The 144179-nt window shown below is 32.9% G+C and overlaps 5 protein-coding genes across 9 annotated transcripts; 3 read left to right on the top strand and 2 right to left on the bottom strand.

Moving 5' to 3' along the window:
- Window positions 1-13198: 13198 nt before the first annotated feature.
- On the top strand, window positions 13199-36617 carry LOC124367831 (glutathione S-transferase 1-like). Of its 4 annotated transcripts, none has more exons than XM_046824971.1 (6): window positions 13199-13340; window positions 31686-31828; window positions 34123-34181; window positions 34330-34468; window positions 34684-34848; window positions 36337-36604. In XM_046824971.1, the coding sequence occupies exons 2-6, from the start codon at window positions 31688-31690 to the stop codon at window positions 36481-36483; spliced, it is 651 nt and encodes a 216-aa protein (XP_046680927.1). In that variant the 5' UTR covers window positions 13199-13340; window positions 31686-31687; the 3' UTR covers window positions 36484-36604. The 4 variants fall into 4 exon arrangements, with proteins under 4 accessions (XP_046680927.1, XP_046680926.1, XP_046680925.1 ...); XM_046824970.1 differs by lacking the exons at window positions 31686-31828; window positions 34123-34181; window positions 34330-34468; window positions 34684-34848 and adding exons at window positions 15384-15526; window positions 17184-17242; window positions 17392-17530; window positions 17731-17895 and having other exon boundaries at window positions 13237-13340; window positions 36337-36498; XM_046824969.1 differs by lacking the exons at window positions 31686-31828; window positions 34123-34181; window positions 34330-34468; window positions 34684-34848; window positions 36337-36604 and adding exons at window positions 15384-15526; window positions 17184-17242; window positions 17392-17530; window positions 17731-17895; window positions 19145-19372 and having other exon boundaries at window positions 13237-13340.
- Window positions 36618-37782: 1165 nt separating this feature from the next.
- LOC124368296 lies at window positions 37783-67255 on the top strand. Its single transcript, XM_046825569.1, has 12 exons — window positions 37783-37890; window positions 43546-43694; window positions 44097-44155; window positions 46086-46224; window positions 46595-46759; window positions 48047-48181; window positions 62179-62251; window positions 62729-62871; window positions 63713-63771; window positions 64803-64941; window positions 65655-65819; window positions 66803-67255. Exons 2-12 carry the CDS (start codon window positions 43554-43556, stop codon window positions 66944-66946), a joined length of 1362 nt encoding a protein of 453 aa, XP_046681525.1. The 5' UTR covers window positions 37783-37890; window positions 43546-43553; the 3' UTR covers window positions 66947-67255.
- Window positions 67256-76221: 8966 nt separating this feature from the next.
- On the top strand, window positions 76222-78993 carry LOC124367829. Its single transcript, XM_046824967.1, has one exon. It carries the CDS (start codon window positions 76345-76347, stop codon window positions 78991-78993), a length of 2649 nt encoding a protein of 882 aa, XP_046680923.1. The 5' UTR covers window positions 76222-76344.
- A 32093-nt stretch (window positions 78994-111086) lies between these two features.
- Window positions 111087-119435, bottom strand: LOC124367833 (glutathione S-transferase 1-like). 2 transcript variants are annotated; one of them, XM_046824976.1, is made up of 6 exons: window positions 119305-119435; window positions 115581-115727; window positions 115256-115314; window positions 114671-114809; window positions 113279-113443; window positions 111087-111431 (listed from the first exon to the last, which is right to left on the bottom strand). In XM_046824976.1, the coding sequence occupies exons 2-6, from the start codon at window positions 115719-115721 to the stop codon at window positions 111291-111293; spliced, it is 645 nt and encodes a 214-aa protein (XP_046680932.1). In that variant the 5' UTR covers window positions 115722-115727; window positions 119305-119435; the 3' UTR covers window positions 111087-111290. The 2 variants fall into 2 exon arrangements, with proteins under 2 accessions (XP_046680932.1, XP_046680933.1); XM_046824977.1 differs by having other exon boundaries at window positions 115581-115741; window positions 119305-119391.
- A 1275-nt stretch (window positions 119436-120710) lies between these two features.
- On the bottom strand, window positions 120711-141098 carry LOC124367830 (glutathione S-transferase 1-like). The gene is made up of 6 exons (XM_046824968.1): window positions 140941-141098; window positions 128788-128937; window positions 125947-126005; window positions 125312-125450; window positions 123312-123476; window positions 120711-121020 (listed from the first exon to the last, which is right to left on the bottom strand). The coding sequence occupies exons 2-6, from the start codon at window positions 128926-128928 to the stop codon at window positions 120874-120876; spliced, it is 651 nt and encodes a 216-aa protein (XP_046680924.1). The 5' UTR covers window positions 128929-128937; window positions 140941-141098; the 3' UTR covers window positions 120711-120873.
- Window positions 141099-144179: the final 3081 nt, after the last annotated feature.

A 144179-nucleotide genomic window follows, 5' to 3' on the forward strand; every position in this document is an offset into this window, starting at 1 on the left:
CAACATTAACCAAATTATATCCTGGAAAACCAATATTTGTGCTCCCCTTTTACATTGAACAATAAAACTAAGTTTTGAATCTTTTTTGAAGGTGCCAGTTCCAAGCAGCTGTACAGAGCAGGGTCCAGATGTAATCAAATCACCGAGTCCCCTGACTCACCGGCCGTTGCAGTGGCGCATCCACAATCCACCCAGCCACTTCACCATGAGCAGCTTTGCGCAGTCACAGTTGCGCCAACCCCCACCGCAACACATCTACCACAACAGTTGCCACAGTGAGCCAGGCTGCCACCACGCCCACCTCTAGTGATCGTAGACGTCCATTTGGGAAACATTTTAGGTTTAAACTGTCCTTAGATTCTAGTCAGTGGTGGTTGTTTATATTTCTCTTGCAATGGTCTTCTCAATATCATCTGGCGCTAATACGGTTTTAGAGTGTAATTTATGGGTTATTTCCAACTCCTAATGTGTTAAAGCGTGAAATATTTTATTTCGAAAATATATAAAAATGGAATTTTGGCTGTTACCTTAAAAAATAATCTGTATGAGTTCAACTAATCTTAAAAGTATAAAAAAATTATTGATGTAATGATTAGAATTATAATAACTTGTGTGAATTGTAAAATCTCAAGATTATTGTTTGTAATTCATGCCAAAACAGATAAATTATTTATAAGTTAGGCATAATGTCCTAATTCCTACACTGGATAAACATTTTAAAATTAAAACACTGATTATTTGTAGGAATTTCTGTAATTTACAAAGATACAATACACTTCAATTAAATATGGCTTGTTTACTGTGAAAAGAAATAAACACTAGAATATTATTCATTTTCCTGTATATTATTTTAGCAAAATTTCTTTTCAATTTTTTGGAAATAATTTTCAAAACATGAACTTATAGATATAATAGCAATCATTCGATCCCACTACATAAGTAATATATTATTAAATGTATGTGCATACATCGCGTAAAAGCTCATATCTGCATTATTGCTCCTGTGAATAAATAACATTTGAATGAACCTTTCATTTTTCCACTTTGCACAACATCAAAACATTGCAAAAAAAACATTACATCCCTAAAATATTTAGGCCTCACAGTGGAGAGCCATTTTTAAGTAACTGATGTAATACTGAATCTTTGAATTTGCAACTATAAAACAAAACAAAATAGAACATGAAGATATTATTTTAGCCAAGTAATTGGGTTTAAAAATATTTTACTCATCATCACTTAATCCCTTAATGGTGGGTGTAAGAGCAATATCCTTCAGAGGTCCTGAGTACAAGGAATCTTCCTTAATTGTCTCCAGCTGATTTTTTTCAGAGAAGTGCCTAGAAGAGTCCATCACAACAACTGTTATTAAAAGGTTTTTTCTTGCTTTTGTTGAATCAAAATCAATGATGACATGGTAGAAGTTGATTTTTTTAGACACTTATTTTCAATAGAAAGCAATGGGAAATTGCCGAGCCTTTCTTGTCCCGTCGAGTTTCAATGATAGTTATTAATAAGCTTCGATTTGGAAAATGAAAGCTCAACTTTTTTCGGTGACAGGGACAGTCAAATACATAATACAGCCTGTACATACGTCAGGGTAAGTGGACGACTATGTACTATGGTTAATTATCAGTATATCAGCCAATTCTCTTAACACTGGCAATATTTTTGATCTTTGTATTAAAAATAGTCATTACTAAGCATATTTTCAAAGGGAAGGACATAGAAACATCAGGAAATTTTGGCATAAATTCAAATGCTTCTTTTTGGATATCTTTCTCATCAACATAATTTTCTGGGATAAATTCAGGTTGAATTATTTTGTATGCTTCTAAGACAGATTGCATCCCTTCAAATTGATTATGCAATTAACTACAGAGTGTGTCAATCATTGGTTAAGAGATTGTTACTTTAAAATGATATTTAGGTTCACAAAACATATGCTTTGAAGCATTGACAGCATCAAATCTACGAGCCCTGCTTGTTGGATTCAGTGATTTCAATGTCTCTTTTGATGAATTGCTTTGAGCCTGATATGTTGACTTTAACACTTTAACAGTAAACCTGTTTTATGGTTTTGAAAAACTGAGAACCATCTTTGTTTTCTTCCACGGCATCTTTTAATACAAGGTTGAGATTGTGAGCTGCACAATGAACAAAATAAGCATTTGGAGCTTTAATTTTAATCAGATTTTGCACGCCATTGTAAACTTCACTCGTTACTGCGTGCATCTCCGTTGTATCCTCGCCCTCGACATTTGTTTAGCCTCCACCATCTTCAGTATATTATCAGCCACACATCTGTTGTTTGGTCTTTAACTTCTGTGAAAAAAAAAAAAAACACTTCATAAATGATCAACTACTTTAGTTTTCCAGAATCGTTGTCCTCAATACTTATATATATATATATATATATATCGATAAACCTCACTCAGCTGGTCTATTTTGAAATATCTTGGGTTGTGTCAAAAATTACAAGAAAAGGGCCACAGTGTACCTTACTCATAATTTCTGAACACGAGAAGGTAATACCTCTATGAGTTTATTTTGAACCTTGGGGCTCAAATACCTTGTCATGCCTTTAGGATGATTTAAAAACTTTTGAAAAATTGTGTCATATTTTGAAAGGAGCTCAATAAAGGAAAGAAAATTTCTCTTAGTACTGTTCATTGGATCCGTGGAAAGCTAAATTGCATGTTGCAAAGTGTGACATCCAAAATCCTTTCAATGACATTTCGCCAAATTCTTCTTTTCTGTTCACTTTGATTTGTCTTCAACTGTTAGGTCATTAGTCCATTCATCATAAATCTTGCAGACACGTGCGTGATCTCTTGAGTTTTCATTGTTTGTTATGCGTTCAGAAATATGATTCCAGTCCTTCACTCCGTTAGTTTAAACTTTTGGTACCCCCTCAGTATCTGTTCGTTGCTGGGAAAATAACCAACAAGGAAGACAATATATATAGTCATTTATTTTAGAGTAGCATAGTCAATTTCTTTTAATCCGTAGTCCGCTATCTGTGGCCAATGTATAAAAATGGATTCAAACATCTACATTTTTTATATGAATCTTTTGGGAAGAACCCATTAAGCTGATAAGGACCATCCCTAATAAATTTCCATTTAATGTCACTGTCTTTAATAGTTTTGAGGAAAATTTACTATGCTGATAGTGCCAGCCTATGTTTAAATGTTTGTTATTACAAAAATATGACTGCAAGCTGTGTCGTATATAGAAAATTATTTCGGGGGCTGACACATTGGATGGTTTAAAAAGTATAAAAATCTTCCAAATATAGGGGCTCGGGAATATTTGTGTGGAAAATTGTTGAGCTTTAAGACTGCATAAATGTGTTTTAGCTCAAAACAAACTATTGGGTGCAATTTTAATATTTGTCTTTCAAAACTTTTGGGGGACTTTAGCCCCCTGCCCCCCCCCCCACTTATATTCAGCCATGACTTCAAGTAGAGTACTTCAACCTCGCATTGGTTCCTTCCTTGTAAATTCACATTTTTGTCCATTTTGAATGCCTTGAATTTGGGAAACATTGTGAAAAATAGGGGAATTCATTATGCCTAATGGGTATTTCCACTGCCTAATCTGTAAAAAAGAAATTGCAACCAACAGATTTTAAGAAATAGCTTATTGTCACCTGTTAAGCATACAAGAATGCATACTAATTAAGGCAGGAAAGTTTTAAATATTGTAAATTGTTTCATATCGAACGAGCCTAATCAGAAAACAGCCAAGATAATAGTCTAATGATTCTCTGTTGTTTTCCGAAAGAATTGTTTGTAGGACATATTTCAAATAAATGTTCTTGCCCCCAGTTATTGGATGTAACCAGTTGTCACAGTTGTGTTCAGTGTAATATTTGTATTTATATACTTGGTTTGCAAATTATCCATGGTATCAAAGCAATAACTTTGTTGTAGATATTGTACAGTGAAAAGTGTAAAATAGCTGTTAATATAATTATTGAACTTCTCTTGGTTTATGTTGTTATCGTTTTATAAAACAATACATTTGTGTAATATGTGGTTGTAAAATCCGACCTGAACTGTATGTATGTGGTTAGCAATAAATTCATGGACACTTACTATGTTGGTTATGGTTTTAGATCTGGTGTCATAAACAATTATAAAAACTACTTAATACAGCAAAATGTGTTTTACATATTAAGTGCCAGCTGTAGTAAACAAACTTTTACTTCATGAAAATAATGTTTTACTTCAAACACTTTTTCCTATTTTTTATCATTGATGTGTTAAGTACGCATGCAATAACCTTTTAAGGTTTATACTTTATCAATATTAAATTAATGAAAGAAAAAGCTTTGAATTTTTTTGAACAAATATAAAAGGTTTTTTTACCTGAAAAGCATTTGGATGTGTATTAACAATATCTTTAAAATGCAATATTACCTATAATTGTACAAAACATAAGGGCATAGAAGTATTAGAAATGTACACTTAATTGTTCTTATGGGACTAAAATCAACATTAAAGCCAGTACAACCAGCTCATAAATCAACTAAATTAAATAAATAAATAAATATATGTTTATTGCCATCTTACAAAAATGCATCAGCAAAGTCAAATATACACCTAAGTGGTATAGTCTGGAGGCAATATTAATAATCTAACATATAAAAAATTTTTAGCAAAAGTTGCCAAGAATTTCTCTCTTCCACCTATCTTCATACATAATAAATAATACAATTTCATAAATGATACAACGGAATAAACTTAGGTACTAAACAACATCCTGATCAATCCCTATTACAAACTATTTAAAATGGACTGTAAAATTGTAAATAAAACTATAACCTATAATTTTAGCACCTATCTAGGAAGTTAAAAACATTAAAATATTATACAATTAAAACATTAAAATATTATACAATTAAAAACATTACAATGTTATAAAAAAAAAACTGTTTTTTTTACAAAACATGAAACAAAGTATAGTAGATAAGAAGAAAGAAATAAGAATAAACAGGAAGAAATGGAAAACTAGAAATTCACTTCATGAATACTAAAAAACTCAGTCAGATCATAAAAAGGATTCCTCAGTAACCAAGTATACAATTTAGCTTTGAAAATGTTTGTTGGATACTTATCAACTACATTTATTAATTTGTTATAAATCTTTTGAGAAGTTACAATGTGACTCTGCTGTGTTTTGCTTAACCTACAGTGTTCTATTGCAATGTTGTTTTTATTTCTGGTATTGTAGCTATGTATGTTGCTGCCAAAAGTGAGAGTTGGAATATTTTTCAGGATGTATGAAACCGAGTCATAATTGCAGCAGTGAGAAGGTAATCATAACAAACTTCTCAGTTGAATTTTGGGTCTGATTATGTTATGTTGTAATTTGTCAATCTTAACCTGTTTCTGTAGATTGTGTTCTATTTCATATGTCAAATTTCTTAATAGGTACTCAATAATGCTGGTGGTAAAGTTTTACATACAATTAATTAGTCAATATGCTGAACCTTGTATCTCATGTCACCATGAAAGGATCTATTTTTGAATACCGAAGATATTGTTGTATGGGTAAAAATGGGAAACCCCCCTGTACAGATCTCTTGAGCCATAAAAGGTGATTGACAAAAATGTCCATTTGTACATGTCTTTTCATGATTATAGGTGCTTCTGGAAAAATATAAATACCAGGAGGGCCGTACTCAGTTTTGGTGGGCACCGGAAAAGATATTTGGCCAGGCTCCATCATGTCCAGCCACCTCACTATCAAATAATCCCTTCAAATAAATGTGTGGTAGGGCCTGGCCCCGGGCCCCAGTAAAAATTGTCCGAAACAACCGATCTGAGTACAGACCTGAGTATATACTGGTATGGCTGGTTTTTTACCAGGCTTAGTTTATTAATGGATGTAGTCAGTGAATACACATACATCCTTATATATTTTTTAATTTTAACTTTTGGAAATTTTTCTATGCTTTTAGCAACAAATTAAAATATTTAAAAAGACTTTGCTATGATTTTATTTACATTTTAGTTTTTGTGTGCACAATAAAATACAACAAACTGTGGATCAGTCTTAAAATTCGTGTAAAAAATGTATGAAAGATTTAATTTTGGGTAAAATGTAATTGTAATGGTAATTAGGTGAAAGCTGAAGATACTATAAGGTTAATCTTCTTGTTTTTTTTATATAACTCTATCTATTTTTTATTTTGCAAATATTCATTGGTTAGCAAACTTAAGTTATGACAGTTAGAATTTATTAGACAATCCAGCACAATTAATTGGCTGTATAGTTTTTTCATCTTGCAATAGTTTTTAAATGTTATTTTTTATTATATATTTAGCTTCTGGTTTGTTTATTTAAATATAAATAAATTTTAATATAGTAAAATATAGTCGTTTTGATTCTTCAATTACGTTTTTGTTATTTTTATTTTATATTAAACAATGTTATTTTTCTAATGTAAGAGATATTTTGATACTGTTATTTTATAATATGTGTATGTATCTTTCAAAGTTCCTATACATTTTAAATTAACAACTGAAGTGTTCATTGTAGGTGAAAAATGTATGTATTTATTTCTAAAAATAATGCTGGTTTACATTTTTCATTCGTTTTTTTAGAAAAATGTGAACGATATGATGTTGAAAGCAAAGTCTGTGAAAATGTGATATTAAGGTTTTCAAAGATCAGATGTTTCCAATAGTAATAATAACTCATGGAAATACCAGAACAATCAGACACAAATCACTTTTGTGTGGATCACAGTAGTAAGGGACTTGTTATACTAGCTAAAGTTGGTAACTTTATCTTTTTGACAGATTGGTATATTTTACCCCATATGAAGATTGTTTCACAAACATTTTCACATTGATTTTTAATCATAAAATAATTGTAAATGTCTCATTAAAAAAAAATGGTATCTAAAAATGTTTGACTTTTGTGAAGGAAACAGGATTTTTCCGGACATTTGCCATCGTTCAGTGAAACAAGAAATCAGTAACACTACTTTTCGAGATCTGCAATCTGATCTCTTCTTCAGGTAAAGAACTAACCTAATACATAATTACAAACTAGTTTAAAATAAACAAATCTTACCAAAGCGTTTTGGCACGCCTAAGTCAGGAATCACAACCACCATGTTGTTTGTCAACTTCACTAACTCTATAAACATGCATGTAATAAAAAAATATACAAAACACTAATCATTAAAACTGAACTAAGGAATACAGGTCACAATACGTCTTCATTCGTCTACTAACCACCTACAGATGGTGCAGATCTCGAAACGTAGTGTTACTGATTTCTTGTTTCACTGAACGATGGCAAATGTCAGGAAAAATCCTGTTTCCTTCACAATCCTTCCATCGTTTGACTTTCGTTGATATTTTTATTGGTTATCCTAGTCTTTATGTTTATACTTTTTTATTCTGTAAAAAGTATAAACTTTACAAGAAAAACTAAAGTTTTTTCTATATGTATCTATGTCTTTAAAAGGAGACATCTCCTATACGCTAACTCTCATCTAGACCAAAAACTTATAGTTTAAAAGTGTTTATCTTTTAACATTGTTCTTATGGGCTAAAACTCAAAGTCATTTCAGTACAGATTAATTTATTAATTTATATCACTGTTTTAAACATGTAGTAAACAGAATATTGAATTTTTTGTAGTAGTCTGTAGTTTTTCTGCTTAAAAGGAGACTTCGGAACATTTTAAATAGTATTCAGATAAAAAAACGTTACAATAAATGTTATGGACTAATACTTTAGTGCAAATTACAACTGTTCAGAAAAACAGGTTTTTTTTCGTATCAAAGCAGAAAATACTAATCTGTTTTGTATATATAAAAGCATTGTCGGCTTGTTTATAAATGTACTGTATATACTGTCCAGTGTTTCCTAATTTTCATGAAATCTGTATTTTGTAAATATTTTACATTATTGTGATATAATAAAAGTAAAGTTAGAATTTGACTCACTTTTAATGTCCTAAAACCTTGAAAGCTCCTGACCACATTCTGCTGTAACTCAACAATGCCACTCTAACTCTATAGTGTTTGTCCAGTGGAAAGACTCACATTTTGTGATAATATCAATTTATTATAAAATTTTTTTACTACAAAACATGAGTAAGCAGTGGCAAATAGGAAAGTTTGAATTAACCCTTACCAGCTAATGAAGTGAGAGCCCCATACTAGGGAGTAAATACTATTCGTATTCTAATGGGTCCACATGGTACCACTAGGCTGTTACGTAATAAACAATTCAATTCAATTAAAAAAAAACTTTATCCATAAAATACGCATGTAGTAAATTGAATATTGTTATATGTTTAAGCAATACATATAAATAGATAAACAGGCAGAAAAGAGATTGGTTACATTCGAGAATAAAATTTTGAGGAACATTTTCGGACCTATTAGAGATGGAGATGGATGGAGAATCAGGCACAACCAAGAAATCAGAGAGATGTTTCAATCTCCAGACGTTGTAGGAGAAGCAAAGAGCAAGAGACTTCGGTGGGCAGGCCATGTGATGAGGAGGGAGGATGATAAATTGATTAAAGAGGTTTGGAAACACAATCCAGTTGGAAGAAGACCTCGAGGTAGACCCAAAAATCGCTGGAAGGACCAGGTGGAGAAGGACTTGCGGAAATTGAGAGCGGGTCAGGGGGATTGTGAAGACAGGGAGAGATGGAGGCAGCTGGTTGGCGAGGCCAAATACCACCTAGGGTAGCCATGGCCATGGGAGTAAGTAGAGTAAGAGTAAGAGTTTAAGCAATACATTAAAATTCTTATATTGATGTTATTAGTTAGTATTTAAATGGTATATACTAAATAACTGGCAAGATTTTATATTTTAGGTCATTAAGTCTAACTAAACTGCAAAGAAACCACTCAAAGAGTGAATCGCTTTTTCCAATTAAAAAGTTGTTTGAACTATCCTTTAAATTTATTAATATTCGGTTCATTTTCTATAGAATGAGGTAGGCCTACATATATAAGAGATTTTAATCCAATGTATGTTGGTTTTTGTATGGAAAATTAATTGATAATTAGTGAGTATGATTTCATTCTTTCCTCCATTATTGTTAGAATGAATTTGACGATTTAAATTGTAATTAAGTTAAGTTTTCTAATTAAGTTTCTATAGTATTTTAGTGTTTCAAAAAAATACTGTCCATAAACTGTAAAAAGTTTTTAAATTTATGAATTGCTACTTACCTGACTCTTGTGTACCTAATCTTCACATAACTCTAATTAATTTTTTTTAATAAGGCTCATTAAAATTCGATCAATCGTAAATTTTTTAGCTGATCCATAAATACATATGCCGTATTCTATATGAGAATGTACACATGCAAAATAAATTATTTTAAACGTTGAAATATCACAAATAGTTGAAATTTTTACAGGGAAATTATATTCTTGAGTTAATCTTCGATAATATTTTACTTACATGTTGATCCCAGCTTACATTTTCATCAATGACTATACCTAGAAAGTTGTTAATTATTATCCTTTCAATGAATTGCTTGTTATATGATAAAATTGGTTTAGCTTGGTATTGATTTTGATGTGTTTTGAAATACAGGATGTAAAAAAAAGGTTTGGGCTGGATATACATTTTCAGAGTATATGTGTGATTTGAAGCTAAAAATGAAGAATAATTATTTTCCAATTTCCACTTTTTTAGCAGAAAAATATTTTAAAATCAGTTTTAATATCAGAAGCTTCATTGCACTTAATTCAGCTGTCATCTTCACCTTCTGCCCCAGGGGAGTGTATCCCAAAACCGCTTCAAATGCCAAAGCTGGACAGGAGTTCATTGCCGTGGTGATGCTTACGCAAGCTAACCTTTGAAGACTCTGTAGCCTCTTGGCAGCTGTTTTTTGTTCTACTTTTGGCCACATACACTAGAGCGGCATATGTGACCATCATTAGTTTTATTACGCCTTCGTAAATCCAATATATAATTTTGGGTTTCAGTCTCCATTTAAATCCAAAGAGCCTTTAAAGGCCCAAGGGGCCTTTTTCGCTTTGGATAAAATGTTTTCAATATGTGGATTTCATGTTAACCTTTTGTCCAGAATTACTAGATATTTGACTTCATCAAAATGTTTTATTCTAGTACCTTTCAGAACAGGTTGTGCAAGCTGGAATTACCTTTTTCTGGTGAAGGCTATTATGCTTGTTTAGATGGGTTAATCTTAGACCTTCCCCTTGTGCACATTGCAGTCTTGCAGCTGAGGATAAGAGCCACACCTCTTTCTCTGCAGTACTACAGCAGCCTTTCTATTTCCACTGGTAGACTGTTTGTTGACGGATAAAGAAATTAGCTGAAGCAACAATTACCTCTTTTTTACCTTTTTGTGAGGCTGCCTTTACTACTACTGCCACCAGGTGTCTTATTATTAAATCTATAACAATAAAACCATTAATTTGTTTCGAGAGTTAAACACAGCTCTTCAGTTTTCAACTGTATATATAAGATGACCAACCTGAGTCGTTAGGCCCATGATGGGGGGGACACAGGAATTCCCTGAGCTGAAATGATATAAACTACGTTTCAGAGAGTATGGTTGAGAAATACTCCTTTGAATATCCATATCTAGTCTGTACTGAAGATATACATAAATGAAGTAATAAGGAAGCCTACCTTACTAAAGGTTTCAAGAAGTAATGTATAGATGAATCATGCCTAGACCCTAGGCCAGGGTTTGGTATATATGGACCAGGAGTAAATATAGCAGTTCCCCTGGGAAAACACACCAATGTCTTCAAAGCCAAAGTCATGGCAATAGAATCATGGGTTCTAGACCTCATAGACATACAAATGAGGTCAAAAGGCAAGGATTGCAAGGATTTATTGCTTAAAACAGTGGCCTTAGCAGAATAGTAATGTTTTGGATTTCTCAAAGCATTCAAGGTAGAAATGGTCTCTGATAATTGAAAAAAGAAAACAGGGTCAGTACCTGATGTCTTGTACCTTTAACTATAAGCTAAGCTCCTTCAACAGTATCAAAGGCAATAATAAAATTTTAAAACTGATAAAACAGAATAAATGGATGATTTCATTAATTAATTTCTTTTAAATTGTTCACTACACAAAACAGCATTCATTGCTGATTAATTTTTTACAAAACTGTTGATTTTTAGCAAAGATTGTTTAACTTTTTAAAAATGTACAAAATAATCCTGTCTAAGATCTTTGATGCAGTGAGTACAGATAATCACAAACATAATAATTTCAAAATATATAATTTAAATTTATTGTTTGTATTTGTCCTAATACTGGTTTTGGTTTGATTAAAAGATTCAGTATTCAGTAAACTTGGACCAGGTGTTTACCAGATGTGTTCAGTGTCTTTAAATATTCCTAAACTCCCTTTATTGTAGTTTTTATTCTTGTTTTTATTAAGTGTAATTGAGTACTGTTTAAGTTTTTTACTAGTGAAGACTGATCCACTGAATAAGTGGTTGATAATAAATAGAGTACCTGAATAGCCAGTCCTGAGTCCCCTTTTCTTTATTTAAATGACTGTGCTAGTGCTGTTAAAGCAAATCTTTATCCAAATAAACAGATAGCACTCCCTTCTTAAATATTCATACACACTTTGACATATCAGAGGATCTCTTAAATAATCGGTTGAAGAAACTTCATTGTGGTTCAGTTCAAATAGCATTTTATTAAATAATTCAAAAACCCAAAACAATTTGGTAGTTTAAGAAAACCACTGCATTCATCATTTAACATATACTTTGTTTGTACCATAGTTCTAGTAATATTTACTGAACAAATTTTCATATTTCTAAAATATTGCTTAGAATAATTTTTTTATTCAATGCATAATCAACTGTGTCCCTAAAAATTATGTGAAATCTGCATACTATTCCTTTTTTTAACTTTTTAGTCAAATATGATCTAGTAATATGTTGTCAGATGGGCAATTGTATTAAAATTAATGTCATCCTCAGTTTATAGGGCTCATTTCAAAACTGATTATTCTGATTCAGTTCTTTTCACACTATACAGGGTGAGTCAGAAATATGGTAAAATATTTTAAGACGTGATTGTAGAGCTAAAAATAAGAAAAAATGTTATATAAAGGTAGGTCCGGAAACGCTCAATTAGTGAGTAATGGCTAGCGAAAGATTTTGCTTTGTATTCAGTTCACCTGCTGAAATTAAGTGATTCTGAAATGTTTTGTTCTTACTTTATAGCTCAAATAAGGTGGATTTATAAGGAAAATCAAATAAAACCACTCTAGAGGTTGTAGTGTGACCAGTTTTTGAGAAAAAGTATGAAATTTGCCAAGAATCTAATAACAAAAATACCATCTTAAATGTTTGATGTCCAATAACATTGTTAAATGACCAATAAACAAATTGTTTTTGCTAATAACTACATAACTACAATACCAGGCATGCATCCTTCTTCGTGACACCTCAACATAGACTCACCTTGTATGAAAGACAACCACTCTACATTGGCTGCAAGCTTCATAATCACCTTCCCGACAACATTAGAGGACTTAAAGGGCAGGACTTGAGGAGGGAGCTGAGCAGATGGCTTACAGACCGACCCTTCTACAGTCTAGCAGAGTTTCTAAAACCCAATAACTGATACGGACACTTCACTGTACTGTTATCCATATGACTTTAAAATTTATGTTGACATATTGTTTACTGTTACTTTTAGTAATTTATAACATATTGACGCCTTTGTATTTCTCTACGAAATTCCAAATAAAGAAAATGATTGATTGATTGAATACAGATTGTAAAGAATTTAATTCTGAAAACAACCATAATAAGCAAAGTTAACTAAATGTCTGAAAAAGTTATGAAATTGACTACTCACGTATTACACTACACAGCAAACTTTTGCTGTTTTATAATAAGGAATGAGTATCTGATTGGTAACAGCTAGTAACAGAAAAGTAAGAACAAAATATTTCAGAATCACTTAATTTCAGCAGGTGAACTGAAAACAATCACGTCTTAAAATATTTTACCATATTTCTGACTCACCCTGTATAATGTTGATTTAACAAAGAGAAAAATGCACAGAATTAACTTTTATTGAATAATCAATCATGAGACATCTACAAGAGGTTCACCAGCAGAAGTTATTTGTTTTGTGTAAGATAAGTTAAAATGTTATCACATTTCCAGACAATGATGCAGGAAGAAATAATAAGTAGTGTATAATGGTGGCTGCTCATAGCTCTGTCCCACTCTTATGGTCAAGGTCGCAAATAATCACAGTAGCCTCTGTCCATTCCTAGTGTCATCACTCTTTTAGGCGGCATCAAGCATCACATCTCTCTTCTATACTCAGGCGAGTCTTGTAATTAGTTTCTCTCAATAATTCATTAATTGTAACTAACAATGGAATGTAACAACTTACTTATGGTATGAAATCAGTGTAACACTACAAAAACACATAACATCCAAATCTCTTTTTTCATTCAGTACCCAATACTAATTATAATTCTGTAATTCTATTTTATGTGCCATAAACCGATACAACGAAGAACCAAAGGATTCAACAAAACATAACAAAGAGTTAATGCACAGACAGACACAGAAAAGAACCAACAGCCGTTTGACCTTTAGACCAAAAATTAAATCCTTTACATTTCTTTCTTGGACCAAAAGAAACCAAATTCAACTAACATTTTTAATACTCTTAATATTTATTTTGTAATTTTTTAGTTTTTAGTAAAAAAACATACAAGGGGTCATCATAAAATGCTATTTATTTTGAGTAAGAGAAATAAAAATTTATCACAGTTCCAAATAATGATGTAGGAAGCAACAACAAGTAGTTGTGGCTTCCTCATATCTATGACCAAACTTTTAGGTCAAGAGGTCGTGAATAATCACAGTAGTCCTTGTGTACTCCGTAGTGTCATCACTTTTTAGGGCTGCACAGGCAATACAAATCATATTATTCATATAACCAGGCAAGTTTTGTAATTAGTTTCTCACGATAATTCATTAGTTGTAATTAGACCTATGATAAATTCACCAAACAATATTTTTTTGTTTTTGATTAGTTTAACGTACCAATATATGTTTAAAAATATAAATAATCACTAGAATTGAGAACATTAGGTTTTCTGTAAAAAACTAAGGAAAGAAAGAGTGTACATATACGAATTGTTGAAGATTTGATAAAAACTAGTCTTTAGCAAAAATGAATAAAGTCTCTGAGTTTTACTTATTCCGCTTCAAATGAAATGTGACATTGGTTTATCTGCTTTTCCAAGCATAAAAAACAGTTTGAGTAATTTTGTGAGAACATACATAGCTCGTTACAGTGGTGGATCCAGAGACAATAATTGGGGGTAGATGCCTATTTAATGAGAATGTTTTAAGGAGTTTAAATGAACTCCAAAAGGATTTTAATTCATTACATACAAACATTTGGGAAGTACATCTTACTAACCCCTCCCCCCTCTGAGTTCACCACTGAATATTAGTTGATTTCTTTGTCTATAAACAGAAGTATGTTGTTTTATTGGTTGAAGTCAGAGTTGTATGTGTGTATAGTGAGCAGTAAATAATAACACTTTGGGATAAAGCAAACCATCATAAATATCTGGCTATTGGAACACTTAATCAGGTACACATCGTTAGAATTTTCATTTGCAAGTTATTTACCTACAAAGACTCTAAGAGCCACCACTTAGAAAATAAAGCTTGTCAATGACTTAACTCTTGACATTAGGTAATTGGGTGATAAAGCTCTGTAAAAATTTCAGCAAATTGTTTTCAAATTAAATTTCTTAAAGTGTAAAAATGGGTAACTATAGAATTTTTATATATAATAAAGTATATGATTTTTGGTCTATCTTTAGTCTAAGAAGTGCATGAAAAGGCTTGTAGAGTGTTCAGGGACATCCAACATAATTAGCAAAAGAAAAAAAATACTTTGATGGGTTTGAACGAAATCTTCTCAAGCATAATGTAGTTTATATAGAGCTGTCATTAACATTATGACATTATGAGCTTCTCCGTAGCGAAGGAGTAAGATTGTGGTTTTCTAACAAAGAAGTCATGTGTTCGATTTCAGGTAAGTCAGTCATAGAAATTTGCAAATGGGTTTTGACCATTTTCCCTTAAAAGAATTTCAAGTATTATACATTTAAATGCCTTTGTCATAAACATAATTTTTTTTGGAAACAGCTCTTATTACATTTTTCATTGGAACAAAACTAATTATTTTAAGGCATTACAAATGACACACAATTTAAAGAATGTATATATTCTTTTTCTGTTGTAACTGTCAGAAAAAGTCTAGGATCTGATATTTTTCAAATAGGATCTAATTATGATATCTGGCAGTATATAAAATTAATTGTTTGCCTTTCTATAGCCATGCCTCTGTTTTTCTACTACATGGATATCAGTCCACCAGCTCGATCTGTAGACTTGGTCATACACGAACTCGGCTTGACTGTTCAATATAAGATTGTTAACCTGCTTAAGGATGAACACTTGGATCCTGATTTCTTGAAGGTAATACTAGTATACTAGTAGCACTTTATTACATGTTGTAAATTTCATACAAAAACTTTATGCTCTGTTTATAATTCAAAACATTTACTACATCTATAAAGACATTTGTTGCAACTTCATAAGGTGATATATCTTATATATATAAAAATCTTGAGTCACGATGTATGTTGCCAATAAACTCCAAAACGACTGAACCAATTTCAATCAAATTTCACATGTATCCGTAATTTAGTCTAACTTAGAAGATAGGATAGTTATTATCTGAATTATTCGCTTATGTCGTGAATATAAACGAATAAAATGAAGAAAAGTTTTCAAAGCGCCTGCACATTATAACCTGCAATTACGAGATAGATACGTATATTAAACAGTGAAACACTATTTGAAGGCGCTAAGTTATGATGTATAATTGTCTAAACTAAATTTTTGGTTGAACTTAAAGGTTGAGTGGTAGACCACTTTGTAATAAAATACATTATGCATGTACAATACATTTTTGACATATTTTCTTGATCGTGACATCAAGGTAAAATCTACATCGGGGTTGGAAATATAATTTACTTCAACCAGAAATGCTCATATGCGGGCAAAAACTTACGAAAAGCTTGCGAAGCCGCGGGAAACAGCTAGTATATATATATAAATTCACAAGTGTACTAATCTAAATCCTTTTTAATAACCAGTCAAGGTCAAAGAATACTATACACAGACATCCACTCTCATCTATCAATGTTTGTTATTGCAATACTAGATACAACAAACATAATGAACATTGCAGGTTGCTTGATAGCTTATCTATCAAGTTAGATAAGTATATAATTGGCACAAGTATAATAATTATTGATTTAGCTTTAACTAAGTCCAGCACCAATGAGCTGGCATAAGTTTCATTTCTGTCTGTCTGTCTCTCTTGTCAGCACGATATCTTGGGAACGAACTGAACTGATCTACTACAGACTTGATGTTTTGCATGAAGCTTTGTTTCCGTTAAGGCTACATCAAATTTAAAGATTTAAAATTTTGATTTTAAATCTGATCTGCTGACTTTAGATTTTGCATGTAACTTGATTTCTTTATAGACAAGAATGAGTTCTATAATGGTGCACGTAAATTTATTGGATTTAGACGTCATTTTACTCCTTAGATTGGCATCCTTTTTGTCTGTCGGGAATGACATCAACATTTCTTTTTTGTATGATTGTCTGTCTGTACATTCACAGCAGATCTCAAGAACAAAATGAGCTATAGACTTAAAATTTTGTATGCTAAGTCAGCGAAGTTGATTAAGCATCCAGTGGTATGGCGTATTCCTATCTTGTGTTAATTACGTAAATGCTTTTATATTAAAATTTGATGGGGGTTATACTGATTATGTCCAACGTTCTTTGCTAAATATACAGGCTTTGTTGCTATGGTCAAGAATGGAACGTGTGTGGAATTTGGGTTGTTTTAATTCAGGGTAATATTCAACCACCAGTCAGCCCTATCAGCACTTATTCTGTCATTCCTTAACTTGTTTATTTATATCATATTCCACTTTTGTTTCAGTGAATATTTGTGGCATAATGTAAATAGAAAATTCCTTAGAGAAGACATACAGCAAATACGAAAAAGGGTAACAAATATCCATTCATAACAAACCGTACTTATTTTGCAGGTAAATCCTCTCCATACAATCCCTGCCATTGATGACAACGGGTTTGTCCTCTGGGGAAGGTAAGTTCATAATGCATGTCAATATATCTAATAAGATATCACCAGTAGATTTTAACAAGGAGAAGTATATCAGTAAGCTAGTAATAAAAGCCATAATAAAAATAAATCAATCAAAATATAGTTTGTAATTCCAATGTGTACTCTTTCAGTCAACCAATAAATACTTACTTGGTATCCAAATATGGCAAGGAAGATTCTCTTTATCCAAAAAACCTCCAGAAGAGAGCAATTGTTGACCAGAGACTGCACTACAGCAATGACATATTCTACATGTTGAAAGATACTGCTGTGAGTATTTAACTAATTATTTTATTACCGTTACGAAATTCAAAAAGCAAATTTATATAAGTTCTTCTGCATGATATAATGGCTCTTAGTCAAGATAAATTTTCTTGACTATCTCAAAGTTAAAATAGTACTTTTGATAGGATGTATATTATTCTTATAAATCCTTAACTTGTGGTTTTGGTTTATGTCTTTTCCTCAAGAGACCACTGATACGGGCTGGTAAGATGCCATCACCAGAGCAGCTTGCAAAAATCAAAGATATTCAAGAGAATGTGGAGAAGTTGCTGACAGGACAGAGGTTCATAGCTGGAGACACTCTCACTGTGGCTGACCATAGCTATATTACTTATCTGGACATATTGGAGGTAACAGTTGTTGGTGTATTTTGTCATGTGATGGACAATATTTCATTATCAAATAATATGAGATATTGTATTTGTGATATTGTTATTTGAATTCAACGAGAATATAAAAGTTGCGATAAGGAAAGGTGTTGTTATGTCACTATGATATATATAAATAAAACATAAAAGAGAAATGAAATCAATACTTTTCTTAAATGAAAGGCGCTAATTGATACGGAAGGACTGAAGAAAATAGCTTTTAAGAACAAATATTTTCACAACTGTTTGATTGCATGAAAATCTAATAGAACAATCAGAAATATTGTTTAACTAATCTAATACATATATGGTAGTGTGTATCAGTGGTCTGTTAATAATTTAATGAACATTTTGTAGCTAAAACCCTTTCAGGTATATATTTTCCAAAAACAAGAAATAGAAGATATTTTTATAATTGTACTCAGTAAGTATTTAAAGTATTATTTCGGAGCATCTTGTATTTAGGTAAAGAGGAAAACAGACAAGAATATGAAATTGTTATGGTATGTTTATGAAGTTCGTTTGAAGTTTTTATATTTTTTTTATCACACAAATGTTATTTGCCTACATACAATTTTATTAAAAACAAGTTTTTTACTAATGTGATGTCTTTAAAATAGTGATTTCCTTAATGGCCATTGAAAACCTAACTCAATCTCTGAAAGCATAAGTCATATACATACTGTAAAATTTATATTCTTATATTGGGCTGTTTAGGGGGTTTGATTTCTAAATTACCCAACATTTCTGTTTTAATTGCCTATAATAATTTATTAAGTGATGACAAAATGATTAGATATTCCTGTTTTCAGGAAAGCTACCTTAAAGAGCTGTAAGAGTGGATCTAAAAAAAGGTGAACCCAACCAAGAACCAAATGGAACTCTTTCATAAATACTGCAATAAAGGTTGATAGATTTTTAAAATGTTTAAAAATAGTAATTTCTGGTTATTTCTCCAATAAGACTTAGAATTGGCTTTTTTATTTTTATTTTATTTTATTTTTTTATTGGCTAATTTATTCATTACTTTAGAGCTGAGAAAACACATAATAGAAAATTCTTCTTGGAGTACTGCTCACAGTGCCATCTTACAGCCAGACCTTGAATCTGTCATACTGGATATAGGGCAACACTAGTGAATGTGGTTGACTGGTTCTAGTACTATCCTCATTGGGATGTCTAGTTTTGTGTTGTCTTTGCTTAAGATATTAATGATTTGTAATACTTACAGGCGTTGTCCCCAACTGAAGACAAGTTTCCACTGACAAAACAATGGTTTGTCCGCTGTAAGGAAACAATGAAGGATTTCGAGAAAGTCAACAAGACTGGTGCTGATCTATTGATTTCCATGGTGAAGGAAAGCCTTTCTAAGGGTTGATCATTTTCATAACGTATATTAGAGCTTGTATACATTTACCCTTCTTAATTAATAATAAATTGGAATTTGCGTGGCTGAAAACTTACATATTTTTTATTACTCCTGATTACTAGCAATGGAATGTCTAGCAATTTTCCTCATTTAATAGTTCAATGATATGTAACACTTGCAAACTCAGGCATCTATGTTATTCTATAGTAATTGTAAATACCACTACTATGAATCTTCGCATGGGGCTGAGAGTATTATTACTGTTTATTTTAGCTGGTCCAGTATTGCTATATCATAATATTTTCAGCCCAAGCACATATGTAACTCTGCATTAAGTGGTTACTATGATATTCGCATTAATACCATTACTATGATTTTCGCATGGGGCTGAGAGTATTATTATTGTTTACTTTAGCTGGTCAAGTATTTGCTATATCATAATACTTTAAACCCAAGAATTTATGTTACACTACATTAAGTGTAAATACATCTCAATTTCAAGAATGGTGTAAAAATGTTCTCCTTTAAGCTCAGTTTTAATTTTTGGAGGAGCAGAAGTTGCAGTATGCCCTTATAAAAATCAAAGATCACTGTCTTTCCCTTTGGAATGAACTCTGAGCATGCTATGCCCTTATATTAGAAAAACCATGACCTTGATGTTTGATTTTGATGACGTGCCTTTTAAGGAGAGGAGGTGCACAGGTTTTCCATTTGGAACTCTGCATTTTCATCTCAGGGTCATATCCATAGACCTAACTTTCATTTCCAGTTACAATTTTGGCAATGAGTCCGGATCTGCTTGAAGTGCAGATTCCTTTAACTCTGTGCAGACTGATGCACGAGTTTCTTTCTCTTCATCACTCAAAAGTCTAGGGAAAAATTTTGCACTCACTCGTCTCATTTGCAAATTATCAGTTAAAATGCTTTGAACGGAACCATATGAAGTCTTAAGATCTGATAGCAAGCGAATAGTCATTTGCTTGTTTTAAAGAATAAGCGAGTTTCTACATGTTGCACATTGTCATCTGTTTTTGAGATCCTGAGCGCTGCTCATCTTCAACCGACTCATTTCCCTTTCAAATAGTTCATACTACTTGTATACAGTCTTCAGAGTTACCAAATTATCACCATATAAAGATTTAAACACTTCATGAGCTTCTTTGGTATTTCTTTGCAACTTAATACAAAACTTAATATTAATGCATTTTTCAAAATCCCTGATGTGCAACACGACCTCACCCTAGCAGCTTTGGCAGTCAACTGACAAGCTCAAGCATGTTGTAACTTGTCGCTGGTTGTCTCACCAGATCAAGCTACTAGGCAAGTTACATCATATAGATGTAGCACAGCAGTTGCTGCTATTTACGTTCATTCAACATAATTTTTATCACTCCTTGTATAGCCTAAAAGTAATTTGGGTTTTATTATCACCAGTGTTGTTTTCCATAATGGAGTAAGAGGAGACGATAATACATAAAAACAATAGATATCAAGTAAAACCTTGAAATCACGACTTTTATAGCCCACAACTGAAAATAAATAATTGGCTGAGCTTTAGCAAATTCTCATGTGAGGGACTGGAAAAATTTCATATATGTCTGTCTGTCTGTCTGTCCACATGATATCTCGAAAACGAATTGACCTACAGACTTGAAACTGTACATGAAGCTTCTTTTCTATATTAGGAACAGTGAGTTGATAATGATGTATGTCAAAAATGGCATTCGGCCAAGAGTTAGCGAATATTTAAACATTGGTCTTATGAGGAACCATTATGGTATCGAAAAAGTATAATAAATAAATTTAAAATTGTAAACAAATAATTGTGTACAATCGTATGATATTTAAATAAGTAACACTTTTATTCACAGAGAAAAAAAGAAAATATAATAAACTATAGTCAATGTTAAACATCCGTGACATTATTTGATTACACCTTAAATAATTATGAATAAAAGTTTAAAATAATTTGATTATCCGTACACTAATTTACTACATGCTCCAGTAACCAGTCTTTACCTTTTGGTTTCTTTCTAGCCTTCTTACCAGTCTACAAGTGGCTTATGTATAAATATAATACTTCCTTCAAGACATTGGGCAGCCTATGTTTTCTGATTCTCTTGATTTGGAGGAAGGGGTACATTGAGAGTCCATTATCTTTGGTTGACTACCTCTCACATCCAGTGGGGATTCCCAAAAGTCTTCAACAGTGCCAAAAGCCTTAATCAAATATAAAAAATAAGACCTTAAATTCTTTTAAATTGTTCATTAGAAGACAACTTTCATTGTTGATTCAATTGTTCAATGTTCAGTGTGGATTCTGTTGTTTTGTTTTAAGGCCTATGTAACAAAATAGTCCTTTGCAAAGATCATCAGTACAAAGGATACATCTAATCACAATAATTATACTGGTCTGTAAATATCTCATTCATATTTATTGTTTGTTTTGTTTTAATATTGGTTTTGGTTTGACTAAACTATCAGGGTATGTAGTAAACTAGGAACATTTGTTTACAAGATGTATTTATTATTACAGAAATTTGTTTTTATTAGTTTGACATTATCTCTTTCTACAAAATCAAGAGATTGATGATAGGCTGCCCAATGTCTAGAAGGAACTATTATTATATTTATACATGAGCCACCTGTAGACTGGAAAGAAGACTAGAAAGAAACCAAAAGGTAAAGACTGATTAGTGGAGAATGTGGTGAATTAGTTTATGGTTAATCTAAGTCTTAAAGTTTTATTCATAATTATGGTTTTATATTCTTTTGCATTGAAACTAAAGATAGGACCAGTCATAAAATCCTAAATTTTATAATATCAACCATTAAAGGAGCAAGAGAGAAACATTACAAAAATAAAATAAATAGGGAACCTCTCACTACTGGAAAAGTATGAAAATAACTAAATAGCAAAAAATAGTTAATTTTTAAAATTAAGGGCAATACTGACAAGTTATTTTAAGCATATGTAAATAAATAGTTCTTGGGATGATTCAAAATAATTAAGTTTTGTGAGAGCTAAAATATTAATAAGGGTTGTTTTAATAATCCAGAATTCCAACTAAATTTATAAAAAACTATTTTTCTCTATACTATACTTATAATTAATGAAGATGTGAAATAAAAAATAAACAGTTATTATACTGAAATAAAATGGCAACCATCTGGCTGAGAACTTAGCTGAGATATTTGTAAGATCAATTTTTTGACAAGTTTATTTTTGCTTCAATTGCAGGAAAACCATTGTGTAAATAACATTCTTTTTATTTGCACCAATCAAGTTATGTCACATAATTTTATATTTTTACTGATTATCTTATCTTAAAAATAAATATTTATACTTCAAAAAAATTTTAAAGCAAAGAACAAAATTCCTTTTGTTCAGCTCCACGTGGACTGATGATTTGAATAACAGTTTATTGTTCTCAGTCTGGAGTTATCTTACTTAATAACGAGGATCATAATATGCCCAAACATTAAAAAAAATATTCACCTTGGTTGTAATTAATATATTGGTATTTTTTCCATATTATAAGTAATATTCCACAGATGAGGAAATCAAGAGTCTAAAAATAACTACAAGGAAACTGGGCTAGAGAAAAAAGAAACTGTAGTTTTTGGACAAAATGGTGACTGGCTTCATAATAAATATGCTCCTGATCTTAAAAAACTTTATAAAAATATGTCAAAGAAGGCGAAATATGGCACACAATGCAGAAAAAAGTAGAGACTAGCAATAAGAAATGTGAGGCATCTTGAAATTCAATAAGAACGAATATCAAATCAAATCGTTTAATTGCAGTTGGACAATATACATTGCATAGCAAACGTCAATTTTCATGTCTAAATTTTTTCCATTCATCCCACATCAAGGCCACATTTAAACTTACAACATTCAAACATTCACTTCCCATTCATTCCATGCCAATTACGCCCACTTTCGGCGCTGGAGTCAGTTTCCTCATCGCGTGGTCTCCCAGTTGAATGCCAGAAACTCATCAACACTGTAGAAAGCGTTTGATGCCAGGCTGAGTTTGATACGAGTTTTTAACACCTTGGGCGTTGAGGCATTTTTAATTTTGTTTGGCAATCTGTTTATAAAATGAACACCTGCCTGCGAAGGCAAATGTTCATAAACCACCGTTCTGTGCATTCCCGAACGGTAGTTATCTCTGCCTCTTGTCTCATATTCATGTATGTCTCGTCCTCTGGTTAAGGCACATTTAGACAAATAATATAAGGTTGTTTCTAGGATGTAGAGACATGGCAAAGTTAACAGTTGCAAATTTTTAAACGCTGTCCTGCACGACTCTCTGAAGTTTAAATTAGCGATAATGCGAATTGCTTTTTTTTTGTAATTTGAAAACTCTCATAAAATGGTTGTTTGCACAGGCTCCCCACAAAACGATTCAATACGAAAGGTGGGGAAAAATTAGCCCGTAGTACGCCGTAATCAGTACCTGACTTGGGCAGTATTTTGCCAAAGATCTTAAGACATAAACTCCTGAGGATAATTTGGCACAAACATAATCAATGTGATTTTTCCATGTCAACCCTCGATCAAGGTGTATTCCAAGGAACTTTGAAGAATAGACTTCTTCCAATAATGTATCTGCAAACATAACAGCAGGACCTCTTTCAATATCTATAGAGAACCTTGAAAAGTTTAGGAAATTTGATTTTGATGAGTTTATTTGAAGATTGAGGCTATTGAAATGTTGGACACAATTGTTAAGGTCAACAAAGGTCTGTATTTCTAAATTTTGTTTTGTACCTCCTCTAAAACAGAGAGTCGTGTCATCTGCGTACTGCACAAGCTTTCCATGCAGTAGTGATGATTCAATGTCATTAACATATATCAGGAAAAGAATTGGACTGAGTATTGATCCCTGGGGAACTCCATATCTCAGTGCAGTAGGTTTTGAAATTTGATTCGAAATTTGGACGACCTGTGTTCTATGGTTTAGGAATGAACTAATCCATAAAAGTGGCACGCCTCGAATGCCGTGGGATTCTAATTTGTCAAGCAGTGTTTTGTGGTCAACACAGTCAAATGCTTTTGAAAGGTCAATAAATACACTTAATGTGTGATTATGACCTTCAATTCCCTCTACAACCATATCGACAAGATTCACTATAGCGTCAATTATCGACTTTCCCTTTCTGAAACCAAATTGGTCGTCTGAAAGTTGGTTGTGTTTGTTTAAAAAAATTTAGCATTCTTGACAAAAAAAAGGTTTTTTCGAATATTTTGCTCAATACAGGGAAAAACAGAGACAGGGCGATAGTTATTTACTGAATTGAGGTTATCTTTCTTATGAATTGGATGCACTTTTGCCAATTTTAGGAGAGAGGGAAAGACTCCTGTTAGAAATGATAGATTAACTAATTTGGTCAGTGGCTTCACTTTTGAGCATTTTTTTATGAGCCACATTGACATAAAATTAATGTCATTAGACTTTTTGTTTGGAAGTTGTTGAATTTTCGATCAGTTTGACATCTTCAATGGTTTTATCAATTTTGTTAAGCAAATAAAGGACAATATTAAGAAGCATAATCTTAATAGTATGTGCTTTAATATAAATCACCTCACTGAAGTCTCATTTGATGATACCACTAAAGCTGACAAAAATACTTAAACACTCGAAGCAAAAATATTTTAATTTATATAATATACATGTGTTTAAGAAGATCTATCACATAACTTTACATAATCATCTAACTATATGTATTAATGGAATGTAAGAGAGAATGTTTTTCCTCAAGTTGTCAAGATGTTACCCAATGTTTAAGAACGGATCTAGAAATCTTACTGAAAGCTATCACCCTATATCAATTGTAAAAGTACTATCTTAAATTACTAAAAATATACTAAATTAAAATCTTGTTGCTTATTTGAAAATAAAATCATCTGAATTCATCACAGACTTAGGGGATGTAAATGTATCATTGATTTAGTTGACAAACTAATCAGTAGATCATCGGTGGTGTAGCGTGGACCATTAATTTGTTTGGGGAGGGGGCATAGATACAAAGTCTATTAACTACTTGAACTTAATGCCCTTAAAGTTATGTACAACCATACGATTAAGTTTTTATTTTTAACATTTCAACAACTGGAAGGAAAAACCTATTATTATTTCTCTTCCTCAATATTTTTAGTGCCTAAACCTGGTGTTAGGATTTTTAAATTGCAGTTGCATGATAACATATCTACTGAGGTGTGCATTATTATTTTACTTTTATGAATATTGATTGGTTAAAAGAAAGTTATTCTTATTATACTATTCAAATACACTGAATGAGTTAATTTACTAAGAGTTTATTACTTAGTATTTAAAAACAATAATTATGCTGAAAAATCATTCCGTTTTCTTTCCAGTTAAAGTCAAGTTCACACTCTTAAGATATTGACGGGAATCAAAATAATAATCTTCTAAATAGCTGTAAATAAATCACACAAAACAACGTTTTAAAGTTTATTTTGTACATGATTGGTTATAACAATTTAAAAGGAAAAAGTTATGAACAATTATTGTAAGCTGAACAATTTTTGTAGGAAACATAAGGTTCAAGTTTTATTGAATGGAGCATGAGCCACCTTTCAGTTAGATTTGAAAATCTGTAAAATAACACTATTTTAGCTTTTCTATTCAGCCATAAGGACGAGTCCACTTAAGTGATCTTCCGTCATGGTACTTCGCAGTTATTTTTTCAATCTTCATAACGTAGAGAATTATCTTTCAGCACTTATTGTTGTGATGGGCCAAGAAAGTGATATTTTTTTTAAGTGAAAGTTTCCAAACATCCAGTGAATTTTCCTGAAAGTCATTCTGAATAAAAAAATTAGCTAACTCTTGGAAAGTTATTCTAAAATTTTTCTTGTTGGTTTTCATAAAATGATTCTTTGCATTACAGTAGAAGAACTTGAGTTGCATAGAGAAGCTTGCAGACAAATAATAAAATTTCTGGATGTTCAGAGCAACTCTATTGTTAATATTATTTTATTCTAGTATTAATTGGGAAATATTATTGATTTTGCCATAGTCGTTCTGAGAAAAGTTAGATTGCAAGCTTGCGATTACTGTGTCGAGATCAGGAAAGTAAATGTCGATCTTGAATATTTGTTCAGAAGATTGGATGCAATGAAGTCTCTGAGCAGCCATTAGTATCTAGTTTTTTTCGGAATTTTCCATTTGCGATTTGTGGGAGTGTTGGTCTTTCAACATACTAACCTTTCATGCCATATTTGTTGCTATGCTCTTCTGCTTCATTCCATTCCCGACTAAATCCATAGTCATTTCTATCTAGTTTTAAAAAGTTAATGACTGATTCAACTTTTGTAAAAGCCTTAGAAATATCCACTCTACTAGATTCACTCTACAGGTCTTTGGAGAGGACATTGGTCTGACTAAACATATTGTGCAATAGTTTTAGTCTGAAAACAAATTCAAAGGCACTAATTTGTTTGGCTAGACCATGCCCTTTTGCTGAAATTTTACTATTTGTTGTATAATTTGCATTAACTTCCAAAGTTTTGTACTCTTCCTTAAGTTGATTCAAAATAGCATTAGAGGCATTGTGCCGAACAGCCCACCTAGTTCGAGACAAGCTCACCATTCTTTTTATTTTTGTTTCTCCGCTTTGCTTAAATAGAAAATCTGCTGGCAGATGCATTAATTATTTTGTACAGATTATGTACAGTGGGTAGGCAATTCTGAAGCTGTCTCATTTCTTCACAAAATCTCTTAACAGCCAGATCATACAAATGGGCATGGTGAACTGTTGTAGATACGTTTTATAGCATGATGCACATTTTCACCAGTAGTATCTGCAACATCAAGAAAGCCCAAAATAATTTCTTTTATTTCACTTTTCTCGTCTAAATACAAAACTCGTCTTTTATGCACAGATGCGTAGTCGTTCACTGAATGAAATGTCTGTGAATGTGTGTTCATCTCAAATTATTGAGTGGACTAAAGCCTCACTCATTTCTTGCACAATTTCATAAAGCATGCATTCTATTATCTCGTTTTGTTAACTGAGCACTTTTGTATGAGTGAACTGCTGATTTTATTAAAGTTTGAATTTATTCATCCATGTGTTTTGATCTTAGTTCTAGCAGTTCTAAAAAGTTGCCCCTGTTGAATGAATTAAGACGTTCATCGTGTCCTCTGAAAACAAGATTCTGTTTTCCAATGAATAGTTTCATTTATAAATGTTAAATATTTCCTATTCGTTTAAACCTTTTTGTTAAAACTGAGGATAGCACATCTGCTACACTCATTCCTGGTTCTCGTATTCATTTAGAAACTGATTTGCCTTATGGTGCATTTCACGTGTTTCCTGTTTTCTGAATTTTTTAAGCGTTATCCTCAAAATTTTCATACTCAAGTTGATAAATGACTCCTCCCGCGCCCAGTAGTATGGTGGCAAACAATCTGCGTAGATAGCAAAATACAGCACGTGCAATAGGGCTATATTAAACCCAGGAAAATTCCTTGAACCACTTTTATTTGAATTATCTCGATTCAGATTGAGCTTTACCCCAACCCCTAAAACAAACCCTTAAACCAATCAGGGCTGAAATGGACCTTTCCATATATCTGCAGTGTACACCCAAAAAAGGATCTCTTCCCCTCGAACTAAATATCAGATTATTTGTGTGAACAAGATGCTGGCTGATTCATCGCCAACACTGTCACCAGGGATCATTAAACTCATTACTTCCTATTAAATGAGTATCTTCATTACACGTAACACTAATTACAAAAATGATAGTACAGAGGATTGTTTCGATATGGTAACACACAACAGCAGTAAAGTTAACAACTTCACCTTCATCAAATCAGACGAACTTTATCGCATTAGCACATACTAGACATTAATGGCATTGGCATGAGGATGACAGATAGCACCAAACTGAACTGTCTGTTGTGCTGGAGTCGAGCGGCTGGACAGTTAGGCATTGAAGGAGTAGTTTGCACTGCAACACGGCTCTGTTGTCAAGGTCACGTTCACATTGTCAGTGGACTGTACAGAATAACCGACCTTCGCCAATTAAAAAAATGAAAAATTACGCGTAATTTTATTCTTCTCCTTTAAATGACTTTACTATGTATAGACTAAGTTTATGTATTTAATTTATTTACACTAAAAATTTAGGCTTAGTAACAGAGGCTTATTTTATTTGAGTTTTTTTGGCCACAAAACTATTGATTTATTTACTTTTATTATATATAAATGACCATCCTAGTACTGTTAAGCTCCACGCATTATTATATTAAGCGTACGACAAAACTAAAGATCCACAAAAACTTTGACGCATTACGCTTTACAAATCCTCGTAAATAAAACAGTTAAAGTCGCCTCGATGTTCAGTTAAAATATGTTATTAAGCTAATCCATTACTCGAAACATTTTGTTTAGCTCAAGAAAGACCCCATTCGACACATCATAACGTTACTTTTTCAGAGTTACAGATTTATTTATTAATACAAGTGTAAAACTAACATATTGAATATATATCTAAAACTTTGTCTAGGAACTTTACATGTGACGTGTAAACGAACTGAGTGCTCAAAATTAATGTGCAGTCAGGTATGGTCTAGTAATATGTTGTCAGATGGGCCAGTGGAATTAAATTAGTTAGTGACTTGTCATTCTATAGGCCTCATTTAAACAGAGTTTATGGCACTTTAAATCCGGAGACCACTCTGTCCCTCCCTATCAAACTATTTCTTGTAGGCTATGTACGTAACTAAATACATACGTAAGTATTATAAATAGGAAAAGTTAAAGTTAACTAACTTTTACGAGTGCTCACGTAATGAAATGATCTAGAAATGAAGCTAGCATTTAGGTGCTATCTCGAAGGATGTTTTTCTTGCTTTGCCAGAAGTGCGGGGTGGCGCCTAAGGCGCCGCGTACCTACCTCACACTGATAGCTAGGGGATTTTTTAGATCAGTACCCTCCTGATCTCAATTTACGTCCCACCTCGTCAAACTATGTCGATATCAGATCGGACTAAAAATTATGTAAAATCTGGATATGCCCTTTTTAATCTGTTACCAAATACGCGGTCTAGTAATATGTTGCCAGATGGCTAGCTGGCATTAAAATGATGGCACCCTTACTCTATAGGCCTCATTGCAACGCTTGCTATTTCTGATTGAGGACCGGTTTGGTTCTTATCAGACCATATAATGCTGATTGAACAAAGAGTAAAATTCGCACAGTAAAATTTAATTGAAAAATGAACATGAAAACATACAAGGGGTTTATCATCAGAAGCTATTTATTTTGAGTTACATAACTAAATATTTATCACAGTTCCAAATAATGATGCAGGAAGAAACAACAAGTAGTGGTGGCTACCTCATATCTCTGTCCCAAATTTGAGGTCAAGAGGTCGTGAACAGTCACAGTAGTTCTGTGTACTTCGTAGTGTCATCACTCTTTAAGGGCTGCACAGGCATCACGAATCACAACTCTCCTCTATACCCAGGCAAGTTGTGTAATTAGTTTCTCTTGATAGTTCATTAGTTCTAATAAGACCTATGATAAATTTGCCAAAATTTTTTTGGGTTTTTAATTAGTTTAACGTACCAATATAGATATAAAAATAGAAATAACTGCTAGAATTAAGAAGATGGTATAACGTTAGTTTTTTTTCCGTAAAACATTAAGGATAAAACGAGTGTACACATAAGAATTGTAGAAGATTTGTTAAAACATAGTCTGTAACAATAAATGAATAAAGTCCGTGAGTTTTTCTTATTCCGCTTCGAATGAATTGTCACATTGGTTTATCTACTTTTCCAAACTTAAAAAGCCTACAACATTTATCTGCACCACTGAATCAACGTTTGAGTAATTTGGTGACTGGATACAGAACACGCGGTACAGTGGTGGATCCAGAGACAACAATTGGGGGTGGGTGCCTCTTGGCAGTTACAAATTTAACTAACAGTTTAAATATTATTTATATTTATTTTGTAATATGTTTAGATACCTGAATTTATTGATGCCTAGTGAGAATGTTTTACGGGGTTTAAATGAACTCAAAAAGTTTTAAATTAATTACATATAAAAAAATGGGAAGTGCATATTACCACCCCTCCCTCCCTGGATCCACCATTAATTAACAATATAAAATAACTAATAAAATAATAAATAACAACAAATAAATTATCTGAACAAAATATTATAATTGTAACTTTTTAATCACATGTCAATCTTAATATATTTACGTTTAAAGGTTTTGAGGAGCCGCCACTTGGCAAATAGAGCTTTACTAATACCTTCATGTTGCAATTTTCTTACAAAGTTCTTTGTCAAATTTTAACGTATTACAACAAGCCGTTCTCAGATTAAATTTTTTTAAACGAAAACTGGATAATTATCGAGTTATAAAAATTTGAATATGATATATCGGTCTGTCTTTAGTCTAAGTATAGTATCTGACAAGGTGGAGAGTTCTGGGACACATAATATAAATTAAGAAAAGAAAAAACATACTTTGATGGGATTTGAACGATATCTACTTAGGCATGACACAAAGTACATGGAGCGGTCATTAGGACTATCGCAGGCCCGTATACTCAAACTTTTGTTTTTCGGACAATTTTACTGGGGTTCGGGCTCGATTCGCCACACTTGTATGAAGGCGGGTAGCGGTTAATGACGGGGCCAGACAACAAATATTTTATTTTCCAGGGTCCGCTAAAGCTGAGCACGGCCCTGGGTTTGTCATTATGACCTTCACCTTAGCATATGGGCAAGGCTGCGGTTTTCTAAGAAAAAGGTCACGTGTTCGATTCCTGGATACATTAAACATTTGGAAATGGGTATTGACAGTTTTACTTTAAAATTATTTAATACCATTGATGTAAATGGCGCCGTCATAAAAATAAGGTTCCTAGAAAACAACACTTATTAAAAATTTTCTATCCGAACAAAACTAATTTTTTTTTTATTTAAAGGAGAAGCCGATCCCCTTTTAAGCCTTATTCTGCCCGTCCTCATGGACCACTGGCCTGTGCGAGGATCTTATCAAACAGAATAAGGGGGAGAGTCGATACAGTACAAGGTCGATGGTACTGATAAAAAGTGCAACGGTCACGGACAGGAGTCGAACCTGCGCTATCTCCAACACAGACTCAAATTCCAACGTCTTAGACCACTCAGCCATCGGCACTCCCTATTTTTAAGGCTCTAATTTTAAGGCATTATTAGTGACAAAAGGTACTGTTTATAGAATTTATATTTCGATTTTGGTTCTTCTCTGTTGTCACTGTTATATAGCACTTGTAGATACAGGATCTGATATTTTTCGACTAGGATCTAATTATGATATTTGGCAGTATATAAAATTAATTGTTTGCCTTTCTCTAGCCATGCCTCTGATTTTCTACTACATGGATGTCAGTCCACCAGCTCGATCTGTAGACTTGGTCATACACGAACTCGGCTTGACTGTTCAATATAAGATTGTTGACCTGTTTAAGGATGAACAATTGGATCCAGATTACTTGAAGGTAAATTATTGCATGTTGTAAATTCATATGATGCATAAATGCTAAAATTTATGTCATCTATAAAGACATGGATAAGTTTATATAAGTTACAAGTGTATAAACCTAAATCGTAGTTAATAACCAGCCAAAGTCAAAGAATACTATATACATACATAATCTATAAATGTTTGTTATACCAATACTAGATACAACAAACATTCCTTCTTTGTTTGATAGGTTATCTATCGAGTTAGATAAGGACATTATTGACACAAGATTTCTTTATTGACTGAGCTTTAACTAAGTCTATCGCCAAGGAGCTGGCATAAGATTCATTTCTGTCTTTCTGTCTCTCTCTGTCAGGACAATATCTTGGGAACGAACTGATCTATAGACTTGATATTTTGAATGAAGCTTCATTCCATTAAGGCAACATCAAATTCAAATATTTTGTCTGCTGACTTTAAATTTTGCATGTCAATTGATTTCTATACAGACAGCAAAGAGTTCTATAATGGTGCAAGCAAATTTATGGAATTTATATGTGAATTTAGTCGTTAGCATCCTGTTTTGTCTGCCGGGGATGTTTTTTCTATAATGTCAGTTATGTTGCGAGCTATGAGAAGTATTGTATCATCCGCATACAAGAGTGTAGAGCAATATTGATAGAAATATTTTTTTAGGTCATTCATAGCACAATAAAATGAATATAACTGGGCCCAAAACTGACTCCTGGAGTACTCCTCATGTGACAGGTAGAGATTTACATCTTATTACATGTACTGTTTCATTGGTTGTGTGTCTAATACCGACCAGCTGACTCCTTTTTCTGCTTTGTATGCTTGATATAAGTCACCAGTTTTTAATGTAAAATACATATTTATTTCTCCTACCCTCTGGATAGCTTTTAAACCATTTACAAATTGTTCCTTTTACGCCAAGATGTTGCAGTTTACTAGTGATCAAGTCGTGTCCTAGGCAATAAAAAGCTTTGGTTAAGTCAGAATTATGGTAGTAGTTAGTTCACCCTGCTCAATGTGATCAAATATAGATTATATCAATTCAGTTAAAGCTGTGGAGGTTGAAGTTTTTTTTAACAACACCGTGCTGTGACTCTGTGAACAAGTTATACTTATCCATAAGTCGTTTCAAAACAACCCTTTTCGATTACTTTAGAGAAAGTAGGAATTAGTGAGATAGTTCGGGAGTTACTTTCATCTATGTGGCATACGCTCTTGAATTTCGGGTATACTTTTGCGACTTTCAAACCTGTTGAAAAGCTGCTTTGTCAGTCGTTAGAGATTTTTTGAATACTAACAAGAGAGGTCGTTAGCTCGCCATGGCAATGTTTGATTTGTACAACAGAAATCTCATTCACTCTTGTAGACATTTTTGGTTTTATTTCTTTCTTATTTGTGCAAGACAACTTGGAGAATTGATAGTTGATTGTTTGCTGGACCATCGGCTGGTTAGCTCTTGAATGCTGGGTGTTTATGCCCAGTGTCTCTGATGCAATGGTATTATTTTTCACAGTTTATTGTAATTTTTAGCTATTTTATAATTTAACTTTTTCCTTTCTTTAATAATTACTTGCCAGATTACTTTCAATTTATTATCATATTTCTTAACGTAGTCTGCTGATGTTTGAAATCGAAAAGAAGGTCGGAATTCTTCTTGACCGTTGCCATTTCTGCCTTATCTTTGTCACTACCTGATGTCCGATACCTGACTAGACTTTTCAGATACTCCTCTTTCAGTCTTTGAGCTTATTTTGTCATGTGGTTTCCTGGCTATTTTATGCTTTTTTCATTGGGCAAGCAGCGTTTACTGCAGCAGTCATTGTATCAATAAACAGTTGTATGTTGCTCAGAATTTTTGACATTATGTACGTATAATTTTCAACTTTTAGCAAGTTCTTCAGTTTTTCTAGGGGTTTCATATTGAACTTCATATTCTGAAATGATCTAAAAGGTTTAGGTTTTTAGAGTTTATATTTACTATGCATAATTGAGTTGTGTGATAAGATATTCCTGTGTGAACTAAATATTGTTCTGCTAATAGACTTATTTGGTAAGTTTGGACATATCAAATCTGTTAATGATGTGGAATTTGGAGTAACTCTAGTGGGAGGTAGTAGCAAACGATTTATGTCCCATATCATCCCATACACGACAGTCATCCCTATCATCACCCTTTCTGTCATCCCTTAAGTTCTCATTTATATAATTTCCCACTTTTGTTTCGGCGAATATTTTTGGCAATGTAAAGAGAACATTCCAAATATTAATTCATAACAAACCGTACTTATTTTGCAGGTAAATCCTCTCCATACAATCCCTGCCATTGATGACAACGGGTTTGTTCTCTGGGGAAGGTAAGCTCATAATGCATGGATATATAGCTAATAAGATATCATCAGTAGATTTTACCGAGGATAAGTATATCAGAAAGCTTGTAAAACGGCTATGATAAAAATAAATAAATCAAAATATAGTTTGTAATTCCAATGTGTACTCTTTCAGTCAAGCAATAAATACTTACTTGGTATCCAAATATGGCAAGGAAGATTCTCTTTATCCCAAAAACCTCCAGAAGAGAGCAATTGTTGACCAAAGGCTGCACTACAGCAACGATATTTTCTACGTGTTGAAAGAGACTGCTGTGAGTATTTAAACAATTCTTTTAATACTGTTGCGAAATTCAAAGAGCAAATTGATGTAAGTTCTCCTGCATGACATAATGGCTCTTAGTCAATTAATAAATTTTCTGAAATACTTGAAAATGTCTCGTAAAGTTCAAATGAGTACCTTTTATAGGATACTTATTATTCTTAGAAAGCGTTAACTTGTGGCTTTTGTTTCTGTGTTCTTTTCAAGAGAACTTTGTTGCGGGCTGGTAAGATACCATTATTAGAGCTGTTTCCAAAAATCAAAGAGATCCAAGAGAACGTGGAGAAGTTGCTGACAGGACAAAGGTTCATAGCTGGAGACACTCTGACTGTTGCTGACCATAGCTATGTTACTTATATGGACGTATTTGAGGTAACTCTTTCAGATATATTTTCAAAAGACAAGAAAAATATAAAATATTTTCATGGTTTCACATAGCCATTGTAGTAACTTAATGTATGATTTAGGAATTTGTTGTAATTAGGAACAGAGAAAAACAGAGAAGAATATGAAATTTTTATTCTATGGTTATGAAGGATAATTGAAGATAATGTATTTTTCATTCATATGTTATTTATGTAGATATTCTTGAATTCAAAATAATAATTTTCTGAAATGTCTTTAAAAATGTTATTTCCAGAACGATGGTTAAAAAACCAACTCACGCTTTGATTTCTGATCATACTGTAAAAATTTATATACTTGTACAGGTTGGTTTCACAAAGATATGAATAAACTGTGGGAGCTCATTTTACATGTAAAAATAATTAAACCATTTTATATAAACATGGGTCCAGAAATGCTTCGTTAGCGAGTTACGGCTAGTGAAAGATTTCGTCCGGATTTCAGCTCACCATATAAAAAGAAATGTTCCTGAAATGTTGCTTAGGTAGAGTAAAGTGCGAATTCAGTAATTTACTAAAAATTACATCAAATTCTATTATATCTTCTAAAAATAAACTATAACTGTTACTGTAGCATCTACGAAACAGTTCGATTCGTTCATGGTTGGGTAGTCTCACACTTACAATTTCTCTGAAAACAGAAAATATAATAATTTGTTTCACTCCATAAACCATAAAAGCACTTAAAGCAGAAGTCTGGACAATTTAACCAGTCCCAAAACTGGTTCAATACGGGGTGATTCACGAAGATATGCAGACACTTTTGGGGCTCAATCTACATGTAAAAATAATGAAAAAAGGTTATATAGACATGGGTCTGGACATGCTCAGTTAGCGATTTTCGGCTAGCGAAAAATTTTGCCAGGACCTCACCATGTAAAACGAGGTCTTCCTGAAATTCTGGTAAGGTATATTAAGGGCGAATTCAATTGTTTCTTATCCTGTTTGACCTAATAAATTGAATAAAACAGGTCCCAGAACTGTAAGTTAAGTATTTTTTTAGAAAACCTTTTTTAGAAGATTGAGTGAAGAAACACGTTTATTCATCTTTTGGCAGCAATAAACATTGTATTTCACTAAGAAGTATATAAAAGTCTTGAATAAAACTTGTAAAAATTGTATTCTCAGCAAATTTGTGTAAATAAAGTATACAAACAGCGAATAGATGTTTATTTTCAGAAATTATAAATATTAATTTTAAGTTATTCTTCAAGTAAAACCGTAGAACTGGCTTTTATTAATTTATTAATAACATTACAGAACAGAAAACCAAAAAAGAGAAGTCTACGTGGAGTACGGTTCACAGAGCTATCTTACGGCCAGACCTTCAATTTACCATACTAGATATTGGGCAACACTAGTGAATTTGGATGACTGGTTCTAGTACTAATCTCAGTGGGGTTTCTAATTTTGTGTTGTCTTTTTTTTAGATACTAATGATTTGTAATACTTACAGGTGTTGTCCCCAACTGAAGACAAGTTCCCACTGACAAAACAATGGTTTGCCCGCTGTAAGGAAACAATGAAGGATTTCGAGAAAGTCAACAAGAACGGCGCTGATCTTTTGATTTCCAAGCTGATGGAAAGCCTTTCTCAGGGTTGATAATTTTAATAATGTGTATTAGAGCTTGTATACGTTTACCCTTCCTAATTAATAATGAAATAGAAATAGTGTAGCTAAAAATTTATATATTTTTTATTATTCCTGATAATTAGCAATGGAACATCTAATTTTCTTCATTCAATAGATCAATGATATTTAAATAAGACGATGAGAACCAAATCATCATCGTTATTTGCAATAAATATTTCACAGATATCAAGTTATACTTTAAAACCAAAGGTATTTCTCAGTGTTTGTGGTGTGGACATGTAATAATGCACGAACTATATATATATATATATATATATATATATATATATATATATATATATATATATATATATATATATATATATATATAGCACGACCTATATATGACATATGTATGGACATGTAATATGGCACGACCTAGATATATATGGACATGTAATAGGGCACGACCAAGATATATATGGACATGTAAAATGGCACGACCTAGAAATGTATGGACATGTAATATGGCGCAACCTAGATATATATGGACATGTAATAGGGCACGACCTAGATATATATGGACATGTAATAGGGCACAACCTAGATATGTATGGACATGTAATAGGGCACGACCTAGATATGTATGGACATGTAATATGGCACGACCTAGATATATAGAGACTATCGATCGATCGAGGCGTCGTGTTGTCATCTGTATATGGTTGTAGCTCAGTGAAAATGTCCATGTGCTTTCATTTGGAAGGATCATTTTTTTTCCAATCAGAAATGTATAATGAGGAGTTACATTCTAAATTTAGCATGGGTAAAGTTACATTCCAATTTCAAAATTATGTCTCCAAAGTATGAACTGTGGAGAGTTTCTGATCTAGTATCGCATCTTTCTTTTGTAGGTTTAATTTTATGTATTAATTCATTTTAAATAAAATTTTGTTAGAATTTTTAAATTCATTCCTTTCTTATAATTTAAAAATTTTCGAGTTTAATAACTCTAGCTCAGACTGTTTTTTTTTAAGTGTTTTTTCCCACAAACAGGGACTACTTAACAGATTTTAGATTTATTTTCGATACTTTGTGAGGAAATTGAAAAAAACTCAATAAGTTCATATTGTGATAACACGTTACAAGAGAACTCAAAGAAAATATAGTTTAGGATCTTACAAAGAAAGGACAACTTATTAACTTATTTTTCAACCACTCTAACTTAGTGGTTTTGATAACGCTCAGCCAACATTTATTTTTCTTTGGAGTCAGTTGTTGAAGATTATCTCATTATGGAAACTTGTTAATTAGTATTATCACAATCGGGTTTGTTTGAAGGTCAAGGGCAAGGCAACACAATAACGCTGTACTGAGCGGCTAGTGTTTCAAGCCGCACTGTTAACTCAACATACATTTCAGTGTTTTAAAGCCAAAGTAAGTACTTGTATATGTAACTTAATTTTGCTAATTTTGGTTTTCTTTTCAGTGTGTAAGAAGACTCCCAACGCAAACTTTAGGATATTGTTCTATGAGCTAAGAGGAGCCAAAAACTAAATACAACGTTTTATCTCTTTTCGTTTTCCGTCTATCTGTCTGTGTGTGCTGTTTGTTTTCGTTTTAATTTAAACAACCAGTAAAACTTAGAGTTAAAAATCTCAAATTTGCTACAATTATCGCTCTCAAATAAATAGAAAAATTAGTAGTACATTATCGAATCATGTTTCAATATGGCGGAAGTTTAAAGGTTTTAAAGATTAACACCGTAATATCTAATAAGATTATAAAAGATTAAAAGAATAATAATAGTTGTCAAATCTAATTAAAACAATTTAGATATCTAAATGATAAAAATCTGTCAGTAAATAATGTAGATATAACATTTTAACTTTTGTAATACAGAGTGATGCTTTAAACATGTAAACAATGAAAATTTTGCCGTGCATTATAAACCTTTAAAATCTGAAATCTACATTATGTACTGGTCGAGTGTCACGATATAGAGATTAAAATGTTTGTAATTGTAATGTTGTACCTTCCATGATTCTTTACAAAGTTTCATAATCTTATTAATGTTTACGGTATGAAGCGTTAGAAACAACCGGCCGCCATTTTGAAACGCTTTATCATAATATAATGTAAAATCTTCTCTTGGTTTGAGAAAATCAATAAAATCAATCTGGAATAAAAATATTCGTACCAAAATTGAGTTCCTTTTATCTTGACTGGTTTCTAAAATAAAAAATAAAAACCACATACAGATAGACATACGGTAAACTAAAAGAGAGAGACCGTTAATTGTGTTTAGTTTCTAGCACCTCTTCGTTCATGGAACAATATCCTAAAATTTGCGTAGAGAATTTTGTTACACCTTGTATAAGCAGGGTTTTGTAAGGTGTTTCTTATAATGTGGCTCAAAATCGATCGTGAGGGGACGGATTATCCTAGAATAGTGAACCCAACGGTTTCCCCATAAGTGTACCAGGGTCCATAGGTACGATTTATTCTGATTCCTTTCAAAGCAATACAGTTTATATAACAATAAAAATGTACATAACTTAATTATAGGTATACTTAGATCTTGTAAGCCAAGCATTTTGTTGAAAACCAAAATTAATTATCTGTTTTTTTTTTTAGTCTTAAAACGATATTTTTCATTCTAATTATTGAATTATATTTGATGTATAAAAACTTGAAATACAAAAGTTGTTTGGCTTATAAAGTCAAACAACAATATTTTGCATGGAGCATTACTTTACGTTGTGGTAGGGCTTGGTAACAATTTCAGCATACCTTTACGGAACATGACCCTCTGAGCCCAAAATCCCTCCCGTTCAAAAGGTTATATGAGCCCAGTCACTTTATATTCTTAATTCAAATAAGTTCTTAGTGCAAATTTCATGCTTCTTATTCTTTTTCGCTCCAACCATTAGTTGTACAATCTGAGGATGAAATACTTGTAACAAATTTATACACAAAGACAAATATAAAGCAGTTTAAATTTTGAAAACTGTGATTTTTTTTATTCCGTCTGTCATACAAGATAACATTATTGGCCCAAATAATTATTAATATACACGTCTAAACATTAGGCTATTACTACTGGTTCATCATCTCTTGGGTGGTACACCTACCTCCTTGTGTGCCTAGTGTATCATTTATTTTGTGGGAAACATGGTCAGCTTCTAAAGTTCATTCATTACTATTAGTGATGTCCCCTTTAGCAATAATTACATATACTGTATAAAAGCTGCTATGTGCATAGATAAAACACAATCATATGCACTGCAAGGGCGATGACTAATTAGGGAGCCAAAATACTAAAATTTTCAAGCACCAATGTACTGATCACATTAACGTGTCCTGTAGGCCCAAAGCCCTCAAACCAAGTGCACAGTGAGTTTCTATTGTAGCTTTGAATCTAAATGCTGCATAGTTCAAAGAAAAACTGATTTTTTTGAGGGGGGAGGGTCAGTTTGATGCACACGGGGCTGATCGCTTAAATTCTTTTGAGTAACATTGATACACATAAAAGCGTAGTAACTAAATTTTACTGTGCAGTTAAATTATACTGTTAATTAAATTTAACTGTTTAGGTCTGGGGACGAAAGTTTTAAACTTATTCTTATAAAAACTCCCTTCAGAAAAGAACGCTCTCTTACTTTAAAACTCATTAATACTCTCCCTGAGGTATGCTCAGCTAATTTCCTGGGTAAATTAAAACGCCTGATCTACTTATTCTGCTGATAAAGATCACTGTCTTTGGTCAAGTACTCTTAAGTTAATCAGAACACCTTGTTGTTCTAACCCCCTTTGGTAATGACTTACTCAGAGTACACATTTTTGATGACTTCTTTTTATGCTAGAACCTAAAACCTCATTCAAAAACTCTATTGTAGGCCGTGTAACCACCATAAATCGCGTGAAAGCACATAATTTATTACTTTCAACTACTTAAAAAATTTAGAATGGCTGACCAGTTCCCCTAAGCTCGATAACGGGGAGACCAATTTCATAGCCCAAATCCAAAGTACTTAACGTTTGAAGAGTATAAGCATTTATACAAAAACAGTACATTTTCGCCTTATCTAAAACGATTAAGCAAAAATGTCCTGGAAGTAAAAAAGTTTTTTAAATTCAGATAAGTCTGCCTTAATTCCTATAAAACTTAATTTCTATCATCAAACACCGGCTTCAGCTCATTTCAGAATTTTGCCAACATTAAGGTCAGCTTGCAGCAACGATAACTGTTCCAAAAAAGCCCACATAAGTTGAAACTTGGTACAAAATTTATCTTGTAAATATCTCGGCTGAGGCCCCTTGGCCAGCTTAGTCTTTTTTTCGCTTCACTATGGCGGACGTTGAAACTTTAAAAAATGACAATTCCGTTACTTATGAAGCTGAGAAAACACAAAAATGTATTCTGGAATCCTTGTAAAATTTCATACTGTAAATAACCAGTTTTTTGCACTCGAACGGTACTAGAGGCAAGACTATAAATCCCGTACAATTTTTCTATCACCAAAAATAGGCGGAAACCACGTCGTAGGTGGTTAGTAGACGAGTGAAGACGTATTGTGACCTGTATTCCGTAGTTAAGTTTTAATGATTAGTGTTTTGTATAGTTTTTTTTATTAAGTGCATGTTTATAGAGTTAGTGAAGTTGACAAACAACATGTAGGTTGTGATTCCTGACTTAGGCGTGCCACAACGCTTTGGTAAGATTTGTTTATTTTAACCTAGTTTGTAATGATGTATTAGGTTAGTTCTTTACCTGAAGAAGAGATCAGATTGCAGATCTCGAAACGTAGTGTTACTGATTTCTTGTTTCACTGAACGATGGCAAATGTCCGGAAAAATCCTGTTTCCTTCACAATCCTTCCATCGTCAAAAATAACCTTCAAACAAAGGAAAAATAGGCGATTGGAATGCTGAAACAAGGTCAAACTTGGTACAAAATTTATTTTATAAATATGTTAGCCAGCTTGGTACGCTATTTCGTTTCAATATGGCGGTCGTTCAAACGAAAACAATAACAATCACAACTCAGTTATTTATAAACCTAGAGAAAAAAAGAAAACATATTTTAGAATGCTTACAAGATTTCTTAAACCTTTTGTTATATACAATTTGTTTTTTATCAAATAGTTTTTGGGATATTGAATATAATGTTAATCCAATAAGAATAAATTAATAATACTACAGTGTTCACAAAATGTATTGTAGCGTTTTTAAAGCTACATTGATTTATTTTTTTTAAAATTAAAACTTAGATTAAATGAAAATTTTGGGATCGAAATATTGGGATTTAATTTTAGATTACATTGTGAAAAGTCATTGTAAAAACGAACATGTAATCCTTTGGCAAGTTAGTACTGGTAAGTTTTAAATTGTTAGGAAAGGCAGGTTGACTGCCTTGAATTGATTAGAACTTGTCTTGTTGCGAGTATTGTTCTCCTTGTTTGATACAGCTGGACCAATGAGAGAACACCGCGGATTTTTTGAAAAGTTGATTGGAAAGGGAAGTATTTAAGAGCCCGCTCATAATTTTCGCCCTTCTTTGGCTATTTTCGTGAGCAAGTTGAGTAAGTTTCGCGTTTTTAAAGCTACATGTATGTACTTCTTACGAATAAGCCGGAAGGAATATTTAATCTACCAAATAACTCTAGGGTTATAATGGAGACAGCCGACGATCCGGAAGTTCTATTGATTAGGAACAGTTTGTGTTCTCAACAGTCAGATATCTTTGATAGGTCACAAGAGCACTGACCGAATAGCTTTATATATAAACACACATATGTGTGTGTATGTGTATGTATGTGTCTTATACAAATTAAAACATATTTTTGAATGACATTTTGCAAACAGACAGTATGATTATCAATCTGTTTTATGTTTTATCAGCATAAAGAATGATTATAGCTGTTTAGCAGATCGAAAATTGTAGTAAATTGTATTAAATACTTATTATTTATTAGTTTAATATATTTAAATATTATATAAATCCATTAGTTTAAGTAACAATTCCCATGAGGGACTTATGGTTGGTTTATACCTTCCAATAGAACCCACAGTTGCTACAGTGATACCGATGTATGGAGATGTAGTTTCTCTAACACACTAACCACACTGGGTAAGATGGGTTAGAGACAGGGCAGACTAAGTCGTCCCAAGGTCCCAGGAAAAAAGTTTCTTGCTTCATGTTAGAAATGGCTGTTTTCATATTGATTTGTGTACACCCACGCCACAATCGTGTCTAATAGAGAAATTCGGAATAGATTAGCCCCTTGATATGTCGTTTATCAGAATCTCAAAAGAATATAATGACTTTTTGCTAAGTAGCGCAAACGTAAAACCAACTTGTAATTTTTAAACTAATCTCATCAATGTGTTCTTCCCAAGTTAATCCTCTGTCGATGTCTTGCGGACTTAAAGACAGACAATTATACAGAAAGAAATTAATTATGGACTACCATACAGCGTACTGAGTGATAAGCTTCTATTAAACCAAATCACTTGGACTTTTAAAATTGACTTTTTTTGTTCTTTGACTCTAAGAACAAAAATTTCACGTTTTAAAATCTCATTGGTTAGTTCTCACAATGATGACATATTTATTTTATTATCTTCCCGTTGCCATCATGGTTACCTGTAAGACTAATGTAAAAATATTAACACCTATCCAAATTCCATGAAGTGATATACATCATCTTTATACTCAGAGCAATTGTCTATAAACAAATGAAGCTTCATCAACATTTCAGGTCTATATAATTCAGTTCTTTTTCAAGATACCATACGGATAGACAGAACATACACAAATAGACAGACTAGCAGACATACAGAAATACAATTTGCCAGCTCCATGAGTTCCATTCGCTTGAGCTCCAATGAGCTCCATTCGCTAACGCTCAGCCAGTAAACAACCTAGACAAAATCCGCCCGCATGCATTCCTTTCTCATTATCAATATCTTCAGATTGTTTACAACATAGTTAAACTTTGAAACGTAATAGAATAAGTACTCGTAAATATTTTATAGCCTTATTGTGTAAAGTATTTTATGGTGTAATTAAACTGGTTCTCTCCCCAGGAGCAGTCATGCCTCTGGTTCTCTACTACACGGAAACCAGTCCTCCGACTCGTTCTGTAGATTTGGTCATTCATGCCCTTGGTTTAACCGCAGAGCACAAGGAAGTAGACTTGTTTAGCAATGAGCATTTATCTCCTGATTTTCTGAAGGTTAGTCACATTTCTTATATAGATAAACTTGTTTGAAAAAGCGTTATAATAATTAGTTAATCTACCTAATATTTAATCTTTACCTTTACCTTTTTAATATTTAATACCTAAACCAGAGTCGCTTCTAGGGTTGCTGGTACTCAGGCTAAACGTAACCATCATAAATTATACAAGTTAATATAATGAAAAAAATATTAGTAATATTGTAACAATACAATATTTATGTAGAAGCATATTTTATTACACGTGTGCATAGACTGAGGCTGTATTACTATCATGCTTTCTGCTTTAGTTTACAACCACGGAGCTCGAAGCAAGCTTGCCGGCCCCTCCCCTTCGATATGCTCTGACAAAAACCAAATATTTCAAAACATTTTCCTAAAATATGTTATTTTGTTATAGATAAATCCACTTCACACTATTCCAGCTGTTGACGATAATGGCTTCATTCTTTGGGGAAGGTGAGAGTTTTTGTTTAATTAATTCATATTTAAAATAAAATATTGAAAACAACACATTCAACAAGTGAAGTGGGAACAAAATTGGATAGAGTTACGTGAGAATAGTATCACTCTGTCCAGAAAAAATTGGATAAATTTACGTGAGAATAGTGTCACTCTGTCCAGAACAAATTGGATAAAGTTACGTGAGAATAGTGTCACTCTGTCCAGAACAAATTTGGATAAAGTTACGTGAGAATAGTGTCCCTCTGTCCAGAACAAATTGGATAGAGTTACGTGAGAATAGTGTCACTCTGTCCAGAACAAATTGGATAGAGTTACGTGAGAATAGTGTCACTCTGTCCAGAACAAATTGGATAGAGTTACGTGAGAATAGTGTCACTCTGTCCAGAACAAATTGGATAGAGTTACGTGAGAATAGTGTCACTCTGTCCAGAACAAATTGGATAAAGTTACGTGAGAATAGTGTCACTCTGTCCAGAACAAATTGGATAAAGTTTCAAAATAATGTAATATACGTGAAAAAAATAATTGACTACGGCCGACATACAGAATATACGTATTTATAAATATCTAGTCTAAATACTTTATTATCTCTCGAAAATGTTTCGTTATATTACACAATATATTAAGATCGTTATTATCAGATTTTAATATCTATACTATGTATGATTATATATATTATAGATAGTGTAGCTATGGTGGAAAGGGTTGATTCAACATGAATGTCGAGTTCAGCTTTATTTTACCTTCCACTTATTGCAGCGTTCTGAAATCTGACATTGTCACAGACTTGAATGCAGAAATCTGGAGCCAATGTTCGTCTGAAGAGGTCCAAACAAGTCGGCGAAGAAGAAATTCAAAACATATTCTTTGCACTGTTTCGACATCAGAGACACCTATTATGAAAAAAAGTATTTAGATGAAGTGTTCTCATTGTCTTACAAGGTGCAATTGATCCAGATTCTGATTTAGGGAGTCAAATCTGTGACAGCATCAAATTTAGATGCTGCAATAACCGGAAGGTACCATGGGGGAAAGGCTATATGCTGTTGACCAAGAAGCAAAGGGGAATGGGGATCAACATTACGGCCTTGCCATCTGGAAACGTAACGGCTATCATTGACGCTCTCTTTAGTACAATAAAATTGCTTGATGGCTCCCACAAGGCTATTTTTAAAGGTGCAAAAACATGCAAAAATTGTTGAAGATGGAGCTTGTATTGACTACTGTTAACTACATTAATTTAAACACATAAACCAATATTTAAAATTTTTATTTTTATGAGGCCTTTCGACAGCAAGGCTATTTTCGTCAGAGACATCACAAAAGTGTGACGAAGATAGCCTTGCTATCAAAAGGCCTCACAAAAATAAAAGTTTTAAATATTAGTTTATGTGTTTAAATGTAATTAAAAATTAACAAAATCGCTTAAAAGTCGAATTGTTAAATAAAATGCAGAGAGAAAACCTGTGTATGAATTTAAACTGTTCATATAGCAATACCCCATTAGATATATTTTAATAGTTTTACATTGATAGTTAGTTATATTTTGAACAACTTGTTGAAAAATTGGTAAATTAGAAAAAAACAGAAATTTTATACGGATAAAATTCTTTATAAGGGTTAAATTTATATGCTAAAAAAAAACAGAAGAATTATAATACATCCTTTATACTCGGAAAGATCACCAAGAATACCAAAAACTTACCGTAATTTTATCAATTAGTTTGCCAATGCTGAAACATAAGTATTTACTATTCAACATCAATAATTTACAATCCATATTGAATCATCCTACGTGCGTCAAAACTTTGTTTTGTTACTAAGTTTTGTACGTAGCAATTATATCAACTACTAAGACCACATTTCTTTTTATTGTTATCTTTAACCAATGTAATGTGATCGCTAAAATAGTCAAATTTCACAGCCAACCAATCAACACCTACCTGGTGTCCAAGTATGGCAAGGACGACTCTCTCTACCCGAAGGACCTCCAGAAGAGAGCCATCGTAGACCAGAGGCTTCACTACAGCAACGACGTCTTCTGCGCCTTGAAAATGGCTGCGGTGAGTACAGTGCACCATTGTGGAAAAATAAATAATATACATGTTCCGTAAAGTTTGTTTTTCATATTAAATTACTTGCATTAGAGCAATGTTGGATACAATAGGCGATGAAACAGTGACAGATCCTTCTTATAGCGGAAAAGTAAATGACCTTATACAGTAAAAGCAACTTGAAATGATCTTGGGGCGTCTTCATTACTAATAATAATTACTAAATTTTTCCGGAATAGCTACGTAAATTCCGAGACTAAATAAGATAAGATAACAATTTCTGATACTAAGTGCTTTTCGGTAGTTTGTCAAACTAACATACATGAGTAGGACGAAACCAATACGTACTTCAACTATGGCTGAAAATACTATTTTTCAGAGACCTGTGCTGTTCTCTACCGCAAAGCCAACTCAAGAGGCTCTGGAAAAAATGAAAGAGGTCCAGGAAAATGTGGAAAAGCTGCTAACAGGACATAAATTCATTGCTGGAGACCATTTGACCCTGGCCGACTACAGCTATGTAACTTTCATGGATGTGTATGAGGTAATGCAGGAAGTAACTGTATTTATTTATTTAGAAAACTCCTAAAGAGTAACAGTTTTTTTCGTTTATCGTTGTTTTTCGGGAATAATCGTTAATACACCCTTTAGGATTTTTTGTTTAAAGTTCGTTATTGACAATGGAAGGTTTGAAAGGATAACAGGACTTCGAACATTTGCCATTGCTATATGTTACAAAATGTAAAGCATAACTTTTCGAGGGTTGGAATCTATCCTCTTCGTCATGTAACGGGGTAGTGGTGCGGGAGGTAATACCCCTGACGAAGAGGATAGATACATCATAAATTTGAATAGACTTCACATTAAAGATGGCTGTCCTGAGAAAGTTACTGATAATTTCACATTACATTGCCAGACGTCAAAAATACATTTGACTTACTAAGATAAAGGTAATATTTTGGCAAGTTTTACAACCAACTGTTTTGTGAGAAGGTGTCAAATCTCTATAATCGGAATGTCTCATACGTAGGTTAAAAGCTTAGTAAATAGGGCTATACGACCGGTAATGGCCAACATGTAAGTTTTCAGATTCATATCTTGTTTAAACAGTTGGAACAAAATTAATAACTTCACAGCATCGTTATTGAGAATCGTGTGCTGTCTACAGATATTAAACCGAAACTGGCAGAGCCACCAATTCTATCTGCTTATAAAAATAAGTAGAGAGGGCCATCATGATTGGCTGAACCAATGAGCGATAAATGTAATCAATCACTGATAATATAGCCTTTTTATCTCGGGATGCCAATATTTTCATAATCTTATACTGTCGTGCTCCTTACTCTCTTTATTATTTTTAAGGATTTTGTAATATTATATTGCACATTTTGTGGTTATATTCTATAACTTTAAATTTAAAGTACTTAAACATACTTTAAAAAAGTTTAGTTCGTGGAAAGCTTAAGGGTCTAATATCCAAACATATTCTTTTACATGGGTTTGCGCATGTTGATGAGTGATACTTTTAAGTGGTTACAAATTTTGTCAGTTTAACTGTAATAAATTAAAAGCAATATCTTTACTTATAAAGTCAGAATTTTGTAGGCGTTTTAAAACTTTTTATTTTATTTTTTACTATAACGTATAGACTTATTAAAATTCAGTTCTACAACTGAAGTTTGCTCTTAAAAATGTTTCTAGAACACTCATGAGTGTTAAAAGTTAAACATGAAAAATATTCCTATTTAAATGTTTTAAACAAAATTTGTAATTTTTTTGTTATAATCTCCTTTTTTATAAATAGCTAATCTTTGTCATATTTTGCCCGCAGGTGTTTGTCCCGGCTGGCGACAAATTCCCGCTGACCAAACAATGGTTTGCTCGCTGCAAGTCAACCATGAAGGACTTCGATAAAGTCAACACAGTTGGCGCCAATAAGCTTATAGCCAACCTCAAGCAGAAGCTAGCTTCTTAGAATTTATCTGTGAAATATTTGTTTTTACATGTATATGTGATTTACTACAAGTAAAAAATATTCCTGGTTGCGCGGTTACTAGTCTAACGTTACTAATTAAAGAAGATATGAAAATAAAAATAAATAACCGCACTTAACTGTAGTATTTAAAGTATGTATTTTTATTACAAAAAATAAGCTAATCACTTGTATAATAACTGTAGTAAATTAATAATGAACGTTAATAATAATAAAAGCCCTAAACCGAAGCCTTCAGATACGCCTCAATTAGAAAGCCTCAGATACATTCAACCAAATCATATTATATAACACACATAAGTAACTTGATATTGATTATGTTATTGTTGTAAGAGTATTATTTTCAAACTTATTATATATATATATATATATATATATTTATATATAATATATGTATATATATATCTATATAATATATATATATATATACCAAGAATACCCATGATCCCTACTGATTTGCCTATACCCTTCAAAAGGCTCCAATTTCCAGTATAAATTTCTTTTGCACTAACAATAAACAAATCCCAGGGCCAAACATTCAAATTAGTTGAAATTGATATACGAAAAGAATGTTTTACGCATGGGCAACTATTTGTATGCCCTATCACGGGTCGGGGCTGGCCGGTACGGCACGGCGCGGCTCGTGTACAATGAAGTCAGCGGTGACATGCATCTATCTTTCTGATATAAGAAGTTGTAAATAAAATAAAATCATAAGAAATCATAAAAGACGCTAACGAAGTAGCGGGTGGGTTGCTAGTACATTTAAACGCATAAATAAATTTAAATTCCTTTTATTGCGAGCGTTTCTCAGAAATATTTCTGGTTTACAGAACACTACTCAATGTCATTCATCATACTTATGACTAATATTGTTACCAAATGAAATAAATAATCCTTATCAAATAGTCAGGTACAACGCCTTTAGATGTCTTTTAAATTTTAAACTGAAAAGATTCCTTCAACTTTTAGGATGCCATTATAATTGGTGGGATCGTAATATGAGAAGCTTCTCCTTCCCACCTTCAGCCTCACTTTTCGGTAGTTGAGCTGTTTATCATGGCGGGTGCTAAGCTGAGACACCTCATTGTGGCATCATAGTCTCTCGCATAGATACTGCGTCTCTCCATACTCTGGAATTTTACAGGATGCATCATGGAGTTGGTCAATGCCCGGCACAGAGTTTCCATTTGAAGCATATTATCATCAAGCCGATAGGAGGACATGTGCTCAAAACGTTTCAAATTTTAAACATAGCGTAATGCTGCGTTTTGTAGTTATGTCCTCCCTCGATATGCTGTTGAAAAAAGCTTGGAAGAATACTGAAAAAACAGAAACTGCATAAGCTGCAACTTGGAAGATTCTGGCAGCATATTTAAAAATCCATACAGACCTTTCAGCCTGTCATAGGTCACTAAATTGTGAGTGACGTGATCAGAAAATGTAAGGTCATTGCCAAGTATGAGACCTAAGGTCTCAAATTTGGTGGTAAGCAAAAAGCACCTACTACCAAGTTCAACTCTTACGCCACTCTATCTGAGATTCTGTACAACAATTTGAGACACTAGATGGAGCACATTAAATTTCTATATATTTAGCTTATGATCATTATTAATTGACACGTTGAAGATAAGCAATGATCTGTACAAGAGCCTCTTCAATGAGTTTAGAATAACACGATAAGTGAAGCTGATAGTCATCTGTAATAATAGCTATAATTAATTATAGGATAATAAATCGAGAGGGAGCCTAAAATTAATAAAACAATAAGAGACATGAAGCCTAGCAACATTGCTCTCCTAAATGCCTCTCTTTTTTAAAGAACAATGGTATTTTCTAAATTCATGCGAAACAGTAGAACAGCAGTTCCAGGCATTCAATAACTGCCTAAATTTTAATATAAATCTATGCTGCTCTCCAAAAACAATTAACATATGCCAAAAAAGACAAGAGATACATGGTTCACGAAAGGAATATTGGTTTCAAAAGATAAACTAAAATTCCTTTCCGAAATTTATAGATCAGATTCAAATGAAAATTTCAAACTTTATTTCCGAAACAGCAAAAGAATCTACCGAAAAGTGATCCAAGCGTTGAAATCATATAATGTCTGAAAAAACTTCTTTCTTCTAAAAATGTTTCCAAAACCGTTTTGGACATTATTAACAATAAAAATAAAGTTCACCAACATATCAAAATCAAAATTGGAGAAACCTTGGTGCAGGATGAAGCTGAAATCGCTCATAAGTTTAATAGATTTTTTGCGTCTGTTGCTTGTTGGCGAGGTCCTCGGCCATCAGAGCCCCAGGTTAATCACACGCGAAGACGTAGTCCAGTAGAATGAATGATACCTGGCACCTGTACTTGAGGAAGAGTTAGAAAAAATTATTCAGCAGCTCCCGGCCAAAAAATCAACCTATCTATAAATTTATTGTCTATGTGGAATTTGAAAACATGTGCAAAGCATATTGTGAGCCCTCTGACTCAAATAGTAAACCTGTCTTTTCAAACAGGAGTTTTCCCCATCCCTCCTGAAAAATGCTAAAGTATATCCCATTTTAAAAAAAGATGACCCATGCTCCCTTAACAATAATCGGTCAATTTGCCAACCGTGAGCAAGACTTTTGAAAAACTATTTTTGACAAGAATGCTTCGTTTTCTTAGCAAACACAACCAGCTCTCTGAAGACCAATTTGGATTCAGAACGGGAAAATGGACGGTAGACGCAGTGGTTAGTCTGGTCGAAATAGTTGTATAGGGTTTAGAGGGTCGGAATCTCACCATAAGTGTGTTTCTCGACTTATCCAAAGCATTCGACTGTGTTGACCTAAATACACTTCTTGAAAAACTGGAATCTCATGGCATTCGAGGAGTGCCCCTGTTGTGGATTAAATCATTTCCAAGTCATAGACACACACTGTCCAAATTACTCTCACCTATCAAGTCCAATGGATTTGAGAAATGGAGTTCCTCAAGGCTCCATCCTCAGTCCAATCCTTTTTCTGGTCTATGTCAATGACATCGAGTGATCACTTCTGTACGGGAATATCTTGCAGTATGCTGATGACTCGACTCTCTGTTTTAACGAAAAATCAAAAGAAGTTTCGGAACAAAAGAGCTTTTTGTGACCTTAACAACTGTATCCAACACTTTCATACACTCAACCTCAATAATCTAATTTTCTGAATTTTGCCCTGCGACCAATGGACTTTGGGTGTGGCCTTCCATCATGCTGGGAGACTCCACATTAGAAGAAGTGTACTCCTCCAAATTCCTTGGAATATACCTTGATCGAGGTTTGACATGGGATGTTCACATTGATTAAGTTGTTTAAATTTAACATCTGATGTTTATGTTTTAAGATCTTTAGCCAAATACTGCTCAAGTCAGGTGTTGATGGCGGCGTATTACTACCTGATTTACCCAAATATTTTACGGAGTGATTTTGTGGGGAGCCTGTTCAAACAATCAAATTTTAAGAGTTTTCAGGCTTCAAAAGAAAGCTATCAGAACAATCGCCAACATGAACTTAGAGAGTCGTGCCGACCAGCTTCAAACAATTGCAGCTTTTGATTCTACCATATCTCTATATTCTCTTGGAGGCAGTTTAATTCTGTTAGTCAAAATGTGCTCTGACTAGGGGCCGAGACGTACATGAATACGAAACGAGAAGCAGAGAAAACTACCGTACTGGGCGACACACAACGGTGGTTTATGAACACCTACCCTCGCAGGCAGGTGTCCGTTTCATCAAAAGATTGCCCGATTCCATGAAAAACGTACAAACGCCCAAGGCGTTAAAAACTCGTCTGAAGCGCTTTTTAGCATCTAAAGCATTCTACAGCGTCGACAAGTTTTTGAATTATAGTTGAGAGACCTCCAATCTAGAAGACTGACACTGGCGTTGGCGTTGAAGGGAATTGTCGAGTGAGTGGTATGGATGAATGTAAAGATTGTATGTCTGAATGTGGTATTGTGAACGAATGTAAAAATTGTAGATTTATTCGGTATGCATTTTCCCACATAACTGTTTTAATGTCAACGGCAAGAAAAGGTCAGACTTTGATCCACATATTGACGGGTAGTGCTGTTCCGCATACAACTAGGTAGGTCAGAGTTGTATAAATTGAACAACGTGGGACTCATGCAGCTTCCTTGAAAAACTCGTCAATGTTTTGCTAGTGCAGCTAAAGTTTCACTTCTCAACCGTGCTAACTGCTATCTGTCATCTAAATAGGTCGTGATCCATTCAATTGAATCTTTGCCAAAACCATGGGTATAGACATAAACAGTCACAAATTTATGACTAATAAAGTCAAAAGTCTACAAATAATATATTACCACCAAAGAGCTATATTTTCCCTCAATATTTGCATAAATTAATTCAATAAATAAATTCACCAGGATGTGCTGTGATTTTTTTAAACCCAGATTGCCCGTTGGTAATATTTTTAATGCTACATGTAAACTACTACTCGGCGCAAGGTGATCTTTTCTAAAACCTTTGATATGCCTGGCACTATTTATATGCCTTTTTAAGTGATAGAAACTTTTAGGGACAGCCCCCTTTGGTAGTGGACAATGTTAGCCTTACATTTTTTTGAAATTTCCGACTTAATAATGATTTATTCACTAGATGCTTGATGACTTCTCTAAAGCAAACGGACTCACAGCTTTCATCATATGAATAGACAGATTGTGACTGATAGCTGCTCTAATTTTCATTTCATTAAGTGCACAGTAGCAATTTTATCGTGCACAGATACTGGCGAAAAATTAAAGTAGCTATAGATTCATTTCCCACTTAATTTTTTAAATAATTTATCACAGTTTCGACAACTGTGCAATAATTTCCAATTTCTACAAAATACTCATTAATATCTTCTATATTTAAATTTTGTAGTATATTTTAATTTCATTTCTACTGTGAACATTAATTTGTTTTAAACAAGCCATAAGCCATTTGGATTTTATATTGAGCTCATTTTGATCCTTTAAGGACTTCTGCGCGGCTTTTGGAGTAACACTATACATAGGATGGGAACGGATGGAGGTATGGGTCCACCACTAGCTGGGATCCTATGGCACAGCCACTATAGGAAGGATGGAGGGCATGTCACGGTCATACCTTCTTGAAGAGGGGAGACAGTTTTTTTTCAATCTTTACCAGTGCAAGCGAGCATGGAATGACACTACCCCACGTTCAGTCTCACTAAATCTTTAAACACTAAGGAACCTTCAGTACATTCCAACGATCGTCCTTCTCAGTAAACAAGACCTATCCCTCGAAGATTGGAATGCATCCTCTTTTTCAGGTGGGGAAGGTATTAGTACATACAAAAATAAAGAATAAAAAGAAGAAAAGAAGGAAAATAAAAGGGTCAAACATGCCTAAAAGCTGCTTGGAGTCTAGACCTGGGGTTGTCACTGCAGAGAATGCAAGTTCCGAGCACAACTACTAGACACACAATCATACATCACAATGAAATGAATGAAAGTTTATTTACTTTACATTTACTATACTACTACATTTAGTATTAATATATGAATACAATACAATAGAGTGGTGGTATGGAAATGGCTGGGCGATTGTGACTTTAATAATTCGGTGCAAACAAAAATGAATTTTAGTATTCATAAAATGAAGACAGTTAAAACCTTCCTAAATGTTCCCAAAGCAATAAAATAAGGAGGAATAGTCACCGAAGAATTAAGTATTCTCTTATATTCCAAAGAAGATGGAAGAGGACGCGGAGGGGAGTGCCGATGGCCGAGTGGTCTAACGTTGGAGTTTGGGTCTGAGTTAGAGATAGTGCAGGTTCAAATCCTGTCTGTCACTGAAGCACTTTTTATCAGTACAATCGACCTTGTACTGTATCGACTCTCCCCCATATTCTGTTTGATAAGATCCTCGCACAGGCCAGTGACCCATGAGGACGGACAGAATAAGGCTTAAAAGGAGATCGGCCCCTCCTTTTTTTAAGTGAATATACAAACCTACTATTTTGGCTGAAAGTAATGGCTTTAGTACCTTTATCTAGTGAATATTATTTACATGACTGTTGGGTGGTATTAAGTGGCCGAAGCCAAACACACACACACACACACACACACACACACACACACACACACACACACACACACACACACACACACACACACACACACACACACATATATATATATATATATATATATATATATATATTCTGAGAAAATATAACATTTTGTATTTTTAACCCAGTCAATATCCTTTTATTTAAAAATTCACCAAAACTAGCGGCTAAAGATAAATTTTTCCATAATATAAATGTCTATTTTGATTTAAAGAAATGTAAATTGTGCTTGCCTGTATACGATTTATATCGCGTCTCGGTCACTAAACAATAGTAAGTAAACATTTTAAAAATCCAACAAATACTTCAACGCACCTAAGATATTTCGTGTGAAGTCTTTAAATTAAAAGTAGATTACGAAACCTTTCAAATTATACACAATATGGTACAATATATGTTATCGGTAAGAAAAGTAAACAATGGATTAAATCACTTTGAATTTATTTTGTTGCACAATATTATGTAAAAGTGTGGAACAATAGATAAATATACAATGGATGTTATCAGTTGGCAACACAGTTGGTGATCTCAATAGCAGGCGAAATACTTACTTTTCATGAATACTTACTCGTTTTGTTTCGACTTTGTGGAGAATGTAAAGAAGTCGCATGCAGTTGCTAAGAGAAAATTATGTAGTATATCTCTAAGATAAGCCTATAAGGTTTGCAATAATTTCGCAAAAGCACATATATTGGGAGTTCAAATAAAATTATTGGAACTCATTGAAAACATGCAGATAAACATGTTAAACATATCTGTTTGAATTCAAACTCTGTTTAATTAGAATACACTAAGAAAATAAATCGACTGACTCGAGAGCTGGTGGTAATCTACTTTAAAGCAATAAAACTGATTCAATATGAGACATTGGAAGAGGGAATTTTCCTTGCCATTTTGCCTTAGTCGTAGACTGCATTCCCTACTGATTTCGCTGAAGAAGTTGGAGATCGGAGCCTGATCCTCTGAATTTTATAACGAGTAATTCATGAAACGCAACCACACGAAATTAAACAAAAAAAAAAAAAAAAAAAAAAAACTACACCGTTAGCAGACAGTATCAAATTCCCTTTTTATACTTTTCCATTTTAAAAACGATGGATTAAGATACCGAGGTATTTTAAGATTGAATGTACGTTGAAATTGAAGCATACTGGGTTGCATATGTCTCCATTTATTGGGTTATTCATTTATCGAGTAGCAGATCAGACAAGGAATGTGCAGATTAGATCCCATTAATTTTATTGCTGGCTTGTTGTTGAGCAAGGGTCTATATGTCTCTTACACAACTTATCTTCACTTCCTAGTCGCATAAATTGTATCTTGACAGTGTCTGACAGCCAGATGTCACATAGCCGATTATCTAAGTACTCAGCGACAATATAAAGAGTTGAAGGTCGAACTCACTCAAACTTGTTCACTGTCAAATTATTATATCATATCAGTAGTATTTGGTGCTGCTTTTCTAATTAAGTTCGTGATTATTTAACAAAACTTACTTGATAAACTAAAAGCAAGAAAACGATTACAACAAAATACGGTAGTTTTCAATGCTAAGGAAGTAGCTCAATGCCGTACATGTTTTTCATATAAATATTCTGCACTGTTAATGCATGTTTTTGGATCTCAATTTACAATAGTATCGAATAGTGTTTTTCAATGTTATGCACAGCAAAGACATCATGGAAACTTATAAGAGATACACCAAAGATTAAATGGACAAAGCTGTGCGTAATAACATGGCCAACAAATTAATATGGTTAAGTTGATTATTGTGTGGTAAAGGGGCTTCAAAATTTCACTTGTGGGAATTCTGAATACTAGAGGGAATTCTCCCTCAGACGTAGAGCGGCAACAGGAAAAAGGTGACCACGACATCAAGGAAGCGGCGCGGCGGTGCACCCAGGACCCTGGATAGATCGGAGAGGATAGGTCAGAGATGCTGGCCAGCCTAAAGTAAATTATATTAGATAGGTCAAAAGTTGCAATATTGTATTGTTTGTAAGTTTATTATATACATGGGCCATGTAATAAACTGGTCAGTGACTAACACTTTTATATTCTTTTCTTTAACTTAACTGTCTACCCCCCTTGTGTCAGCCTTCTATTTTGTGGGTGCGGAGGGGGCGTAATAGGTTTTGGTGGAGGCGCCGCGCCGGGTAGTCCTGAGGCGTGGTTGCCTTTGACGGGCTATTATGTAATTTTAAAATTACTTTTTTTAGAAAAAAGAATAAGTATTTTTTTATTTGCTTAAGTTTCATAAAAGAATAAGTAGTTTTATAAGGTAAAGAGTAATGTGATTATTTGTTAAAAAAATGACAGTTAGAAATTTAGTATCAAAAGTCAAATCTAGGAAGAGTAAAACAATAGTCAGAATATAAAGAGTTGTATAACCCGGATATATTGCAGATATATGCAGTAATTACTTATAAAATTGGGGCCGATTTAATTTTCTGTCCTCCGTCTGCCTATAGCTGCAAATTAAGTAAGAATGTAGTAATTGCCCTGAAAGGTAATAAACACAGGATAGGCAGGGCAATGTTCAACATGATCACTTGTGTGTTGTACAGTTAGTCTGATATAAAACTACAGTTAAACTAACTGATGTTCTAAGTTGCTCATTAAGATTCACAGTTTTAGTATATTCTCACGAGTACGAGAAACACAATCATTCATCACACTGGCATTGTTACATTATTGTTTGACAATTGTGATGAGCTAATGTTATATGAGCGTACTGAATATTGCTCAGCAGATGCATCGTGACGGGGAATATTATGAACACACTACAGGAGGTATTGTTGTTTACTTACATGATTAGTTTAGTTATCTGTAATGGTTTTTCTCTGTTTAAAGTTTTTTTATTGACGTTGGAAAGTTTGACAGGGTAACAGAATATCAGACATTTACCATCGTTATGGTTACAAAAGGTATAACACAACGTTTCGAAGATTGGAATCTATCCTCTTCGTCAGGTGGGGGAGGTATTAGTGCATACAATAATAAAGAATGAAATGAAGAAAAGAAGGGAAAGGGTTCAAACATACCCAAAAGCTGCTTGGAGTCTAGTCCAGGCGTTTTCACTGGATAGAATGAAAGTTCCTAGCACGACTATGAGGAACACAATCACACATCACAATGAAATGAAAGAAAGTTTATTTACGTTACATTTGCTATACTTCTACAATTATTACTAATGTGTGAATACAATACACAATACAATAGCACGGATCCTCCATCACCTGACGAAGAGGATAGATTCCAATTATTGAAACTTTGTGTTATATATGTTGTAACCATAACGATGGTAAATGTCCGAAATCATGTTATCCTGTGACGGTTTATTTGGAAAAGTAAGCCAGGTGAACCTAACTCCAATAACAGTTGTTACAGATGTCTATTGGAAGAAGATGAACTCGGCAGAGATGTATGAAGCGTTCGTATGCAAGATAACGTAGCTAGGAATAGAAATAGCTTATTTAAGTGACGCCAAGAGAGAAGGCTTTTCTAACATTGTCATGATAGTTTCTAGAGTGCGTGTGTTTTCTTGGACTTCAGTGGTTAATAAACACAATTCAACAGTTAGTATGAATTCTTACAGTCTGGAAGCCAGTCCGCACATTTTCCAAGTAATAGATGTAGAATTTGACACAACGGAGATGTTTGAGCGATTTGGGGCCAAGGTGCACGTCGCTGATCAGTAAAACAATTACAAAACATAGATTCTTTCACAGTTCAAGTTCATCACAGATCAGTCTTTACGACAGCTGCAAGTGTTACAACTAGTTGCCAGATTGGAGATTCTAAGTCAATTCAGGGAATGAAAGAACACAAAATCGATGATTTCTTTGTCAGAACTCGAAGAAGATTGACACACCACAAAATATTGATTTCCTTCAGTAGGTAGATACATTTTTCATAAAACCACGAAGATCTGCACTGAATATTTCACCTGCTTTGGTAGTTTTCACGCTACAAGTGCGATAGGTATCCCTATGTTGTTGACCAGGACTCACCCTCGCAAAATTAATCTTCTATGTCAAAAATAATATTCCTATATGTCAAAAACTATGACAATATGTGTTTTGTTTCGATGGCCAAGGCATTCACGCAAGTCCTGAATGGTTTATATTCACATTGCTAAAACTCAAAGCTACGTCATGCCTTGATGACTTTGGTAAAAAAACTTCCATACCTTCACCAAGAACATTAACAGCCCTTGTCCACTGTAATAACCGTTTCAGCAAAGAGTCATATGTGTGAAAAAATCTTTCCGATATCACATGTGATGAGAAGCTCCATAGTCAGCGTCCATCCTCAACGTAACACACAATCGGGATTTGAAAACTTTTGCTTTCCCTTTAGTTAAGGTTTTACATATGTTTTGTTGACACTGTGCAGCAAAGTAAGGACCTCTACAAATGTAGCATTGCAACGGTTTATTTACCATAACACTCCTTTGTTTTACCATCACTTGTAGATTTTTCAGGTACACTCCTGTAAACAATTTGGTAAGGTGCTGAGGGTCCTTGACGTCAACACAAGTTTACATAAAAAAGTTGCTCCGTGCTTTGACAATTCCTCATTTACTTCACGAAATCTAAATTGAAGCCTTTAAAATATACTTAAAAATAACTTCACTGCATCCATGCTAAATGCTCCATCGTCCTATCAAGTCTCTAACTAGAATAAGGGTAATAGACACTTCTGCTACATATCCCTAGCATACACACTTTAGCAGTCAGCTTTATATGAGCATTTACAGTGTCAAGGAATCATTTTCATAAGAATTAACAGGTAATTAATGAATATTTTTAATTTCCACTGTAGCTTTCTTTAGTTCATCAAGGTAATCCCTTTCTTCCCAGAACAAAACCAAATACGACATTAGTTTCGCATCAGCTTTATTTGACGGTTCCATGTTTGCCATAACGAATTTTAGTAAGCTTTTCTATTTTCACTTTAAAATCCATATCTAAACAAAAATAATGCTGGTCCCATAACAAAAAAAATCAGTAAACAGATTAGATTTCAGTTGTCCTAAGTTGTTATAGCCTTCCTACATCAACGGAATTTTATTATTTAAATTTAAACATTGTTTTGAAACCTAACTCAATGAAAAAAATGTTTAACATGACAAGATAATTGAGAAATATCACCAATACACTTTAAATTTTGTATGGAACTTCATTTATAAATATACAAGAATGAATTATATGATGGTAAATCTCTAACATACTATGGAATTTGGAAGGGATTCATTAAAACATATCACTTAGTAGGTTGACACAGTATGGATGTCGGAGGGATATAAACACTGCTTTTATGAACGATGTCTGCCTGTTTGTATGTCCGCAGGACCATCCTAAAAGTGAAATGAGCTGTAGACTTTAAATTCGGCATCCAACCTCAGTGATGCCCATCAGGCGACATGTAATGTGGCTGTCCGCAGGACATCCTAAAAGTGAAATGAGCTGTAGACTTTAAATTCGGCATCCAACCTCAGTGATGCCCATCAGGCGACATGTAATGTGGCTGTCCGCAGGACATCCTAAAAGTGAAATGAGCTGTAGACTTTAAATTCGGCATCCAACCTCAGTGATGCCCATCAGGCGACATGTAATGTGGCTGTCCGCAGGACATCCTAAAAGTGAAATGAGCTGTAGGCTTTAAATTCGGCATTCCAACCTCAGTGATGCCCATCAGGCGACATGTAATGTGGCTGTCCGCAGGACATCCTAAAAGTGAAATGAGCTGTAGACTTTAAATTCGGCATCCAACCTCAGTGATGCCCATCAGGCGACATGTAATGTGGCTGTCCGCAGGACATCCTAAAAGTGAAATGAGCTGTAGACTTTAAATTCGGCATCCAACCTCAGTGATGCCCATCAGGCGACATGTAATGTGGCTGTCCGCAGGACATCCTAAAAGTGAAATGAGCTGTAGACTTTAAATTCTGCATTCCAACCTCAGTGATGCCCATCAGGCGACATGTAATGTGGTTGTCCGCAGGACATCCTAAAAGTGAAATGAGCTGTAGACTTTAAATTCGGCATCCAACCTTCAGTGATGCCTATCAGGCAACATGTAATGTGGCTGTCCGCAGGACATCCTAAAAGTGAAATGAGCTGTAGACTTTAAATTCTGCATTCAACCTCAGTGATGCCCATCAGGCGACATGTAATGTGGTTGTCCGCAGGACATCCTAAAAGTGAAATGAGCTGTAGACTTTAAATTCGGCATCCGACCTCAGTGATGCCTATCAGGCAACATGTAATGTGGCTGTCCGCAGGACATCCTAAAAGTGAAATGAGCTGTAGACTTTAAATTCGGCATCCAACCTCAGTGATGCCCATCAGGCGACATGTAATGTGGCTGTCCGCAGGACATCCTAAAAGTGAAATGAGCTGTAGACTTTAAATTCGGCATCCAACCTCAGTGATGCCCATCAGGCGACATGTAATGTGGCTGTCCGCAGGACATCCTAAAAGTGAAATGAGCTGTAGGCTTTAAATTCGGCATCCAACCTCAGTGATGCCCATCAGGCGACATGTAATGTGGCTGTCCGCAGGACATCCTAAAAGTGAAATGAGCTGTAGACTTTAAATTCTGCATTCAACCTCAGTGATGCCCATCAGCCGACATGTAATGTGGCTGTCCGCAGGACATCCTAAAAGTGAAATGAGCTGTAGACTTTAAATTCTGCATTCAACCTCAGTGATGCCCATCAGGCGACATGTAATGTGGATGTCCGCAGGACATCCTAAAAGTGAAATGAGCTGTAGACTTTAAATTCGGCATGCAACCTCAGTGATGCCCATCAGGCGACATGCAATGTGGCTGTCCGCAGGACATCCTAAAAGTGAAATGAGCTGTAGGCTTTAAATTCGGCATCCAACCTCAGTGATGCCCATCAGGCGACATGTAATGTGGCTGTCCGCAGGACATCCTAAAAGTGAAATGAGCTGTAGGCTTTAAATTCGGCATCCAACCTCAGTGATGCCCATCAGGCGACATGTAATGTGGCTGTCCGCAGGACATCCTAAAAGTGAAATGAGCTGTAGACTTTAAATTCGGCATTCAACCTCAGTGATGCCCATCAGGCGACATGTAATGTGGCTGTCCGCAGGACATCCTAAAAGTGAAATGAGCTGTAGACTTTAATTCGGCATCCACAACCTCAGTGATGCCCATCAGGCGACATGTAATGTGGCTGTCCGCAGGACATCCTAAAAGTTAAATGAGCTATAGACTTTAAATTCGGCATCCACAACCTCAGTGATGCCCATCAGGCGACATGTAATGTGGCGTATACATACAAACACATCACTACCTTGTAGCTTAAGGAAACAAAATGTCTCTGATGAAGAACTACTTAAGTCAAGTTTGTATATAAATTAAATAGGTTTTAAAAATTCTGTGTTATACTTGTTACACTGTAAAAATACACATCGTTGTTTTCCACAGTTTTCATCTGAATTTAATTTCGTGAGTGCCCAGAATATTGCTTTAAATGACTATAATTCTTGTAGAATACGATTATTCAGTTCTCTTTTCAATTTTTATGTCCTTAAGGATGGTGTTTTATAACGTTATGATCACAAAGTGTACCAAAAAAAATTGAGACGTAAACTGATTGCACCAACTTAATTCACATAAATTATATTTGTGTTTAAGTCAGACATTAACTCATTGATATATTTGTAGCAGAATAAAACAGGAAGTGTTGTTGCAATAGATTTCACCTTTGACGACCTGATTTGTTTGAGAGCACTCATGTACCAATCTCAGTGTCAAGTATATGAATTGTACTCGTATAAAAGGCTTACAGACACAGCACACATGTTGTGATTTCAGATCTATTGTAGTTCGTCGAGAGTTCGTGTGGGTAAAAAGTTCTGCTTTCTCAGCCACCTATTCAAATTTATAGGTAAGTTTGGGTATTTGGAATTGAGGAACATGTATAATTGACATTTTGATGTTTTCATAGATAAAATTTACAATACTGTTTTAGATTTTGAGATTTTAATACTTTAGTACTTCCTTTTTCTTTACGAATTTAGTAAAGACACTATTTCTGCATGGCTTTTCAGATATATTTTCTAGCTCAAAGTGTTGCCAACCTCTCCGTTATAGCCTACTGCCAATATATTGAGGATATGGATCCTGCACGTGATAAAACCTATACTCCTGCTATTGCTTTTAACTTTATATTGTTATTCTGGTTGGATATGCTCAAAAAAACGATGGAATCATCATTTATATTGTCAACGTGAGAGTTATATTCCCTCAAATATTACATTTTCAATAGTACATGCTCTTAAAAGAAACGGCATAATTCAATATCCTCCACATGATACGATAACTTTTTTTCAGGAATTCTTCTTTTGAAACCTACCCTTCTGAGCCATGTCTCTCATCCTGTACTACTTTGAGGCCAGCCCTCCAGTCCGCTCCGTTGACCTGGTCATCCATGCTCTTGGAATCAATGATGAGCACAAGTGCATGGATATTCCAAAGAAGGAGCAAATGACTCCTGAGTTTTTGAAGGTATGTAATTCAAATTTGAATGCGCTATTAAAAACACTGAGTGTTATGAGACATTCGTTGGTATCTACAGAGAGTGAACAAATAATAACATCGAACAAAATGTATTGTATCGTGAATATAATGTTTGAAAAAAAAAATTTAAACAGTATTGTAACAAGAATTTTTGTTCTGTCAGGACTATCAACTCAGAAAATTGTATCTAGCCCTACAAAGGTCTTTGTGCTGCATCCGGAGTGACACGATAGTTTGTATGGGTAAGGTTGGGAGTAGGGGCTTACTCCTGTCGATTCGCACGAGAAAAGGTTTAGGACACTAATCATAAGTCACGTCCCCTAGGAAGAAGGAGAAACCAGCTCTGAACCAGCCTCTCCAATCAATTCAGCAGGGGGTGGGACACCCCTGTGTCTAGGCTGGCAAGAATCTTTGACTCTTAGGGGAAAACCCTCACCAACTCCGATAGTCATCTCCCGCAGTAGACTAGACCTATAGAAATATACTTGCGCCCTAGAATCTCGATGTTTGTGATTAGTTATGTGCCGCACCATAAGGTTGTCTAGATTTAAACGACACAGTGGGTTTTTGCTGAACCCACATGGGGTTCAACTGGGAGGTATAAACCAGCCAGAAGGGGACATTCCTGGGAGATTGTAACGAGTTACACATACATCATTTTCAATACTAGGATAATTCATTTTGAATAAAAAAATAACATATAAAAACTTATGTGGTATCTTATAGCAATGGTATGTAATATTATGGACCAGCTCTTACACAAATGCTATTATTAACTTAATGTTTTTATTATTATAAGTTAATAATAATCATAACCTCTTAATTACAGATTAATCCGCTTCATACAGTTCCCGCGATTGATGACGACGGATATACTCTCGGGGGAAGGTAAGAATATACTTTTAATTATAATTAGTTATAGATACTTATGTGCTTATAATGTAAATAAGACACGAAATAAAATCCAAATTTGTTTATAAAAAGTTTCATACTGCCTTATAAAAAATACATTTCCTCATTCAAAAGCCTCTTATACATTATCGTTCCAAAGTGTATATATTTTATTTTTAAAATAAACCGGACTTGTTTTGAAAGGAGAAACTTATTAATATATAGGCTGTTACTCACGGCTTCACACATAATTTATTTCGAAAATCCAGGGACATCGTAAGCATATTCTTGTTAAATTATATTCTAAACATTCCTGAGTTGAAAGATAGTCACTGAAAGATATTATTTTAGTTTTAGAATTAAGTTTAAAAAGCAGTATTATAGGCTCTTCAATTTGAAAAGTTGCACCACTTTTTTAAAGCACTAGTGACATAACTTGAATTTATCTGCAATATTTCATGACATTTGATTGAATAGCTCCAACGATTTTAGTAGTAACCGAACTGTTTTAGTGTAATCCTGAAGTGAAGTCCTTCCCTGGCTTTTCAGTTAATGCACTTATAATGCAATAAGCTATGAGGCTCTACGTCATTTTGAAACGGAAGAAGTCATTTTTACAACATATTATTTTATGGTTGAGAAAAAAATTATGTTACGGGTATGTTACGTGCACATATTAACAACTTGGGTCATTAATTCAGAGTAACATAATATCAAGAATAGACGAAACTGGTTTGACTTTGTCACTGGTACGACGTTTATTAAAAGTTAGACAATACTATTCTCACTAATTTTTGTAGATACTAATACTCTGAAACGCTAGAAATATTGTCATTTCAGTGGGTACTGAATCTGAAATATTTGTTCTTTAATTATTGTTGGATAAAATATTAGATAACATGATGTCGATCGTCATCAGAAATTTTAAAATTGTTGATAATGTACTATACTAAGTAGTCTGTGTACCATGCTATACTTATGATAGACTTGACAACTTATCTAAGTGTTTTTTTTCATGTTGTTGACAGCCAAGCTATTGCCACTTACCTGGCGGATAAGTACGGGCAGGATGACTCTCTTTACCCGAAGGATCTTCAGAAAAGAGGAATCGTTGATCAAATGCTTTTCTACAGCGAAGATGTTTTCTGTTTGTCAAAAGATATCTTGGTAAGTTTATGACATTGTTAAATCAATGGAAATATTGGAATGATATAAAAGTGATTAATTCCAATCTTTCCATATTAAAATTATATTTAAAATATCATCATCATATTTTAAGTATCAAAAGTGTAGTTAAGCCCATCTTGTATCTATTACTGCTCAAATCGACAGATCTACAAAAAATGGATGTATTTAGTCCCCTGAACTGGTTTTAAGACAATAATTCGACATTTCAAAACCGATACTTTTGTTAGTATTATAATTATAAAGAAATATGTTCCAAAACATTTAGAAATTAACAATTTCCATGCATAATTATGTTGACACGTGTTGTGTACTAATCGTTAAAAATATTAAAATTAATAACCTTTATTACATGTATCACTTTAGTGTTTTGAGTGAAAACTAACTTGTTACACTACACCAATGAATTTATACAAAGACATGTAAATGAAAGTATTCGTAATTTATATTGCATAACTTTCAAGTATGAACCTATAGTTCAGTGAAACAAAAAATCAGTAACACTTCGTTTCGATATCTGCAATCTGATCTCTTCTTCAAGTTGCAGATCTTGAAACTTAGTGTTACTTGTGTTTTTGTATCACTGAACGATGGAAAATGTCTGGAAAAATTCTGTTTCCTTCACAATCCTTCCATCGTCAAAAATAAACATCAAACAAAGAAACTGACCTATACTAATTGATGTTGTTTGTAAGGCGCCCCTACTACACGACGGGATCCAGCCTACACCGGAAATGCTAGGAAAAGTTAAAGAAGTCCAAGGCAATGTGGAGAGACTGTTAACAGGCCGTGACTTCATCGCAGGAGACAATCTGACTTTAGCCGACTTCAGTTTTATTACTACAGTTGATGTATTCGAGGTAAATAGATAAAATTTTCTTTATCTGAATAAAACGTTAAGATTGGTCCAGCTTTTTAAATAGAACAAGATAGTTTAAAGTCTATAGTTTGTGTGTATGCATAAAGTTATTTTAAAAGTATTGTATGAATTTCAAACCTTACCTTCTTGTATTTTATAAAAATGACAGACTCAAACTTGAAATATTTAAGTTATAGACCTGGATTGTTGCCATATCATTTCTTAGAAATATTATTTTTTCTTTTCAGTGTAGATCTTAATTTTCTTATGAACTTTTAAGTATAAAAAGAGTAGGGTTACGCAGTTTTTATAGGTTGTACTTTACATTATACAGTGTATTTATTATAATATACATTAAATTGTTCGTTACCTAACTAACCATGCTAACAATGTCTAGATTTTTTAAAGTTGGTTTCTAGAATATCGCGCCCTTTGGTATGCGTTCAAATCATAGTTTATAATATTGATGATTAGAAACTTGAAATACAGTAATCCGCAATTTAAAAAAAATACACATTTCAGTATCTAATACAATAACTTTTTGAGTATTTCTCATTTGATTGTAAATACTATAAGAATTCTCATATTTAATATCAATTGCCACGTTGCCAAATATTATTGATTTGATTAAATAGGTTTCTACATAGTTATATCCCTTGGGTGTTAGATAGAAAAGAATGCAATCTCCATTTTCATCTTCAACTTATTTAACAGACCCCACCAACCAGATAATTCTAAAGGCCACAGCATTGAAACTCTACTTCGCTTATTTGCTCATTCTCACAGAAGCTTAAAAAATATAAGATTTCAGTAGCTCGATGGATGAAGTATAATTGTGTTTTTCACGATTGTCAAAGAAATGTATAGTATGACGTAAATGAAGTTGAAGGATAATTTTGGGGAAATGCTTTTAACACGTAGACTTGTGATCTAACTCTTGAATCTCTTTGATTATAACTTAAAGAATACCTCTTATTGTTCCAGTTGTTCTGTCCAACCGGAAACAAGTATCCCCTGACTAAAGAGTGGATAAGGCGCTGCAAGACTACCATGAAAGACTTTGACAAGACCAACAAGAAAGGAGCTGATTTGATACTCGGGCTTATTAAGAATGCTCTGACCAATTAAAAGAGTGGTATAGAAGAGGCAGGTGTATTATTACAAGTTCTAAAACTCAAGATTCTCTTTAACTGTTGTTTTACAAAAACTATTAAAAAATAGAACATGAAAAATTTGAGCAGTATAAAATTTATTTGTTATAAAAGTCGAATAATTATCATATTAAAAATGAGCTGTTTCTAAATTCACTTTAAGGCTCATGTATGCGCCTTAAAATAAATAATAATTTTATGGAAAAGTAAAATTAAATTTAATAAAATTGTACTATACTCTGTTGTAACGTAAGCACTCCTTAAAATAAAAAGTTTTGTGATTGAAGTATGCGTTGTTCATTAGTTTTCATGTTTGCCATTAATCTAAAGTCAAATTATGTAATAAAATATTTGTTATATTTTAAATAAGAAGTGTATTATGTATAAATTGAAAATAACAGATTCTTGTCCCCTTAGTTATGTTTAAAATTAATTAATAATGCAGTGAATAACAATGCTTGATATTAAATTTTATATTACATGTGTCTATGGCGATAATAAGGAAAAGGAGATTAAAAAAGAAATAAACGCCCAGATTATCTAAGATATGAAGAGCCAATAACTTTTGAATATAAACAGAATAAAGAATAAAGAAGAATACAGAATTTATTTCTCTTTTACATCACAATATATACAATATACATATAGTTTATAAACAATATTATAAATGTAGCCTACTTTGAGACCTAGACAGAAACAAGTTTTTAATTATTGTTTTCTCATAAATGTATTCTTTTATAATGTTATTCTGTTAGGTTTACTCTCCCCAAGGCATTTGACCCCAGATTTTATAAAGTCAACTTATTTATTTATCATTTTAAGGTGTATTGTGCTAAGAACTTCTTGAATTCAAGCTCTACCAGTATTCAATATGACTGAACTCCATAACATTTTTTTACCTAAGGAGCACCTCAAAAACAGATCTTCTTTATCCCAACAGATTTTTTGTGTAGGTTACCCACAAATTAAAAGTTGATCCTAAAATACAATATTAACGTAAAACGTTTTTAGATGAAGTGAAAGGCTGCCAGGAGAAGAAAGAGGGAGTGTAAGGAAGTGTTATGATACCAGCTGCAGTATTAATAAAAACAAAAACCAAAATAAAAAATTATCAGTAGGTGACAAAAGCTATAGTGTGCTGGTGGTGTACCGGTGTGCTATGGTGGAAGAGGTCGATTCAATGCTAATGTTTAGTTTAGCTCCATTTCATCTTCTTCTTAGTGCAGTGGCTGAAATCCGACGATGACACAGACTCGATTCCTGGAATATGGAGTAATGCTCGTCTGAGAATATCCAAAAAAGTTCGGTGACGGAAAAGCTCAAAATGAACCTACGGTTAACAGGTTTTCGGACAATTGCCATCGTTATGGTTATAAAAGGTTTATACCGAGCGCAAATCACGCGTTCGAGAAACACAATCAGTCACCACACCGGCACGGATGAAAGTGGGATATTTGGGATAATTGGACTAAACTTCAAGCAGCTTTTGGGTATGTTTGAACCCTTTATTCCCTTCTTTTCTTCTTTCTGTTCTTTATTTTTTGTATGTACTGATACCTCCCCATCTGACGAAGAAGATAATTCCAATTTTCGAAACGTTGGGTTGTACATTTCGGAACCATGGCGATGGAAAAATATCCGCAATCCTGTTATCCTGTCAAAACTTCCATGGCCAACAACAGCCTTTCAACATAGAAGCTATGGTGTATAGTTTCGACACCAGAGACACCTAGACTACAAAATACAATAATATAGTGTAATCTAGTTGAAGTGGCAGTCTGATTGTCTCATCAGGTGCACAGTTGAGTTTACGATATTTCTGACACAATATCTACACATTGCAGAGCAACCTAGTTTTCTACACTTAACGTAGTTATGGTAGGAAGTGGTTGATACTAATGATGGCATCTGACGGTGCCATATATTGTTTTGATGTTTTTGGTTTTTATTTTTCTTAGTACTGGAACTTGTATCATAACACTTCCGTAAAAGGTGTCTCCGAATCTGGAGTCATGGTCGTCTGAAAAGATCCATAAAAAATCAACCAAGAAAAAGCTCTAACTGAACTCTTTTTATTGTTTCGTCATCAGATACATCTAGACTGCAAAGAATGTGTAATATAAGTGAAGATGTATTCTCATTGTCTCATCAGGTGCACAACTGATGCGTTCCAAATTCCAGGAGTCAATTCTGTGAAAGCGTCAGGTTTTAGCCTCTGCTCTAAGAGGAAAGTGAAATGGAGAACTCTACATTTACATAAACCGTAGGACTCAAATTGGTAAACTCCATATACTAAACCATATACCAATGCATACTTAACGCATTAATATTCGCTCATGTATAGAGATAAATCTGATAATTACTTTAGCAACATTGTTACGAAATTTGTGTGATGTTGAGTATTCTAGGTCATAGTTGTGATTATTTCAGTGATTAAACAAATTGTAATTAAACTATACACCATAAGAGGAATCCTGAAAATACAGTGTTACGAGTTCGAAAATTTGGCTAACATGGTGACTGTTTGTTTTTCCATTTTGTTTAAGTTCTTCCATACTGAACTAACTGTGTTGAAATTTTGCGTAAAATTAGTCCAAATAGTCTGATAACGTAATATATATTTACTCATACATGTTTAATTATCGTAAAGGGTGCCATCCTTACGGTATGTAAATGTCCAAATGAAATGCACGAGAACGCTTAAAACTTGCCAGAAGGTGAAGGTAATGTTAAAATGTAAACCAAGTAAATTTTGTGTGGCCCAGTAGTGTTTAATCGGTTTTATGTCAGCCAATTCAATAATTATAATTTGTTCACTGAGTATAACGAGATAACGATTCGTTGTTTTTGTTGACATATTTTCTTTGATACAAATGTGGAGGTATATTCTGTGCAGAATATTTAATTAGTTATTTATTTACTGATATTTTCAATAATAAATATCTTTAAAAATTTATTATAGATGGGATGGGTGATAAACTTTAATAAACTTATGTCAAGGATATTATTTATTTTTATAAAGTTCAACTAAATAGAACGAGTGAGTGTGGGCATCCCCGTAGATATACACATTCACTTTGTGGGTGTCAGGGTACCATCAATCTAAATTGGCTGGTTAATAACACTACATCAAGTAAAGTTATAAATAAAAACAAAACAATGACAACTTACAAAACATCTAGAGGCCTTTTGTAGAAAATAACATCCGAGAAAATATATATATTGTACTACGCTACTGTATTTTCTATTATAACCACGTACCATAATATTTTTATTTTTCAGGGTAGAGAGTGTTTCTTCCCAAGAAAAATTTGCAAGAACAAAGCCTTCTTGCCGTCATATGAGTCCGAAGTAATACAAGGACCCACTCTGCTCTACCTTCTTAAAATGCCACTTAATTTATTCACATTTTAAGATACTTAATATTGTACGCATTAGTATTTAGATATGCTAAGTAAATCAGCATAAAGATTTAAACTACGCGCGCTTGATACTACTTTCGAAACAACAAGATCAACAGGATATATCTTAACATATAAACTGAGATGTGAGACCACAGAACAAAAACTAGGTTAACACCTTCAGTGAGGCTCAATCTTGAGTGGTGGATGATAAGTATTTTAATAACACAGCTAGACGCCCTAGTGTCTATCGCATTCAACTTGTTACAGAACTGTACAATAAAAGTTTAGTTATATTAAATGTAGTTGACTACTGTACAACAACTGCCTAGCTGTAATAAATGTAGTTAAACTACTCTACTATTACTGTACATATAATACATATAATAGTTAAACTACTGTAAAAAAACTGCCTAGCTGTATTACATGTAATTAAACTACTATACAATAACTTTCTAGCTATTACACATATAGTTAAACTACATACTGCACAATAATGGCCTAGCTATAATGGATTTAGTTGACTACTGTAATATAGTTGTGTAGCCATAATACATGTAGTTGACTACTGTGCAACAAATGCCTAGCTGTAATACATGTAGTTAAACTACTCTACTATTACTGACCATATAATACATGTAGTTAAATTACTATACAATAACTGCTTAGCTATAATACATATAGTTAAATTACTGCATAATAACGGCCTAGCTATAATGCATCTAGTTGACTACTGTGATATAGTTGTCTAGCCATAATACATGTAGTCGTATACTGTAATGAACTGCCTGTAATAAATGTAGTAACCCAACAATTACTCAGATGAGATATATAACTGTAGAAGTTGTTTACCTGTGTTGCAACGACTGCGTCAACAAGTCGTGATTACCTACTTGGCTCGTATTTTGAACGTTTACACTTCGGTATTCAGAAAAAAACCAGAAGTACTTAAGCCCTTACACAATGTACCGCACCAATTAAAGATACTTGATTAGTTTAAGCTGAAATGTAAGACTTAGAAACATATATTTTAGACAGACCTTAGGAGGTTTTAAAGGGAATGATCATAACGATAGCAAGTATATGAAATCTGATAAAGGCAAAAACAGTTAGAAAGTGCCATCATTACCGCAGAGTGGCTCCCTGTTACAATTCCATGCTTCTTATGACACAATTATATTATAATTTCATTCATATTTTACAAATAAAGCAGATGGAGTAATTAGTCGCTTATCTTGATTGATAACTTAAAAAACCTTACAAGGTATCTTTGGACAAACAAAGAAAGCTTCGCTGTAGAAAAGCATGAGGTTTAAGATTGCTTTTTTCTGAATATTATTTGGGTACAGAGAGCTATCCCCATACTTGGATACCAGGTAAATTGCAATAGCTTAGCTGTAAACGGTAGGATCAAAATCCTTCAGAGAACTTACCAAGTCAGCAATAATTAACCTATATATTTCTTATAAGACAATTTCCATTAGGGCTTGAATGCTAACTTAAACTTTTCATATGGCGCCTATTTTGTTAGCTATACAAATATCTAAAAGCCAGGTAAATTAAAACAATTGTTATTTTATCCCTATAATTTCGCAAGGAGAATAGAAATATAAAGTTTTTAAATAAAAAGTATACACATTCCTCTTATTTTAAAGGCTGATAATTTTTTATATATTATGTCCATCATGTTTTTTTTGTAAAAATATACATAGAATTCTTAATATAAATAGAAAACTTAAACGTTAATACCTTCTTGGAGGCCGGAAACTTTTTTAGGTGACGTAAAAGTTGGAGGTAAGAAACGTGGTGCTTCCTTAATGCAGTCTAATCGATATTAAAAAAAGCAAACGTGAACCAGATACTTTTCTGCAGTAAAAGAAGATTTTTTTCTGCTTGTTAAAAGACAGCTTGGTAAGATTATTGATTGTAAAATTAAAGAAAAATTGTGAAAACTTTAATAAATGTACCCTTCAAGTGGTTTTGAATATAGGATTGAAAAACACATAGGCCTATAAGATGGTAGTTATCTCCATATAACAAAAACAAGATTTCACGACGAAGTAAATTATTATGGAATATTGAGGACATTGTCTTTAAAATCTTTATGAATTTCCTGATTAATTGTACCACAGCCATACTATCCTTAGTGTAACAATACTCTACAAGTTTAAAAGGACATCTGACTCTATCTGTTTTCAGTATTTAAAGTGATGCTTTCAAAGTGTGGACGGATATAAAATGCACCCTATTTCGAAGAGATTTACAAGGTCAATTACTGCATGCCACCAAAAAACTTTTGTAAACGGTTATTTATTGTTACATAACTATTATATTCTATAATTATACTTGCCAGTATTTAAACGATACAGAACTTTATCAAGTAGACAGCCCTTTAAAATCACTAAACAAAACATTATTGCGAAATTAATTTTAAAGAATTGTGGTTTTGATAGGTAAATGGAGTCTAGATTTCACAGCAATTGCAAAACTACTTAACAAACCTGTATTATTATACTTATGTGGATTCTCCTGTTTGCCCATTATAAGCAAATTAGTATCCTATTACATATAAATTGTAAACTTTGTCCATGAGACTAAAGAGTAACATGTAAGTATTTGAGTGGCATTTCCAATTTGGCAGGCGTTTTATCCTAGTGATGTTTGCAACCAATGATACAATTGTTTAGTGCGTTAATTTTCAATATAATTATAAAGTATGGCTCTTATTTAATATTGTAAAAACAATCTTGATTTTTTACTGCAATGTCAATGAGTATTTTGTGTTATATTACGCTGTACGAATATGTCCCACTGGCCTCCAAATTTCCAACGAGTAATTTTGTTAATATTTATGAGTGATTTTGTTGTTAAACAGCTGATTACTTAAACAAACGTGCTTCTCAGGAGGTTTTTCTCAATCCAATATCACTTAATATTAGTTGATAACACGATATAAAATTCTATAAACATTGTGAACTTTTATATTAGCTCCAGTTCACCTTCCTCTTAGTGCAGTGCCTGGGATATAGAACTGTTACAGACTTGATACATGAATACGGAATCAACATGATCTAAACATCGAATATCGTCTGAAGAGATTGAAAAAAGTTGTTTGGATTGAAACAAACAGTGTTGGACAGAAAAGCTGAAAACGCCGATACTTAAAGTATAAAATCTAGTACAATCTAGATGAAGAGGTGCTCTTATTTCTTCGTCAGGCGCACAAGTAAGTCATGTGTAGTAAACTCGGTTACTCCTCCGTGCTTTGGAATCGTACCTAAAACGTAGTGCACTCAATTTTGAGCGCCTTCGTCTGACAAACTCTAAGATGAAGGTGAACTGGAGGTCAACTCAACGTTCATATGTTGAATCAACCCTTCCCAACTTAGCTACGTTATATGCATCCAATAACCAGTTTATAAATTTAATGGTTTAAAATGGTTAACTCTTTTCATCTTATAAATAAAAATGAATGTCGAAATGTGTTGGTAAGCGCTAAACTCGATAACGGGTGGACGGATTCGGTTAATTCTTTTTGTAAAATGTTCATTGAAATCCGAGGAAGGTTTTTATGAAGAAAAAGTTAAGAAAATATATCTGGAATATTTTGGAATTCAGGAAAAATTGTAGTTTGTACGTTTCATAATTAAAATTAAACTGGCACTAAACAGCTGTTGACAGCTATAGTTCGACAAACTTTCTGAAACATCTGCTTACATTTAAATGTTACCAATAATAAATAAACAGAGCGTGATCGTGTAATGCAGATAGTAAATAAAACATTAATATATCTGTGACCTAATCTATTGAGTTTGCTTTTGTCAACTGATACACGAAACAAATTCGTATATCGTGTTTTGTGCAGAGTGTTTACTTAGTTAGTGTTTGTTTAGTTCGTGATTAGTGAAAAAATAATTTATATTTGATATGCCTCCTATAAGACGAAGCAATTTAGGTAGAAGAACCAGAAATGCTACAAACCAAGCTAATTACCGATCTAATCGTACTGCACAAGAACGTGACGACGGAAATGAACGTGGAAGAATTCGGATATTACAAACGCGTGAATCGCGAGCGCGACATTCAACTAATAATCGCGCAAGTTTGAATCGAGCTGCTTTCAGTTACGATGTGTCAATTGACTACAGTAACTACCAATGTGTTGTTATTGGTTCTATGAACTCGGTTTGCTCACACTGTAAGGCATTAAAATACAAAAACGAAGCCAATGGATTGTGTTGCGCAAATGGTAAAGTAAAATTGATACCATTGGATCCACCACCAGAACCATTGTACTCATTGGTTTCAGGAATAAGAACAGATTCTATACACTTTTTGACACATATCCAACAATATAACAATTGCTTTCAAATGACTTCATTTGGGACAACAAATGTAGTTCGGGAAAATTTTATGCCAACTTTCAAGGTATGTATTATAGCAGTTACTCATAATTATTTTAGCGAACAAAATTTTCTGTCACCAAAGTTAAGATGTGTCACTAATCTTTAATTTCTTAATCACTTATATATCACTTAGTCATCATATTATATGGTGATTCAGTTTCAGTGACACTTTTATTATATTTTATATTTGATAGATATTAGTTAAAACTAAATATATACTTTTTAAGATAAAATATTATTTAAGTTTGATCACTGACAATCCATTAATTTATACCACACCATAATATATTTTTTTTATTTACAGATACAAGGGAAAATATATCACAGAGCAGGTTCACTGTTACCAGTGTCAGATAGCGACAACAAATTCCTGCAAATTTATTTTATGGGCAATTCACCACAAGAAATTGATCTGCGTTGTGCACATAACAATTTAGTAAAGAGGTCTATTGTAGAACAATTACAAACTTTATTTCATCAACACAATCAATTGATTATATTGTTTAAAACTGCCCTGGATCTGATGCCATCCGATAATCACAAAATTGTAATCAGAGCTGATAAAACACCTGCAGGTCAACATACAAGACGTTTTAATGCACCAACTATTGATGAAGTTGCTAACGTTGTAGTTGGAGAAAACTTGGAATCCCGTGATATTGTTTTACATCGTCGGAATGATCAATTACAACGTATAAAGGAAACACACCGCTCATATGATGCACTGCAATATCCCATTATATTTTGGCAAGGTGAAGATGGCTACGATTTCTCAATAAAAATGATAAATCCCATTACAGGTAACTAAAATATTAGTTTAGCTATGGCGATAATATCTCAGTCATTATATTATGTATATTTTAATTTTATATTTGAATGTTATTAAAACAAAATATATTTACAGGTTCTGAAACCAACAAAAAAGTCAGTTCAATGAACTATTATTCATACCGCCTAATGATTCGGGAAAATGAAGAAAATCACATATTGAAATGTCGGCGATTATATCACAAATATGTTGTTGACATGTATGTTAAAATTGAAACGGAGAGATTAACATTCATCAGGTTGAATCAAACCAAATTCCGATCTGAAGAGTATATTCACCTTCGAGATGCGATTAATACTGATGGAAATGCACAGAATGTCGGTCGGATGACTATTCTTCCAGCAACATACATCGGAAGCCCTCGGCATATGCACGAATATGCTCAAGATGCCATGTCGTATGTTCGTCATTATGGTACAGCAGATTTGTTCATCACATTTACATGCAATCCGCAATGGATAGAAATCAAGCAGGAGTCACCCATTGATCGTCATGATATTACAGCCAGAGTCTGTAAAAATTGAAATCTTCAATGGATTTCATCGTAAAACATAATGTGTTTGGTGAGACACGCTGCTGGATGTATTCTGTGGAGTGGCAGAAACGAGGGTTGCCACATGCACACATTTTGATTTGGTTGGTTGAAAAGATAAGGCCAAATGAAGTTGATGCAGTGATATCAGCTGAAATCCCTAATGTACAAGTAGATCCTGGATTGCATGAGGTAGTTATCAAAAACATGATACATGGTCCCTGTGGAACTCTTAATCAAAATTCACCTTGTATGATGGATGGTAAATGTTCAAAACGATATCCACGGACATTAATATCGGAAACAATTACTGGTAATGACGGTTATCCATTGTATCGTCGCAGATCGACAGCAGACAATGGAAAATCAACAATTGTCAAATTAAATCAACAAGATATTGAAATAGATAATCGTTGGATTGTTCCATATTCACCCATTTTATCAAAGACATTCAAAGCACACATCAACGTTGAATCTTGCCATTCAGTGAAATCTATTAAATACATTTGCAAATATGTAACCAAAGGGAGTGATATGGCTGTGATTGGAATTGGTGCAGAGAATTCCAATGATGAAGTTACCCAATACCAAATGGGCCGCTATGTCAGTAGTAATGAAGCAGTTTGGCGAATATTTTCTTTTCCTATTCATGAGAGACACCCTTCTGTTGTTCACTTAGCTGTGCATTTAGAAAATGGACAAAGAGTGTATTTTACAGCACAGAACGCAGTACAAAGAGCTGCTCAGCCACCATCTACTACATTAACCAGTTTTTTTGAGACATGCCAAAACGATGATTTCGCACAAACATTGCTATATTCTGAAATGCCAAAATATTATACCTGGAATCAATCCTCAAGGAGATTTATACGACGGAAACAAGGAAAACCAGTTCCAGGATATACAGATGTATATTCCACCGATGCGATTGGCCGGATTTATTCAGTACATCCAAGCAATGATGAATATTTTTATTTACGACTGCTATTAGTCAATGTACGTGGCCCAACATCATTCCAACAGTTACGAACTGTTGATGGTGAATTTTGTGGATCCTACAGAGAAGCCTGTCAACGTTTGCAATTGCTTGAAAATGACGCTCATTGGGATCAAACTCTCAATGATGCTGTAATATCATCACACGCTCATCAAATACGAACATTGTTTTCTATAATCATATCTACATGCTTCCCATCAAACCCAATTGATTTGTGGATCAAGTACAAAGATTATATGTGTGATGATATTTTGTATCAAATACGGAATAGAATGGGAAATCCAAATATACAAATCAGTGAAGAAATTTACAATGAAGCATTGATTTCAATTGAGGACATGTGCTTGATAATGTCAAACAAACTATTAATTCAATTAGGCCTGACCGCGCCCAATCGTCCAATGCATGACGCTTTTAACCAAGAGTTGCATCGAGAAAAACTGTATGATTTCAACGCTTTGAAAGAATTAATTCAAACAAATCTTCCACTGTTAAATGAACAACAGAAGTATGTATTTGAAACTCTTATGAAAGTAACAAATGATGAAACTGGAGGGATTTACTTCTTAGATGCACCTGGTGGTACAGGAAAAACTTTTTTGATTTCATTAATATTAGCAACAATTCGCTCACAAAATAAAATTGCACTTGCACTCGCTTCGTCGGGAATCGCAGCAACTTTGCTTGAAGGTGGTCGAACAGCCCATTCAGCACTAAAATTGCCATTAAATATGCAAAGCAATGAAACTCCAACCTGCAACGTTTCGAAGAACTCTGCAATGGCAAAGGTTTTGCAGCAATGTAAATTGATTGTTTGGGATGAATGCACGATGGCACATAAAAAATCTTTGGAGGCTTTAGACAGAACCTTAAAATATCTACGGAGCAATAATAACCGATTTGGTGGTGCAATGATTTTATTAGCAGGAGATTTTCGTCAAAAATTGCCAGTGATTCCACGATCAACGCCAGCTGATGAACTCAATGCATGTCTAAAGTCCTCCAATTTGTGGAAACATGTCAAAGTACTTCATTTAAGCAAGAATATGCGTGTCGAGTTGCAAAATGACCAATCTGGAAACATATTCTCTAAACAACTCATTGACATTGGTAATGGCAAATTTCCTATAGACTTGTTGACTGGCTGCATTAACTTTCCTCAAAGTTTTTGTCAGTTAACTCGATCAAAAGATGAACTTATTCAGAAGGTGTTTCCAGATGTTTCTCAAAATTACAGAAACCATGATTGGTTGAGCGAACGAGCTATACTGGCTGCAAAAATCATAGATGTAAATGAATTAAATTTCAAAATTCAAGAACAAATTACAGGCGAATTGAGGATATATAAATCAGTTGATTCGGCTACTAATCAAGATGATGTAGTCAACTATCCACCGGAATTTTTAAACTCGCTGGATTTGCCAGGATTGCCACCTCACAATCTTCAATTAAAGGTTGGATCGGTGGTTATAATGTTGCGAAATATCAACCAACCGCGTCTTTGCAACGGTACACGGTTAGCGATAAAAAATTTACTAAACAATGTGATAGAATCAACTATACTCAAAGGAAAGTATAAAGGAGAGGATGTTCTCATACCGCGCATCCCAATGATTCCGACTGATGTGCCATTTGAGTTTAAACGACTACAGTTTCCAGTGCGGCTTGCTTTTGCTATGACTATAAACAAGTCCCAGGGGCAATCATTAAGTGATTGTGGTATTAATCTAGAAAACCCATGTTTCTCACATGGTCAATTGTATGTTACCTGTTCCCGTGTTGGAAAACCATCAGATTTGTTTATCTATGCGCCAGGTAATCAAACAAAAAACATCGTATACCACAAAGCATTACAATGATAATAATAATAATTATGATTCACATGATTAACAATAAAGCGATTACTTACTTTTAAATCCTTATATATGTTTTATTTAATTATTTTTTATTCACAACGCCCTATCACCAGGGTGACGGTTCTGTTCAGGAGAATGTTTTTAAATACGTAGGCAAAAAAACTGCCACATTACAAATCTTTTTGACAGGACGAAGTCTGTTGGGTCAGCTAGTATTAACATAAATATTTCCAGTGTACAAATTTGCAAACCGCTGCTTTTTTACAGTTCTTTTTGTTCCAAAAAGTAACTTGAATTTGTAACAAACGTAGTGATCACTCGTAGTAGCCGAACAAATCGTTACAACAGTCTCGAAGCGCCAAGTTCTTCCAGTTATAGGCTAGGAGTATTCGCTAGTCGCGAATTACTGAAATACTAATGTATAACTTACCTCTATTACAAGATCACATAGATTTTAATCAGCCCCTTAATCACATAAGATTGAGGAGCTTGCAAATAATAAATATTATACTGTTTATTGTCTTTGTCATGGGCAATTGGGCATAGAGAAGGTTCCAAATTATTATATAACGCTTCCATATGTTTTACAAACGAGTTTAAGGTACATTAAAAATGCAATATTATTAGTATTGATTAAGTTTAAAACAAAACAGCATAAAAAACACAAGAAAAGTTTTATTTTAAACTATAAATTTAACAAATATTATAAAAATTTATGTATTGAAATATTTATTAGAGTTAAATTACAATAGTTTTGCAACAAGCAACACAATAGCAACGCTACCTGGCAGCGTTAGCTGCAACCACCTGGTCGCATGAGCTGCCATTACTACAACTACCGCTTCTGTTGGTAAAAGCCAGAAAGTTTCAAACAAGTGTCAAAGCGTATCGTTGGTAGCACTGCATTCGACACTGGAAGGTTTCATATACTCAACACTTGTCCAGCAATGCGTTACCAGTAGTGTTATCTTTGTTTCATATCTCAAGAACGGCTGGACTAATTCAACTTATTCTTTTCTTTTACCATTCGGGGAAGGTTTTTACGATGACCAATATTAGAAAAGTTACTGGAATATCTTAGAACTCGGATACAGTTTTAATAATTATGTTTCATAATCCAAATTTAACAGATATTCAACAGCTATTTACTAAATGTTCAACAAATTGGCTTAACAATCTGTTAACATTTAAATTTTCTAAAATATTAACAACACTGTAGTGTTATGAAGATAAAAAATTGTATCCCTCCAGTTATATTTGATATAACACCCCACTCGTTTTCCATGGTCCTAATTTAAAGACGCCCCAGTTTTTATTTAAAAAAATTCTACTGTTACTTGTGGAATGATTAACATTCTATAATATTTCCTAGCTTGAAGTAGAGAAAATAACTTTAATGAAAGATTTAGAAGAATAACTGAAAATTATTGTCACCTTAAACTCACTGACGAAGAGAATAGTTTACTCACTTGCAAGGATCGTATGAAATAGAGTCAGTCACAAATTATTTTAAAATTAATGAGACGATTTTAAAAGGAATACATTTTAACGAAATGACACATTTTTTATAGAACGTAATAAAGTACCTAACATTTTGGCACTCTTCAAAATTTTTAAGAACATTAGTTTAATATTTTTGATATAATTCCTTTACTGTTTTTCCATGGCCTGATTTAAAAAAGGCCAGTTTTATGTTAAATGTGAACTATTCCTTCTAATTAATATCAGTAAAAGTAGTACTTTTTAAACATTTCCGTCTTCAGGAAGTTATTAAAAAATAAGCAAAATAACAGAAACCAACAACTTATTAAATAACACTTTAAATTCACTTACTAAGAGAATAATTTGCTCACTTACATATATCGTAAAATATTTATTAGCTCTACTCAGAGATTGTAAGAAGTTTATAGGAGAGAAAAACGTCAATCTTTCCAATTTCAATATTAACCTGTTTGCATCTACCGTCACTATGAATAGTTTACTTACATTTAAACTTCAGAATTATCTTTAGGGCGGTCTTAGAAATAAGTTCTGCCGCGATTGCAGTGTAATCATACGGTTATCGACAAAAATAGCCCATCTGCAAATACATCAAACAATACATCTTTCAAGGCAAGTAAACTATTTTTGTAATGTTACAAATTTAAATGAGTATTTAGGAAGTTTTAAAATCGCTGCTTTAGTTACTTGGATATGTTTTAATATATTAAGTAATTGTTTGGAGTGTTATTTAGAAAATAGATAAGAATATAATATCAGACACGCATTTTGCCTTTCGTAAGAGTAAAGAATACAAATCGTAAAATATAAAAACTTGATATTTATCAAAGGCTAAGACTAAGATTCTTGTAGTTCACTTATTTTACTTAGTCCTAAAAGGAACTTTCATCTACTTCCGGAGTGCTGCATATATAGGATGGGTAAGTTTGAGGTAGGGTAAGGTCGTCGCATTGTGTCAAGATCTCATGTACGAGATACCATTATCTCGTACTTCAACTTTGGGGAGATAAAGAGCACAATCTCAGACATGTCTCATTGGAAGAAATAAAGGCCAGTTATGTTCTAGCTTATTCCAGTCAATACTCTCTAATGGCATTAAAAAAAGAATTATTTTATATAATTCACATTGTCGTACACTGTTTTGTGCCTCACGGCACTAAAGAGATTAAACTGAATTGAATGATTAGGTTTAGAAACGCTATGGGAGTCCTGCGTACTCCACAGAATAATAGAATTACCGACTAACCTTTTTTTTTACTTTAATATCTGGACATTTGCGGTTAGTGATGTGTTGCTCATGAATATCCATTGGGCTGCCCAGATGTGCCACAGAGGGTTTTCCTTACCCAGTGTGACACAGGGTAAAATCTTCACTGACAGGTAAAACCCAGTCATAGTTTAACTCTCCTGGGATTTACAGAGTACGAGGATGTTATTCTTATAGATTGAATTTTGACCTTAAAATTATTAGGCATATTTAATAAGGTAGTAGCATAAATTACATAACATGTTGGTGACTTTTAGTCCTTGAAACTCTATAAATTTGGATCATATTAATTAAATGATGGTGGGGAGGGGGTTGTCAAACATTTATAAGTATTGCATTATATATGGGTAAACTGTGAGAAAAACAGATAAAATTGTTGAAAAAAACAAAACTTTCATTACGCATGATGATTTAGGTAGTTAGTAAAAACTGCACATAAACTCCAATGAACAATTATGGGTATATTTTGGGAGCAAAGTTTTCAAACACTTCGTAGTTTGAACTCATATAAAAACGTAAATCAAGAAAAGTATATAAATAGATTTAAAAGGTTATATTATATTTTTAAGTATTCAGAAAAATTTACAAACATTGCTCGCGATCGCAAAGAAGAAGAGCTTGGGTTCGAGCAACTTTACACATAATCATTTATACTGGATTTCCAGTTTAGCGAGCGTTGTTTCATAGTGATTTGTGCATATCCTATTCTATTAGCCATTGATATAATTGTTGGTAATTTGCTTAGTTTGTTAATAAACATAATCATAAATAACAGCTGATGCTGTCACAATACGTTGGAAATGTGTTACTTAAAGAGACAGAGCATTTTAAAATGTTAGCAAAAGTAGTGGAAGTGTTTAGTTTAAAAAAGTGCATTGGAAGTGGAACTACAAAACAATCTTCCTACTTTAGATGGGTGGGTGTAAGAGAAGGGGTTTCCTTTTCGAAAGAGTAAACACGGGAAAGTATCTTAAGTATTTAAAGATGACTTATTATTATTAAGTATTTAAACCATCAATCAAACGGTAAAATAACTCTTTGAAGAGAAGTTGTCTATTAGTTATTTGATCTAGCAAACAGATTATGCTCAGATAAAGATGGATAAAATAAGACATTGAGAAAGTTTAAACTTTGACTTTAAACTCAACGGGTCAGTCATAATTTCGAAGTAATAACGAAGTGCAAACAAAGCAGAAGAATCGTAGCATTGTACATTGGCAAAATGTGAATGGTTGGTAATTCAGTGTAATCCTATTGCGGCATGTTCTTTAGCTAAGTGTTTTGTGTAAAGTACATGTTTCAGAGATAGTGCACATAAAGTTGATACAATATGTTTGCTTTGGTTCTTGACTGATACGTGTCACAACGTTCTGGTATGACTTGTTTATTTAGCATAGATTTTAGTTACGTGCTCGGTTAGTTATCCATTTGAAGGAGAAATCAGATTGCATAATATCTGGAAAAGTAGTGTCACTGATTTCTTTCATAAATAAACAGTGGAAATTCTCCAAAAATTCTGTAACCTTTAAAATCTTCTCAGTCTCAAACACGAACTTAACAAATAATTTAATATATAATTTGTTATTTTTGTTATAATAATAGTGATATGATGCTCAGCCAAATTCCAACGATAATCATGCACCATATCTATGAAATCACACTTGTATATGTAGAAATTAAATTTCATAGAAAATTAAGAATCCACACATGGTAACTTACGTTAGATATCTTGCGGATATTTTGACTACATGTGTTATACAATTTCAAGTTACATAATTATACTCGCTCCCATAATGGTTACCTATAAGACCATTATACAAAAGTTCGCTAAAGCTTAGTCACATCCCTGGGAAAAAATATACATAATTATTGAACTCGATATTAGTCATATATTAAACTTAATGCAACAACCTAATTAATGTCTAGAGATGTCGTGCGGACATGCAGACAGATGGAAATTAAATTTTCTTCTCTCTAGATAGAGACATAGGGATCGCTAATCCCACAGCCTAGCGCATTTCAAACGATAATGAAGTGAGTTGCGCAATATTCTATGTTTACGCGGTATAAGTAAGGTTTATATGTCAGGCGGTGTGGCGGCGTTTGTTAAGAAGCGCTATCAGTGAAGTGAAGTGAGAGTAGATAAAGTATCAGTTGACTATCTACCTATCGAATGACTACACTCAAATACTCAAACACAGTCTTTTGATGTGGTATTAATGAAGTTAGAAAGAGGGGGTTCATTTCGTTATGAGATCTATGCTCAAAATATTTTTAAAATCCATAGTTCTAAGGCCGGCGCAAAATGTGCCTTGACTAAAATCTAAGATATTAGGAGGATCCACACCACTTCAAAACATTGCTCACATTCTCGCTTTAAGAGAGCAATATTCGGTCAACAACAGTTGAACAAACATTTCTGTAGATAAAATGCGTTTTATTAACATCTGTGACTAGAAATAGATAACCACAGTGAGGCCGGAATGTTTTAAGAATTTAACTGTGTAAGCAATATTTCAATGCGTTGAGAACAAGAAAATTTTAGTGTGTTACTTTTAAAAATATGTTAATCACAAATATATATGATATTCATATGAACGATTCCGTTTCATGGTTGATGATCAGTTACATTGAATAGTATCAATTATAGAAGTTTATGTAAATATAATATATATATATATATATATATATATACACACACAAAATATATATAAGTAAAACGTATGTATAATATATATATATATATATATATATATATATATATATATATATATATATATATATATATATATAAGTATGTGAGCAATATCTTTATTGTAAATCTGAGCTTGTTTGCTTCTTCTAGATTCAAGATTTGTTCACTAACCCCACCCAAAGTAACAATTCTTGTTCAGTTTGTTGCAATAAAAATGATTAATTTCCTTATTTATGTAGACAAACACTCTTTAATAAGTAATAACATTTTTGAGGAACTACAGATATTTACAGGCGCTGTGATGCCTAAACCACTGAAAATTTTGGAACTTCAACTATTTCAGGTTATTTACCTAAAAATACAAAATAAAAATTAGTAAAGAAAGATATCATCGAAGTAGATTTCAAGTTCGTAGTGAAAACTAATAAAAGTTATAGACGTTTTACTACTAATTGTTTCATTCAAGCCATTTTGTGCCTTTTATTGCTAAAAGACTGCGTTTTAGTAGAGTATTATTAAAACCTTATTTTTACCTTTAAGTGAAAGATAAATTGGTGGTACGAAAAAAAAGATTGAAAACATTAGCATTAGCTGAATTACTTAGTAGCTATGAGTTGAGAGCAAGTGGATTTTTAAGACGCTGTTTGTTACTTTTTGTTTTGTTTTTTAGCCAGTGCTGTAAATGTGATACGACTTTTCGCAGGATTAAAAAGAAAAAAATTATGGTTGCCTGTAAAGTCGGTTTTACGGGCGAAGATTTTACGTGACAACGTCTTTTTCTCGGTAGAATATTTATTGATATGAATATTATTAAATTGCACAATAGGAACAAGGAATTGAATGAAAATAAGAATTGCACAAATTTTAACTATAGAAATATATTTTGTTTACTAAAACATTGTACATAATTTGAAATTAATTAAAATTTGTTATTGTAAATGGTAAAGTTGAATAAAACATTTACTAAAATTGGAATTTGAAATTCTTGCTAAACACAGTTAAATTCTAACTCCGCGCGTGGTGATTGGTCGGTTTAGTTCGTTTGTTTGGTCGCACTGTTATGACAGGTTAGAGGTTATAATTTGTTATTTTAAATGTTTGACTAGCAATACGCGCTGTTTCTTCTCAATCGACTGAATTACGATTGATTGCAGAGTGATTTAAACTAATAATTTACTTAACACTATCAACATTTGTCAATAGTATGACATAACCTATAAACTCAGTTTCTAAACTTTTGTGTCAATCTAACAATTAATCAATCAATCATAGTTTACGATAATGAAATATCAGTGTACAATTATTTACCTTTATTGTTGTAGTTGTTGTAAATGACGAATCTAAGCACTCCACATTTTCACGAATAAACATAGTTATCTGCTTTATCCCGTGCGGCGGACCCACAGTTATCTGCTTTATCCCGTGCGGATCCCGTGCGGCGGACCCACTGGACGGGCATCGTAACGTTACCGGGCGTTACACTTTTTCATGAGTGACTCCGAGCCGCAACCTAATTTAAGACGTTGTCACGTCAAAAACTAATCCAAGGACTAATCCATTAATTGTTATTAATGACTATCTATTAATCGATTAATCTTATTTGTGCATAAGGATTTTGGTGTCTTTTGCATTTATCGATAAAGTCCCGTGAAGAAAAATAAAATACAAACTGAGTCATAGTAAACCAATTTTTAATACAATGCTTACAATGAAATTACCAGACTTACTTTGATGAATATTTTCAATGAAGAGGGGCCCCGGTGTTACCATTTGAACTATGTAAGTGTAGGAGGACTACTGAAAATAATTTCGGAAGTCACACATACAAGACAAAATGGAAAATCGAGTAACAGCGTCTTGTACGAATCCTCTTTTCATAAGAAACGGGTTTACTTAAGATTTTCTTAACGTAGCTATATACAGTAGGAAAAAATTTCGTTTTTATTGATTGGCTTCGAAGTAACGTCCATTTTGGAGGCAATATGAAAAAATTCGTAGAGCAAAAAGATATAATAGAGGTTGAGATTGTAATTTTTAAATAATCTTAGGTTATTGTAGTATCACTAGTATAAAAGAATACATTTTCCAATATAATTTTTTATTTTGTGCAAGGTCTTTCTGAATCAAAGATTCCATCATCATTCGTGAAGTGCCTGATGATGGAATGTTTGATTCAGAAAGACCTTGCACAAAATAAAAAATTATATTGGAAAATGTTTTATTCGTTTATGCTAGTGATACTACAATAAAATTTTTTTCCAATGCTCCAAGATTCTACAATATTAGGTTAAATCAGACATGATTAAATCACACGTTTCAGGGGAATTCTACCTACTTATTTTTATCAGATAGAAAAAAGATGGCGTTCCTTAAAAAGGCCTTTGAGGTACGTAGCTTTGCAATGGGGCAAATAACGTTACCAAGATGTCTTTTTATGTCATTAATCACTATTTACCTCATGGGTCCTGAGGAATATTACGATGTTCACGTCAAGCTGTTCGCAATGGCGTCTACATTGAGGCAATCCAGTATCTATTCTAGAGCATCATAGTTTAACATTGTATAGAGATTGGGCCAAATATCTCAGTCATAGGAAAGGAAATTTACCACTCTGTGTTAGGGTTCTAGATTTTAATACTTTATGAGGTCTTTGAAAAATGTTAATTGATGAGACAGAATAACTTGCCGAGATTTAGGACTTTTACAATAACTGAATACTTACCCCACGCATACTAGCGAGCATATTGTTTAATAATATTATAAAACATAAAGTCATAAATGCGTAGTAATACTTTAAATAGATCAATTCGCTGTTAACAAATGGTTTTGTGCGCATTTCCACTTAAGGCTAACCAAATATTTTCACACGTGATTTGATTTATTAAATAAGAATCGTGACATTTATAATTGTTTTTTCAGTACCAACGTACTGTATGGTTTAATGAGGTTTCAAAAATTAGTTTTAAAGCTGAAATCATTTTTATACTGTCCTGTTTATGGATTGTTTTAACGGTATTCAAAATGACTATGTGTCAAAACATCAAAAAGCTATTAAAACGATTTTTATTATTACACTGCTAGTTTTACTCTAGGGTTTGTACAAAATAGATAGGCTGAAAACGAAATTCCAAGTATTTACTCCAAGAATGTCTACACACACATCTAAACATATTAAATAATGTAAATGATTGTTTATTGGGAAAGATTGTGCAATCGAATGATTTTTATTTCACAATACACTTATAATGGCTACTTTATGTCTCAAGTGGTGGATAAGAATAAGTATGTATGTATTAGATCAACTTATCGGTATATGTTGTAAAAAGATATTCATACTTGAGGAGTTGCTATTCTTTTATACTTTTAGTTTGTTTATGTAGTTCATATTTTCAACTTTAACGCCATAGTATTAACTTTGTAACTATTTTAACTCTAAAGTAAATAAAGTGATATACCTTTGAATTTAAATGACGCACAGTTTGTTCTTTTACAAATCTTTAATCAAACTTGCTGGATATATAAGGGTTAAAAATGACTAATGGAACTCTAATTACAATACATAATGCGTAGAAAAGAAAAATAGAAATATTGTTTCAACAAATTTAAAGTCACTTATTGCTTTTGACTTTAGTATTTTTGTACTAAACCTTTGAATAAATCATAATCATTCAATGTAAAGTTGATCTAAGTGCCTGATCGAATATATACAAGGAAGGAGTACGCCATATCGCGTGTCGTATTAGGCTGCAATGCAATATATCAAATCTTTAGTTCATTTCATTTTCGAGATTTCCAAGAGACAGTTAGAGAAAAAGTGTTCTGGGACCTCTGCTCTTCGTCTTGTATATCAATGACGTAATCCCTGTCAAAACCCCGGAATGTTTGCGGATGACACCACATTACTGTTTGATGGTCCGTAACATAAGTTGCAATCGAGTGTCTCAATCTATCTCAACATCTAAAACATGGTTGACGAACAATTTGTTGTTTAATACAAAGAAAACTTCATTCATTAAAGTTTTTACTAGGAACAAAGATATCTGTATACATCACTAAAGACTTTGATATCACAGAGAGCTCTTCAGTGAAATTTTTGGGATTGACAGTTGATGATAATTGAAAATGGTTGACTCAAATTTCCCAGCTTTGCAACAAATGAAGCTGAATCAGATTTGCACTCAGGCCATTATATACTCTTTTCCATTCGGATGCATTGCTAATGGTTTATTATGGTAACTTTTCCTCCGATATGTCTTACGGTATTGAAGTATGGGGAGGATCACTCTTTGCATCCAGAGTCTTACTTGAACAAAAAAAGCAAATTTAAAATGTTTTATTTGTCTTTAGTATACATATTTAATATTTTACATTTGACAGAATGTAATCGAAATCTTCAGTGATACTTCATACAGTATGAATTATTTCATTATTATTGTAAATAAATACCCACTTACAAACTTAGACAGATACATATTTTTTATATATACATAAAAAACAGGGACTTTCATCATGAACAATCACATTTAGTTCAACATTTTATACAGATATATAAATAAAACTAGATAAACAAGCAAATTTTACAGATAACAACAAGCGATATTTACATATTAATCCAATAACAATATTAAAACTATAAGTAACTAATGTTTTCATTATCAGGCCAAGTAATCATTAATGGAATAGAAAGCCTGTACTTTCAACCATTTCTCTAGTATAGTTTTAAATCTGAGAAGGAACAGTATATGCTTCTTGTGGCAGTTTAATAAAAAACTGCATTCTTAAATAAAGGAAACTCTTTTTGTATTCTCAAACTTCGGTTGGAGAATATTGGTTGCTATAAGTTTTTTTATAGAAGGGATGACAAGTAAATATTGTTGTCTAGTTCTATGAAAATGAATTTTTTGTATAACTGCAAAGCTGTCTAAGTTTTCTTTTACTTGAATAAGGCAAAAATATACAAATAAATAGGGAAGGGTCATAATATTTAAGTCTTTAGCATTTGTAAGAATGATTTACGATGTGGAGCACTTTTATAACTCGTAATGCCTTTTATTTTACCATGTAAAAACACTTTCTGAGCTCGTGTTATTACCCCAAAGAATTATTGGGTAACTCAAATGAGAAGGAAAAAATGCATAATTCGAACTAAGCAACATTTTCTTATAAATACAATCCCCTAATCTACGTAAAAACAACGAATTTTGTACACTAACACTTAAAATGATAATCTCAGCTTAGTATCTAAACCAATACCCAATAACTTAACAGACTTTACTTTACTGTGTTCCGTTTTTGTATGGTTCACTGTCTATTTGCTTGAAACCACTTCGTGGCCACTTTTCAGAATTGGCTTTCTCGTATAAGAAAGAATTTAAATCTATGTTGTGACTTAGTAGAGTGGTATCATCTGCATATACTACATAGAATGTTATGACAAAAACAATTTACAGCGGTAATGAACAAAAAAGGTCACAAAACACTTCCCTGTTGGACCCCAACAAAATTTGTGTTAAAAAGATACTTATATTTACCTTGAGCCACCATTTGTTCTCTACCAGCGAAATACTAATGTAATAACTTTAACTCGTAATAAGTAAAACAAGTAATTTATAGTATAACCTATAAGCTCTCTTAACAGTAGCTCACGATTAATGCAGTCGAAGACTTTACTCAAATCAATTAGAGTCCATGCATAAAGGGTGTAATTTGTTATCGAAATTATGTAAAATATTATTTACTATTGTTTCTACAGCTTGTATTGTATTATTTTTTAAGAGGAATCCAAACTGTTCATTACAGAAAATATTACTATTAAAGAAGAAACTATGCAGTTGTTCTTTTAAACAGCACTGACAAATTTTCCTAAATGTTGGAACTAGGGAAATTGGTCGATAACTAGAGGGATCCGATTTTAAACCTTTCTTATAGGCTGGTATAACTTTGGTAATTATTAATGCTTTAGGAAATGAGTCTTCTGTTGACATCCAAGCTAAACAAAAAAGTTATTGGTACGAAAATCAAATTTATTATTTCCTTAAAAATATTATTGGAAAACCCACAAAAGTCTTCACTATTAGAATTGAAATCCGGATAATTAATGAAGACCACCTTTAAATTCTTGCAAAGGAATCCTTCGTTCACGTGGAATTTAAACCTATACTTATCTTTACATATGTATAGAACTATTTTTGTTAGATTGATAAAAACTCAGGATCTTCATACAGAGATACTTCAGAAAAATCACAGATTCTCCACCAGATATGGTCGTTACCTCAGCAGTTCAGCACTCCGTCTTGCACTCTCATAAAGGAAAGTATCTCATGCTGACGCCCTTTACTTCAACAAAATTCCATCGGAATTGAAAGAAAGCAAAAAATCAAATTCTAAAGGTACTCTAAAAAATATTTATTGAAAAACGAATTTTACTGTGTTGGCGAATTCCGTTCTACTGGGGCTGTAGAATACCAACTACTGTTGCTGCAGCTTATTGTCTGTAAGCGAAATGTTTTTTTGTTAGTTCCTTAGTTATAAATTAAGATTCAAAATTTATGAAGTCTGACATGTATATATTGTATAAAATGTATAACTATCCAGAAAAATAAATGATTTTAATTTTAAAGACAATCATACAAAAAAATTATGGTTGCCAGTAAAGTCGGTTTTACGGGCGAACATTTTACGTGACAACGTCTTTTTTTTGGTAGAATATTTGTTGATATGAATATTATTAAATTGCACAATAGGAATAAAGGATTGAATGAAAATAAGAATTGCACAAATTTTAACTATAGACATATATTTTGTTTACTAAAACATTGTACATAATTTGAAATTAATTAAAATTTGTTATTGTAAATGGTAAAGTTGAATAAAACATTTACTAAAATTGGAATTTGAAATTCTTGCTAAACACAGTTAAATTCTAACTCCGCGCGTGGTGATTGGTCGGTTTAGTTCGTTTGTTTGGTCGCACTGTTATGACAGGTTAGAGGTTATAATTTGTTATTTTAAATGTTTGACTAGCAATACGCGCTGTTTCTTCTCAATCGACTGAATTACGATTGATTGCAGAGTGATTTAAACTAATAATTTACTTAACACTATCAACATTTGTCAATAGTATGACATAACCTATAAACTCAGTTTCTAAACTTTTGTGTCAATCTAACAATTAATCAATCAATCATAGTTTACGATAATGAAATATCAGTGTACAATTATTTACCTTTATTGTTGTAGTTGTTGTAAATGACGAATCTAAGCACTCCACATTTTCACGAATAAACATAGTTATCTGCTTTATCCCGTGCGGCGGACCCACAGTTATCTGCTTTATCCCGTGCGGATCCCGTACGGCGGACTCACTGGACGGGCATCGTAACGTTACCGGGCGTTACACTTTTTCATGAGTGACTCCGAGCCGCAAACCTAATTTAAGACGTTGTCACGTCAAAAAGTAGGTGATAAGAAAATGATTCAACCTACAACTCATTCTTCTACAAATAAAGTTTAATGAAAATTTTAAGGTATAAATATGAAATATATCACGACATATTTTTCCAAATGATACATTCAGACTATTTAATATTAAATTTTGGTTTATAACAGCTTTTAAATAATAAAAGTCTACACACTAAGTCAATATAAAATGACGTTGTATTCGATGGTATATTTATGACACGTGTGTGATGTATCACATGTTTTAATCTCTATTGGGTGTTTTGAGATTGTTATTTATTCTGGAATTTCCTCGTTGCAATTTAGGTTAGCTGTTAGACCAACGTAAAAATATTCGCTAACGCTCAGCCTAAACTCCATGGAGTGAGGTAAACCATCATTGAGCTGAGGTTCCTAGTTTAGAGATGAGGATTGATGCATAATTTCAAGCCTAAGATCAGTTCGTTTGCGAGATATCGTATGAACAGACAGGCTGAAAATAAATTTTTCCATTGAACGCTTCGCTAAAGCTCAGCTAATTAAACAATACGCTATTATAATATTGTCATAAGGTTTAATGATTTTTTTTAAATGATCTAATAATTATGATAATTTAAGTTCTTAAGGATGTCTTTAAAGAATTCGAAAGTAGGCATCTCTCTATATCAAGAAGTATTCAAGAAATTCATGGTGTTGGCCAACGCAAATGAAAATGATCGACATGCCGCCTGAAGGAAAGGTCACTCACCTGATTTTGCCTGTCAAGATAAGGCCAATCGATTCTTTCACTATGTGTTCATTCATTCTTCATCACTATATGTTTCTTTAGTTTGTCTTCCTAAATTGTATAAAAATTTAGGTATTACGCATGGAACACTATGTTACCACAGACTGTCTCTTTCCGTTAATCCATTACTTATTGTAGCCAACCGTAGCTAAGTGAGAGGGTATTATTGAATTAATCATTGCTATTTATGACGTACTGAAATGGGCTCTTAAATGAGGATCTTTGGCCTCGATTTGTCTGATCGAACATTTTCCTATCTAATTTCAATAAAAAAATTCTTAGAAAAATATACATTTTACTATCACGACTAAACTTGCATATTTAATTAAATTTTTAATTTGCTAAGATGAATCCATCTCTTGGTCCTTTGCGGCGAAGATGACAGTCGAGAATGGGCGGGAGCTGAAGAGTACAAGATCATTCTTGAAAAATCTCGAAACATATTTTTATTTGGAATTTAGTGCAGTAATATAAAGGCCTACACTACAGCCTATTTAAGATTAAAATTACCTTTCACAGTATATACTTATGTAAAAGCTTTGGAAAAAGAGAAAATGGCGAAGGAAGAAAGTGCTTAAAAGGAAAAATGGCTATAAAAGAATAAATTTGTTCGTCGATGTTTGATACCAGTTAAAAGTAATATTTTTTAATTTAATTTCGGTAGTATTATATTTCTGTAAAATTTCTACATATATTTCTAAAACTTAAAATTGATAAAAATTACCTAATTACGTACATGCATTATTGATTTTCGGGTCAAAAGGGCATCACAAATTGTGATGTTTTGTTAATTTCTCTCGAATTTGGTATATTGGTGCATTTTGGGTGTTGTTAAAAAGAACCTTGATTGTTCTTTACATTTTATTTATCTTGATATACATTTTATTATTGGAGACTATAATAGTTACGAATTCAATTACATTATTATAAATTTGTAATAAAAGAAACTATTGTTAGTCAATTATGTTACTTAGAATGAAACAGATCCTTTTTCTGAATAAATAAAAAATGTGATATTATTATTGTTTTATAGCAACTAAAATGAACTTAAAACAACTTAAAGTACATTTAAATTGACATATTTTATTTGAAAACTATTACATGCCACTTGATTTCCTTAGTGAACAAATAATATAACTAAATAATATAACTACTCGAGTAAACAAATTAACTTGATCAGTTTAAAATAACTGTTTCCGACTATGTTCATTTGTCACTTTACACGTGGAAGTAATAATTTCTCCAGACGGTTTTATATTGTTTTGGATTAATATATTTATACTATTTTTAATGTTACACAGAAACTTAAGGGGAAGTTACTGATCTCTTTTGTGATGGTAATAATCCTTTGAGAATGGATCAATCAAGTGATTATAAGTACTTCCGGTATTTAATGGCTTTAAATTATGCCACTGGACATTTTACAGCAGATCACGTTTTTTCTCCAAATCTTGAGGACATACGATTTAGGATTGTAAGAATACCAGTATTTATGTATATAATTCTCTCAATCAACTCTACGTGGATGGCGTTGAACTTTATACTTTATGATTTCAAAGGTCAGTTCCTAGGTACAGCTCACCATTCTCTCTTATTTTGGATGGACATAGCTTTCACGTCGTGGAATTTGTTCGTGGGATCCAAAAGCGTTATTGAGGTTTTCAAAATTCTTGACGCTTCTAGGAAAAGACAAGCTGTTATTCCGGATGTCCTGAGAGCTTCCCAGTCTAGTCCAGCAGTGTACGCTTATGCCATGACATTTTTGTTCCTAATCACTCACATCGTGTTTCCTATTGCATTTACCTACTACTCTGACCTCAATTTGACATGGAATTGTGTATTTTACTTTGCCCATTTCTCTTGTTTTCCTTATAGAATGTGCTTGGTTTTCTCTTCCCTTTTCTACCTGAGTAGTCTTATCGTTCAAGACACAGCCAGAGCTTGGAGCCGCTATTGCGAGCGGTACCACCAGTCTTTCTACCACATCGAAATCTTCTGTCAAATGCTCCAAGAGCAGAGAGACATGGTGGACAAGATAAATTTTCATTTAGGTACACCGATATTGATCCTACTTGTGTACCGCTGTACCACGGTAGCCTCTAATTTGCTGTATAATACCCATTCAAAGGACCCAGTGATTATGAATGTCAGTATTCTGGTCTTATGGACTTTCTTTTTGGGGCTCTTGATGCTCTCATTCGACACGATTTCTGTACAGGTAATTATGCTATACTGGGTAGTACTACTTTGAGGATATACTATCTATAATATATTATTTCACAACTACCTGCCTCCTGCCAATAGGAGGTGGGGGTTTGTTAGGTCTCACTGTGCTGATTCAAAAGCAGTGTTGCGTCAAAGATTATATACACTCGAGTGAAAAGCTAACCACAAACTAACAAGAAGTGCTACTACAACAACGGGAGTTAAATTGAGAGTTTGCTTGTTTATCTCTGTGTTTGGACATATAAAACAACTAATTTACAAAAAAATACTTACAGTTTATATTTTAATAACAACGAAAAAGCGAACCGGCTTACTGGTTTTTGGTGCTTATCAACCAAAGTGCAATTTTGAAAATGCACAATTTGGAAATCTGTGATCCCATTAAAACCACTGAACATTCTCACATCAATCGAAGATAGATATCTGTTATTGCTTATTTAGGACATAATATTTTAGTTTTTGATTTTAACGACTTCATACAAAAAATAGTTATCAAGTGGCAGTTTTTAAATAAACATCAAAAAGCTTAACACGAAATTGGCACTGAATTTATCCTTTCCATCATAGATGCGGTATGTGACCTAATGAAACGACTTATAGACTTCGAATGTTACATGCAACCTCAGCATGGATGCGCGTACTCCACTTTGTTGTAGTAATTTAACAAAATTACTTTTCTTTTAAACATTCCCCTTTAAAAGGAACGTATTACTTCCTACGTTCAGGTAACTAATAAAAAAAGTGAAAACCAAAATTGCTACAATCTAGCTCAAGTGCTCGAGTCCAGCAGATTTTGTCATTAGCCTAACCTCAAGCATCCAAAAATTATATTTAAAGGTACAATATTGCATATTGAGTGTTGGATCTAATCGCACTATAAGGGAATGGGAATACATTTTTATTCTGTTAAAGCTTTTGTCTAGTACAAACAAAAGTTTCAAATGAAGGTGATCCTGATAAGGGAAATCCCGCATGGAAGAGTTTATTAAACTTTGAGTATACTCCGAACAAATGCAGGAACTACACTAGACTTGAAGGAAATTCTACTTGATTAGTAATTGATTAATTGAGTAACTTAATGTAGCGATTGTATGATTTAAATATACCAGTATAAGTCCAACTTGACATTTATGTGTCACCATTATGACTTATAGAGTCTTTATATATGTGATCGAATTGATTGCTATTCGATAGTGTGTAAAAATAGCAGAGTCCTTGTCAAATTCCACAAGTAAATCAGAAAAAAAATTAAAATAGTTAGAACCTGTATAACGCGTGTTTATTCTTGTTTAGTACAAGAAACTTTCATACGAGACCTTCACCATGGTTGCAAGAGGAGTGTCACACAGAGATGCTTGGAAGGTAACCAACAAAACTATATAGACTATTTTCATAACACGAAATTGTAATACTTTGTCACTGACTATATATAGGTAATATATATGACTTTTGTCACAGGAATAAAGAGAGATCAGTACTCTTTATTCACAATCGTTTTAAATGTAGATAACCTTTAGCCATTTATTCGTATTGTAAAAGTGTTTTCGCTTGACAAACTCTGGTAAAATTGTTATAAATGGCTGCTCAAATGGCTTTAATGAAGACTTTACCGATTATTATCCTATTTATACATTAAATTGTAGGCCGGGATTCGAACCCGGATCTCTCGGGCACTTGCCGGGTGAACGTGCTACCATTACACCACAGAGTGCTTACTTTTTCCGATTGAATTATTTTGTATTTGGCCGTATCTGTCACATATGCGTTTAATATATATACATAGAGTTCCAAGAGTAAGTAACCAGTCAAACTTCTCGTTGGTTTCCTCTATTAAAAATAATGAAAAAAGTAACATAAACATATGTACGGTACGGTAACGCTTTGTTAGAGAACTACGTCTATCTAAAGATTTCACACGAACGAACTTTTCTGTAAACCGCCTGAGAAGTTTGTCAGATATATATATATATATATATATATATATATATATATATATATATATATATATATATATATATATATATATAAGTAGATATGGATATGGGGTTTCTAGCGCACTTTTGGGACAGACAGATATTCAATGTAAAATACTGTTCATTGAACCGAACACGAATTGAAATGCAAAATTACGTTAAGTAGAACATAAAACAAAAAACTCACGTTCATATTAGCGTTCGTGTTATTAAATTTTACGTTCAGAACGTAGACATAAAACGCAAAAATCACGTTAATGTTACGTTCGTATTGTCAAATTTTACGTTCAGACCGTAACATGAACGTGAGTTTTGTGTTTTATGTTCTACTTAACGTAATTTTGCATCTCAATTCGTGTTCGGTTCAATGAACAGTATTTTACATTGAATATCTGTCTGTCCCAAAAGTGCGCTAGAAACCCCATATTCATATCTACTTATATATATATATAACTTGCCGGGCGAATGTGGTACCATTACACCACAGAGCCCTCACTTTTTCCGGTTCAATTATTTTGTACTTGGCCGTATCTGTCACATATGTGTTTAAATAAGCAAACTAACATATAATATAGAAATATATAGAATATTTATAGATATTTAATTTATATATATTTAAGATAAATAAACTATATATATATATATATATATATTTATAGAAAGACCAATATATATAGAATAGCTGGAGTTAGATTACAGTGATGTCACTTCATGAAATTACGCTGAGCGTTAGCAAAGTCTAGAACTCTGGGTGATGAGTTAAATGTATTTTAAATGTATAAAACCTATCATGTTATATAATTTGCTTAGCTATCTCTAAAGGACCAATAAAAATTCCTTTCCTTTTTTTATCGGAAAAGGCTTACTCGTACCTTGTTTATATTGAAACGATATTTTCCAGGTGAGACTGCTGCTGGACCAAGTACACGAGAACCCTGGTGAGTTCAGCGCAGCTGGGTTTGTCAATCTCAATACTCAACTCTTCATCTATGTAGGTATACTAGTATCAGAACATATACCCTCACAATAGTAACTACATTTACCACTTATGCTACAAATATAGCATTAGAATATGAATGCTAATAGATATGTATTTGATGCACAGATAAGAGAATAAAGAAAATAAAATAGAAAATAAAATAATTGGCAAAAGATTTGGAATGTATTAATTCCACGGAATATAAATAATTCATATGATCATCGTGTGACCAGTCCAGAGGATTATGTGAGTTAGTTTTGACGTTCGACGGTAATATTGCGCCACGTAACTTTGATTATTGCGTTCAAATATTCACTATCAAACCTCTCACTCCATAAAGCGCTCACATTTGCTATACTTCAATTTATGGTATACCTAGTGCAATCAAAGCTATTAAGCTCACCCATTGTAGACTTAAATTTAGAGACAGAGATGTGACACTAGAGATACCACTAGGCTAGAGCAGAGATATGGCAATAACAAAAGATACAATACATGAACTGGAGAAAGAGCGTCCCGTGGGTTGGAGGAGTATCTGACCTGTACCGCCCCTCCTTACATGAATAGTGCGTGGCCACTGTGACCCTTCTCCACTCGTCTAGCAAGTTCTGCAACTTGAATATTGAAAGCACCAACAACCTTAGAAGGAGTTGTCGCGACGCAGGGAGTTGAGTTGAGCTGTAGAAGTGATCTTGTGAAGTGACAACTAGTGATAATACTCGTTATAGTGATAGATGGAATTATGTTAATAATTATTGACTCTGTCAGTATTGACTCGCATGTAACTAGACAAACAACATAGTTAATAGTAGTATTGTAACAGTATTGATTAGTGATTTGATAAACTATTAGTTTATTTAAGCCAGCCTAGTTTTAGGTTTGTAAATATTAAGATTAATAAATAATATGTGGATTCAATATTCGCCGAGTGTTTTATCTAAATAACCCTGTAACACTACTTTTATTTAAATATGGCGGCCAAAGAAATGAAACGTAAAATTTAGTTACTTTAAATGTTTCTTGAGTGCTTCATATTTATTTTAATAATATCTTGTTATGTAACACAATATTTTTTCAAAGCATTCTTCTTACAGCCCAAGTACAAATAAAAATAAAATAAAAATAGTTGTAAGTAAAAACTTTTAAATTTAAACATTAGGAACGTTATACATCCAGTTTTTCAACTTTATACAGCAGATAAACTTTGTAAATGAGGTTTTTAAAGCTCTAATAGTATTATAGCATAAAATTAGTAGATTAAAATACGTATTATAAATATAGATAGTTCAAAGCTTATGGATATCATTACTTTATGAAATATTAATCTCTGTTTCAGTTCATTACTTTAGGGGTCGACTTTGCGATAATGTTGTACCAGAACCTTGTTTGTTTGAAGAGGCTTGTGAGTCATCCAGGAACGCCTGTACTGTCACAAAATTCCACTTTGTTATAAATAGAACATTTTGGAGGTTCCTACTATATTCACTTCTGGAATCAGTAAAATTGCAGTTCTAAATATTATATTCTCAATAAATGTACTAATTCTGTTTTATGATAACTATTTTTATTTATGAACCAATTACCTGAACTATTGAATGATTTAAATGAAGTCCACCAAATCAAAGAACAGAACTCCTTGGATGGAACAATATTGTCATTCATCTTTAAAAATAACCCATCAATTTTTGTGACTTATTTTTACCTGTTAATCTTTCGCGTTTGCATAAATAAAAACGGTTACATCTCCCAGATGTAAGGATATATAACACTTATTTTAGGAACTATGCCAGTACAATATACAGTGTTTAATGTTTTATTACATTAAAAAAATATAACAGGGGTAACTTAATTTGTAATAAATCAAATACATATATTTCCTTTATGTTTAAAAACGTGTTTAAGTTGCATTTACTTTAATTTGTATAACAAATATTTCCTGCTGTATAAGGCGGCTTTCTTAAGAGAAGCAGTGCACTTATTTAACTTAAAAAAAATAAAAAAAAGAGAATTACTAGTAACGGAATCACTGAGATATATAACTTATCAAAAGATATCACAGTATGTCCTATGCGTGAAAAACGGACAAGCTTCCGGCTTGAAATGATTTTGTTAAGGACCCTAATAAGAAAATAAACAAACCTACCAGAAAATTAGGGTCTAAACTTGTTTCACCTAGGGACTCTAATCATTTCCACCTATAATGTTTGTTATCAATCCTGAACGCAATATTTATTAATTATTATATAATTAGTTATGATATAATTTATTAATAATCCTGAGAAAACTTCTAACCGTCTCGTTGAGTCTTATGGGGTTTAGATAGAGAGTTATAGGTCAGCCATACTTTGTGGGTATTTAAGAGATATAATTCGTGTTAAAAATCCCTCATAGGCTTTCAGAGAGGTAAATATAGACTGAACATACTTTGTGGGAATTTACAGGGAAATGCCTTATCGCGTCTTATTAGGATAGAAATGGCAACATCGCTTCAGCAGTCTTGCCATTTATACGACTCAGTGTTCCTGAAACGAACTGGAAGGAATATTCTGGTTATGCTTAAGAGCTTCTATGTGCTTCTAGAGTTGAGTTTACAAATGAACTCACTTAGGATCATAGATTTTTGTCGAATATCTTTGCTGATAACAACGCTTGGCTGCTTCGTTCCTACAGCAAGAAACCCGTGTTTTTTCCTGTAGAGGTTTATTAAAGATCAATTTATTTTATCACTAAGCCACTAACTTACAGAACCGATCTATAGAGTCAACGCCTCCGCAAAAGCGATGCCGAATTTGCTGAAACGGGTGTCAAGAATTTGATTTCCGCTGGGATATTTGTCACACCACCAATTGCAGTCACACAGAACCAAAGATGGTGTTAAATTAGAAGTTTGGTTTTACAGAACGAATCTGTATAGATCGTCTTATGTATTTTGAGCATTTTTGAGTTTTCAAGCAGTAAAGTCCTTTTTATTAAACATGTAATTTTTTGATTGAATCAGTATCTATGATGGTTTTTCACAGATTATAGAAAAAGGCTATGCCACATTAACTCGAAAGGAGTGTAGTGAAGTAATAATATAGGATTGAAGGCCTGGATGCATCCTATGCTGTGAAAGTGGGATCAATACATTTGATACTCAGTCTGCAGTCTGGTTACAACCGGTTTAGAACCGCCAATCAGATACTTCAGTCTGGTTTGTTGGCTTTTTTGTTCAAAGAAGTGTAAGCAAATTAGCTTGGCTTCAGTTTTTTACTCATATTTATATCTCAAACTCTTAATTGCCATTTTGTGGGAAAAACACAACTTGGAGTGTACAATAACAAAAAAAAAAAAAACGAGATCTATCATTTATATTTTAGAGTGAAGAAATGCAAGTAATGTTTAAATTTAATTAGAATACTTTAAAAAATAAGCAACACTATGCACACAGCTATACCTATAGTATATAATAAAATAATAATACTTACTGTGCCACAATTCGAACCCGGGTCACTCGCTTGCCGGGCGAGAATACTGAACATTACACCAAAAAGCTCTTATTACAGTATTTGTCTATATATTATTTCGTATTTGGCACTAATCTGTGATACAATGGAAAACTAGTATGTGATCGGAAACCAAAAACCTTTCAACCGACAATATTTATTTATTATATTTTTGTATGTGGCTAATGCCTTATTTGATTCCAATAATGGTTGATAAACAAACAGTATTTGCTTCTCCGAGATTGCTCAGTTTGCGCAGCAGATCTTTCTAAATTTTATTTGTTTTCCTGGAAAAAAAAAACATTAATGTAATGGAATTATCATGAAGACAAACCTCCGTGGAGTACTTACGAACCAGCTCTACTAATTACCATCTTGATTGTAGCAACTATTAACATTGCAAACCTCATTTACTAGTGGTGAAAAAATGGGATGTGCCAAACTTAAAAAATATAATAACAACGTATTCAAATAATTAATTTTGTAAGTTGGTTCAGAAGAAATTGGTGGGTTTTCTAGTTCAACGTTTTAACATTAAAAAATAGGCTATGCACTTTATAAAACAATCAAAAGCGTTTGGATGCGTAATAATTTAAAATGGGACATCTATCGGGCTCTGATAAATTACAAAGTTGTTAATGAGGTTTAACATTGATATTATGGGGAAAACTCAAGGTCGTTACATTATAGCTGACTTTTAAATACAAAATCACTCATTATTAACTGTTACTTAAAAAAATACAAATTAATTTAGAGGATAATTAATTTATTTAAAACTCACTCTGTCTTATCTTGATACTCAAACTACGAACATAGTTATAATTTTATGATTATAGATTGGCAGGCTGTTATGATTATATACGAAGAAATATCGACCGTGAATGATATATAACAACTATTAATGGAATGATTAAATTGTTTAAATAATTCAAATTAACTATAGAAATTAATTTTCTTAAATTAAAACCCTAAACTCGATTAAATAAACATTGGAAGTTAAAATTCACAAACCGCTTCTCCGATTTCCCAGCCCAACCAACCCTCTATTACGTCACTTTGTTTAATGACACATATAAGCAGATAAAGTTGACTGCAGTTTCAATTACTACTGCAAGGTAAGAGGACACCCAGACCATATGTCACTTAACAGGCGTCGCTCGTGTTTCATGTAAAAATTTCAAGTGTGTAGCTCGTTCGGTAGTCTAAATGTTTACCATTCTATTACAAACACTCCACATCATCCAATAGTTCGTCCCGGAAATTTTGACACCTACGCTGACGCCGTAGCAGGAACCTTCACTGAAAGGGAAAATGAAAATGGACGCTCTCCTAACCAAAAAAACTTAATTGTCGACACTTGTTTAAAAAAAGGTTAGGAGAAACTTTGGATCCAGTTAAAAATTTATAAAAATACCCAACTCAAAATTTGCCAAAATTTCAAAAGTTTTCTAATTCAAAACAAACTGAAAAGTTTATATTGGTACATCAAAACGCCCAATGTGCAACCAATAAAATAGATGAGCTAATGCTCATGTGTGACGAACTCAAACCTGATGTATTTGTTGTCTCGGAACACGGTTTCAGAACTGAAAAAATAAATTTTTTCAAAATTCAAAATTATGAATTGGCATCAAATTTTTATCGAACGCACTTTAAAGGGGGCGGTGTGGCAATTTTCGTGAAAGCACCATTGAAGTTTGGTGCCAGATCTAAACTTTGAGGCCAGTGGTGTTAAGATCATATCTAACACTCTTGGAAAAATATCAATCGCAGGGTTGTATAGATCACCCAATGGATGTGCCGAATCTTTTTTTACAAACCTAAAAAATCTTATAAATTGTCTTTTCTTAAACTCATCGAAATTTACTATAATTGGCGATCTAAATATCAACGTTTTGGATCCCACCAACCCCCTGACCCAGCGGCTGCGGGATGTTTTAAGCTCATTTAATCTAAATTGGTCCGTGAACTCCCCAACACGAGTGACTGCTATGACGAGTACTGCCATCGACAACGTCATTACAAACATTCCTAACGTCACGGTCTCTGTTTTGAATACGGCTGTCTCCGATCACTTCGCGCAGGAGGTTGTGATACATGGATGTAAAAAAGAAACTCAAAACTCATCTTTTAAAATTAAAAGAGTTTTCAATTTCCAAAACATTTCCAATTTGAACAATTTATTAAAAAACGAAACCTGGAGCTTTTTGAACAGCTTTGAGAATGTCAATGACATGTATCAAGCTTTCAATGACCGTTTCATTTATTATTTAGACGTTTCGTGTCCTTTAAAAAAAACCAAAAACAATTTCAAACCCAAAAATAATTCCTGGTTAACTAAAGGGATTCTCATATCCAGAGATAAACTCAAACTTTTTCACTCAATATTTGTCCAAACACAAAACGAAAATTTCTAAAAATTTTGCAGATCATATCGAAGGGTCTATAGAAAAGTCATTCAAGCTGCTAAAGCTCATGACGTCAATAGAGCCCTGAGAAATTGTGAAAACTTTTCTAAAACTGCATGGAAACTAATCAATGAATCGGCACAAAAATCAAACTTGGACCGAAACCTTGAGTCTATATCAATCAAAATTAATGAACGCGTAATTGATGATCAGTTGCAGGTTGCCAACGAGTTTTATAATTATTTTTCTTCTGTGGCCTCAACTGATTCGTCAATTTCAGAACCTCGATATCATGAAATTGGTGTTAGGGAACCGGTTGCATCCATGGCTCTGGCCCCTGTGTGTGTGGAGGAGTTAGCTCGTGTCGTACAGGGGTTAAATTCAAAGAAATCGTGTGACGCTAACGGGATGTCAGTTTGGTTACTCAAACGTTGCTTTAAAGGTACTCAAAAGGTTTTCTGTGAAAGACTTGAAAGCTTTCTAGAAAGAAATGAAATTCTAAATCCTGAACAATTTGGCTTCAGGAAAAAAAGATCAACAATTGACGCTGTAAACAGTCTTTTGAACAATGTTGTTGATGGCTTGGAAAGGCGAGAACAAGTGCTCAGCATATTTCTTGACCTATCCAAAGCATTTGACTGTGTGCATCATGAAACACTGTTGCACCAGTTACAAAAATGTGGCATTCGGGGTCTGCCAAACGCGTGGCTTGCTTCTTATCTTAATAATCGAGATCAATGCGTGCAGATTTCGAATGTCATCTCTAGTAAAATTAAAATAGCCCACGGTGTCCCTCAGGGTTCTATTCTTGGGCTTATTCTTTTTTTGGTTTACGTCTGTAGACTTAACTCAGTGATCCAGCATGGTGATCTGATTCAGTATGCCGACGACACGACTCTTTGCTTCACAGGAAAAACTACACAAGATTTGGAAATCACATCATTTGTGGAACTGACTTCAAGCATTCAGTATTTTACTGACAGGAATTTGAAAACGAACCAATCAAAATCAAATGTCATCAATTTCTGCCTAAGACCAAGGGAATTTGCAAGGCAACCTGCTGTATTTGTGGACGATGTCCTTTTAGAGGAAACTGGATCCACGAAATTCCTGGGGATGTACATTGATCAAGGTCTGACCTGGGACGACCACGTTAACAATATATGTGCTAGAATTACTTCTGGCATATTTGCCTTGCGAAGCCTAGCTAAATACTGTTCCTCTGAAGTCTTAATGACGGCATATTTCGGTCTCATATATCCGCACTTTGCGTATGGCTTGAGACTGTGGGGGGGCTGTGCCAAACACAAGATGGAACGCGTTTTCAGGCTTCAAAAAAAGGCAATTAGAATTATTGCAAAGTTGAACTACAGAGAGTCGTATAGGGACTCTTTTAGGGAACTAGGTTTGCTGACATTGCCCTGTCTCTACATGTTTCATGTGATCCTGTACTTTCAACCGAAGTGCACTTTAGTCCGGGGCAGGGACTTTCATCAGTATGAAACTAGAGCCAGGGACAACTTTAGAGTCCATAGTCATAGACTGGCGGTATCTCAGCATTTACCGCATCAGGTTGGCGTCGGCTTAATCAACAAGCTCCCTGAAAGTGTCAAAAATGCAACTAATCAAATCCAATTCAAAACTCGTCTCAAATGCCTGTTGGTGTCAAAAGCATTTTATTCGCTAGAGGAGTTTATGATGAGTCGCTGGGATATCTAAAAATATCTTAAATTACCAAAATTTAAAATCTGGATCCAAAGATAGTGTGAATTAGTGTGAATGAGTGAAATGTAAGTCTGACTGTGTGTGAGTGTGTAGAGTATTTGCTGTTTGAATATATGACGACTGCTATACAATGTTATATATTGTCTAAAAGCAATAAAGAAATGATTTGATTTGATTTGACAAACTGGTCACGTATTAAAACGTCGTATTTCTGTAATTAGTTCGTTTACACATTTAATTATTCTGCAATTTTCTTGTTGCCAAACTTACAAGCCAACGCTCACCCTTGTTAAGTTTGCCATTAGGTGGTGAGATGACCAGTAGAAGGGTGCTGTCTTCTTTAGGATGTCATACTCCGTAGAGGGGTTTGATGGAAGTATTAGGCGTAGACGTACAGTAGTTGGTTGCACACTACCGATATACTGAAATGTGATCTAAGGCTAGGTAGTCATGTCTTATGGTGGTTCTGAACACCGCAAAGCTAATGGCTCTCTCTGGGGACTGGTTTTTTTCTGCTGGTTAGGTTCAGTATTTTCCATTCTGTTTAGCGGATACGACTGATCAACAATCAGATGGCGGTGTGGATTGCACATTTAGTCGAAGTGTATGATTGTGGACACGTTGGCTCTTGAAGAGTTGTAGTATTCTTCGTGATCCCACCTACCCTTTCGACTCCAACGTGATTCGGAATCCACTGCAGGACGATGTACCATCCGACCTTTGCAGTGTCGACATCGTCATGCGGCAGAGTATGGCTCTAGTTTAGTCTGTTTTTTTGTTGTTTGAGAATAGGGCTAGTATTGCTGTCTGGCAATCCATTAGGAAGACTAAATTCTTAGTTAGGAGTAATCAATTGTTGTAACAATTTGGCTGCTTTCTTATACTGCCGTAATCTCTTCGTCATAAGTTGTCAGGAGTTAACAAGAAGACCGATATAAAAATGTTCGCTAAAGCTCAAACTAAGTCCCATTTAGTGATGTGCATTATCATCATTACGGAATTCGAGGTTTCTTATATAGCAATATAAAATTTATAATCCACAGATCAGTTTGCTCTCGATATATCCTGTGGGGAGACAGAAATGAAACCTCTCGATTGGCTTAGCCAATGATCCACAAATAATTTCACATTTTGTCAACGAATTAGTGAATCAATGAATGTAAAAAAGACTGAAATATTTTATTTATTAATAACAGACGTAAGAATTTGTTAAAAACTATTTTTCTTTTCGAATGCCTGGTTATTACAACTATAAGAAAAATAATTTAAAACATAACAAATATATAGTCGTCTAATTGTTAATTATTTGTATGTATTACATGAGCAAGTGGACAGTATGGTTATTTATAAATGTTTTCTAAAGAACGTTTATCAATTAGTTCTTTAGTTTAGAAATACTTTCGAACAGAGACGGACACACCAAGTTATAAATAAGTTGTATGCTAGGCTTAGTAGCTTTGCTGACCTTTCCGGAAAAGCTATAAGGATGAATAGTTTAACAATAATAAATGATTCACTTAGTGACTCATAGCTTAACTGCCAGTTGTCACGTAAATCCAAATGGCCCGTAGAATATCTACAAGCAAATTCTCTTTGTGAAGTTTGCTTGCTTGCATGCCTCTGTTTTACAATATAAATTTAATTTGACTTAATACGTGTTATGTTTTATTATACTTACTTATAAGTAAAAACAATGCATAAAAACTGTATAGAGTCAACGTAGTCTTATACCCAGCAGGGATCACTTCTGGCTGGTTTATACCTTCCAGTTGAACCCACCACTGGGCTCAGCAAAAACCGATGTGTCACTTCAATCTGGGCAACCTTATGGATGTCTAGGAGCGGCACATCACTAACCGCATATGTCGAGATTCTAGGGTTCATTGGCAATTCGATAGGTCTAGTCTACTGTGGGAGATGACTGTTGGAGTTGGTGGGGTTTGTTCCCTAACCTCAGAGGTTCTTGCTAACCTCACCAAGAGGATGCCACTCCCTGCCTATTTTGGCTGGAGAGGCTGGTTCAGAGCTGGCCTCCCCTTCTTCCAGGGGGACATGACTGAGATGTAGTGCCCTAATTCTTCCTCATGGATCTCGATAGGAGGCGGCCACTACTCCCAAACCTTACCCATCCTGAATATCCTGTCACTCCGGAAGCAGCGCAAAGGTTCTTACAGGACTAAGTGCAATTTATAAGCTTCTTGTCCTAAGAGAACAAAAAAAACCTAGTCTTATTGTTTAAATTATATTTCAATAAAATTAGTAAACTATACATAATTGTGTGTTTTTTAGTTAACTGATGAGAAAACCAACCGGAGATCATTGAATCCCGGAAAAAAGGTGTTAATTTTTTTTCAGAAAACCAAAATAACTTTCACCAAAGCTTTTTCTTTAGACGAAACGCTGAGAACCCTCTCATCACATTTAGCCCTAAACGGAACTTAGCGCATGCTTATGGATTGACAGGATTGTAGGGTAATCATTAAGTGGTTTCAATCATTAAGATTGATAATTCATTAAGAGGACCTGTCATCGCCTATCTCGCCAATGTTAAATTGTCAGTTTTTAGATAAACGTTTCTGAGAAACTAATGAATACAAAAAAAAAAAAAAAAAAAAAAAAAAACATTAAAAACCGGGGCTTCATTAAAATTAAACCGGGGCTGCTCTAGTGCTTGAAAAAGAAAGGTAACTTATATGAAAGGAGTTTGTATCAGTAATAGTTATTTATGTTTAATTTTATATACAACTTAAACAAGTATACAATCAAATATTTAATCTACAGAAACAACGTTTTATACTCACGTTGTCTAGCAACTGTTTAGTATTGTTATACATAATTGTATAAGTGACCCGTGAAAGCTTTGTGGAAAAAGTTTGAATAGGTTAGTAAATACTGGTACTTTGTAATAAAAAAAATATGGTTGATGGCGTGCGGCGGTTCTAAAAAAAAAAAAATAATTAATCAGTATCAATTGGTTATATCGATGGTTATGATTAAGTAATATCGTTTGCCAATTTCGATATAAAAACCGGGTCCGCATATCGCACCTTACCCCAGTTTGCACTTAATCTCTCACATACTTTTTACACCACTTTTGCCTTTCCTAAAACCACCTCTTTCTAACACATTCAACATCGTACACTCCATTGTTCAATGTGTCTAGCACAACAACATCGTCTATTAAAATTTGCGTCCATAGAAATATTTAAACAAACACCAATGTTTTAGAACAAAGTATTGTTTACTTGAGCAACTGGTTGTAGCATAATAAAACATATTGGTTGTCAATAACGAACTTATTTTTTTGTCCCATTTAAGCCTCAGCGTCAGCTATGTCGGCTTCGAAGTGCACTGGTTTTTTTTTTACACTATTATTACATTTTTGGACCTCCCCGGGATTTGAACCCGTGATCTCTCGGTTAGAGAGCCGAGACTATAACCATTAGTCTACGGAGGAGTACAACGAACTTATTTTGTTAGTGGAGTAAGAATTTGATATAGGCCTATTGTGCTGCGCACTACTATATAAAGTTGCCATGAACGGAAATATTCCACCTCGTGTATTCAAAGTTAATTAGGTTTTAATTAAGCAGAAAATTAATTTTTAACATGAATACGAGTTTTAAATATGTATTTGGTATCAATGCACTTAGAAATAATTAGAGAATAACAATAACCAATAAAAATATGAGAAATATTATTTACCATTTGCAGGTACCCTTTTAAGTACGTAATGTGTTGGCCTTGCTTTATCATCTAAGATCTCTTTCCCTTTCAATGTGCTAGGATTGTGTTACATGAGACTACGAAAACGGACCTAGTTTTATATGGGAATTATCAAACGATATTTAATTATTATACACATCGATATAATCAACCAATAGTAATTAATTTGAATAGTAACTAAATCATCTGTACCAACTGTATAGACATTTTCATATTCCAAACACAATTTGTTCTATAAGTAACTTCTTTTGAGTAAAAAGTGTAGTTAACTTTAAAAAATTAAACAAAATAACACTTACAGATGATTTACCAAGTATTTCTCGGTTTTAAGATGTTCGTTTTGCTGTTGCATTTTCTTTATTATTTAAATGATATTTTTCCTGTCACCCGCCTTACTTTTATCGTTTGACTAATGGTTATTGTTCCTTTATTATTTAAGCCGTTACGTAATTGTTTAAACTATATCTATTAATTTGGAACACGTGACTTTAATTTAATAATTTAGATACGTTGATATCGATTAATAGTTCTGTTATTCGATATGTAAAGTATCGATGATTATAATAACCGATATAAAAACCGGGTCCGCTTATTGTACTCTGCTCAATTGGGCTATTATTATTATTATTATTGTCTTTAAAACGGAATGGTAATGTCAAGACCCTTATATAACTTTAAACTTAAATCATAATTCCTATAGTGGAAATTTATTGGATTTGTTGATTTCGCATTATTTAATTAAGTGGTTAAAGACTCTAGTCCCTTAAAGGGTTAGCTAATTTGACTTTGCCCCGTACATTGAGTCAATTAAAACTTATAAAATTGTATTTATATTACACCAGTAAAGATGCATTTGTCTACTGCTACATTCATCTGATAAGCGTATCTAGTGGTCAATAAAACTTGATAAGTAGAACCGACATGGTAATAGAGAAAAGGAGATAACATTTGCTTAGTAGGCCAGGGTCAGACTTTGAACTTAGATCACGATAGATGAAATGTAATAAATAAATTTGCTTTAATTTATCCATCATGCCAAACCATTTTAATAAAAAAATAGTTCTATAATATAATTGTTTATCACAATTTAGAATAGAAACTAGTACCGTAGTAAGTATGATATGCTAACACCACAGTATGATTTATCTGAATTTTTAAAGAATCCGTTGCGTTAAGTAGACCTATATATATATATATATATATATATATAAGTTAATATGAAAAGAATATTTTGATTTCGGTATGCATTATGTTTTTAAATTAAATACAGTATATTACAAAATACCTCTCAGTCTGAGAAATTAAGGCGTTCCTCCTGATTTCGAGATATACTGAATCCAAATGATGACAATTTGAATGATATTTCTCTCATAAATTTAACTTTTTGTTTTTTTTATATTCGTACTTATTAAGTCGCAGCATTATATATAAATGTTTATTTCTCTATCCACTTTAGTTTTATAACTAACATTTACTTTTCTTTGAGAGTCCTTATTGTGAGTACATTTAGATTAGAGGAAGCAAGTGTGGAGAAATCCTTTGTCCTCCACACGTACCGTTAATAAGAAGTTGTAAACAAATCCCTTTAAGATGTGACGGTAATCTGCTCTTCTGACATGCCTTTTCACGCGTCTTTGTAATTTTGAATATTATAGGAACAATGATGACAGCACACATATTTGTCAGTCTGTGCTAAAAGTCTTATTGCTCGTTGATTGATTCAGCACTAATCTTCTGAACATAGCTGTAAAACAGTAAATCTTGTATTTTTACTTAAATTTCAGTTTAATTTAGTTTTAGAAGTAATTTTAAAGTTTAATAGTACAACTTATTTACAATGTGCTTTATTGTAAATATAGACTTAGGGAACAAACATAAGTAGCGCATGAAAGGAGACATAGTGCGTTTATTTTTTTTTTAATTACATATTTTTATAAAATTTACAGCTTTATAGTTTGAAGAACGGACATTATTGAAAATAAAAGGTTACTTCATTTTAACTAGAGCTCTTTTTATTCTTGGATTATTTAAAAACTCTTGGTAACAGAATGAGATGTCATCAAGTGGGCTTGACATCACATTTGGAGGATAATTAAGTTAGAACTTGCTTAATTGCGGTACAAAGTTGATTGGCGCCGTTTTTGTTGACCTTGTCAAAGTCTTTCATGGTTGACTTGCAGCGTTCTTGCCACTGCTTCGTCAACGGCAACCTGTTTCCTGCAGGACAGTAAACCTGAAACAGAGTAATACCTTCCAATAATCATACAAACTGTAAACGTTAGAAACCCCAGTACCCATGAATTTTAGATGAATATGATCAAAGGATAAGTATTTTCAGGAATTAACAGTACCCTTGTAACTAAGAACAATCGTCCTAGCAATTTCTTTTCTAAACGGAAAACAACAGAATATGACCAAGAAGTTTCTACAGACTTACATGGATTAGAAATTAAAATTTTTTTAGTACATTGTATAATCATTATTTTATACGAAATATCATATCTTCTCATATAGAAGCCACCCGTACAGGTAAATTGCCATTGAAGAGATCATGAGCTTCAGAGATGTTGAAATAGTGCAATGACTAATTAAATGAGTTTAAATTAGTAAAATAAATGTGTATCATAAATTAGTTGAGTATTTTCGGTTTAAATTAAACCTTTTCTCTCAAATCTGACCTATCAGTTATGTTCTCAGTTATATATTGTTCCATTTGAGATTTTCGTATTCATATACTGTGTTCTTATGAACTATTCTGTAAATAAGAGCTATCAAACATTATTCTGGATTATCCAAGTTTAACAGTGCACATTTGAGGGTCAGATCGAAACAATAATTCTAAAATTTAAGTCATTTTGAGTTTGAATTGAATAGCAGCTACCGTTACTGAGCTAAGTATTAATGTTCATATTAATTCGTTAATATTAATTAGCATTAATAGTTCATATTAATGTCCATATACTCGCTATAGATTTCTTTATTTAGAAATTTGTCATCAAGAACGAATGGATATGATACTACCCTATATGTAGAATCTATATTGTATAGTGTCTAAGTGTCCTCTCTCATTTGGTTCCTAATAATTATTTTATAAACTTTAATTGTTGTACTTTTCATTATCTGTGTTATCATTTGTTAATTGTTAGTTTTAATTTTCTGTAAAGAATGGATTTTATTACTTGAACTCTATTTTAAATTTAAGTTAAGATATACCAGTAAAGACTTAACTAGTATTTACTATTATTTGTTTTGTAATGCCTTGTGGTAATTGGACTTGAACTGTATAAGTTAACAGCTCGTTTTTGTTGCAATAAAGATTTTTCCTTTGGTAGAATTAAAAAAGCAGATACACTGGCCTTTTTTGGCATACACGACATGCGGAACATTTGTTCCAAAAAATCTTGTTTTATTTATTATGCATTTCGGTTTATCTATACGATCACATTTGATAACTATACAATACATTTGTTAGTGATAAACAAACATTTTTGCACTGTAAAATTACTTATCTTCTCGGTTGTTCGCGAAATATCTCTATTAAATGAATTGCCAAATTATATATCAAGTACTGCTCCTGATTGTTATTACTCATTATATTTATCCAAACATGTCCTTTTTTCTCACGTGGCTTTGAATATGGCTAAATTTCGTGAATTTTACCTGTATTAAAAAGTCATAACCTCAAAAGTTTTTAAATGTTTAGGCAAGAGTAATTGATCTATTTGTCCCCAAGACAACCTTACGATGATTGTAAACTGTACATTTTCTAAATCCTCCAAAAATATGTATATTTGATCTTTCCACAAGATTACGAACATGAAACTATGAATAGAACGAATATAATTTATACTGTTGACAAGAAATCAGGTTTATGTTTAAGGGAGAAAAGATAGAATAGCAAAATTAAAATATAGTTAAAAAAAACAAAATAGACAGGTTACGACAGCATAGTATTGATAACCTAATTTTGATAACCTAGAAATTAATTAAAAAAAACAGGCACATACAAGTGATAACAATAATACATAAGAACAAAAGAAATTAAGAGAAAGAAAGACAGATAAGACATTAAGAGATTACCTCTAAGATGTCCATGTAAGTAATGTAGCTGTAATCGGCCAGAGTGAGAGAATCGCCAGCCATGAATTTTTGCCCAGTCAGAAGCTTCTCCACGTTCTCTTGGGTCTCTCGAATCTTGCTCAGTAATTCTGAAGAGGGTTGTTGCTGAAAAAAGAGTAAGGCTACCTGCAAAAATAAGTAATACGATAATCTTAGTTCAGCTAAAAGCAGTTGGTTTCGAGACATATTCAATCAATTAATCAATCAATCTTTATTGCAAAGACATAATTTACACGTATAGCAAACGTCAGTATTAAAAGTTCAGAGCTAACATCTTGCGCATTCTCCCCATATCAGGATCACATTCAAACATACTATTCAACAATATTCATGTATCTAACATCCCTTGCCAATTGTCCACCTACAGCGCCGGCGTAAATCGTCCGATTGGGCGATCTCCCAGTCAAATGTCAAGAACTCGGTAACATCATATATATAAAATACTTGTGACGCTAAAATACGTTTCAAACGAGTTTTTTTAAACATTGGGTGTTACGGCATTATTTATCCAATTGGGCAGCTTGTTGGTGAAGTGAACAGCTGCCTGTGAGGGCATATTAATTAAGTACTCTAGCCAAATCTCACAGGGGTATTAAGAAGCCACAGAAGAAAACGTTTATGTTTTTAAAATGTATTACAGACATTTAAGTTTTAAGAAATGTTAAGAACATTTGAAACTCTTGTAATGTGCATATTTTGCTAGTTTCATTGCAAATCTTTGAAGCAATCACCAAAATATTAATAGCAGAAGACTCAAAATTGGAATAGAAAACAATAATCTCGTATACTACTAAAATATTACAAAACACAATAAAAGGTTTTCTTGATCATAAATTTGGTTTCTTGGTTTACATCTCGTGTAGAACTTGTTAACACAATTTCTTTTAAGTATTTCAGCATCGCTATGGGCGTCCATCTTCTGCCAAAAAAAGTTAAACCTGAACTAAAATGATGAGTTTTCATCTTCACAGGTAAGGGAAAAAGACAGAGCCGTATCATGGTCATCTTATCAAAAGCCTTAACCTATTCAACCATCAATCAAAATGGCTTCCTCATTTCATGCTGCCAGGTTTTCGATGATTTGTAAGCCAGTCTATCAATATACAGCTCCCACCATTTTCACTCACCTGTGGATGTATATAATTAAAATTTAGTAAAAAATGGTATGTGGAGGTAGCCTGAAAAGAAACAAAGACGCTGAAATATTCAAGAGTTAAATTGTGTTTGAAATTTTGCGATGTGGTGTGGATTTGAAATCCTTGGTTCTCCAATTAAATAAGAGTTGTAAGTATATGTTTTTAAGGCTACAATGCCTCAACGTTTGATGTACTTAATTAATCAGTATTTACTTACAGTTGATTGCTTCAAGACGTAAAAGACATCGTTGCTGTAGTGGAGCCTTTGATCCACGATGGCTCTCTTCTGGAGGTCCTTCGGGTAGAGAGAGTCGTCCTTGCCGTACTTGGACACCAGGTAGGTGTTGATTGCTTGGCTGTAAGACCAGCGTATTTAGACAAACTGGGTTTCATATTATTTACACTAAAATGATGGGTTGTAGTATAATAAACGTCCAACATTCGAGTGATCGATAATATCGAATCATAAATTAGAACCATTTAAATGCTGTCACACATAATTGTTTGCCCTGTTAACTAATTTTCACTGGCCAAACTTAGTAAAAAGAAAGTTTTATTGCTTTCTATAATCTAAAATTGATATATTTCTTTGACATATAAAATTTAGCTTTACTATAATACAATCTTGTGGTATACGAAGAGTTACGGGACACCCTGTCTATAATAGACTACACATGTAATGGTACATATATATATATATATATTTATATATATATACCATATATATATATATATATACCATATATATATATATATTATATATATATATATATATATATATACATATAATATTCCTACTCACCTTCCCCAGAGGATAAATCCATTATCATCAATGGCTGGAATCGTATGTAGAGGGTTCACCTGAAAAGTTCGTTTTTTGTATTAAATAGATGTATATTGAGAATAAATCCGAGTTTACTATTCTGCAGACTAATAACAAAAGCGATAAGCACGTATTTTATATGGGATATATTGTTTGCTACGATTAATATTCCGAATTATTCTGAAGCATTGTTTCCAGAGATTGCCATTCTGCAGCATATACCCTACAAGCTCAACTTGTTAGAACAGCTTATAACATTTATCTGGTAAGTCTAATTGTTAATCTAATATATTTTTTAATTTACCTTCAGATATTCTGGAGTCCTGGTTTCTTTTTCGAACAAGTTGATATCCTTGTGTTCAGCAGACAATCCTAGAGCGTGGATGACCAGGTCCACAGATCGTACTGGGGGGCTGACTTCTGCATAGTACAGGGTAAGAGGCATGGTGTCCTTCAAACACACAACTTTAACGTTTTAAAATTTACTACTAAACTGCACAATTAGATGTTGCAGGTTGAGTGCATTAATAACTATTCAAAAATTATTTATTTATTTTCCTTGTTCAACCAAGGAATGTAACTTTAATACAGGAATATATTTTAATGTTTTATTAGTCTAAAAAAGAAATTAGAAAAATCACAAAAGCCTCTAGTACTCAACGTAATTGAAGACTAGAGATTAATAATTCTAGCATATCATCAGTTTTTATGAATCCTACATCCGTAGTCTTATTAGTTTTATGAAACTAATTAAGACTTTAATCCAATATGCCATTGACTTCTTTTCATAGGCTTTGTAATAGTACTACGGACATAGCAAAAGGTGGATTTGGTTTCTCAAAAAGTAACAATGAAAGACAAGTTCAATCAAATACAAAGAGTTCCCTACCTAACACCAAACTGTCTTGATTATATATCCCATCTTATTCAAACTTTTGACATCACATAAAAAATTACTATTAGTTACACCTAAAAAATTTTATTTTCGTTTCTATTTACGTTTTACCACAAATTTTAAAGCCGGCTCAAAGTTACAATGTATAAATAACGAAATGAAACATAGTTTATGAGATCTGTACAATTTATGTAATTGATAGATTTATAGTAGAACACTAATAGAGTACAGATTAATTTGAAGTTGGTTCCCCATATGATAGATTACGGAAGCTACAGCTGCACGTTCCCTGTGAGGCAGAGATGGGCTAAATCAGTGCGAACGTGTAACCGTTACTTCTGATCTCATTAGTCGACGATACTGAGTGCAAACATTGGATAATTGAAATCAGTATTTCCGTACTGGTAAAGATTTAAATACCGGATAGTCGAAATCAGTACTCCCGTACTTATAACGCTTTAAATACTGGATACTTGAAATCTGTATTTCCGCACTGGTAACGTTTTTAAATACTGGATACTCGAATTCTGTATTTCCGCACTGGTAAAGTTTTAAATAATAGATACTCTAAATCTGTATTTCCGTACTTTTAACGCTTAGTATTCAAAAGTACAACGAAATCATGTAAAATAATGTATAACCATAATTTATTATTATTAAAAACTGTATACTTTTTGAGATGTAATTAATGAATTGTACGATCAATTTTACTTCTGCTTCTTTGAATAGAATTAAATGGACTGTTACACTGGGTATTTTGGTTATGAACATAAAATTATATATTATAAGTAATTTAAATTTCTTTGGTGAATTGTTGGTACATTAAAACAGTTTTGTATTACTAAAAAATTAAATAAACTCTCATTTGAATTAAAATAATTAAAAATCTAATCATAGTTTACATAATTAAACACTTTTAACTCATTGTATCATATAAAATGTTTAATTTTCTTTGAATATATATATATATATATATATATATATATATATATATATATATATATATATATTACTCAATAACTAATTCAAGAATATCACACTTACAACGGGATAGATAAGTGATTTAAATTGTGAAGTAGTAATATTTTGCAGTTGGAGTGTTATAATTGCGGTATTTATTTTTTTGTATTTGGCAGCCTCAAATCAGTATTTCAGTATTCGGTATCAGTGAGGATAAGAGTACTTCAGGGTTAGAAATATCATAATAGTCATCGTATATAATCAGTACGATAAAATATCTGTATCTTGTTACCATATGGAGTACTAGATACCAAGTATCTGTCATCAGTATTTTTGGATCTCAGTAACCGTTACATATAATGGAAAAAAGTAACCATTACAAAGTACTGATTACTGAAATACCATCTCACTTCTATTTTGAGCCAGAGACAAGAGAACGTGTATATTTTTAAACCCAATTGTAATAGAGTCTTTCCAACGTTTATTTTGAATTTTTTAGTTAATTGCAATAGCATAATTTAATTTTAGTAATGATTGATTCACGAAAAGTACTTGCAGAGCAGGTACTAATATTGGTTGTTATGTTTCTGTACTATTATTTTAAAATCTAATGTTATCTCTCTTTGGGTTAGTGTTTGTTTTTTCGCATTCAAATTGTGCTCATTAAGCCTCATTATCCAGTAGGATATATATCTATACTAGTATATAAGAAACTAATGGTGTCTGTCTGTGTGTTTTTATTAACGTGAAATTTACTGCATTGACTGAACTGAAATTTTATATGGACGTTCTTCGGGACAATAGTTAATATATAGGCCTATTCCAATTTTGAAAATCCCTCCAGGATACGCCCCACTGTTGTCTAAAGTGGCAAAAAATTCCATCATGGTCTTTAAAGTTGCATTACAGCAAAAAGTATCATAAATTAAAATAGTATGTGAAATATAATAATCTGTTCAGAGTAAGCATTGTTTTCTGATAGCACAACCACATATTCAATTAATTTATGATAATTCATGGTTTTTGATCGAAAGAAACATCAAGGCAATTGTCTCATTGAAATAATAAACAGAATAAATTACTATGATCATAAATATACACTTGAAACATTTTCAAAAGTGTAAAATTATTTCAAAATAATTTGCAAACAGGCAAACTCAACATTTGTGTCAGAAATTAATCCTATAAATTAAGCTGCTGGTAACTGCTAGCAGTTAAATAGTATGTTACATGTTCCACCATTCCCCTTTTTGAAGATTTAACATGCATTTAATGTACGGCGAGACTTTAATCTGTACCCATACAGAGTACAAAACTGTATTTCTGCCGGAAGTACGAGTACTACTCGTTTATACTTTAACCTACTACACAGTCTACATGTGTATCAAGCCAGGTCACAGGTGATAAGAAAGCCTGTGATAAAAACTGCATAGTTTTACCTTGACAGAGGTTATTGACCTAACCTTATAATTATCAGTTCTTTGCCGCCATGGTGGAGTCAGAGTTATCAGAAACTCTTTTAAAACTGCGAAAAGAAACCGGTTAATTATGTTTTAGACTGATTATAATATAAAATAACCAAACTGTATAAATAAAAATATACCAAAATGGTTATGTTGTGTGAAGAACAAATCTTATTTGCACAGCGTTTTGTGATGACTATGTACAATTCATAATTAAATTTTGTTCATAAATGAAATCATATAACCTCCAATCCCAGTTTCCCCAAATAGCACAGAACTGTACCTTTTAGTAAAATATTTTAACCTCGATTTACTACAAATTTTAAGATTGAAACAAATTACGTGGCAAATGTAATTCATTTTTGTGAAATCAATATATTTGTTATTACAAAATGAGAACCAATCCATGTTGTGTAAAAGCAGAAATAAATTCTCTGGAGATTTTGTCCACGTTTTCATACATCTCTAAGTATTTACACATTGTTTTCAATATTATAAGATCGTAGTTTCTTCAGATTGAGTGCCGTACATGTACCGTAGATTTGTGTAGACAATGAATAAAAACTGAGAATAGTGTTGTAGATAATAAACATGGAAATGAGTTTTCGAGGAATGTTATGGAATTCAGCTATGAAATTAAATATTGGCTGTAAGATGATAATATTTGGATGACCTTTTAAGTTTTAGTTATAGAGAGAAAATAAAAATACCTTTATGGAAGAGAGGTTGCTGCTGTAGGTGTGTTGTGAGCTGAAGAGATGGGCGCCAACTGGGACTGATAGGATGATTATCCAGTCGTGGCTGGTATGTCTGATAGCCGACCTTGACCGAGAGATAAAGAGAGAGAGCGAGAGAGAGATAGAGAGTATATAAACGAGTGAGAGAGAAGATACTAGTGCACTTCCTCCTCTTTCAAACTGGTTTTAAGGTGGTCTTTTTTCAGTTTGGATCATTTTTTATGTTGCTGTATCCCTTAAAATAACTTTCCTGAATGGAGAAAAATATTAAGATATTTACACTTTTAATACTCTGCCTTAAATTATAGGAATTTAAAGTAGGAAATTTAGAACATTTTGCAACCATGCCCAAATAAATATGGGTCTGCAAATTTTTAAATAATAAAAAACATGTTACATTATTTTTAATTAAAAACAAATAAGGCCACTTCATGAGGCTGTATTCATGTACATACTAGAAAAGCTTCAAATGTATATTTTTTCCATTTTTATTTGGGTTTTATTATATATTTGACATTTTCTACTTTGTATAGCTGTAATTTTACGTGTACTGATGAAGAATATTTCTAATTTTTTCTGAATTCTATAAAACTGTATTAAAAGGCTATGAACTTAACGTAAAAATATTTTACAAACAAAAAATATAAATCACCACAATTCCTTTTAGGGGCATTTATTGCTGCCTGGCCTAGGAAGTAATTGCTTCCCAGTGCAAGATTATATTATTTGCCACAATAAATGTAACGCTTTCTCTTGAATAATAACATTTACAAAATTTATTATCAAATTTTGTCTTCGCTGGTCCCTAGAACATTTTGTTGTTCGAAACAATACACATCCTGGACCATTCCCACTCGTAGATATGGCTTTGTCATTGGAAGCCCTTCAGAGTTAGAAGGCTCCAGCCTCTTGTACAAATTGAAATGCGATAGCCTTAAGTCTCTGTAAGTCTCAGAACCTGCGGTGATCTGTTGAAGGCCCAGATCTACGAAACTAACCGAAGTGAATGGTTTCAAAATCTCCCCTCCTGACGTCTGTGGAAAAATATGGACACTGAAAGTCCTTCACCTCTGCAAAATGAAGTTATTGAGGGTTCTGCCCTCCGGCAAGACTAAAAAAGTACGCTATTGCACGGTGAAAATGCCTGAGCTTTTTTAGAACTGTGTGAATCTTAGGTCTGTTTTGATTTCTTTAAATATTCTCATACTTAACAGCTTCCTAAGATAGTCCGATGGAATCATTGTATTTGTGTAGTTTTGTTCAGTCAAGCCATACAACAATATTTAGTGAATTAGAAGAATACAACATTAAATACAGTTAAAAGTTTGTAGAACAAATTTACGGCTACACAAAAGGGTTGCAAAAATAAATACATTGCACTTTATGCAAACTTTATTTATTTTATAAACAAAATTCATACATACATAACAAACATACATATATGTATTTAACACCTATTAATTGAGTAGCATATAAATTGGTAAGAGTATGTGCATTTCGGTTGAAGTATGTAGCTTAGAATTTGCTGCAGTTGCAGGAACCTCATGTTTTGCTAATGAAATTCTGTACTACATTCACTATTATTTCAGAACCTTCTTTGTTTGCTTTTTCAAAGTCCTTCATGGACGACTGGCACCGACTGACCCATTCCTTTGTCAAAGGAAACTTGCCATCTGGAGGACAGTAAACCTGTAGCAACATTAGTATACAATTAACATGGAACATAAGATAAATTTAGCAACTAACTCAAGACATAATGTACCAAAAGGCTAACTTAAGGTCGACTATTTAACTACTAGTATCTGTACAGGCGATGGAGAATAGAATAAAAATAAATCATCTCTAATGATATGGTTTAAAATCACTCGGTTTGCAAGTACTTTACACATAAATGTTTAAGGTATATTGACAATTTCCTAAATTTAAATAACTATATTGGTGTGTAAAAAATATAAACTAATAGTATCTGTTTTTCCTAATTACAAATGAATGGCCAATTTATATGTAAAAATACAAATATATGGTAAAAATAAATAAAACTAGTAAAATAGTAAATAGTAATAGTAAGTAGTCAAATAGTAATAGTTAAACCCCTGTTTCCAGGAGAGATCGATGGCACAGGGAATATGTCAGAATCAGATAATGTATTACACGGTTATAAAAAGTTATTTGATGAATATTTTGTTTTTGTGAGCTGAATGTGAGAGTTTGGGACCACATAAAAAGTGGGGCTGGAGTCAAATTCAAAAGGAGTGCCGATTGCCGGATTTGCTTACCTATCTTAAATTCTGGAGGCTAAAAGAAGCCTTATATTTAAATATAATAAAGATTTTCTCAATTTCTTGAACCTCTCCTTTGGAAATCAAGCATTTTGAAAAGTTTTGTCGAAAGAATATATCCAGAAAATCAAGACTAAATTATGCTATGAAACAATGCGAATTTAAAGTCTGCTTTCTGAAATAGTTTTGATGCAAGCTAATTAGAAAGTTTTACCTATTTAACTGTAATTTATACTCAAGAATTATCTATTTAACAGCCAAGTCTATTGCACTGTTGCCAACTAATTTGAAAGATGAATAATTTTAGTGAAATGTGGAATTTCGTCGAGTAAAATGATCGTGTTTGTTAGGCAGCCAATCTTCCAATGTGTCATCACTAAAGAGATGATCACTAGAAGCCACTTGAACCATTTGAACTTGGACAAACATATTTCCAAACGTGGATGGAAATCTGTTATAGCGTTATTCCTTCAATACTACAGGTATGTTCTTCCTCAGAAATTTGACTAAACCATGTGACTCATAACCTTGTGCAGTTATAAATACGCAGTATATGATCAATCAGTATCATGGATGTGATAAAGGGAACAAAGAGGATGCAAAAATTGTAAAATGCAGTAAAATATTATGTTACATGTATAAAAATAGCATGAAACATAATTATCACCATATTTACAACAACAACAAAAATTCTGATTCCAAATATAGCCTTAGTGGAAACTCAGAACATTAGTAGTAACTTTAAGTGTTGAAAAAGTCTAGATTAAAGGTTTAAGCAAGTGTTGTGAATTTTAAACAAATTATCTTTAATTGCTTGCCAAATGTGAGTCATATTATTGTAAAACGATAACCTTGGTTAATTTTAAGGGCCATTGACTTTAAAGTTTTCACCATGTTTAAAGCACTTATAAGGCCTAATAGATTATTGTACTTTCTGACAAAATAATATATGTGCATGGACAGGTGTTCATACATTTTAAGGTTAATAAGTATAAGCATGTAAAAATAATAATAGTTTGTTCTAGTTTAAATTCCCAGAGTTATAATAGTAAATGTGACTTACAAACTGATTACTAAAAATAAATAACAACTTCTCTTAAGAAATAATCATTTACTCCTCATAAAAAGATAAACAATATTTAGTTTGAAATTTGTTATAGTTCAAAATCCCTACTCAATAAGAATTAATTTTTACCCCAAAAGTTGTATACAAAGTAGTACTATTCCCTAAGTTAAACATTGAATATTCCAAAATGGTTATGTTTATTTGCGCTTTACATGCAAATAAAGGTATTAGGAAATTAGATTTTTAAATTCACCAAGAATGTAACAATTCATTACAATTATAATTTTTTTTTCATTTAATACGTAACTTTATTTACATATGTCAAAAATCGAAATGTCCTTTGTTTCAGGATATTTTTTATAGTTTTATTTGAATAAAAAATTAAGTAGACTATTTCTATGCTGAATATATTCTTATTCATTACGTGATGTTATCAAAAAAGTATGTAGCATTGTTTTGAATCTCTCAAAGTCCTCCTCCGTAGACTAATGGTTATAGTCGCGGCTTTCTAACCGAGAGATCACGGGTTCAAATCCCGGGGAGGACCAATCATGTACTTTGACCCTAAAAACCAGTGCACTTCGAAGCCGGCATAGCTGACGCTGAGGCTTAAATGAGATAAAAAAATCCCTCACCTCAACCAGATCGACAAGCGTGATGAAGCTGTAGTCGGCAACAGTCAGAGTGTCACCTGCCATGAATTTGTTTCCAGTGAGAAGCTTTTCACTGTTTTCTTGGACAACTTTCACTTTTTCTATCAGCTCAGGCGTCGGCGCTTCCTTCCTAAGAGCTATCCCTCCCTATAATCAAACATTAGTATGTGAGCTATTTGAAAATATGGCACTATTAAAATCTAAAACTAGTTAGAATTACAGGGTAGGGTACGATAAGCGGACCCGGTTTTTTATATCGAAGAATGTAATCATCGATACCTAATATTCGTATCTCAAATCCTAGACTATCAATCGATATAAAAGTATCTATAGTCCTCAATAACAATCATATGTTTTAAATTAAAATATGAATTTAATATTTACAGTGATGAAACAAATTATTATAAGCAAAATTATGAAAACTGAAGACGACCATATTTGCTCCTCTCACAGTTACAGTTGTTTCTTTTCCACAAATTTCACATAATGGATTTTTCGGTACGAGTCCAACATGTTGAAGCCACGTAAAACATGTCTTATCATCTTTGAAAGCAATGTTGTGTAGTTTTCTAAAACTGACTGCCATTTTTAATAATCAAATGCTACTTATATGTAAAATTGAAATATTACCTTACGTGTATTATTTGAAAGTGTTTACAGCTGTTGATATATTTGTTCAAAATAATTAATTAGTATCAATTGATTATATCGGTGGTTATGATTAATTAATATCGTTTACCAATTTCGATATAAAAAAACCGGGTCCGCTTATCGTACCCTATCCGAATTACACCACGCCACAAATCGTGCAACATGCTTTGGTGAGGCTGCATGCAAAGTTTTAAGCCTCTAAATTATTTTATAGTTAAGATGTCTTTCAGGCATAGAGGGATTTATAATTAAACAGAGAATAGACTTTAACAACACCCCGCTGACGAAAAAGATATTGTGTCAGCCTATTGAATGACACTAAAGCAATCCCATAGATTAACATGCACCATCATATAACTTCTTCTTTTCTGTGCATAAATAAAGTTTCATATAAAATAAGTCTAAAGATGAAATATTTTTTGAGATATATTTCAAATAATTAAGTTACATGTGTTACTAAGTCACACGTAAAAATGTTACATGGTTCTATTCAGTTTCTTCAGAAATTTATTACTATACGATTCGATTTTTACGTTGCAATCATAGTTAATTATGTAAGTAATATTTCAGTTTTAATACTCAGCTAAATCTAATGTGGTGACGATCATCAAACTCAATATTGCCTATATAGAAAATATAATCCCGAGATATAAAAGACCAGTGCCATATATACAGTCAAACTAACAGAAATTAATTTTGCCAGCCCCTCAAGTGATAGGCTTCGCTAACGCTCAGAAAACACAACACATTGAATAAGTACTTGTATATTAACAAAAGTAAGTTTCAACTAATTCATAGTTTGTTGAAACATGTAGATTGTTTCGTGTCATAGGTTTAATAAACATATATACAGGTTTTTTTTAAATTTTTTTATATATTTAAAGTGAGGTGATTTTATAAATTAATCCTAAGGAACTTTTTATAGGAACGATAGATTTCATATAAAAAATATTATTCGACTGATGTCGAGTGATTATTTTTTTACTCAAGAATTTGTAACCGTTATATGTTAAAAAGGTATAACACAACGTTTCAAGGATTGGAATCTATCCTCTTCTTCAGGTGGAGGAGGTAATTGTACGTAAAAAATAGCAAAAAGAAAAGAAGGGAAAGAAAAGGGATCAAACATAGCCCAAGACAACGCCTGGACTAGACTCCAAGCAGCTATTGCAATACCTCCCCCACATGAAGAAGAGGATGGATTCCAATCACCGAAACGTTGTTTTTTAAAAACATATAACGATGACAAATGTCCGAAATCCTGTTATCCTGTAAAACCTTCTATTGACAATAACAAAATTTAAACGAAGAAGTTGTAATCGTTTGCTTACCGTTAGCTGCCTTATGACGTAGAAGACATCGTTACTGAAATGCAGTCTTTGATCAACGATTGCTCTCTTCTGCAGATCCTTCGGGTAGAGTGAATCATCCTTTCCGTACTTCGACACCAGATATGTTATAATGGCTCGACTGCATATTATGAATAAAAAATATCAATTATGAAAGTTTTTATTAAACTAAATCTATATTAAATTTGTTGTTTCAGTATATTCTTCATCTTTCGTGTGTAATAGTTAACTTTCGCTCCTTTTACAAGTCCAATAAGTGTGACTGTACTTCATGCCTGATGAAGTACGTCTCAGTCTCTGTTGAATCATTGGTTTATAATCTCTAGCAAACCTTACTGCTGGAACACAAAGTCTTGTCTAGAAACAAAGCCTTTCAGGTCTAAGTACAAGGTTTCCCAATTATGTTTCTTAAGTGAAAAATTTTATAAATGTAAGCATGACAAACTCTATAAAATGTATATGGAATAAACCAACTTCTTCTCATAACTATGACCCAAAATTTATTTACATAGTAATATTTTACAGATTGTCTGATTCTGTGTTTATATATGTATATATTAATATTCATGTAATATTAAAGAAGTCAAAAAATAAATACATTATTTAGTTATCCTTACCTCTCCCACAAAATGAAGCCATCGTCATCAATCACAGGAACCGTGTGGAGAGGATTCAACTGTGAGAAAAAATAATTATTAGATTATACAAAAGTAAAAACGTCATTAATTCAAAAAGCCAAAGTGTATGAACACACGATTCATGATTTCCAAAATAATTTAAATAAAATATCTCCGACATGGGAATTCAATATGTAATAATGATATATTTATAAATAACTATGGCAAGAACAGTCCATACATAATCTGGATGAGTCTAGGTAGAACTCTGGAGAAATTATTTTTTTCAATATACATTTATAGGCTATGATTTCCTTACCGAGCATACCTTATTGTATGTACGAAATGTAACAATTCAATTTATACTGTAAGGGAATTTTATCGACGCAAGTCAAATTGTATTGTCGAACTCTACGCGTTTAAAACGGTCCAAAATCTCTTGAAAATTTATCATGATCTACGCGAGAATATAAACAGGTAGCATATTGCTGATACGAAATATACCGAACGATCAAGTCCTCCAAGGAAAATTCACCAGCATCTTCCAGACTACCAAAGAAGGCATAGCACTCCCTTGCTATTGCAGGACAATCAAAGAACAGATGTTCAGCAGATTTTTCCTGTCCGTAACACAATCTACAGAGTAGATTCTCTCAGAAAATGCCGATTCTAGGAAGATGCTTCCTCAGGTAATCATGTACCGTAACTAGACCTACAACCTGAGAAAAAAACCGATCTATCTCAGGGGAGAATACCAGATACCACCCTGGGGGAAGACGAGTGCAGGAGCAATCTCCTCATCCTCAGATCGGAATTCAGTCTCCACCTTGAGTCAACCTATGAACTCATGTTCAGTGTGATCCCACTTTGAGACAGCCCAAAGAATTCACGCCTAGAAATACTACAAGAAGGTTGAGCGACCGTTATGTTGGATGCTGAGCTCAAGTTGTTCAGAGCATCAGCTTTTTTGGGGCCTGTTACAGATTGATGATCTTTTATGTAGCGCTCTATCAATCAAATGGCATATGTGCTTTGTTAACAAAATTAGGCTATTTAGATAGTGGCACAGGAGATCAATGGTGATATGGCTGACAATGACACATAAGTAGAGTGGTAGTGAAAAAAGTCGCTTGATATATAATTTTCGACAGTTTAATAATACTTTATACATTTTTATTGAAATATTATTTTCTAATCATGCTTCAGGCTAAGAATACAAGTTTCCTAATTTTACTTATTAAAAAGTAAGTGTTTATATTTTATTTATGTTTTTGTGTTATGTTTTTATTTAAATCTAAATTGTTTGTGACTTTACTTTTATTTCAGTTATGTGGGTCTGACGATGTGTTCATTGAGCACGAAAGGCCTCACAAAAATAAAAATTTGTCAATTATTGGAGTGTTTGATCATACATTAAGCAAGTAAGCTTTTCATTGAAAAATGACATTGGTCAGCAATTTGCCTTTTGACCCCAAAATCAATATGATCCCTCCTTGGTAGGGCCGTTCCAAGGTTAGTAAGCGCCCATAGTAAGAATGTAACCTGTGCCCCCATCACAAAAGTATGTCTAGATATTTTTACGAGGTCAAATTTTAGAAACATAACATTTATTTTTTTATTTTGTGTACAAAAATAGTTAAACATTAAGTAGCAAACGAATATACAATTTTATTGTACTATACTTTAAATTTTAAACTCCCATAGAAAGTTTCATTGCCTTAGCTTTAAAAAAACGATTTAAAATTAGCTCGTCTCTTTCATTTTAGTTGTGAATTCTGGTCAAGAGGATGGATCTGAATTGATTATGTAAACAGTTTAAAAAAAGAAATTAATACCAATTTTTTAGCTTATTCTCATTAATATTTTTGTCAATAGAATCTGAATCAGGTTTACTCATATTCACCGAGAAATATTAGGTTCACTGGTGACAGCCAGAGAACTAGAAGAAGCAAAAAAAAGAGGTTTGGGGCATTTTTAAGAAGTGCTTCAGTAGTCGCCTGCTCTTCTTGTACTCCAGAAATATTTTAGACATAATGTTTAAAAATGAATCAAGTTGTCATAATCCTGCAAAATGTCTATGATAATGTCAAATATAATATTATAATGTATTCGTAAAAAACATCTTAGTTGGCATTACACGGAAGAAAATAACTAGAAATAATGAATATACGATATGGAAAACAACAACAAATGACATGAGAATGAAATATTTGATGTTATAAACGAGCGAGTGTGGATATATGTTTATAGTACAATGCGAAACCGCGGAGCACGAGTAGACGAATGAGTCTAATAAATTATGTTCCAATACGTAGCAAAGGCGTTGCCATAAATATTTAGCCAAAGGCAGTACTATTATCATTTACTTGCTTTGTAATAATATGTTACACATTTTACAGTTTACAGTCCATATTTATTACTGACTTACTCTACTATTACTGAAACGATCAACGATGGCGTTTGTAAAATTAAAAGAAAGAACGATTAATTCGGGAAGAATGTCGAAAAATGCTTATTGTCATTGATTACATATTTACGTTTTTTCATTGAAACATTCGGTCTCCCGTGACGTACGAGCGATATTTTCCCTTTACATACTGCACACTTTTGGGCTGCGCGGTCGGGGGTGAACCTACCTGCTCCTTGAACCAAGAAGACCTATACGTCAAATCGCTAGGACTTCTAAATCAAGAGCTATCTTGAGTGTTGAAGGACAGAAAAAAACACTTTTATAAAGGTCCATTGGGTCGTACCATTACGTATAACCTTAGCATACAGAAGAATATTTTGATTTATGACATTGACATTGTATTATAGAAGAGCCCCCACTAGTTAACTTACCTTGAGAAATTCTGGTGCTAAATGTTCTTTTTTAAACAAATCAACAGTTTTATACTCGACCGGCAAGTCGAGTGCATGTACGATCAGGTTGACTGTGCGGGCGGGTGGGCTGGGCGCCAAGTAATAGAGAACTAGCGGCATGGTCTGTCACTGGGAACAAAACATAGTTACTTTTAGGGATTTAGATGATTAATGTAATTACTTAAGTAATATTAAGTCGTAATGTATTATCTAACCGTAATTAATAACCGCACCTTGACTTATAACTTATTCATAAGATGTTACAGTACCAATAACTTTGCACACTACACTAGTACACTAACCCATGGACTACTACACATGTATAAATGAAATAATTTCAGGAAAAAAAAATCATACCATAATTAAACAAGTAAAATGTTTATAATTTGAAACTATAATAATACGTTATGTTATATATGTAAGTGAGTGATTTATTTTTGCTTATGACGATTGCGATACAATGTTATATTGTTTAAAAAATGCAATAAAGAGATTATTATTATTATTAGTGAGTGCGTGCGCGCGCGCGTCTGTGTGTACTGACGTGTGTATTTTTTCGTTAGTGGATTACTATGACCATAGGTCGGAAATGATTAAGGAAAGTCATACAGTGGCTTCTTATTAATCTAAAATTAGGATGTTTGGGTCTATAAAAATAGAGAAAATATCAATCAGTAAGGTAATAGCTAAATTATTAACGACAACTCAAGTGCAGGTGCGTTATCAATTCTATTCAAAAGGTAAAATAACTTTGTTCGACAAATCGATGTTAACATTCATTTCTTTAACCTTATTGACAACATAATTCCTTCAAGAAGTCAGCTTAATTAACAAAACTTTTTTTCTCAATTTACATAAGTGTGAAACAAAACTAATTTAAAATATACCTCACGGCTCACTAGAAAGAAAGATACATTTTACGTAAGGCTACCATCTCGAAATGTGAAATTAAATATGCACTAATTGTTTAAATATTTGATTCGCACTACACTAATGGGGCACTAACTCGCACTACACTAATGGGGCACTAACTATCAATATTGGCTTGTTGATATAATTGTATCACTTCCAATCATTTAAAAAGTCCATAATTTTAAAATAAAATGTTTTTATAATTATATCAAATTCATTGCAAAAAACGCGGATTTGATTTAGTTAAAATTAATCAGAAATATAATTGTAAACATATATGACGGTCCAATTGTATGCTTCTATAAATTTTAATGGCCACCATACAGAAACCTTAAAAATTACGAAACACAAGAAAGAATAAATGTTACTTGAAATTAGTTGACAATCTTATCGCATCCGTTTGTTAACGGTTGTTGTCGGACATGTCGCCATGCCAATGTCTAAGCCATTGACCTCTACAAACATCAAATTGATAAAAGCAGTTTCCATAAACCAATAAACCATTACTCAAATGTTCTACTTGATTACTAGGATGACTCATTTTAACTGTTAGTTTTAAACATTTGTAATATGCAATCATATTTTATTCGGAATATGAGGTTATTCGGAAGTCCATGAAATTTTATATGAACATTGTTAACATGTTTAACCTTTTAACATATAGGATGACTCATTTTAACTGTTAGTTTTAAACATTTGTAATATGCAATCATATTTTATTCGGAATATGAGGTTATTCGGAAGTCCATGAAATTTTATATGAACATTGTTAACGCCCCATGTTTAACATATAGGATGACTCATTTTAACTGTTAGTTTTAAACATTTGTAATATGCAATCATATTTTATTCGGAATATGAGGTTATTCGGAAGTCCATGGTATTTTATATGAACATTGTTTACGCCCCATGTTTAACATATAGGCCTATTCCTATTTCGAAAATCCTTGCAGCCTAAGTTCGACAGGTTTCTAAAGTTGCGAAAATTTCAATCTTAGTCTCTAAAGTTACATTATAACAAACATATCTTATTAGTTGAAAGAGAATATTAAATGTAATCGACTGTTCTGTGTAAACATTCTTTTACGACAGTACAACCATATATTTAACTAATTTAACCACTATTTTAAATTTGTTTACATTTATCATCTTGAAAGCATAGAGTAAGCTTGAAAGTACCAACACTTTTTAACTTAAAAATTTTCTGCAACCGCTTTGAACAGCGAGTAAGAAAATATCCAGAAAAGAAAATTGAAATTTTAAGTAAAAATCTACTTTTAACTAAACATATTAGCAAATATCAAGTATGCAGTGCTTGGTCAGCACTGTAATGCAGATATCGAAGAAACAGTTACTATCTAACTTTCAGTATAAAATTGAAGACTGTTATAAAATCCATCTTATTTGTCTTTTGACAAAAGTAGGCATCTAAGATCTGTGTAAGTATGTGTATTTTCTTGATCGGCGAAACCAGGCAAAATCAACTATGGCACAAAAAATATTAAGACCAGAGTAAATTACAATAGTCATAAAATTACAGGTTTTGACATATTTTCTTGATCGTGGCAACAAAACAAACTAAACTTTGAAAACTTTGACGTCGAAAATATAATTCAGTCGAACCAGATATGCTCGTACACGTACAAAGCCTACGATATTGCGTGGGAAGCCGCGGATAACTGCTAGTGCTTGATAGTGGGAAGTTTTGGGCTTTAGCCTTGATATTTATAAAAATAACTCCAAAGTAGTAGACCTCAGCAATGTTACTTAAATATAAATAACATTGTTATCAGAAAGCGTTCCATGATGGTGTCCCTAAAAATCCCTTCTCAATCGAATACAGTCATCCGTTGAAACTACGAACTGCGACCTGAGGTGAGTAACATTACTAAGAATATTGTTTAGTTCTTAGTTACTTTCAAATCTACTATTGCTAACTTTGATTTAATATGTCTATAGTCATGTATAGATCAGTTCACTTTTTCGCAAGTATAAAACAAGTGTTTTAGTATTTGACACCAGAAGAAGAGGATAGATACTTCTCATAAGTGGTGCTTCTTTCATTTTAACACTTAACTATGGTACAGCACAGTACAAGATTGCTAGATATGAGCGCAAGCACCTGTCAATCATGACCATAACATCTTAACAAAGAATTCAATAATAGTGGCAGTACAACCAGTTAGTTACCCAGACACTTGTATTAATAGGTTACATAATGTCTTGCTGTTAGAGCTCCATATGTATCATACAATATAAGATAGAAAGATATACATTTAATAATAGCTCAGCAAGTGTCTCCTACGGAAAGAACACTGAGGCTACAGTCGGCATCTGCGGACCTGTGAATACCAGGACAACGTAACTGTATCCTCAGGAAAGTATCGATGGCTTCTGACCTTGTTCGATTCTTAAATAACACGTTTATATAATCTATACTTCAATAAAGATACCTTAGCTATATTTCTTTCAAAGAAAATTAATTTAGCCAAACAAAATCCATGTTTTCAGAAATCACCCAAAAATAACAAGAATACGGGAATGACAAATGTGGGAAAAGGCACAACATATCTTTTTTTGTTCTCTTAGGACAAGAAGCTTAGTAATTGCACCTAGTCGTAAAATAACCATTGCGCTGCTTTCGGAGTGACAGGATGGATAAGGTTTGGGGTAGGGGCCACCTCCTGTCGAGATCCTCGAGGAAGAATATATTGCATTAATCTCAGTCATGTCCCTATGAAAAGAGGGGGAACCCAGCTCTGTAGCAGCCTCTCTAGTCAAATCAGGCAGGGGGTGTCATGCCCTTACGTCTCGGTTAGCAGGGACTTCGACTCTCATGGAACCCCACCAACTCCAACAGACATCTCCTGCAGTAGACTAGACCTATCGAACTACTCTCGTCATTTGCTGTTAGTCATGTAGTGCTCCTGGACATCCATAAGGTTGCCAAGATTTAAGTGACACATCGGTTTTTACTGTGTCCCGTGCGGGTTCAACGGGAGAATGTCACCAGATAGACGTGAAAACTCCTGAGTACACAAAATATCTTATAAGCCTTTATTAACGATACAATAAATAATTTCAAACATCACCCGCATATAAAAAACTAATGTATATATCTCATCACACACGGAGTTTACTGTTTCCAGCAAAATAAAAATACTTTAGGATCTGCAAAACATTTTTGAAGAGTTAAAAATAAAGGGTCATGATGATACAACAACGTTTAAAATCTTAGAAAATTAGTGAACCAGATCAGTCAGAGGATCCGAACATCACACCAATAGTCACCAACGCGACTGTTTTGATTGCACAACGCTGTACGAGCTCGTAGATAGGCTCACGGTAACTAGAACTAGACGGTAGGGCTCACGCGCATCTGGCTGTGAGGCCGTGACGTCATCTGCACCTAGCCGGCCGCGCCGTCCACTATGTATGCCTAGCTCCTCTGCTCTAATCCTAACAGGAAGCGATTTTATCAAGCTTATGGTTGGCTTTTCGTGTTACCTTACTTAGACTATTATTAATTATTATTATTCTAACACTGACACAGATGTAAAGAAATTTGTTTTGAAATTAATTATTATATTAAGTTTTGTACGCTAAGTTAGTTACTACTGAAGAACTACTTAGGGTAATTGATTTTAAAATCTTAAAATATTTTATAAGCACAATCAAACTTTAATTTGTTTTTCATATTAAATCTTCCGAAAAGGTTCAGGGGTTAAATAATAATTTCATTAAATGAGATTTTTTCATATGCAGTATTTTAAAAATAATAATAAAATATTGAAAAATCTTCTACATACACTATAAAACATTGAATAAAATAAAATGTCAAAACAGTTGTAAAGACCAATTTAATAAATATATTTTTAAAAGGATTCTGTAAAGCAAACGTAATTAATATATATTTAAGTTAATCATTTAGAAATGTTACAAAACTAAAATTATTTATTTTATAAGTACAAGCAAACTTTAATTTTTTTATTTCAAATCTTCCGAAAAGGTTCAGGGGTTAAATAATAATTTCATTAATTGAGATTTTTTCATATGCAGTATTTTATTATTGAAAAATCTTCTACATAACAGATGTTCTACAGAACATCTTTATTACACTTCACTGTTAGTAAATATTTATAACCTTCGGTTTCTAATTCCTTGAATAAACCCTGTAAACTTCTAATTGAAATCATAAAGCCTATTTGAAAAGGCAATAGTTCTTTTTTACCTATTACTTTGGCAGAAGAACAAAGATCATACAACTTATTTAAAATAACATCCTGGTCCTGTAAACTGGTACCATACGCGCTTTTTAATTTGTTAGTAGGGTATTGAGGGATTCTTGAATTCAATACATCAAAACCGTCATTGATAGTGTTAATGAAGTCAACTACATGGTCGTTACCTGGGAAATTATATGATATTGCTTTAGACACAGGTCTAGACAGCAGTTCAGCCGCTTTTCTTACATTTTGCCGTTCACTTCCCTATACTAATAAATGATTTTCTGTTATCTTATACGCATACTTCAAATCTCATTCTTTTTGTTTGTTTACTAAATCAAACAAAATATTCTTAGATACTTGCTTAAGTTGCTCCTCAAACGTGATACTGAATCCTTCGTCTAATAGGTGGTTTCTTGTTAGTTTTAACAGATGAGGAACATCATAGAATGCCCAAATCTTACGACTTTCTGTGCATGGATTAGCTATATAAGACGTTTGAGGACTTAAACTCAACCCCATTCCAAGTTTCCTACTAGGACCTCCCATGTCGCTTACAAAAGCACGTATACGAAACCCTGACTCTTCAATCAACTTGACACATTCAAAAAATAGTTCAACCGTTACACTTTGGTCGAATTGATAGTAAATAGGCTGTTTCCAATTAATACTTAGGCTTCTAATAATAGTTACTTGAACACTTACATGTGGCCCTCTAGACATGCCTTGGGCGGCGTCGTAGCAAACATCGTATTTCACCTTCATCTCGTCAAAGCACATAACAACGTCTTTGTGAAAATCATCGCTCAAAACTGCCGATTGTATTTTGAGTAAATTTAAACTTATATCTAAAAATCCAGGAGGAGTATGGATCTGTGACAACCGTCTTCCTATAGTAGCCTCGCTTGGTAAGGGGTATTTTAAAGTATCTTTAACATACGCAAAGGCTTTTTTTGAAATACACCTAATCGTGACAGCTTTTGCAACGTCTTCACTAGACCAATTTGTACATTTTGCTTTTAAAAGTTGTTGACTTTTAGAAAATAGCTGTTCATATTTCATTAAATCATGTTTTAATTTAGTTATAACTTGTTGGGCACATTTTAGTTGTTCTGTTAAAAAACTGATTTTTTCTTTTAGTTCTTTGTTTTCGTTTATTAATTGGATGTTCTGCACGATTTTCAGACTGTAGTTCGTCTAAGGCTCCTGTAATTTCGCTGCTTCTTTCTTCTGCCGAATTTTCTATTAACGATTTTACAGTTTTCTCACAATTACGTTTATCTGCACGAATTTTTCTTTCAATGGATCCCAAAGTGGCGGTTGAAGTTGGAACTGTTGATATTTTTTGTGTTGGTACAGAGGAATCTTTCAGTTTACGTCTGGGTGGTAGGCCTGATAATTCCGATTTCAAATCTCTTTCATAATCACTTTCCAAGAAATGTTCCGAGCAAATTCAGGCTGTTTTACTGTTGAATTCTTCTTTTCGTTTGCAAAAATGCTGCCATTGTTTGTGAAGGTCTTTGTCCTTTGGAAAAACGTGAAATGACAATTATCTGAATGGTATGTACAACCGGCAACGGCACAACATGGCATTTTAAAGACAGATAAATACTCAGTCTACCGATAAAATTCAGTAAAACGGTCCGAACACTACAAACAACTAACAACACTAGAGTCCCAAACGGTTCTGATTTCTATTATCTATTTCGAATTAATGAGCACTTAGGTTATTGTTTAAGATAATGTTCAATAGTAGCCTACATGGCAACTATCCTAACTTATAATTATAACATACACAAATTCTATTTATTTGATTGAGGCTGATGGAAAATGCAAAAATAAACCAAATATAATGTTACAGAACACTGTTGTTGGTTTAAATTTTAAAATACAAAAGATTCAATTTTAAAACCATATTTAATGGTTGTTTTTGTATTTGGGAGTCTCTAAAGATCATTATTTAACAAAATATGCTACAAAATATGCTAAGTCTCGAATATTTGGAAAAGTTTGTATTTTGTCTCGTAAATGTTAGTATGAATGAATAAATACAATCAAAAATATGAGTGAGTAAACATATGTTAAAAAGTACAATTAGCATGAGAATACCATTAAACTATAAAATTTCTAAATTTTGCAAGTAGGGCGTTTTTTTAACTTTTTTAACTTCTCGGACGTTTAATCCCCTCAAATTGTTTTCTATCTACGCCACTGCATGTAACGAGGTTACTTTGTTACATTGGACTTCCTTACACCTTGTGGGCCTTTCGATAGTCCGTTGCATCGGTTTATTTGTATGCAGACAATATTAATTGCCATTAATTACGTTGTAAAATAAAGGTTTAATGAAATAAATGTAATTGTTCTGCATCCTGCAACAACCAGCTTGTAAATGTAATTTCAATATATGTATGTTGTACCAAACTACTAAAAGGTGTACTCGTATAACTCGGAGTATAAGCGGAAAACACAGTGGTAAATATTAATAGGTTTGCCAGGTACTAAACTACGAGTAAATTACATCCAGAAGAGTACCTATGGAGCGTGAGACAGCTCTTTCACTATTCTAATACACGGGCTATCTGTAGATGGCAGGAGAGGCCCCTTCAATTCCACCATTTGTTTCCGAGATTGCTGATCAGCTCATCTGGCTGGGCCTTGAGGAGGTCGTGAACGCTCTTCACAATCCCCCCCCCACCAGTTCATGACTCGCCCACCGCCGCTCTCCCAGTCCAAGTCAACGGTTATAAAAATTATAGTGTACAAACACGGAAAGTTCCGTGATATATTGTTGGTGCTTTACATTATATACAGTATGATAAACATGATTTTATACAAAAATAGTAACATATATTAACATACATAACATATATTAACATACATAACATATATTAGGGCATTGTATTAAGATTTGCAAGAAGCCTATATAAATTTAGTGGTGTGAATACGTCGAGTTTATTGATAATTTGACAGATATTAAATGCAAACGTCATTAAATATGAACAATCGAATTAAATTTTATAAATCAGTGATGTAATAAGTTGAAATTGTCAAAAGTTTATAACATATAGGTTTCCTTACATTTCCAATTTTCATTCCTGATACTACTTCCACATTGAAACACTTGTAATAGTATATATATATATATATATACATATATATATACATATATATATATATATATATATATATATATATATATATATATATCGGTTGAGTTTTTTAAAGTGATCCAATAGCTAACTTTTTAATTACACGACTTAGCACCACACTTTAAATTAGGAACTTGCTCAATTTTAAGTTTAACTCAGGAATACACTTTCAAATTTTTTGAAGATGGCCGCCCCAATATGGTGGCCAACTTTAAAATCTTTTATGGAACACCCTGTAGTATTTTATGTTGATTTAGATTCTACTCTACAAAATAAGACATTTTTGCTATTGGGAGTTTTTCAATATCTCTAATGGTTCAAAAACGTGGACTGGAAGTTTTCGTCATCTGTGGCATGAACTCTTAAAGCACGTTTAATTGATGTTAGGTTTTATTTGTGTTGTTAGTGTTTTGTTATGTGTGCAGTTTGTATGTGTTTTGATATTAGACATATTTTACGCTGAGCATTAATCATTTTGCTTTGATATTTATTTAACTTTTCGACTAAATGTTTAGTAAAAAAAGAAATAAGGAAATATAAATAAAAGAAAGGAATCACAAATATTACAAGTACAATTTACTTTTATAGTGTAACTGAAAAGGTCACTGGACAGATACTTTTAAGTGGAGCCTCTTCTGAAAATTTGTAGATACTAATAAATAATCAGATCATGCAAATATTGTCTCACATCAAATGTATTCGCTGAACTACACATAACTCCTTATATTTATGAATAAGAACGAAGGCTAAACAAAATGTATGGTACATTATAGGCCTACGCTGTAACTTAACTCGTTAAAACCCATTTTAAATGTAAACGGATACAGTTAAACAGAGCTTTTGTGTTCATGCTGATTGTTTGAATTACATTTCATGAATGAATTTGTGATACAATGGTTACTTTATACAGGGTGTATATTATGTCTGGAAACACCCAAATATATCCTTTAATAATTTAAATATAAATTTGAAACCTCTTACAATCGTGATAGAGATTGGGCATCTACTTTTTGGAACAATGTTTTGTTATGTCACACCAACGGGGGACGTCCTGCCGAGGGTATCGTGAATATTCTTAATGGAAGCCTATACCTTGTGATACATAATTTTAAAGGTAATAGCTTACTGAATTGAATGCCACAAACCGCATCTCAAAGGAATTATTCTATCAGAAAATAGAGCATTTTTAGTATTGAAAATTTACTGATGTTCAACAATGTAATTTTAACATGGTTCTTGCCACAAAATGTGTTACACTAATTTTTTTAGCATTTTTTTAAATGTTCAATTAAATAAAACAAAAATTTCATTTTAAGCTGGTTCTATTAGCACAAATTTGCCAGTTTTTATTACAGTACAATTATGGAAATACTTATGTTATTGATTTCTTATTACAAATAAAAAATAATGTATGCTGTTAGAAAAGTCTTACAACAAACGTTTTACCTGCATTTGGTGTCAAAGCAATTGTTCGAACTGTGTTCCTTCTACGGTTTGACAATGAGCCAATCTTGTGTAAAATGATTCGACAGAGTTGCCTAACATTTCTTCAGTTATCAAAGCAATCTCCTCTATAATCCTGTTTCTTAGGTCTTCCAAATTATGAGGCTTTCTTCTATAAAAATTGGATTTTAAATGACCCCATAGGAAATAATCGATTGGTGACAAATCCGGAGATCTTGGAGGCCATTCGATTTCTCCTCTTCGGCCAATCCATTTATGAGGAAACCTTAAATCCAAATACTCTCTTACCTGTCTCCCATAATGGGGTGGAGCACCATCCTGCTGAAACCATACATTATCAAAGTATTCTCCTGATGCAATTTGAATAGCTGGGATTATTTCATTTTGGAGCATATTGTAGTAAAGTTCGGCATTTAAATTTCCATTGATGAAAAAGGGTCCAATAATTTTGTTACCTAAAATTCCACACCATACGTTCAGTTTTTGTGGTTGCTGTGAATGGGACTCAGTAATCCAATGTGGGTTTTCACTAGCCCAGTAACGGCAATTGTGCCTGTTAACATTGCCATTTAGGAAAAAAGTTGCCTCATGAGAAAATAGTATGTTGGTCAGAAAATCTCTATTGTCATCACATTTGCGCATCACAAGTTCACAAAACTCAACTCTTCTGTCGTAATCATCCTCACTTAACTGTTGGACTAAATGAACTTTAAATGGTTTGTATTTATTAATTTTCAAAATCTTACTCACAGACATAGGGTGCATATCATGTTGCTGTGCAGCTTTTCTGAGCGATGTATGTGGGTCTTCAATAAATGTTTGCAAAACATCTAGTGCATGTTCTTCATCTGTTGCAGATTGTATCCTACCCGACTTTGGCCGATTACGTACACTCCCTGTCATTTCAAAACGCTCAATAGTTTTTGATATTGTTGAAACACTTATGGGATTCCTTTCTGGGAAAGTGTCATTAAACAAATTACAAACTTCCCGATAAGATCTTTGACGATTGCCATATCCTCGCATCATCAACAGAGTAATTCGTTCTCTTTCAGACAATTCCATTAAAATGCCAAATAAAAAACTGAACTACTGTAATTAGATAACTTGTTGACAGCAATGCTTCAGAGACACTGATTAACTCGACAAGAATGATATGACCTTTGTCCATTTCTAATTCCCAAGCTTAGACCTGTCTAGTGAAAGCTCCATGCTCAACAAACTGAAACCTGTAGACCAGATGATTAATAACACAATAATGTTTCTCATAGGCTAGTGACCTTTGTCTCTTTAAACCTTCCTGCTGACTGGAAAACACCAAGTACAGATTCATAAGTAATCAGAGAAAGTGACTCATAAGTTTTATTCATTGTAATAAAAACTGGTAAATTTGTACTAATGAAACCAGCTTAAAAATAAATTGTTTATTGTATTTTAATTGAACATTTAAAAAATGCTAAAAAATTAGTGTAACACATTTTGTGGCAAGAACCATGTTAAAATTACATTGTTGAACATCAGTAAATTTTCATTACTAAAAAATGCTCTATTTTCTGATAGAATAATTCCTTTGAGATGCAGTTTGTGGCATTCAATTCAGTAAGCTATTACCTTTAAAATTATGTATCACAAGGTATAGGCTTCCATTAAGAATATTCACGATACCCTCGGCAGGACGTCCCCCGTTGGTGTGACATAACAAAACATTGTTCCAAAAAGTAGATGCCCAATCTCTATCACGATTGTAAGAGTTTTCAAATTTATATTTAAATTATTAAAGGATATATTTGGGTGTTTCCAGACATAATATACACCCTGTATAGCCCATCCTTTATATGCTTATAAACTGAGATAAGTAATGTTTTAAGTTATGAGAAAATTACACTCAAATAAACTAAGGTTTATCACATGATATTCTATTAAGAATTTTATCATTTTTACAGTTTCAACAATAACAACCCGGTCAGATAAATCGTGACATTCAGTCCGATAAACCTCTACTGTGCCTGCCTGCAGCTGCTTGAGTGGCAGGATACTGTAAACTGACTTCCTGGGACTAAACTGACAATTTAAATGAATATTTCTCTCTTTGGGAATATAATACTGTACATCAGTATGAAAATATATAAGGAAAAGGACTTGCTTATAAGACTCCGTTAATTGTCTTTGAAGAATCTTACACGATTATAATAGATTACATTCACTTAGGAATATCACGGTGTTCTGCCTCTTCCTAAATAATAACTCAAAAATTATATATAACCTATATACGTGAATAATATTGCCTTCATACCAATAACAGTCCACCTTTGGACATACCTTGTTAATAAAATTCACAATTTATTGGCCATTACGTCTATTATGCACTGAAAACTAACCTGTCACCGAAGTTGTGTTGAAACGACAAGAACACGGAGAAGGCAGGAAACAATAATTGCACAACACTGCCGTGAAGAACTGCCTGGGACTGACAGAGAGGGGAGAGGGAATTTCCAAGTCAGCTGTGGCACGTAACAAGTGTGTTGGCAAGTGGACAACAGCTGGCAACCAACACTGCTAGCGACACCTGTTGCTGTTTTGTTAAACTAATACAGTAGAGTTACAGTTTGTAAGCTAAACGCAGTCCTTCTATTAGGCACAGTTTATTTCATACAAAACTGATTCTAATTAAATGCTGACAGGAAGAGAAAGAAATGTTTAAAGCTACTTAAAGCTGAATTACGTAAACCATATTTTACAGCCTTAAGATGATTTATTCATGTAAAGTATGCAAATCGCTGTTCCAATTCACAGTAATAGCCTAATTAATAATTGATATAAGATGGAAGTATTTTTTTTATAGATTAAAAATATATCCTCCATTAAAATAAATATTCTCATCACGTTTAACTTACATTTACGAAAAATCTATTATTTTCAAACGTAAACATATATTTCTATATTCGTTAATTTTTAATTTTATAAACTTAATGTTATGTAACAAATTTTTTGCAGTATTTTAAATTTCAAAGTCATAGTTATTTAAGGTAGCTTTTTTGAACGAAATATAAAAATTGACATTTTTGATTACGCATTACAATTCATAAGCTTTTAAAGTAGGGAATTGAGTACTATTTCTAAACATTTTTCAATGACGTTTTAATGGATCCATATGCACCCTTTTAAAGTTTTTATTATGCCGCTCTACAAACCAAATCAAACGCTAACATGTAAACTTGATATCAGTGAAAATGTGTTTAAAATATGTTTATTGTGTTATTGCGAGAAGTCATTTACAGAGATAGCCTCAGTATCTTTATCAAACGACATAAGTGATGCAATCTAGCCACAATATCACTAAAAACTAATTGCTGACTGTAATCCACTGAACCAATAAAACATAAGCCAGTTCCAAACATTATACGAGGTATGTAGAAAGATATAATTAACGATTAAAAGTAACTATAAACTAAGGATATTTATACAATACACTAAGGAGTACTAATGTAACTGTCCGATCCAAGACAATATAGTTATTCAAGAAATAGTATTTATGTTTACTTGACAATGATAAATTGTATTGAATAAACGATTGGACATTAACGAGACTACGTTGGCTTAGAAAAAGGCTAAAATGATTGTAATTGTAGTCCTGATAGGGAAAATACACTCGTGTACAGAATGTTCAAGAAAAATGAGAATACATTTTGGGATGTAGTCCATAAATTATAATAGAAAAGCGTTCTTCTATCGCTATGGAATATTTTTCTTTGTTTATCGTACGTTTGTTTGTAAAAAATGACGTTTGAGGAAAAGTTAAGGTTATAGCGTTGAATATTACGTATTTATATTTGTTATTAAGATGTAGGTTTTTAATGTTAAAAACCCATCGTTTAAAATTTTAAAATATAAAACACTTTTTCAACATTTAAAACTAAATTTTGGTTTAACTAAAAGATAAATTGTTGTAAAAATATAAAAAAAAAACATAGCGTCTGGAAAGAAAAAGAACTTTATTTGCTATGGTTATGTCGTGTTTACTATTCTCGTGAAGTTCAATTCTGTCAATACTTTTTCTTAACTATTTTAACTATTCTCTATTCAATCTGAATCCTTTTCCCAGGAAACACTGGATATAAACATACGATATTATATGAAAGTTCGCTATAAAGTCCATTATAAAAACTCCCTATTATTTTTATCGTATGATTTAGCTTAACTTCGAAACCAAGATTTTTAGATTTGTATTTGGATTTATATAATTTAATCGTAATTATTTATTAAAATCTTTTCAGAAGAAATACATAAAATAGCTAATACGGAAATTATCTAGAGCTAATATAATTCAAAACTGTAACATATTTAATTTTTTTAGAGTAATTACTAAGAAACGGGAAAATTTGTTTGAAAACCCTACTCTTGGAAATCAAGGCACGAAATAATCAACCAAAAGAATGATTTACCTATTTTAAAACATTCCTTCGTCATATTCTGGTTCCATTTATTTCCCTACATCTTGCTTTATATTCAATAACGATCTTCCTTGTTCTATCATTTTCGCTTTATGCTCTTGATTTCTGTCAATAACATACCATATTGGTAGACCGTAATTCCCACGTTTAAGCCCAAGGTTATTAAAACTGTAATTTGGAGATTTCATTTCAAGTACCTGTAGGATTATAAGTTCCACATTTATGCACATTTTAAGATCGTCCAAGGCGATATTTCTCACAATTCTGACGAAGCTACATCCTGTTACACGAGTTTTATTATTTCAATAAAAATCATATCTACTCTATGTGTATGGCTATAAGGTACATTATCCCTTTCTGTTGCTTCAAACTTACACAAGAAATATCGAACAGCTCATATTGAGGTTAAGAAATTCATTCGTTAGTATAAACATTTATACTTACTAAAAAACTTAGGAAACCACAAAATAAAAACATGCTAGGTATGAGGCAAAGAATAAAAAAATTGCAATGCACATTTTTTTAGGAAAAAAATTTTACATCTGTCACCGGATACGCCAATATGCAATCTGATTTTGCATGCTTCCAATGAAAAATCTTATGTTTTCAGTAAATTGTTAAGCGTGTTTATGAATTCATCCCATACAATGGTTTTGCATACCCGAAGAACCTTCTCATCCCAGATGATTTTAAAAAGTTAGTTTTGTAAATTATATATTTAGCGACATCAACTATGGCACACCCTTATGGCAACAATACAAAAAAGTGCAAACGCGTTAAGCTCGTTTGAACGGAATTTAGGGTGCAATCAGTCATATTGATTGGTCACAGCTTGTATGCTGGTAAAACATATAATATTTCATCTGTGAAGAGTTTCAGTGTATATTAAAGAAAGAACAATGGTATTTTATTAAATGTATGTTATACGATTGCTCTGAAAGCAGTTTTTTTAATTGTTTACATTAAAACGGATCTATTTTTTATCTCACATCTCATTGAGCCAACAACGTAGACTGTCAACAGAATAAAAAAAATTAATTTCTTAATGTTGTCTCATAAAATATTTGTTAGTTCCACAATATTTCTTCTGATTCCAAAAAAAGATTTGCGACTACTCAATTGGTAATTTTTATTTCCCATCAAAGGTTTGGGGAAGTTGATAATTC

The sequence above is a fragment of the Homalodisca vitripennis genome, chromosome 8 (genome assembly GCF_021130785.1).
Source record: "Homalodisca vitripennis isolate AUS2020 chromosome 8, UT_GWSS_2.1, whole genome shotgun sequence".
Taxonomy (NCBI): Eukaryota; Metazoa; Arthropoda; class Insecta; order Hemiptera; family Cicadellidae; genus Homalodisca; species Homalodisca vitripennis.

Coding starts and splice junctions, on each gene's coding strand:
- LOC124367831 (XM_046824971.1), top strand. CDS start 31,688: ATGCCTCTGATTTTCTACTACATGGATGTCAGTCCACCAGCTCGATCT. Junction 34,182..34,329: donor GGGTTTGTTCTCTGGGGAAG/GTAAGCTCATAA, acceptor GTACTCTTTCAG/TCAAGCAATAAATACTTACT. Junction 34,469..34,683: donor ACGTGTTGAAAGAGACTGCT/GTGAGTATTTAA, acceptor GTTCTTTTCAAG/AGAACTTTGTTGCGGGCTGG.
- LOC124368296 (XM_046825569.1), top strand. CDS start 43,554: ATGCCTCTGGTTCTCTACTACACGGAAACCAGTCCTCCGACTCGTTCT. Junction 48,182..62,178: donor CCAACCTCAAGCAGAAGCTA/GCTTCTTAGAAT, acceptor TTGTGATTTCAG/ATCTATTGTAGTTCGTCGAG. Junction 65,820..66,802: donor CTACAGTTGATGTATTCGAG/GTAAATAGATAA, acceptor TTATTGTTCCAG/TTGTTCTGTCCAACCGGAAA.
- LOC124367829 (XM_046824967.1), top strand. CDS start 76,345: ATGATACATGGTCCCTGTGGAACTCTTAATCAAAATTCACCTTGTATG.
- LOC124367833 (XM_046824976.1), bottom strand. CDS start 115,721: ATGCCTCTTACCCTGTACTATGCAGAAGTCAGCCCCCCAGTACGATCT. Junction 115,315..115,580: donor GGACTCCAGAATATCTGAAG/GTAAATTAAAAA, acceptor CGAACTTTTCAG/GTGAACCCTCTACATACGAT. Junction 113,444..114,670: donor ACGTCTTGAAGCAATCAACT/GTAAGTAAATAC, acceptor TTATTTTTGCAG/GTAGCCTTACTCTTTTTTCA.
- LOC124367830 (XM_046824968.1), bottom strand. CDS start 128,928: ATGCCGCTAGTTCTCTATTACTTGGCGCCCAGCCCACCCGCCCGCACA. Junction 125,451..125,946: donor GGCTTCATTTTGTGGGAGAG/GTAAGGATAACT, acceptor CATAATATGCAG/TCGAGCCATTATAACATATC. Junction 121,021..123,311: donor CGCTTGTCGATCTGGTTGAG/GTGAGGGATTTT, acceptor ATGTTGCTACAG/GTTTACTGTCCTCCAGATGG.